We start from the raw sequence: 144,179 nt of genomic DNA on the forward strand, positions 1-144,179 counted from the left end.
GCTGGAGGGACCTGTTGCCGGGTGTGTGCCTGCAGAAGGACCGAACCATTAAAAATCGAATTATGAGGACCTGATCGTGAGGACCTGATTGTGGTGAGTTTTTTGAGTCAACTGACCACCAAGCATACTGAACCGGATCTGTTACATACCAGGAGTGGTGAGCAGAACTACAAAGCTTAATCCCTTACTGTCCACAGTTAATCCCTATAGAGACTGTTCCCATCAGCCATCCTTTGTAAGTTCCTAAAGAGAAAGCTTAAGTGCTCATCCTTACAGATGGGCCCCAATGATAGCCAGCTAATACTGACAGTTAGGCACCAGGTACTTTGTAGCCACCTCCAGGGGTACCCCTTATCAGGAACGTGTACACCCAGCCTCTAAAGCGCTGTATGTAAAGAGCGCATTTGAGGACATATTTTTGTTTTTTTATGATTCAATAAAGATTTTTATTGAAGTTTCACTGGAATGATACAACATAGAAATTACATCGGCATTTGTAAAATAATATATAACATGGTTCATATCAACCAACATAGAACCTTGAAATAAACATTGTCAACCACTGTTTAGAAAGTACTAATTTATCCCAGTCCTCAGTCCTGGGCTGGGATAATGAGGGTTATGTATTCAGATATTCATTGGATACACCCTGTGTGTAACCCTCATTGATAGAACTGGTTACACTGGGGAAATAGATACAAAGAGAAGGAGATGGAAAAGAGAGAGAAGAGAAAAAAGGAAAATAAAAAAAGTAGAAAGAAAGAAAAGACAACAATATGCATGCACATTTTGTTCAGTCAATCTTATGTTATATATTAGTCAGACAACAAGTAGTAGATAAAACTGCACTAGTGTATGTACTTATATATTTTGAGAAATCCATGCTGACCATCTGTAATTAAAATATTTCAGGGTTTTAAGGGTGCAGGCAATTACTCTTTCAACGTTATAATGAGTTGTAACCCTATTGATTACTTCAGATACATTTGGGGCTGAGGTCGTTTTCCACTTCGCTGTTAAAGTTAGCCTTGAGGCAATCAAAATGTGATATATTATGGTTCTGTATTGGGGTGGGAATCTGTTAATATCAAGGTTGAGAATTGCTAAATGAGGGGAGGCTCCTGGTACATGCGATACAAGTGTAAAAATCCCTCTCCAGAAACTTGTAACACATTTACATTTCCATAAAATATGGAAGAGTGTGCCAGTTTTCCCACATTGCCGCCAACAAAAAGGAGAAATGTTTTGATACATTTTGGAAAGTTTAAACAGGGTTAAAAATCCCTTATGTAAGATTTGAAACACCGTGTTCCAGTGTCCAGTGCAGTATGTTAGCTGGAAGTAGCATCTTGTAGAGTTATGCCAAAGGGAACTATTTACTTAGGTTGCGTTTCCAGTTTAGCATGAAAGAAGACTTTGCTGTCTCCTTAGGAAACTGCAAAGTATTATAGAACCATGAAATCCCACCTTTGATTTTGAATTTAGTAGTTAGATAGGTCCATAGACCTGTCTCTAGTTTAATAGCTGAAGAGGAATGTTTTTGGTGGAATGATATAATTTAGATTAATGGGTAAGTTTGTACCGTGTTTGGGTCTTTTAGGAATTCATTCAGTGATTTATATCCCTTTTGTGCCTAATGTTTAAGATATTCATATGCTGGTAATGGGATGGGTAATATAGTGGGTGGGCTGGTGATAGGGACTGAGTGTATTACATACTTTCATGTCGCTATTGTTTCCTGAATGCTGAATAGAGGGGAGGTCAGGAAGTTGGATAGGGTAGTTCAAAGAGCTGGCTAATATTAGTGCTGGAAGTTTACATTTGCCCACCTCAGCATGTTCTATCTGTACCCATAGTTTCTCTGAATTTGGGTTAAACCATTCCCTTAGTTGGTCTAAGACCACGACTCTTTGGTATGTCTGTAATACCGGAAAGACTGCCCCTCCCATCAATTTGTGTTTAGTTAGAATGTTATAGGGTATTCTGGCTTTTTTATCCTTCCAGATATATTGTCAAATTGTACTTTCCAAATTCTTAAAGAGGGTTTGGGGTAGGGAGATAGGGATTGTCCAAAAGAGGTATAAAAGTTTAGGTGAGAGTAACATTTTATATGCTGCTATTCGACCTATCCAGGATTTTTCAAATTAGGATATGGCTTAGTTCACATTTGATATTTAAAAGCAATTTGGGATAATTTTTCTAATAGGTCTTGCTAGTAGGAGTTGTCAGTGTAACACCCAAGTAAGACACAGAGCTTTTCATCCATTCATTCATATGAGAATTTTGTTTGCAGAGATTTAATTACGTGTTTGGGAATATTGATAGGTAGTGCAGATGATTTAGTCACATTCACTTTATAATATGAGACTGCATTGAAGCGGTTGAGTTCTCTTTGTACCTCTACCAAGGAAGAAGCTGGGTCAGTCAATGTAAGGATCACATCATCGGCAAACAAGCCTATTTTATGGGAATGGTTGGCTATATCAATACCTGAAATAGAGTGATTAGAACGGATGCTAGCAGCAAGGGGTTCCATAATTAAAGTGAAGATGATGGAAGATAGTGGACATCCCTGCCTCGTACCATTAGAGATGTTGAAGGGATCCAACAGGGCATTGGAGCTATACACACGCACAGATGGTATGGTTTATAGGGCTGCTATTGCCGAGTTCACAAAGCCTTCCAACCCAAACTTCTGCGGCACCGCCCGCAAAAAGCCCCAATGCACCCTATTGAACGCCTTTCCTGCATCCAATGTTAGAAAAACAGAGGGCACTCTATGTTTTTTTACTATTTTAGGAAGGTTGAATATCCTACGGGTACCACCCGGGGCCTGTCTCCCTTTAATAAAGCCAACCTGGTCTGCCTTAATGACGGAGAGTGTAACTTCTGTTAGTCGGTTAGCTAATATTTTGGAGTAAACTTTTTGTCTGTATTTAGCAAAGAAATAGGTCTAAACTTTTTGGGATGATCCAGCTTCTTCCCCGGGTTCGGGAGAATTATAATCAAATGTTTTATAATATTCTGCAGAAAATCCATCAACTCCTTGTGATTTTTTGTTGGCAAGGGAACTAATGACCTTTTGCACTTCTAAAGGGGTAATAGGTGCGTTCAATTTACTTGATTTCTCCCCCTCTGGAAGATTTACAGATTCAAGGAAACATTTAATGGCAGCCTCTGTGGGTTGGGGAGTAGTTGGAACTTCCCTTAAATTGTAGAGGGAGTGGTAGTATTTTTGAAACACATTTGCTATATCCCTAGGGTGGAAAACGTGAGAACCGTTCTCGGGGTCCACCACTGAAGTTAATTTCGTTTTCAGTTGTCGAGCTTTTAGAGATCCCGCTTCTGTTCACATGGCATTTCTTTTATAAGTACTATTGAGCCCATGTGCATTCAAAGAAAGTAGTTTAAACACCATTAGGGAACATAGATAAATGCATATAGATTGAGGCTTCATAGGCACTAGCATTGTGTTTGTCACCAGTGCTATCAAAAGAATGAGAGTTCATACCTTTCCTGTAGGGAGCCGAGTAATGCCATGTTGACTGTTTCTGATTGAAGAGTTGTACAGAGTCGAATATTAGATGTAGAAATGAAGATTGACTTTGCGGTGCATTAAGGGAGAAAAGAGAGTCAAGAATAAACAACCAGTTATTCAAAACGATGTGAGTTCGCTCACTAAACAGCGTGTGCTGTGCACAAATTTGGGGATTCCGCAACTCTGGTGAAAATTTTGCACAGAACGGTTGATTCTAAAAAGGCCCATTAGCTTATATCTCAGAATATGAGAGTGGAAGGAGCACAATTTGGGTTTTTTATTATGTTGTATTTCTCAGCATTTATACCAGTTAGAATTTGGTTAGCCTTGTCACAGTACAGTTAATAACCATAGCGTTTACTGATTCATGCATTGTTTAACTGCCTTGCCATAGTACATCTATTTATTCTACCATCCAGTTGCTTGTGGCCTATTTTCTATGTACTGTTATAGAGTGGTAGCATATTAACATTTGAGTTACAGAGGTATGAGCAGTCTTCAACCTATACCAGGTGTGTCAATGGGGACTAAGCAGTTTAAAGAGTTTTGGCATAACAGAGAACTCATCATATCAAGTGGCTCCAGCAGGAGTAAGCACTACATAACAAAGGCCTGTGTTTCAGCTTTATTGAAGGTCAATGTACATGGGATAATTCCCATGAATACAAGGATATGTGTGTTTTATTCTGGGGCCACTCTGCTTCCTGTTGTTTTTAAGAAATGCCTAACTGATATCGACAATCTCTAAAGGTCCATTTTCTCATAATGCCAGTGTGATTTCAAGAAATGCTGCTGTGGCTACACATTATAGCCAAACCAACAGATGGCGGACCTCTTAAATAAAGGTTTCATGATGGTTTCCATTTAGCTTTTGCAGTGAAATTTGTACTGTTTTTGATCATTTGCATATGTTTCTCAAACACGTCTGAAAAAATATCTAAAGAATTTATAGATATTAGGGTAGCTGGCCCTTTCTCTTCACTTTATTTCCCTAGTTTCAGGTTTTTTCCTGAACAAAAGACTTTTAGGCTTATTCACCATTTGTGTTATACTAAAGCCTTTTGGAGTCCTTAAAAACACTGACCCTGTGTTATGTTCAGTATCTTTTTCTTCATTTGATGAGACACTAGGCAAGATGCGCCCACTACTGGCTAGAGAGGACACTCCAAGCTTTTGGTTCTCTAGGCTTTTGCTTATTTTTTTAAAATTTATTTACAATGAAAGATTACCTTCCATGTTGTCAGGATATCATGGTAATTACAGCTTACTTTTTTTGTCATCTACTGGTAGAAATGCTACACTAATCACACAGAACCTATAAGTTAATACAGCACAGCATCCCCAACTGGTCCTGAAGAAGACGGCAGTCACAAAGCAGGTGAAATGCGTTGACAGCGTCTTCACTGTTCGGTAGCTCTTGACCCACAACCAGACGCTGAGCCATGTTCCAGCAGAGCACAGGTGATGATTTTTTATTCATTCCTCATGGTAATTTTTTGGGTCTGGACTCCATGTTTTCAATATTCTTAACATCATTGTCAATTTTTATATAGTGATGGGTAAAGACTTACCTTTTTGTGATGTGATTTTTTTTTTTCACAATTTAATTATTCATGGTTTTCAATAAAGTTTTGTTTTATTAAATACTACCTGGATCATTTAGGTACCTCTTTTTTAAGGGGTCTTTCCCCTACATTTATTTTTTCTGTTTTGCCTAATTGGTTACAATTTTTTATGACTATTGCCTATCCATGCAGTGTTCATTGTCTTTTATTCATTGTCATTATTTTTCTAAATTGTTTCTTTCTTAGACTAGGTAGTCTGCTTTCAATCTGGTTCTAATGATATAATTAATTACAGATGCAGAACTACAAGGGTCGCAGCAGTCGCCATTGCCACTGGGCCCTAGAGTTCCGCCACTGTGGGGGGGCCCATCCATTCTGGCTGTGCTACTGTGCGGGGCTGCCCGCCTGTCCATTCGTTCTGCCATTCGGAGGGTGTGGCTGGCCGCTGAGGGGAGGCTGAGCTGAGTACTGGAGTCTCCAGAGTCTGGAACCCCCCCCCCTCCCTTATCCTCTCCAGAGAGAGAGAGAAGACGTGTAGGGAGGCGGAGGTGGACACTGAAAAAAAATGCCAGCTGATATCAATAGAGTTAAGGGAGAGGAGCTCTCCACTCTGCAAGGAGACCCCATGACACAGAGGCATCCCTGGAGGCACATTAATACTGGAGGGGAATCGGCTGACTGGCAAATCAAGTGACAAATTGCTAGTGCAACTGATCCAAGCTCCACCACCTCTGCCTCTTACTGATCCCCCCCTCCCCACCACCACAGATCTCATCCCAATTCCCCCCATAACTTCTACAACAGATAGGAATGAGATCTGTGGTGAAGGGGTGAGAGGGGTGGGGTCAGTAAGAAGCAGAGGTGGTGGTGGGAGGATGATTTACCCCACCCCTCTCACCACCACCACTGCCACGAATCCCACCCCCCCTCACTATCACCACCACTGCCACTGATCCCACTTCCTTCACTACCATGGCTTTCACTGAGCCCACCCTCCTCACCACCACCGCTGCCACTGATCCCATCCCCGCTCACCACCACCACTGCTGCTGCCACTGATCCCACCCCCTTCACCACCACTGATCCCACCCCCTTCACCACCACCGCTGCCACTAATCCCAACCCACTCACCACAACCACCCTTGCTACTGATCCCCCCCCCTCACCACCACCACCGCTGCCACTGATCCCACTTCCTTCACTACCACGGCTTTCACTGAGCCCACCCTCCTCACCACCACTGCTGCCACTGATCCCATCCCTGCTCACCACCACCACTGCTGCTGCCACTGATCCCACCCCCTTCACCCCCACCACCACTGATCCCACCACCACCACCGCTGCCACTGATCCCACCCCTTTCACCACCACTGCTGCCACTAATCCCAACCCACTCACCACAACCTCCCTTGCTACTGATCCCACCCCCCTCACCACCACCACCGCTTGTCACTGATCCCACCCCCTAACCACCACCACTGCTGCCATTAATCCCACCCCCCTCACCACCACCACTCATCCCATTCCACCACCACTGCTGGCACTGATCCCATACCATTACCTACCACCATTGCTGCCACTCATCCCACCCCCCCTCACCACCACTGATCCCACCCCTCATCACCACCATCGCTGCCACTGATGCCACCCCCTCACCCCACAACACCGCTGCCACTGACCCCACCCCCCCTCACCACCACTGCTGCCACTGAACCCACCCCCTCACCACCACCACCGCTGCCACTAGTCCCACCCCCTCACTACCATCACTGCCACTCATCCCATCCCACCACCACCGCTGCCACTGATCCCATACCATTACCACCATTGCTGCCACTCATCCATCCCATCACCACTACCACTCCTGCCAGTGATCCCACCACCACTGCTGGCACTCATCCCATCCTATTCCCCCACCACTATCACTCATCCCATCCCATCTACCCCACCACTACTGCTGCCACTGATACCACCCCCCCCCCCCACCGCTGCCACTCATCCTATCACCACTGCCACTCATTCCATTCCATCCCTCCATCACTACCACCACCTCTGTGACTTATTCCAATCCCATGCTACAGGGGGCCTATGCCTCACCCCTATACACCTGGATAGAAGGGGCGGCATATAGAGGAACCAATCCCCTCTCCGCTGCAGGAAGAAAATGGAGGGGATCAATTCCTCTATATGCCGCCCCCGCTTCTATCCAGGTGTACAGGGTTTAAACATGGGGCTAGGTCGCCCCAGGGGTCAGGGGGGCCCTTCATGATTTCTTGCACTGGGGCCCTGAAGGTTCTAGTTACACCTCTGGTTAATTACATGGATGCCTATCTTTACATTGGGCCAGCTGCTTCCAGTGACTCTTTATATTTGGTGAATTTCAAATAATTTATCATTTAGATTTATCATAAATGTGGAGTTCCTTTGGCACCTGAAAAAATTGGTGCAGCCTACGACCTGAATAGATTTTCAGTGTGTTAAGATTGACATTGCCAGCACAGCATTCTGCTTTCTACTTGGTGCCAACTATTCTCACTAGAAAAGAAAGTTATAGTGAAGGCTAATTAATCAATATTAGGTCTACTGACGTTTGCTACTAAAATTAGTCACATGGGTTGGCTGCTTGATAAATGTTTATTATAGGCCTATCTCTGGGTTAAAATCACCAAACCAAATTATTAGGCTCACCTCTTTCAACATTTCTTTCTCTTGCAAAGAAATACCCATTCTGCCTTCTGGCTTACATATACTGTACATCACTGCAGTTCTGGACCTTCTCTTCAGGCCCCTTTCTGTCTCCTAGACCCACCTCTCACAAATGCTTGATCCATACACTTAGCAGCCCCTTGCTGCTCTGGCTTCCACCTCTCTCCTAGGTGGAACCTTCCTAGCCTACTCTGTCTGTCAGGCTGCAGCCCAAAACCCTATTTAGATCTCTACAAATAGCCCTGCACACATCTGCACAATTAGTGTGCCAATTGTTCACAAAACACGGACGCGAGATTGGAGATTTCATCCCTCCCAGATCTCTACGAAATCTCCACGCTCCAAACTTTTACCAACCGATGAGGAAACTGAAAAGCCAGTTTCCTCTGAATGACACAAGCCCCCTGGAGCCCTTCAACCTGCATGAATGGGAATCCTTGGTCAAACTCTCTTGACACTGTGGCAGGGCACAACACTGCCACAGTAGATTCAAATTTTAATTTGGTGATAGATGGTGCCGGCTGTAATGACTATGGATCTGTTTGACGAAGATATTGGTATGCAGGAGAATGCCCTCAATCTTGGCATCAGAGATGATTAACTAAAAATTGTGTTCTTCTTGAATTATTCCTTGTCCTGGTTGGCTTTGGGGTTCCAATTTTAATTTCATATTCAGAGGATATTTGTCAGGAAGGCACTAGCCATAGTACAGATGAAGCTTCAAGATGTACACGGGAGCGCAGGTGTGTGTCCATCAATGAACGAAAGGGAAAATGGGATTTTTGACTTACCGTAAAAATCTATTTCTCTGATGGTCATTGACGGACACAGCATGAACCCCTCTGTGGAGTTGGCTTTCTTCTGACAGTGCTTGTAACAAAACTGAGTGCCTATAGCTGAGAGTGGGTCTATACCCCTTGGGACTGCCCATAGGAGTAGTCAAGCTTTTTCCTGCCTAGCGTCCTACTCCTGTAGGGGGCAGTATAACCCAATGGTTAAGAAGAGTCTGGAGCTGTGTCCTTATATGAACGAAAGAGGGAAAAAATAAAATTTTCCCTGCAAGCTTTCTTTATTTTGTAAACAGCAACTTGGGGAGCCAGTCTGAGTGATGAGGCCACAATGTAATGCACTGGGAACAAGATTAGAGATTTTTTGGATAAATTCTGGTATCTCTTCAACAGACTTTGGATAGAAGTAACAGGACGTCTTTGGGTGTTGGAGGTGCCTTCACACCGTAAACCCTATAGAGGTACTCTTGATGAAAGCAAGAATTGCTTTGCTGTCAAAAATTGAAATGATATGCACCTGTCAAAACAGGTGCATAAAAATTGGTCTTTGGGTGTCCGTGGTGCCTTCACACTAACTCTATAGAGGTACTCTTGATGAAAGCAAGAATTGGCCTTGCTGTCAAAAACTGAAATGATATTGATCATTGGGTGTTACTTGTGCCCATGAAACCTACACCAAAAAATTCTTACAGATGAAATCAACCCCCACAACACTAGGCAGCCTAGAAGTCTTGCAGAGATTCCACATCCCAAAAACACTTACTCATTGACATTGGCTTCAGGGGCTGCATAGCTGCTGGTAATCCAGGACTGATTCATTTTGATAAATGTCAGCTGGTCCATGGAGTCTATGGACAGACATGCTCTATTATCAGCAACAAAACCTCCAGCAGCACTGACAAGTAGTCCTCTTCCTCCCGCTGCTCTTCTTTGAGTGCCCTGTCTATAATGCCACCCAGAGTCTGCTCCAGTAGGAACACAACAGGAATTGTTTCACTGATGCAGTACAGTAAATGCACCCTTTATCAGCAGCCATTGGCGTGGGGAAAAAAAAAGCCGAACTGGCCTGAGCGTGTCATTTTGCCATACTCACACAGGTACTCGTTGACTGCCCTCTGCTGCATTGGCAGCCGCTGCAGCATTGCCAAAGTTTAGTTCCACCTGGTGGGCATGTCACAAATCAGGCAGTTTATGGGCAGGTGGAATTCCCGCTGAATTTCAGCAGAGCTGAAGCACTGGCTGTCTATGACTGCCTGAAATGGCTACAGACTCTTCTGGCCTGCTTGAGCAGATCTTCCAACCCTGGGTACCTATTTAAGAAACGCTGCACCACCAAATTGAGGACATGTGCCAGGCATGTCTTGTGTCAGGTTTCCCTGACTAGGGGGCAGACAGGAGGTTTGTACTATTATCGAACACCACCATTCCTGGCTCGAGCTGGTGCAGTGTGAACCACCTCTAGGCCTGCCCCTGGAGAGCTGCAAGAATCTCAGCTTTGATGTGGTTCCTGTCCCCCTAAACACATCAGCTGAAGCACTGCATGGCACCTTTAAGCCTGACTCAATAAAAAGCCTCTTGAATGCTTAGGGGGTACTTGTGGTTCATAGGACAATTCAGCAGAGGAGGACATTGAGAAGGAGGAGGGGGTGAAGCTGACAAAGCTTGCATCCTCATCACTGTACGGAGACGTGGCTGCACAACAAGCTGCAGCACTGCAGCACTGAGCCCTGTCCTGCATCCTTCCGAGTTGCAAGCAGAGTTACAAAGTGAGCTGTGAACAAAATATATCGTCCCTGACCATGCTTACTGGACCACGGGTCAGCAGTGGACTTTGGGGCTTATTGCCTTGCCCAACGATGCCACAACATTGCCTTCCACATGATAGTACAAAACTGAATAGCCTTACGTGAAAAGAAATAGCGACTGGTAACCTGCCATTGTGGTACAGCCTATTGTGAATATTCATGGAAGGGGACAGAATCCACCAGACAGAAAGGCAGGAATTGCAAAGCCAGCAGCTTTGACAAGGTTGCATTAGAGGCTGGGAATTTGGATGGCAGTGATTGTATTGTTTTTTTCTTCACTGCAGCAGATGGGGCAGAGAAATTTACCAGCTATAGTCTACAGCTGGTGGTGTGCTACTGACAGATGTGCTGCAAGGACCTGGGACACCCTGCGCTAAACCATCATTCCTGTCAGTGGAGGCTGCTGAGAGGTCATGAGTTATAGTGGGGGTAGACTGAGGTGAGTAAGGAGGAGGAACAGAATTGCATCCCTTTTGTGCACCATTCAGGTGCTCTTGCTGAGTGGCAGGAAGTTAAATGCCTTGTCAAACATGTGGTACCCAAATAGCTTGTGTTTTTGCCATGCTTGATGCGCTTGACATAAAAGTTTACAAATTGCAGCAGTGCGATCGGCTGCACATGTTCTAAAAAATGCCCAGATAACAGCTCCACAATGCAATGGAATAGGGTGGCTGCTCTCTACTCTTCCATTATGGCTGCCTCGTTGGGGTTGTTCCTCACCCTCACGTTCCTCCTCTGCTCTATCCGGCACCCAAGTTGCGTCAGTGACCTCATCATCATCATCTACTCCATCCTCATTATAGCTGGAGACAACTTTGCAATATGCTGTGGCTGGGAGAACGTGACTGCCAGTTTGTGTACCAGTGTTCTCCCCTCTCTGTAGGCTCATGTTCCTACCATCCTCAACCTCAGAATCAACATCTGAATCAAGTAATGGCTGTGCATCATCAAGGAGTGGCTGACGACGTGTTCAAATAACTGACTCCTCCATGCCTGATGCTGGAGCTATGGCGAGAATAGCTGTGGACAAGGAGGCAGAATAAGACACTCTGGCAGCTGCAGTGGACTGCGCAATAGTCTCTGCATGGGTGATGGAGGATGAGAAGGAGGCGGATGGTTTAGTAAGCCAGTCCACCACCTGGGAAAAATCACTAAACAAATGAAATTATGCCCTGCCTAAGCACTAACCATGTCCACCTTTCCCTGTGGACACAAAGTACTGCCCCCCTCACAGTGCCATGGGAATGTCTACCTGTCCTTGTTGGCCTACAAAACATGATGGGGGGATTAACAAAATGTAATAAAGATGTGGCAATGTTTATGTGGATTCACCTTAATCAATGGAAAGTGGTGTTTGGTGCAACTTAACCTGAGTACTCACTACACAGACACACTACAATATACAAACAAATATAAAATATAAAACTGCACTGACGCACTGCAAATAACTGTGTTAAATGTTCAGTAACGCACCGAAAGATACTGCATTAAACGGAATGGAACGCACTGAAATATACTGCGTTAAATGTGCAGTAGCGCACACAAATGTACTACGTTAAACATGCAGTAACACACTAAAATATACTGGGTTAAACAGGCACCAACACACTGAAATATACTGTGTTAAACATGCAGTAACACACTGAGATATACTGTGTTAAATGTGCAGTAACACACAGAAATATACTGCGTTAAACATGCAGTAACGCACTGAACTATACTGCAGTAAACTTACCCTGACAAAATAAACTGACACAAATGTAAAATGGATGGTCACTGCACTCACACTGACTAAACTATCACTAGATTCACACTAAAGTGACACTAAAGTAAAAAGGAATGGTAACACTACACTTACACTGAACTATCACTAGATTCACACTAAACTGATACTGACAATAGAATCAGAATAGCACACTAACTCTCTAGCAGCACTAAACAGAGCCCTGTTCTATCTCTCCCCACGTCAATATCACACTGCAAATGGCTGCTATTGAAAGAATAATTTTATCATTTGGGGTGGGACTAAGAGCAATGAGCCATGATTGGATAGAGTCATCACGACAGTGTCCAATCATGGCTCTGACAGTGCTATGTGCCCTGCTTGGGCAAAGCTTTCATTGCTTCAGCCAATCAGGGCTTCCAATGCACTGTGTGGCGGCACAGTGCATTGTGGTCATTTAGCGGGCCGAACGCCCCGATAATTCGGCTGTTCGTTGAATGGGCGAACAGTCATTGTTCGGTCCGAATTCATGCTCAGGTCGAACCGTTCTCCCATCTCTATCCATCAGGTTTATCTGAATCGTTTTTTTCATTCCTTAATAATTTACCTTTACACTTAAATACTTACCCTAATTATTTTCCCTGGCTCCTATCCATGGAAGCAAGCATACATGTAGTTGTATGCTGCCATTTTGGCACCAGGAAAAATGCTTTAGAAAGGCTGTAGATGACATTTTATTACTAACCCATTTCCCCTAACATCTTCGCACAGATTTTGGGGGTCAGCTTTTAGGATTTGTTTTAATCATCATGAGGCCTTGCTACTTCAGACGTCCTTTGTTGTTCACAAATTTTCATTTCTTTCACATTTCTAAATTGTTTCCAAAGAATATTAATAGCACCTCTGGTATAAGGAGTCACGATTTATTTCTTGGTGCTGGTTTTCTTAAAATATGTTTTCACAGTAGTAAAACAGTTCCTAGTGGCAGGGATCGCTGGATTGTCCTCAGACAATTTACTCTCCCATTTACAATTTTTGTGTACCCAGTCATCGCTGGATATATATATCCATCAGAATGGCTTTTCTTGGTCTACAACATTTTAAGATGTCTTTCTTATGTAATGTAACCTCCCATATATATGTTTATAGGGAAAGGTAAAGCTTTATGTAGGAAGCAGATTTCAATAATTATATTTATTTTATTTTTTAAATAAATTTAAAATTATTTTGTTTTAGGACCAAGCAAAAAAAAAAAAATATATAAGCTCATTTTTTTTTTGTGTAAATATCAAAGTAGACACTACTTAGCTTGCTAAAGCATTGTGTAGGAGGCATTATGTCTTATGTAATAAAACATAATTATATATATGTAGATTTGAGTGCTGTAGTGTGTATTATGTGTGTTCCACCATCACAACACCTGCTTTACAGCTTTAATCCAGTTAGACTCAGAATTTGATTGCAGAAATATACTGCAAACTCAAAAATGAGAAAGGAAGCAGCCGATTAGAATACTAAACAGTTGATGTGTTTCAGCATTTTTATTGTACGTGGCATTCTTTTGTACCCGGTTTCTGAGGGAAAAAAAAGCATTAGGTTTGCATTTGAGTCTGGGTTTTGATTCCAGTTCTGTTTAGTTGTTAGGAGAGCTCCACCTTGTGGTCATTTATCAGATGACAGCAAGAGCTATAGGGTCAAAAAAAGACACAAGTTCATCTAGCATTTATATCATAAAAACTCTCATACAGTAAATGTAACACTGTGGATTTATTTTAATAGGCTTAAGGGTATTGTCTAGCATGTCTGAAAACAGAAACAGCAACCCATACTGAATGCAGTGAGAACACGCTTACCAGGAACGCACAAACTCAGTCACCTTCCCTATAAAATGTGGTTTAAAAAAAATCTGTGCAATTAGATTGATCGATAATGCCATCATGCGTAATAGACATGAAAAATTCTGTGCCACCTGGTGTTCATGGGTAATTTGCACAATATGCTCTCTATGTAATTACACTTCCTGGTGCATCATGGCAGCATACTGTACATTGGGTTGTGGCTATGCCCCTCAACCTTACAGGACCACTAACCTAGAAAACCTTGAGGGATTCAGCCCACTCGCATTCCACAAAAAAAAAATTACACCTCATGGCGTGGAAATTGAAAGGCAGAGGCTGCTAGATCAAGGCTTCTCTGAAGAGGTGGTAGAAGTATAACCGGGACTTTTACAGGTTTAGTAAGGGATGCCAATGTGGTGGTACTGCATGCAGTAGTAAGTAGCAAGTGTCCTATTACTGATAGATGGAACACATGTTGTGGGCCAGTCCAGAGACGGCACACAACAGTGTTAGCCTGTGCATGGAACAGCATGTGGTGATGAAGTTTCTTGTGTATGAAGGCATAAAACCCACATTTATCTACAGAAGGCTTCAAAGTACAGTATGGTGATGAGACGCTCAGACACAGTAAAACATTTGAATAGTGTAAACGTCTCAAAGGTGGGCATATGTCCGTCAATGACAAATTTTAGCCGTGGTGGTTCCCAGCCCACAACAGTCATTCCTGTGAACATTCAGCTCGTTGGAATGCTTGATTCTGGATAATTGACGCATAACCTTTCATGAAATTGCACAAGAGACAAATCTTTCTGTGGGAACCACTGGACACAAGTGAAGCAGGCTCCCAGAGGATGGTTTAGGCATACTGACGAATCTTTCTATGCTGAAGCTTTCCAAGCATTTGTTAAATGCTGGAATAAGTGTATAAATGTAGCAGAGGAGTACATTGAAGAAAAAAAAAAAAAAAACGCCTTGAAATTTGTTTTCTTATATAAATTCAAAAGTCCAGGTTTGACTTGAACGTGCCTTGTATATCTTAAAATCTTTGAAATGTTTGCAGAATTTGCTTAACACAATTCTTGGAACCTGCTTTTGCCAGGGATTTCTCAGATCCTGCAATTCCATCTGTCAGGCCTAGACAGAGGTTTAGGCGTCAATAATTTAAAAGTTCATGTATCAGCAGTGTCAGCCATGACAGGCGACAAATGGGTCCTCCGTCCGCTAGTTATTCAGTTTGCGAATGCATGGTTAAATTTAAGACCATCCAGAAAGCCAACCTTTTCAAAGTGAGATTTAAAAGTGGTCCTAAAAGCACTCACAGGGTCACCCTTCCATCCACTGGAATCAGTGTCGATCTGGGACTTAAAGTGGTTGTTACCACAAACATGGAAATCACTGCCAGCCCCTCTATTATATGTAGTCATAACACACAGGGTTAGTGTTTTATTAAAACAAAGCTTGTAAATAACCTTTTTAGAGCGATCTTCAGACCGGTCACGTGACTCCCGGCCAGTCTCCAACTACAAGCCCCAGGCTACAGCAGGAGGGGCTAAGCGGCCATGTGACTCCCCTGACTGATGTCCAAGGGAGATCTCGGCCCCTCCCACTGTAGCCCAGGGATCAGAGTAGGAGACCAGCCAGGAGTCACGTGACTGGCGATAGATATATATATATATATATATATATATATATATATAAAGAGAGGGGCTGGCAGTGACAATTTCTAATATTTTATTTCTACTAATAGTGGGAGGAAGGGGGTGGAGACAGACACACAGGAGCCGACAGGCCGGGAGGGGGTGAGGGGGACAGTGGAGAGCTGCGGATGAAGGAAGGACATAAACTGACCACGGTGATCAGGGCTAAGCAGCCATGATTATTGTGATCAGTACAGAGAGGGGGACACAGGAAGTGGCAGGATCAGCAAGGTTTTTTACAATTTAGAGAGGGGCAGATTAGACAGCACAAGCACTGTGCCGTTTAATCTGCTATAACGGAACAGTATCTCTTTTTTTTGTTTAAGGTTACAAGCACTTTAACCTTGAATTCAACATTCCTAGTAGTGATAACTTCAGCCAAGAAAGCCTCAGAAATGCAGGCCTTACTTTATAAGGAACCTCATTTAGTGTTTTTCTCAGACAACATGGTCTTAAAACCTTCCGCACAATTAATTCCCAAAGTTGCTACCGTCTTCCACTTTACCAAGAAGTATCCTTCTCAGTGAATCAGGCTCTCCCCATCCTTCGGATGTAGGCCTCACACTAAAAGCCTAATTTGTCAGCAACCATTTAGCTTTGGAAAGCAGACAACTTGTTTGTGGTACCACAGTCTGAAAAAAGGTCAAGCTGCGTCAGTCCGCACTCAAAATGGCTTGTCAAAAACATCAAGAAAGCCTATGCGTTGCAGAAACGTCCCACTCCAGAGGGCTCATTCAGCTAGGGCAGTGGCTACCTCCTGGGCAGCATATTGTTGAGTTTCCCCAGAAACAATGTGTAAAGCAGCTACCTGGTCATCTAGAAATACATTTATCTCTCACTATAAAATGGATCTGGCCCAGTTGACCACAGTGGGTTTTGGCAGATCTGTTGTTCAGGCGGGTCTTTAAAACAGTCTTAAAACGGGTCTTTAAAATCTTGTTGTTTACCCTCCCGTTTTGCAAGTATTTTCCAAATGTATGCTGCCAGGATGCGCAAGGAAAATTGTATACTCACCTTTCCAGAATGTTCCTTTCCTGGTGCATCTTCATGGCAGCATACATCAACCCACCCTAGAGGTGATAGCTACGGAGAATGCCAGCGGGCCAGATTCTACAAAGCTTCATAGGTTAACAGTCCTATTAACCTGAGGGGCGGAGTCACAACCCAATGTTTGCTGCCATGAAGATGCACTAGGAACAGAAAATTCTGAAAAGTGGAGTATACAATTTTCTGGGCTTTTTTGGCTACTAATATGCAAGATGGCAGAAGGGTGACTAAACCCTTGTCCTTCCTTTATCACCTAACCTATACCACACCTCTCCTCCTTTTCGCTCTCCCAATACCCCAGTGTAACACATATGTTTCCAACCCCCCTCCCTTTGATGTGTATAAATCCCCACATTTGTTTGTCCTTTTAAAATTTCTTGAGCAGGAGAAAATTGTACATACACCTGGCTTTCTTTTGGGTTCACAGGAATATCTCAATGCATCAGTGCAATAATGGCATATATACCAACAGTTGTGTCTTAGTTAATGTACATGAAAACAAACATATTAACTGTCTGTAATTTTCCTGCTCATATTAAAGAGTTTTTTTTTTTTTTAAAGCTCTTGCTGCAATACTCCAGTGCTGTCAGCCACTACTCCTTTTCAATGCCTAATGACAGCCAGCATCACTTAATCCACTTCCTTGGAGCCCAGGCTGTCAAGAGACTAAAAATTCTGGATAAAACCCTCTGCATACTGCTATATACCCTTTCTAGAAAACTGAGTAGAAACAGGATTTTTTAGTTCACATACATTGCAATGTATGCTTAAGCCGACCAACTGCATCAAAGTAATCCCTCCCTGGCCAGTCTCTACTCTGCTCTGCAAATGCTCCTGTGGATTTAGGGCCAACATGGGGCAGATAGACACAAGCTGTAGGATTAAAAAGAAAAGAGAAGGCGCCTGGCCCTTTAAATAAAAGATTGTTGAACCTGCTGCCCTTTTAATTGTAATAAAACAATAAATAGGTATATATCATAGGTAAAAAGGCGCTGGTAATCTTAATATATCACGTGTTATAAAAATTAATAGGTGATTTAAAGTGTAATATATGTGATTAAAAATTGCTACAAATATATATATGATCTACTATTGGTGCAATTAGCAAAGAAAAGTGCATACCAGTGCAATTTCAATTCAGAAGTGTTTGTGCTTCTCAAAGTAAATTAATCCACAAAGGTGTGGATCAGTGAACCAATAAATAGATATATAAAGAATTCCATACAAAAATCACATAAGAATATATAAAAATATAAATATATAAATGTGCTCCAAGTAGTGTTTAAAAATCCAGGCAATAGCATGCAATCAAAATTGTGCTTGGTGGATTCTTATTAATCCCTTCACAGTGCTCCAGGTGCTGGGATGTGACAACCGTCAATTAAGAAGTGCTTGTGCTTCTCAAAGTAAATTAATCCACAAAGGTGTGGATCAGTGAACCAATAAATAAATATATAAAGAATTCCATACAAAAATCACATAAGGATATATAAAAAAATCACATAAGAATATATAAAAAAGTATAAATATATAAATGTGCTCCAAGTAGTGTTTAAAAGTCCAAGCAATAGCATGCAATCAAAATTGTGCTTGGTGAATTCTTATTAATCCATTCACAGTGCTCCAGGTGCTGGGATGTGACAACCGTGGCCTCTTACCAGCTAGCAGCAGGTCACAAGGACCCCCAACGCCTGTGATCCCTTTATTGGGTGGATCAGACCTCTCCTCGATTGCTTGGATCTCTGGCTCCTATATTACTCGAGTTGGACCATGTAGTCCCCCCATACACATAAAGATATAGAAGAACAAATAGCCTCCAATAGTGAAATACTGTTTTATTCTCCAAAAAACATACACTATAAGGTGACAATTAGCCTCTTACTATTTGTTGTGCCCTCCTGGCACTGGGCAATTCGGCAGTACAAAATCGTTTTTTTGGGTCTTAGGAAGATATTCTCCGGGGATCTGCAGCACCCTGTATCTCCTTTCCCCCTTTCTTTGTATTGCAGCGGTGGATGTGTATCCCAGCCTCTGTTCCGAATGCCTCTGTGTGCAGACTGCCTGAGGACGCTCGTTAAGCGAAATGCATTGTGGTCAATGCTAACCCGGAAGTAACACACAGAGGCATTCGGAACAGAGGCTGGGATACACATCCACCGCTGCAATACAAAGAAAGGGGGAAAGGAGATACAGGGTGCTGCAGATCCCCGGAGAATATCTTCCTAAGACCCAAAAAAACGATTTTGTACTGCCGAATTGCCCAGTGCCAGGAGGGCACAACAAATAGTAAGAGGCTAATTGTCACCTTATAGTGTATGTTTTTTGGAGAATAAAACAGTATTTCACTATTGGAGGCTATTTGTTCTTCTATATCTTTATGTGTATGGGGGGACTACATGGTCCAACTCGAGTAATATAGGAGCCAGAGATCCAAGCAATCGAGGAGAGGTCTGATCCACCCAATAAAGGGATCACAGGCGTTGGGGGTCCTTGTGACCTGCTGCTAGCTGGTAAGAGGCCACGGTTGTCACATCCCAGCACCTGGAGCACTGTGAATGGATTAATAAGAATTCACCAAGCACAATTTTGATTGCATGCTATTGCTTGGACTTTTAAACACTACTTGGAGCACATTTATATATTTATACTTTTTTATATATTCTTATGTGATTTTTTTATATATCCTTATGTGATTTTTGTATGGAATTCTTTATATATTTATTTATTGGTTCACTGATCCACACCTTTGTGGATTAATTTACTTTGAGAAGCACAAGCACTTCTTAATTGACGGTTGTCACATCCCAGCACCTGGAGCACTGTGAAGGGATTAATAAGAATCCACCAAGCACAATTTTGATTGCATGCTATTGCCTGGATTTTTAAACACTACTTGGAGCACATTTATATATTTATATTTTTATATATTCTTATGTGATTTTTGTATGGAATTCTTTATATATCTATTTATTGGTTCACTGATCCACACCTTTGTGGATTAATTTACTTTGAGAAGCACAAACACTTCTGAATTGAAATTGCACTGGTATGCACTTTTCTTTGCTAATTGCACCAATAGTAGATCATATATATATTTGTAGCAATTTTTAATCACATATATTACACTTTAATATCACCTATTAATTTTTATAACACGTGATATATTAAGATTACCAGCGCCTTTTTACCTATGATATATACAAGCTGTAGGATATCTACAGGTGTGAGTCTTGTCACTAACATGCACCATGCAATAGAAATAAGATATTTTTTATCATGGCAACACATCATTAAAGGGCACTACTGACTGTAGCATTTATGTCCCTTTTACATGAGCTGTCCGATCAAATCCGCCTCTCAGTTTTTTAGGAGGACCTGATCGGACCCTGCATTGTCCCCTATGGAGCAGCAGATGTCCGCTGACACCTGCCGCCATCTAATCTGATCCTGTTCGCCAAAAACAGATGAATGGTGGTCCTATTTTCCATCCATCTATCTGGCAGATAGGATAGAAACAAGAAGAGAAGGACTGTGTCTATGTCCGCTTTGCATAGCGGAGCGAACACGGACCTATCATCCACCTGCTCAGCGGGGATCAGCAGAGAGATCCTCCACTGATCAAGTGGATTCCACATAGGCAGATCGCCTTTATACCTCTGTGCTGGACAATCGGCGGGTGCCGGCGGACATTGAGTCTGCGGTACCCACTGTGTATAATCACAGCAGGAGCGAGCCGGCTGTGGCGTGCATTCGTGCCACTACCTGGAAGAGCCGGATCACATATATATATATATATATATATATATATATGCGTGATCTGGAGCAGGGGTGCGCCCTGCAGCAGTAACACTGCTATAGGGCAGACCTTAAAGTGGTTAAAGTGATTAGAATCTAACACCTTCTAAAACAATCCATTCAGTTTAAAATAGAAATGAAAGGTAAAACATTTGTTTATAGATAGAAAAAAATATATAAATACCTTCTTTTTTCCCCTTTTTTTATAAGTGTTCTCAGCTGCATAAAGGCTGAGGGGAGGAGAAGCAACAGTACACTGAGCTTCCCAGTGAATGGTTTCCTGCCTAGTGTAGTCAGTTTTCAAAAGGAAAGCAGAGGGACTGACAGGAACACCAGGGATTTCACACATAGGAAGCAATATAAAGAGAACAGGGTACTTTTTATACAAGTACATGGTACAACAGGCACATATCAGGAGTATGAAATGTTGGGTTTACATACTCTAAGTATTCTTTATGTCTGAGTAAAAAGCAGAGGTAGTAATAATATCTAGAACAAATGTGTACCACTTCTATATACCCTGAAAGTCAGTAAGCTCCTCCTGTCATTCACATTCTGCTTTTCCACAATTAACCACTTGCATACCACAGTACGTCATATAACGTCCTGGGATTTGAGTGGAGATATCTGAATGATGCCTGAAGCTGCAGGTAGCATTCAGATATAATTTTTTTCAGCCTGCGATTCCCTTCACCGTAAGAACAATCATAGCAGCTGTGAGGCCGCCTGATTATTCTTACAGGTGGCACAGTGGGACGTCCTCCGGTGCTCCTACTGGCTTGCCTATGCGATCGGCGAGCTGGAGAAGGAATCCGGCGACGACGATAGTACACCATAGATAATACGGAAGTCCAGATGGTCCCCAGCAGTCTTGTTGACTCTCGAAGACCCGGGAGCAACATTATGACGTCACCTCTGGCCTGGCAGTTGTAAATACTGGCGTGTTTTTTTTTTCTTTTGATCTCAGGCTTTCCAGCCTGGAGGAGAGATCTGGGGTCTTATTGTACCCAGATCTCTCCATAAAGAGGACCTGTAATGCACTATTCCTATTACAAGGGATATTTACATTTCTTGTAATAGGAATACAAGTGATGAAAAAAAAAATAAAAATGAAAAGGAAAAGTGTAAAAACAAAATAAACAAAAAAATGTTTAAAGTGCCCCCCCCCCCGTCCCCGCACGCAGAAGTGAACACATACGTGTGTCGCACCCTCATATGTAAACAGCGTTCAGTCCACACATGTGAGGTATTGCCGTGAATGTTAGAGCGAGAGCAATAATTCTAGCCCAAGACCTCCTCAGTAACTCTAAACAGGTAACCTATAAAAAATGTTAAAGCGTTGCCTATGGAGAATTTTGAAGCGTGACAAGTTAGGTATCTATTTACTCAGTGTAACATCATCTTCCACAATACACAAAAAAACTGGGCTAACTTTAGTGTTTTTTTTTTTTAATTTATTAACCCCCCCCCCCCCCCCAAAAAAAAAAACTGAAAAATTGCAAACACGCAAATACCGTGTGAAATATAAAGTTGCAACAACTGCCTTTTTATTCCCTAGGGTCTCTGCTAAAAAAAACATATATAATGTTTGGGGGTTCTGAGTAATTCTCTAGGTAAAAAATGATGATGTTTACATGGAGGAGCAGAGTGGCAGAATTAATGTGGAATTAAACTCTAAAAATAAAAAATGGCTGACAGGAAGGTTTTTTTTTTTTGACAGAAGAGACCTTATTGACCTCTTTTGTCTTAACTACTTCTCCCTGCCTGTCAGCGTGTGTGTACAATGAACTGTGCAATGCCCATTAAAAAAACGTGTTTCAGAAAGCACAAAAATAGAAAAACACAAAGATGGGAATCTAACCAAAGAAAAAACATCTGGCTGGTTGAATATACACTCTGCTTCCTTGTTCCTATGTTACCCATAGCTTCCAACTGTCCCTGATTTGGAACAAAGTGCCTCTTTCCCTCCTCATTTTGGTCTAATCTATATAGCTGCAGGGCTTTTTCCAGCCGGAATGGAGTTCCCCCCACTTCCGGCAGCCCTGCTCTCTCCAGCTTGTCCTTAGCCACAGACAGCAGTAGAGGACGTTTTTGCACAACTCACTTCCTCTGCCGGCTTCTGTGTGCTTTTACGGGGCACCCAGGACATGTGTAGGGCAGGGCACATGTTGGCGGGTCCGGACACCGCAACTGCCCAGGTTTATTTTGTTTTAAATCTGCTGGTGCTTCGGGAGGCGGGTTCTGTCCCCAGAGGTCTGTACAACTGAACTGAGTAAAGTCCGCTGAAACTCCTCCTCTGCTCTGTGCTACTCGAGTGGAAGTGGAGACTGTATTGGGTACAAATAAAAAAAAGCTTGCGCAGACCTAACAGCAGTTCCAGCTGCACCACCTGTAAAGCTTTTTGAAGATGTCTAAGCTGGAAAGGGGGGGGGGTGCGGATTTGCCGAGAGATGGCTGTGGGGAGGTTGGAAGTGTGTGGACCAGAGGTGTCAGTGGGAGGTGGAAGGATTGGTGAGGTGAGAGATGTGACTTCGAGGGGGGAGGGGTGCTATGCAATGAGGATGTTACACGTGCATTGCCGAGGTGAAAGCTGGGGGTGCAGGCGGTACAGAGGTAGGAAGGAGGGGGGATTTCTGCAGAGGTCAGAACTGTGGAGGGAAGGGGGGTGTTTGTGCAGAGGCAGCTGTGGAGAAGTTGGGGTGTTGTGCAGAGGTAAGAGCTATGTGGGGGGGGGGTGGCAGGTTTGTGTAGAGGTGATAGGGAGTGTAGATGTGAAACAAGGGGGATTGAAAAAGTGATAACTGTGGATTGGGGTGAGCTGTAGATGGGCGTGCGGAAGTAAAAACTGTAGTTGGCGGGTGAAGTAATGGATGGGGGATGCAGAGGGGAGTTGTGGATAGGGGATATTGAGTGAGTTGTGGATGGGGGGTGCTAAAGTGAACTGTGCAGGGGTGCAGATTTGACCTGTGGACACTGGGAAGAAGAGGTGAGTTGTGGTTGGGAGATAAAGGGGTGTGCTGCACATCCTCTTTGCTAACCCCCGTGCCCCTCATTCACAACTCACCTCTGTACCCACAGTCAACAGCTTACCTCTGCAAATCTTGTCCCCAGCTCACCTGTTATACCTCTGAAGGAAGCCTCTTCTAAAGATGATGCACAAGAAAGCCTGCAAACAGTGTGCAGAAGACAAGCAGACTAAGGACATGGATTACTGGAACCATGTCCTGTGGTCTGATGAGACCAAGATAAACCTATTTGGTTCAGATGTAGTCAAGCGTGTGTGGTGGCAACACGGTGAGGAGTACAAAGACAAGTGTGTCTTGCCTATAGTCAAGCATGGAGGTGGGAGTGTCATGGTCTGGGGCTGCATGAGTACTGCCGACACTGGGGACTTACAGTTCATTGAGGGAACCATGAATACCAAAATCTACTGTGACATACGGAAGTAGAGCATGATCACCTCTCTTTGGAAACTGGATTACTGGAACCATGTCCTGTGGTCTGATGAGACCAAGATAAACCTATTTGGTTCAGATGTAGTCAAGCGTGTGTGGTGGCAACACGGTGAGGAGTACAAAGACAAGTGTGTCTTGCCTATAGTCAAGCATGGAGGTGGGAGTGTCATGGTCTGGGGCTGATTGAGTACTGCCGACACTAAGGACTTACAGTTCATTGAGGGAACCATGAATACCAACATCTACTGTGACATACGGAAATAGAGCATGATCACCTCTCTTTGGAAACTGGGCCGCAGGGCAGTATTTTAACATGATAACGACCCCAAACACACCTTCAGGACGACCACTGCCTTGCTAAAGAAGTTGAGAGTGAAGGTGATGGCCTGGCCAAGCAGGTCTCCAGACCTAAACCCTATTGAGCATCTGTGGGGCATCCTCAAATGGAAGGTGGAAGAGCGCAAGGTCTCTAACATCCACCAGCTCCGTGAAGCTCTGGGGAACTCTATGCCCAAGAGGGTTAAGGCAGTGATGGAAAATAATGGTGGCCACACGAGATATTGACACTTTGGGCCCAATTTGGAAATGGTCATTTAAGGGTATACTCACTTTGGTTGCCAGCGGTTTAGACATTAATGGCTGTGTGTTGAGTTATTTTGAGGGGACAGCAAATGTACACTATTTTACAAGCTGTACACCCACTACATTACATTGTAGCAAGGTGTAATTTCTTAAGTGTTGTCACATGAAAAGATATAATAAAATATTTACAAAAATGTAAGGGGGTGTACTCACTTTTGTGAGATTCTGTATGTGCTGAGAAGTTATTTCGGTATGAAATTACTTATGGCTGTTTAAATGACATTTGCCCTTTCCTTTCTAGGTGCTAGCACCGAGGAGCGAAAACACCATTAGTACGGACCATGCAGCAGCACAAAGGCCCTCTAAGATAAAGGGTCCATGTTTATTAGATGTGGGTCAGATGGGTGCTGCAACCCCTTCTCACTGTCATATATATATGGACATTGTTTTCTTCCTTCTAGTTGCAAATCAATTACAATTACAATTACTTGGCCAGCAGCTGCACGGGGGTTGTGGAGGGGAGCAAAAAATTGTCTGTTTGGTGACTTTCGCCACTGCTATTTTCAATCATCTTTATATAGCCTACCACCAAATGGTTTACACGTTGGGGGGGGGGGGGGGGAGTATGATGGAGTACATTTTCTACAGATCCCATAAAAAGGCCCCTAGGGCTGAACAGATAAGCTTTGCTAGTGTTTTGTATCGGCAAAATATTTTAAACCTGCAGCATCTGCTGTTGGTGATGCTAAAGCAATCCCTGCACTGCCAGCCACAAAACCCCAACTGATTGACATTCATTTGCTGAAGTGTTGTATACCATAAACAATTACCATTGGATTCCTAGTAAAATATTATCTGCGTACAATCCTTAACATATATTATAGAAGAACGGTGTCCCTATTCCCACAGTACCAGACAGATAGGCGGATACAAAGACAAGTACAAAGAGAATGACAGGAGAATTTGAATTAATAAGAACCTGAAACATGCTGATCTCTAAAGACAGGGGTGACATCTTGTGGTCATTACGGTGTGGTGCATGGAGTGTGCTAAATAGCAGTAATCCCTTAATACGTTTGTGCCAGTAAATGCTTTTTGAATACCTAGGACTTCTTTCCTTAGGATATTTTTATTTGTAAACTGCAAATACAGTTAGGTCCTTATATACAGTCAGGTCCATACATATTGGGACTTCGACACAATTCTAATCTTTTTGGCTCTATACACCACCACAATGGATGTGAAATGAAACAAACAAGATGTGCTTTAACTGCAAACGTTCAGCTTTAATTTGAGGGTATTTACATCCAAATCAGGTGAACGGTGTAGGAATTACAACAGTTTGTATATGTGCCTCCGACTTTTTAAGGGACCAAAAGTAATGGGACAGATTAACAATCATAAATCAAACTTTCACTTTTTAATACTTGGTTGCAAATCCTTTGCAGTCAATTACAGCCTGAAGTCTGGAACGCATAGACATCACCAGACGCTGGATTTCATCCCTGGTGATGCTCTGCCAGGCCTCTACTGCAACTGTGTTCAGTTCCTGCTTGTTCTTGGGGCATTTTCCCTTCAGTTTTGTCTTCAGCAAGTGAAATGCATGCTCAATCATATTCAGGTCAGGTGATTGACTTGGCCATTGCATAACATTCCACTTCTTTCCCTTAAAAAAACTCTTTGGTTGCTTTCGCAGTATGCTTCGTGTCATTGTCCATCTGCACTGTGAAGCGCCGTCCAATGAGTTCTGAAGCATTTAGCTGAATATGAGCAAATAATATTGCCCGAAACACTTCAGAATTCATCCTGCTGCTTTTGTCAGCAGTCACATCATCAATAAATACAAGAGAACCAGTTCCATTGACAGTCGTACATGCCCACGCCATGACACTACCACCACCATGCTTCACTGATGAGGTGGTATGCTTTGGATCATAAGCAGTTCCTTTCCTTCTCCATACTCTTCTCTTCCCATCACTCCGGTACAAGTTGATCTTGGTCTCATCTGTCCATAGGATGTTGTTCCAGAACTGTGAAGGCTTTTTTAGATGTTGTTTGGCAAACTCTAATCTGGCCTTCCTGTTTTTGAGGCTCAACAATGGTTTACATCTTGTGGTGAACCCTCTGTATTCACTCTGGTGAAGTCTTCTCTTGATTGTTGACTTTGACACACATACACCTACCTCCTGGAGAGTGTTCTTGATCTGGCCAACTGTTGTGAAGGGTGTTTTCTTCACCAAGAATTCTTCGTCATCCACCACAGTTGTTTTCCGTGGTCTTCCGGGTCTTTTGGTGCTGCTCAGCTCACCGGTGCGTTCTTTATTTTTAAGGATGTTCCAAACAGTTGATTTGGCCACATCTAATGTTTTTGCTATCTCTCTGATGGGTTTGTTTTGTTTTTTCAGCCTAATGATGGCTTGCTTCATTGATAGTGTCAGATCTTTGGATCTCATATTGAGAGTTGACAGCAACAGATTCCAAATGCAAATAGCACACTTGAAATGAACTCTGGACCTGTTATCTGCTCCTTGTAAATGGGATAATGAGGGAATAACCTACACCTGGCCATGGAACAGCTGAGCAGTCAATTGTCCCATTACTTTTGCTCCCTTAAAATAGTTGGAGGCACATATACAAACTGTTGTAATTCCTGCACCTTTCACCTGATTTGGATGTAAATACCTTCAAATTAAAGCTGAAAGTCTGCAGTTAAAGCACATCTTGTCTGTTTCAATTCAAATCCATTGTGGTGGTGTATAGAGCCAAAAAGATTAGAATTGTGTCAATGTCCCAATATTTATGGACCTGACTCTATTTGGAAACAGACACAATTTTAGATTTTTCCAGTATTTACCAAAAAATCTTCAAGCAATAGATGCATAATGGATATGGGCTGAAAGTGCACATTCTCAAGTTTAATTTAAGGGTATGTACATCCAAATCGGAGGAAGGGTTTAGGAATTACAGCTCTTAAGAATAGCCATCACCCCTTTTTTTAAGGGACCAAAAGTAATAGGACAATTGAATCAAAAGCTGTTTAACCACTTGCTGACTGCTGACAGTAATCCTACTGCGGCAGTGCAGCTCCCCTGGGTCCAGCAACTCCTAGTGGTCTCTGTGGCGCGCACGCTCCGCAGGAGGCTTGCTCCTGCTGAGTCTAAACACAGCGGGAGTCGGGCCGGAGAAGGAGAGGCGGCAATAGCTGCCTCTCTTACCCGATCGTCGGGGAAAGTATGAGAAGACCCACCTGCTTATGTAAACAAAGCAGGCGGATCTTCTCAGTGACAGACAGGGAGAGATCACAGGATTCAACATAGCTGAACCTGCGATCTCTGTCTGTGTCACAGAACCCCCCACACATCAGTAAGCATGAGGCATACATTTAACCCTTTGATCCCCAAATGGGTTAACCCCTTTCCTGCCAGTGTTATTACAGTAACAGTGCATATTTATAGCACTGATTACTGTAATATCACTGGTTCCCCCAAAAGTGTCAAAAATGTCAGTTAGGAGTCCGATCTGCCCGCCGCAATATCGCAGTCCCGCAAAAAAAAAAAAAAAAAAAAAAAAATTGCAGATCGTTGCCATTACTAGTAAAAAAAAAAAAAAGACATAAATCTTTCCCGTAGTTAGTAAACGCAATACCGTTTTGCGCAAACCAATCAAAATACGCTTATTGCAATTTTTTTACCAAAAATATGTAGCAGAAAACAAATTGGCCTAAAATGTTAAGAAATTTAGATTTTTACATTTTTTTGGGGGGGGAATGTTATATATCAGAATGTGAAAAATATTTTTTTTCTTTTCAAAATCGTCCCCCATTTTTTGTTTATAGTGCAAAAACTAAAAATCGCACAGGTGACCACCAAAAAAAAGCTCTATTTGTGGGAAAAAAAAGGGCGTCAATTTTATTTGGGTACATCGTCGCACAACCGCGCAATTGTCCGTTAAAGTTACGCAGTGCCGAATGGCAAAATAGGGCCTGGTCAGGAAGGGGGGTCAAATCTTCCGGCTTTAAAGTGGTTAATTGCCAGGTGTGGGCTACTCCTTTGTTATTTCTTCATCAATTAAGCAGGTAAAAAGTCTGGCGTTGATTCTAAGTGTGGTATTTGCATTTGGAATCTATTGCTGAGAACCTACATCATGCTTCAAAAATTAAACAAATCCATCAGATAGATAGCAGCAACATTAGGAGTGGCCAAATTTGGTACATTCTGAGGAAAGAATGCACTGGTGAGCTCAGCAACATAAAAAGGCCTGGACATCCATGGAAGACAACAGTGGTGGATAATCGCAGGATCACTGTCAAAGTCTACAATCAAGAGAAGACTTAATGAGCGCAAATACAGAGAAGGTTCACCACAAGGTGCAAACCATTCATAAGTCTAAAGAATAGAAAAGACAGATTAGACTTTGCCAAAAAAACATCTAAAAAAGCCAGATCAGTTCTGGAAAAGCATTAATTTGGACGGATAAAACTAAAATGAATCTGTACCAGAATGACAGGAAGAAAAAAGTGTGTAGAAGGCTTGGAACAGCTCATGATCCAAAGCACACAACGTCATCTGTAAAACATGTGGAGGCAGTGTGATGGTATGGGCATGCATGGCTTCCAGTGGCACTGGGTCATTGGAGTTTATTGATGATGTGACAGAAGCAGCCGGATGAATTCTGCAGTGTTTAGAGATATATTGTCAGCCCAGATTCAGCCAAATGCAGCAAGTTGATTGGATGGCGCTTCACAGTACAAATGGACATGGATTCAAAACACACTGCAAAAGTAACCCTGGAGCTTTTAAAGGAAAAGAAGTGGAATATTCTGCAATGGCGGAGTCAATCACCTGATTTCAATTGAGCATGCATTTCACTTGCTGAAGGCAAAACTAAAAGCAGAAAGACCCACAAACAAAGAACAACTGAAGGTAGCTGCAGCTAGAGCCTGACAAAGCATCAGAAAGGAGGAAATTCAGTCTTTGGTAATATCCATGGGTTCCAGACTTCAGGCAGTCATTGCCAGTAAAGTATTCTCAACAACATTTAAAATTGTATGATTTTATTAATTTGCACAATTACAGTTGAGCCCTTGAAAATAGGGGGGGGGGGCTGTGTATAAAAATGGTTGCAGTTCCTAAAATTTGTACTTGAATGTAAGTTCAACCCCTTGAGTTAAATTTGAAAGCCTACACTTCAAATGCATTTGAATTGTTTTGTTTTAATTTTATTCTGGTGACATACGGAGCCAAAAAGTATGAAAATTGTGCCTGTGTCCAAATATATATGGACCTAACTGTATGTGCATTAGTAAAGAAGCATTCATGTTACAGATAGAACAGAAAGCTGTTGAGAAAAAATAAAGCTAACATTTTTTTAAATGTATTTGCTATTAATTAAATTAACCTATAAGATGTGCAAGATAAAGGGGATCTAAGAACCCATCTATTCTAGCCTTCAAGCCATCCACTGCCCTCCTTTGGTATGCTATTTATTTACGGTTGTGGTGTTTTTAGGAGGAGTTTTGTCAGTGGGGAAGAAGATACTATGCTAGTATGCCCACATCCCACTAATATATATATAAAACATAATGTGCGTTGTAGCAAAGAGCCTGTAACAGGGCATACAGGTAGTAAGCAAAACCAACAAAACAGAATTACAGAAAAGTCCATATTTATTTTACAACAGTTCAGACATAGTAGTAACCACATCCATGTGTTGTACCCTGGTAAAGTTCACATCTATAAAATAAAGAATATTCCTGTTTTTACAAAATTGGTCCACATAAGAAGCTTGACATTTAAAAATACTCTTTCTGCATGCACTAAAGGCATGGTACTGCAGTACCATATGGTTCAGTGTAGGCAAATGGACTGCGTTTGTGTCCTGCATTTGGGATGTTAGGAATATACTGACACTTACTGCAAATCGCACACGCATCGCAGGAAATGCGCACAGAACGCTGGATTCCTGCAACGCATTCTGGTGTGAATGAGTCCTAACAGATGTACTTGCAGGGCATGCCATTTTACCTGTATGTAGCCAAAGCTATATACAGTATACCACTGTATACAAAAATCCGAAGTGGGATGGATACTTCCCGTCTCAATCCTGGGCTGAGCCCTGCCCAGCCATTCAGGGGAATCTTTAAAATTCTATGAATGAGTACAAAGCTTCCTCTGATTGGCTGAGGTGGAGAACAGGACATCACCCACTCACCTCAGCGAGAAGAAAAGAGAACCCCAGGATCAAATAATCTTTGGATCAGTGATTAAATCAGTGTGAAAATCTGCTTTACACCTAAGTATGTGGCCATAACTCAAAGATCCTTAGCAGATTGTGGCATGCACCTACTCTGTATTACTTGCTGTAGCCATCCAGAGTTCCTCCTTGGCTCTAGGTAGCTTTTGGGTTATTCCCAAAAATCGACCCAGGCAACAAAGTGTACACAGAGTTGTTGTGTACTGTGACAAACTTTGGAGCAGAAGAAATGGACTCTTAGGTAAATGTAAAGTTCATTACTACACTTTTTTCCATTAAACCCTTGTTTAGCGGTCACATAATTCTGGATTATTTCTCTAAAACTATACAATTGGGAAGGTGCATGCAAAGCACCACTCAGGCTAGATGTACTGGTCATCAACGCAATGCTTGCCAGGGGATAGCATCCTAAATGTGGTACTCACCAAGCAGGTTCTCCCTTCTACACCGCCAGGTGACCAGGATGAATCATAGCTGACTTGTTCCAACATAACAGGGGATAACTTTACCTGAGCTCTTCAGTTCCGTGTGTTTGTGTGCATTAGCACGTATAATGTCTGAGATATCTTGCGCTCTCATTCACAGATCTCAGAGAGGGACTGAGTGCAGGTATTTCTTGACTCCGGACAACCATAATTTAAGAGTAGTGATGAGTGGAATTTAAAATTTTATCTTTGTCTAAATTTTACAAAAATCAGGACCTTCCAGCAAAAATGAGATTTTTGACATCGTAAAATCCATTTCTATGATTTTCATTAACGGACACAGCTCCTGATCTTCTTAACCACTGGGTTATACTGCCCCCTACAGGAGTAGGACACAAGGCAGAAGAAAAGACTGACTAAGCCTATGGGCAGTCCCAGGAGGTATACCCTCCCCCCCCTCTGATTTAGGTACTTTGTTTTGTTAGAGGCAGTGTCAGAAGAATTACAACTCAACAGAGGGGTGGGTGCTGTGTACGTCAATGAACGTCAGAGAAATGGATTTTACGGTAAGTCAAAAATCTCATTTTCTCTTTCGTTAATTGATGGACACAGCTACTGATCTTCTTATCCATTGGGATGTACCAAAGCAGTGTCAAACATGAGGGGTGGGAACAGCAAGAAAAAATTCCCAAGGCTAAACTGTAGCCAACCAGGTAACAGAAGCTCAACCAAAAAAACAACTGGAGCTCACCTGAAAACTTTACACCCCCAAAGAGGGAACAGGCCCTCTAAACAGCAGCCTGCAAAACCTTAAGGCCAAAAGAAGCATCCGCAGATGCCAACACATCCACTTTATAGAATTTTGTTAAAGTGTGCACCGACAACCAGGTGGCGCCTTGCAAATCTGCGTCACTGACGCCTGATAACAGAAAGCCTGAGAAGCACTGAGTGTCCGAGTAGAGTGCACCTTGACAGGGAAAGTAGGAACCTGACCCTTGATGGAATAGGCCTGAGTCACCATCTGTCTGATCCATTTGGAAATGGTCGCAGAAGAAGCGGACAGCCCCTTCCGAGGCCCATCCGTGATCACAAATAGTGAGTCTGACTTCCTAAAAGAGTCAGAAGCTGCCAGGTACGCCCAGGTTGCTCAAACCACATCCAGGGCATGCAACGCAACTTCTATAGGATGTTTCGGCCTGGGACACAGGGAAGGCAACACAATGTCTTCATTCATATGGAAATCAGAGACAACCTTTGGAAGGAACAGGGGCGAAGAACCACCTTATCTCTGTGGACCACCAAGTAAGGTGAACGACAAGATAACACTGCAAATTCCAGCACCCTGCACGCAGAGGTGATTGCCACCAAAAAGGCCACCATCTCGCACAGCATAAGCAGGGGAATCTCCTGAGAATTTTTAAAAGGTAGGCTTCTGGAGAACTGAGAGCACCAAGTTGAGATCCCAAGGCGGTAACAGAGACTGCCCAGAAGGAGCCAAGTGTCAAACCCCCTGAAGGTACACCCCAGTGAGTGCGTGGCCAAAGGTCGTTGACAGAAGACCACTAAGGCAGACATCTGGCCCTTGATGGTACTCCAAGCCAATTTTTCTCAACCCCCCGTTGAAGGAAGGTCAAGACCCGAGCCACCAAGAAAGAGTGAGAGTGAACCCCAAGAGACTCACACCAGGAAATGTACATTTTCCATGTACGATGGTAGATCTTCCTAGAGGTAGACTACCTAGCTTTCAACAGCGTTGGAATCACCGACTCAGACAAACCTCTATCTTTCAGCACCTGGCTTTCAACAGCCAAGCGGTCAAAGCAAGCAACTGTAAAGCAGGATGGAAGATCAGCCCTTGGGACAGCAGATCCTCCATGAGAGGCGGTCTTCCAAGGGATGTTGGCGACCAGCCGCACCAGGCCGGTGTACCAAGACTGGCGAGGCCAGGCCGAAACCACTAAAATGATTGGAATCCCTTCTGCCTCAAGAGTCTTGTGGCAGAAGCTTGAGAGGAGGGAAGGGGTAATACATCAGACGATACTGTCCCCATGGGGCCACCAGCGCATCTGTGGAATCCACCAGAGGATTCTGTGACTGTGCCACAAACCTCTGCACCTTTCTGTTTAGTCAAGACACCAACAGATCCAACTCGAGGTTGCCCCACTGGAGACACAACTGATGAAACACATCCTGATAAAGGGACCACTCCCCTTGGCCCAACGCCTGCCTACTGAGATAATCTGCCTGCCAATTTTCCACCCCGGAAAGTGCCGGAACGAAACGTTCTGACCACTGTAGAATACCGGTTACTTCCTGAGCTGCCAAAACACTTCTTGTGCCCCCCTGGTGATTGACATAAGCCAGGACTCTGGCGTTGTTCGATTGAATTCACACTGGACACCCCTGAAGATGATCTGTCTAGTGATCCAGGCACAGCCTGATCGCTCTAAGTTCCAGGACATTTATCGTTATTTTGGACTCTTTTAGTGTCCAGACACCGAGTGGAGCTCATACCCAGGATACCTCCCCACCCAGACAGACTGGCATTTGTGGTGACCACTGTCCAATACAAGGGGAGAAAGTGTTTTCTCTGGCGAAGAGGCGGAGAGCGAAGCCACCAGACCAGGGACCCTTTTGTCTCCCGCTCAGCTGAATATGATTGTCCATAGACTTCAGAGACTTGTATTATTTGGCCAAGATCTCCCTTTGCAGGGACCTTGTATGGAACTGCGCAAGCAGGACTGCCTCGAAGGTACAAACCTCAGGCCCAGCACCTGCATGCAGGCCTGGAGGGATGACCACCTGCTGGACAGCAGAATAGGAATTGCAGCATGCAGTTTCTGAAGTTTGTCCAGAGGAAGGAACACTCTGGCTAGAGCCGAGTCAGACCCAGATAGCCCAGCTTTGTAGAAGAAACCAGAGCAGACGTCTGATAATTCAGAAGCCAGGCAAACTCCCTCAGAGTCCATATAGTGATGTCCACGTGGTCCACCAGAGCAGCAGATGACTCCGCATGCAGAAGAAGGTTGTCCAGGTAGCCCAATACTGCCATACCCCGCTGACGCAACAATGGTAGGACCAGGGCAAACACTTTTGTGAAGACCCGAGGAGTGGAGGCAAGACCAAAGGGTAACGCCACAAACTGATAATGCTCCTCTCCTACGGCAAAGCGGAGGATCACTTCCTATAAAAATCAAAAAAACATTACATATTGATCAAAAAATCTTGCCATTTTCCTTTACCAAATATTTGGACATTCCCACTCTTTTGCGACAATCCTGTCAAAATAGAAGGGGAAGGGAAACACCTTCGCTGCTCTAGATGGCTTGTGAGTGACAAAGGGAACCAGTGCCTCCGCCACAGCTTCATCCTCCATTTTTAAAGTCTCACGCACAGACACAATCAGTGCGTCCACCAGCAGATTTTCGTGGAGGAATCATCCTCACTATCTGAGAATTCGCAGGGTGAGCCACGTCCCCGGCGGCCAAATCAGTTTCAGGATCTGAGGAGACAGATGAGGCAGGGGAAGCTTTTTGCTAGCCTGCCGCCCAAAAGCCACCTTCACCCAGGACACAAAGGACTCCAGGACCGCCATCAGAGCATCAATGGATGGTTGGGACCCAGAGGGCCCCGCAACCTCTGAGAGGGGGTCAGGTGGGGTACTGTGCTCCAAGGACTCCATGAGGAAATAGGGGGACCACTACAAAAAGTGCAAAAACACTGCTAAAGGGACACCCCCACCATGGTGGCTGCACCAGCAACAGAGCACCCTTAGATCCTGCAGCAGAGAGAGGACCCCACCAGACTCACCACCTCACAGAACAGGTACCAGCAGCACCAGGGTAAACTGCACTCCACGTGCGGCATCCAGGGAAAGAAGAGACCCAGGAGTCAGCACCAGGGATAAGGAGGGGCTCCCGCAGCCTAAATTGCCACCCAGAAAGGCTCCACTGTCATGAGTGCCACTATTTTCAATGCAGGACTAACATAAAATGGCCGCCAGATTACACAAACATGGCCGCTGTGAATTACAGAATACAAAACAAAATTGCAGCTCCACGAGGCTCTCAGGGACCCAGGAGGGATCCCTAGGCCTAAGGCAAGGCACAGAAAAGAAGGGGGGGCTGTGGCAGGAGCCTCCACCAGGTACAATCCCCCCCCACACAGCCAATCGCCTGGTGGTGCAGGCCCCCCCCCCCAAGGCCCTATCGCCAGCACAGCACTCTGCTCCAGGAGGTAGGCCAGACCACCAAACTACCCTCAAGTATAGGGGGATGGTGGTAGGAGGGTTATATGACCCACAGGGACGGGAGGGTGCATAACAGCAAGGAGAGGAAACCAGGGGTTCGACCGTCCCATGGAGGGGCCCACGTCCACACTAAAACCCTGCAGGGGGAGCACGGAGCGGAGATCTGCACACGCTCAATGGCCAGACTGGGGTGACCACTGGCTCTAGATTATCCAGCCCATCGCCAGTTGATTGTAGATCTCGCAGGAAAAAAAATAGAAAAATCAATCTAAAGGGAAAAAATTGTCAGGACCAGAGATCCCAGCAAGAAACTAGGTCCTTACTCCTGACTAGGCAGAAAAAAAAACAACGTACCTATAGCAAAGAGGGGGAGTATACCTCCTGGGACTGCCCATAAGTGTAGATAGTCTTTTTCTGTCTAGTGTTCTACTCCTGTAGGGGGCAGTATAACCCAATGGTTAAAAATATCAGGAGCAGTGTCCGTCAATAAACGAAAGAGAAATACCTGCTATTCTTATGAGAAATGTTGTGTCCTTGTCACTTTCTGAGAGCTAAAATCTAAATCTAATGGAGATGAACAAAGACAGACATGTTTGAAGTCCAGCCTGAGTGACATCCCCTTCCTATATGAATACTAAAGGAGTAAACCTAGCCACAAAAGGGACAGGGAGTGTATCATTCACAGGAACCAAGTGAAAACAGAGGAAAAGAGGTGATCAAACAACCAGAACTTCAGGAGACTCCCTCTTTTCTCATGCCATCCCACGACAATATTTTATTGGCTGAAAACATCCAACCAAGTGGATCTAATCCTAAGACATTATTTGTTGCAGTTACCTGTTGTGATTTAGTCATAAGAATGTCACATGCTTTTGAACGATTACACCATACATTAATTGGTCATTTGTAGCAAACATTTTCAAATATTTGTGTGCAAATATTTGTAATATATTACATTTTAAAAATAAAAGAAAAACATTCTAAGAAAAAATATATTATTCTGCAGTTTTATTATGAAGTTTTTTGCTACTATTCTACAACTCTTCATGTTCCATTCGCTCCTGCGATGAGATCCATCGATTGACGATCACTTCCTATAAAAAGAAAAAAAACATTACAAAATGATAAAAAAAAATCTTGCCACCTTCCTTTACCAAATATTTGATCATAAATGGCCTAAAGTTTAAATCAGTCTAGCAAAAAAGTCAATCTGTCTCAAACTGGTGCAAGTCACACAGATTATAGGATTTAAAAAAGGATGCAATGAAGAGGTTGCCTTCTTGAACCACTTGCCGACAGGGTCATAGCCAAATGATGGTTACAGCGCGGTCGGCTTATTCTGGGAGGGTGTACAATGACTTCCCCACAGAATGCGCACACGTACAATAAGTGTCCATGATTGTTGAGTTCTTCATACACGGCAGATCACGGATCGGGGTAAAGAACTCCAATGAGGGAGCGTTAATTTGTCAACAAACCGAAGCATGTCCGGTTAAGCTCTCTCCTCGCGTGCTGTACACACCGATTGCTACAGCGTGCGAGGAGAGGAGGGAGACCGCAGTAGTGCTCACCTGTGCCTCATTTATGTCCAAATGTGCCTCATTCATGCCTCTTCCATGACACATCAGTGCTCATCCATCAGAGTCACTACAGTGCTCATCAGTGCCCTACAGTGCCTCACAAAAGGGTAATAGGTAGTCAGGAAATTAGATGTGTAATTTATGCCCCTAGAAAACCTGACGGTACTCCCTTTATGTCGGGCCTCTGTATGTGGCTAGGCTATGTAAAAGTCTCACATATGGGGTATCGCCATATTCAGGAGGAGTAGCAGAATGTATTTTGGTGGGTGCAAATGTTGCTATGTACATGCTATGTGTTATATTGCTATAAATATCTTATAAATGGACAACTGTGTTAAAAAAAAAAAAAAAAAAATGGAATTTTGACTTACGTTAAAATTTATTTCTCTGATGTTCGTTGACAAACACAGCTCTTGATCTTCATAACCATTGGGTTGAACTGCCCCCTACAGGAGTAGAACACTAGGCCAAAAAAAGAATCTCGCTACGCCTATGGGCAGTCCCAGGGGGTATACTCCCTCTCCCTGCTATAGGTACTCCGGTTTAGTTACAGGCAGTGTCAGAAGAATTACAACTCCACAGAGCGGTGGGTGCTGTTTCTGTTAATGAACATCAGAGAAATGGATTTTACTGTCAAAAATCACATTTTCTCTTTCGTTCATTGACAGACACAGCTCTTGATCTTCATAATCATTGAAACGTCCCAAAGCAGTGTTAAACATGAGGGGTGGGATCAGCAAAAAAATTCCCAAGGCTAAAACAGTAACCAACCAGGCAACAGGAGCTCACTAAAACAACTGGAGCCCACCTGAAAAAACAATACAGCCTCAAAGAGGCAGCCTGCAAAACCTTGCGGCCAAAAGAAGCATCCACTGATGCCAACACATCCACTTTATAAAACTTTGTGAAAGTGTGCATTGACGACCAGGTGGCTGCCTTACAAACCTGTGTTACTGATGCCTGATGACGGAAGGCCCAGGAGGCACTAAGCGCCCGAGACGAGTGCGCCTTAGGAGGGAAAGGAGGAACCTGACCCTTGTTGGAATAGGCCTGAATCACCGTCTGTCTGATACATCTTGAAGAGGTCGTAGAGGAAGCGTACAACCCTTTTCGAGGCCCATTCGTGAGCACAAATAGGGAGTCTGACTTCCTGAAAGACTCCGTAGCTGCCAAGTACACCCTATTTGCCCGGACCACATCTAAGGCATACAAGGAAATTTCCTTCAGATGTTTAGGCCTGGGACACAGGAAAGACAACACAATGTCTTCATTCAAATGAAAATCAGAGACAACCTTTGGGAGGAACAACAGACAGGGGCAAAGAACAACCTTATCTCTGTGAATTACCAGGTAAGGTGAACGACAGGATACAGCCGCCAGTTCCGACACCCTGCGTGCAGAGGTAATAGCCACTAAATAAAAAAAGCCACCTTCTGAGACAGTGTAAGCAAAGGAATCTCCTGAAGATTCTCAAAGGGAGGCTTCTGGAGGACCAAAAGCATCAAATTAAGGTCATAATGCAGTAACGGAGACCACACTGGAGGAACCAAATGTCAGACACCCTGAAGAAGGTACGCAGGGAGTGTGTGGCCAAGGGTTGTTGGAAGAAGACCGCCAAAGCCGACACATGGCCCTTGATGGTACACTCAAGAACAATTTCTGTTTTACCCCCCCACTGAAGGAAGGTCAAGATCCGGCCACCGAAAAGGAGCGAGGATGAATCTCAAGAGACTCACACCACGCAATGTAAGTCTTCCACGTACAATGGTAGATCTTCCTAGAAGTTAATTTCCTAGCTGTGAACAGCATAGAAATCACAGACACAGACAAACACCCTATCCTTCAGCAGCAGGCATTCAACAGCCAAGCTCTCAAAGCCAGCGACTGTAAAGCAGGATGGAAGATTGGACCATGGGACAGCAGATCCTCCCTGAGAGGAAGCTTCCAAGCAATCTCGGCGACCAGCCGCACCAGATCGGCGTACCAAGACCGGCAAGGCCAGTCCGGAGCCACTAAGATGACCGGAATCCCATCTGCCTCGATCCTGCGTAGAAGTCTTGGCAGAAGCTTGAGAGGAGGGAAGGCTTAAAATCAGACGATACTGACCCCACGGGGCCACCAGCGCCTCTGCTAGAGGATCCTGTGATCAAGCCACAAACCTCTGCAACTTTCTTTTGAGCTGAGACGCAAACAGAGCCACCTCAGGGATGCCCAACCGGAGACCCAACTGATGAAACACCTCCGGATCCCTGCCTAACTCACATCACCCTGTTATTGCACCTTCTCGAAGGATGGCCCCGCTTAGACACCTCCCTCCCCTACGTACCCCCCCCCCCCCCCGCCATACCCTCTTGGTATATTGTAGATCTTTGTCACCTTTTAAAACACAAGTCATATAACCTACCTGCTCTACCTGGTTACCCACTATAGGAGTTTCTTCTTTTTAGTATATACATCCCCATACCCCTCACCCCCCTCTCGCACTCTGTCCCTTTCTCAGCTATGCTGCATGAGTAGGGTTAATGGAAGCAATGTCCTATACAGACAATATGCTAATATTTGGTCAATGTATTAAATTTTACAGAATCACTCACGTAGATATCCGATCCACTTCTGTTTGATGTTCCTGATACCCTCTGTTCCATTGTATCACTGTGACACCAGATTATGTTTTTTTTATTGTTTGTTTCTTACATGTTCTGTGACCTTTTATATTCAATAAACATTTTTTGAAATGGAACACCTCCGGATGAAGGGACCACTCCCCTAGGTCCAACTCCTGCCAACTGAGGTAATCCGCCTGCCAGTTTTCCACCCCGTGAATGTGTACGGCCGAGAGGGCTGGAACGAACCATTCTACCCACCTTAGAATGCCGGATACCTCATGAGTTGCCAAGACACTTCTTGTGCCCACCCTGGTGATTGACACAAGCTACGGCTGTGGCATTGTCCGACTGAATCCTCACTGGGCATCCCTGAGGATGATCCGTTCTAATGGTCCAGACACAGTCTGATCGCTCGGAGTTCCAAGACGTTGATCGGTAGTCTGGACTCTTCCACAGTCCAGATCCCCTGAGCAGAATATTTGCAGAGGGCTCCTACCCAGTCGGACAGGCTGGCATCCGTAGTGACCACTGTCCAAGTGAGAGCGAAGCCGCCGTATCAGGGACTCCTTCGATCCCCACCAAATCTGATAGTCCAGAGACTGCGGAGTCTTGTCCAATTTGGCCAGAATCTCCCTTTGCAAGGGACCTCGTATGGAACTGTGCAAATAGAACCGCCTCAAAGGTAGACACCATCAGGCCTAGAAGTCGCATGCAAATCCAGAGGAATAACCATCTGCTGGACAGCAGGAGACGAATTGCAGCCTGCAATTTCTACTATTTGTCCAGAGGAAGGAGCATTCTGACTAAGGCCAAGTCCAGAGTCAGACCCAGATATTCCAGCTTTGTGGACGTAATCAGTACAGATTAAAAATTTAGAATCCAGCCGAACTCTCGCAGAGTTCGTATGGCGATCTCCAGGTTTTCCACCAGTAGGAGACTGCTCGCAGAAGTAGGTCATCTAGGTAGCCCAGTACAGTTGGTGTAACAAGGCTAGCACTGGTGCTAACACTTTTGTTAAGACTGGAGGAGCAGAGGAGAGACCAAAGGGTAATGCCACAAACTAATAATGCGCCTCTCCCACAGCAAAGTGGAGGAAGCGCTGGTGACTGGCACATATTGGAATTTGAGGGTAAGCATCCTTGATATCGATAGAGGCAAGAAAAGCCCCCTGATGCAGGGATGCCACCACCATTCGAATTTACTCCATTCTGAACATCTTCCCCCTGCAAAAAAGCAGTTTGGCGCCTTGAAGTCCAGGATTGGGCCTTTCTTCCAGGGAACTATAAACAGGTTTGAGTAAAAACCCTGAAAACGTTCCGAAGTCTGAACCAGGACAATCACCCCTTGAAGAAACAGGTCTTGTATCGCCCCAAACAGACCCTGTAAGCGGTCCGGGGACAAGCGCATGTTGGAAGGAAAGAACCTTGCCGAGGGACGAGAGCGACACTCTTCACAATCTTGTAGCCGGACCAAATGACTTTGTGAACCCACTTATCTTGTACCAGGGAAGTCCACGGGTCCGGAAACCAGCGACGATGTCCCCCCACCCCCAATACGGGTGAGGGCGTGCCTTTATGCTGAAGAAGCCTTGTCCGCAGGTCTGAAGAAGCCCGCTCTCAGCTTGCTAGACCAGGTTTGTTTGGATCCTCCACAGGAGGCCCTGAAAGGCTTCGAGCCCTTGTCAGTCTACCCTGAGGGAAGAAAAAAACTTCTGATGAGCCGAGGAGGGAGGCCCACGTCTACAACTTGGTTCCTTGCTCCTAGTAGCCTGCCGAAGAAAGGTACTCTTCCCCCTGTGGGACCTTTAATGATGTCATCCAGGGTAGCTCCAAACAGGCGATCTCCTTGAAAGGGTATTTCAGTCAAGGCCTTTTTAGAAGTCTGGTCTGCAGACCAGCATTTGAGACAAAAGACACGCCGAAGAACCACTGCCAAAACAGAGAATTGAGCCACTAGGGGAGCCGCATCAAAAAAGCATCACAGATAAACTACAACTCCTTGACCAACTGGTCCGCCAGTTCAGCAAAGGCAGGGGGGCGCTGTTGTCCCTCCAGGTCATGGCGTAAAAACGTAGCCCACTCGGTCAGAGTTTGCGATAGCAGGGCAATGGTGAATACCGGCCTCAGTGCCGAACCAGCCAGAAGTGTACATATGGCAGGCCACAGCCTCCACCTTCCTGTCAGCCGGATCCTTAAAGGCCGGGTATTCTTTAACCGGAATCATGGTTGCCTTGTTCAATTTGGAAACTGGAGGGTCCACCAACGGTGGACCAGTCCACTTCCTAATAAGGGATTCCTTATAGGGGTAACACCTAGGAAATCGCTTAGGGACCCCAAGGGGACGCTTTGGTCGTCCCCACTCTTTAGCGTCAATTCTGTCAAAATAGGCAGGGAAAGGAAACACCTTTGCCGCTCTGAATGGCTTGTGTGCCAAAGGGAACCTGCACCTCCGTCGCAGCTGCGTCCTCCATCTTCAAGGTCTCACGCACAGATACAATCAGTGCGTCCACCAGCACCTTTTCGTGCGTGGTTACAGATGTGGAGGAATCATCCTCACTATCAGAGGATTCCGGGCGTGTGGATGCAAACCCAGCAGGGTGACCCACGTCCACGGCGGCCGAATCACATTTAGCTTTTTGCTAGCCAATCTCCTGAAAGCCACCTCCACCCGGGACTCAAAGGACTCCAGGACTGCCGTCAGTGCATTGATGGATGGTTGAGACCAGGAGGACTCCGCAGCCTCAGAGAGAGGATCAGGTGGAGAGATGTGCTCCAAAGACTCCATGAGTCACCAGGAGGACCCAACAAAAAAGTTGTAAAACTCCACAAGGGATAACCCCCACCGTGCTGGCAGCCCCATCTGGTCACCAGGCACAAAGCACCAAGCAATCCTCAGCAGAAAGAGAGAACCCCACCAAACTCACCACTAGTGTTGAGCGAACACGGACTGTATTATTCGTGTTCGTACCGAATAATTGGATTTTTTGTACCCGAACACGGACACGGACACTTTACTGTATGTTCGGGTAAAAATCCGTGTTCGGTCGTTTTATTTCCGGGTTTTGCATGCTTTGGCGCTCTTTTCATGGCGGGCTTTCAACAGCCAATCAACAATCGTTTAACTGGTGTGCCTTAAGCCATCCCAGCCATGCCTGCAAATGTCTCAGTAGCTGTGATTGGCCGTCTGAAGCATGTGACCAAGTCTTTATAAGTTCGAGGCAGCCGCAGCGGCGTCATTATGCTGCTTAGATTCAGGGACAGAGCACACATCAACGTGCTGGCTGCTGATTAGGGAAAGATAGGCAGGAAAAAACCATTTGTGTCCGGATAGAATTGAGGGACAGGTCGGAGTGTTTAGGCAGGGCGAGTTGTAGGCATTTTAGGGATAGAGTCTGCTGAATTATATAGGGTCAGTGTCTTCTACAAACTACAATCGATATTGCTGTGTGGGGGGTGGGGTCTGCACTCAATCCTGATCTACGATCTCTTCTCAATCCTGTTAGGGACAGAGTCTGCTGAATTTTAGGGAAACTGTGTTCTACAAACTACAATCGATATTGCTGTGTGGTGTGGGATTGGAGATAGGCAGGTGTCAGTGATCCACATCCATTTTTCTGTGTGTGAGCTGCAGTGAACACAATCTTTTTGGGCTGCAGTGAACACAATCTTTTTGGGCTGCAGTGAACACAATCTTTTTGGGCTGCAGTGAACACAATCTTTTTGGGCTGCAGTGAACACAATCTTTTTGGGCTGCAGTGAACACAATCTTTTTGGGGTGCAGTGAACAAAATCTTTTTGGGGTGCAGTGAACACAATCCTTTTTGGTGTGCAGTGAACACAATCTTTGTGGGGTGCAGTGAACAAAATCCTTTGTGGGGTGCAGTGAACACAATCTTTTTGGGGTGCAGTGAACAAAATCCTTTTTGGGGTGCAGTGAACAACATCCTTTTTGGGGTGCAGTGAACAACATCCTTTTTGGGGTGCAGTGAACACAATCTTTTTGGGGTGCAGTGAACAAAATCCTTTGTGGGGTGCAGTGAACACAATCTTTTTGGGGTGCAGTGAACACAATCTTTTTGGGGTGCAGTGAACAACATCCTTTTTGGGGTGCAGTGAACAAAATCCTTTTTGGGGTGCAGTGAACAAAATCATTTTTGGGGTGCAGTGAACACAATCTTTTTGGGGTGCAGTGAACACAATCTTTGTGGGGTGCAGTGAACACAATCTTTTTGGGGTGGAGTGAACAACATCCTTTTTGGGGTGCAGTGAACAACATCCTTTTTGGGGTGCAGTGAACACAATCTTTTTGGGGTGCAGTGAACACAATCTTTGTGGGGTACAGTGAACAGAATCTTTGTGGGGTGCAGTGAACACAATCTTTGGGGGGTACAGTGAACACAATCTTTGTGAGGTGCAGTGAACACAATCTTTGTGGGGTGCAGTGAACACAATCATTGTGGGGTGCAGTGAACTCAATCTTTGTGGGGTACAGTGAACACAATCTCATACTGAAGGTTTGAGGGTGCTGCCTGTTCCATACTCCCCCTACTCCTCATCTGGCCTTTTAGGGGTACAAACAATAGTAATTGGGGCCTAGTGTGGTTGTGTACGTGTGATATACATACACTTTTTTGGGATCATATTTTCTATTCCGCTATTTAATCAAAAACCTTTGGGGATCAGTTAAATTGGGGGATAGTCTGTGTTGGTACGTGTGAGAGAGATCCACCTTTCCAAGTTGTTGGGGTTCATCTCATACTTCTGAAGGTTTGAGGGTGCTGCCTGTTCCATACTCCCCCTACTCCTAGCCTTTTAGGGGTACAAACAATAGTAATTGGGGCCTAGTGTGGTTGTGTACGTGTGATATACATACACTTTTTTGGGATCATATTTTCTATTCCGCTATTTAATCAAAAACCTTTGGGGATCAGTTAAATTGGGGGATAGTCTGTGTTGGTACGTGTGAGAGAGATCCACCTTTCCAAGTTGTTGGGGTTCATCTCATACTTCTGAAGGTTTGAGGGTGCTGCCTGTTCCATACTCCCCCTACTCCTAGCCTTTTAGGGGTACAAACAATAGTAATTGGGGCCTAGTGTGGTTGTGTACGTGTGATATACATACACTTTTTTGGGATCATATTTTCTATTCCGCTATTTAATCAAAAACCTTTGGGGATCAGTTAAATTGGGGGATAGTCTGTGTTGGTACGTGTGAGAGAGATCCACCTTTCCAAGTTGTTGGGGTTCATCTCATACTTCTGAAGGTTTGAGGGTGCTGCCTGTTCCATACTCCCCCTACTCCTAGCCTTTTAGGGGTACAAACAATAGTAATTGGGGCCTAGTGTGGTTGTGTACGTGTGATATACATACACTTTTTTGGGATCATATTTTCTATTCCGCTATTTAATCAAAAACCTTTGGGGATCAGTTAAATTGGGGGATAGTCTGTGTTGGTACGTGTGAGAGAGATCCACCTTTCCAAGTTGTTGAGGTTCATCTCATACTTCTGAAGGTTTGAGGGTGCTGCCTGTTCCATACTCCCCCTACTCCTAGCCTTTTAGGGGTACAAACAATAGTAATTGGGGCCTAGTGTGGTTGTGTACGTGTGATATACATACACTTTTTTGGGATCATATTTTCTATTCCGCTATTTAATCAAAAACCTTTGGGGATCAGTTAAATTGGGGGATAGTCTGTGTTGGTACGTGTGAGAGAGATCCACCTTTCCAAGTTGTTGGGGTTCATCTCATACTTCTGAAGGTTTGAGGGTGCTGCCTGTTCCATACTCCCCCTACTCCTAGCCTTTTAGGGGTACAAACAATAGTAATTGGGGCCTAGTGTGGTTGTGTACGTGTGATATACATACACTTTTTTGGGATCATATTTTCTATTCCGCTATTTAATCAAAAACCTTTGGGGATCAGTTAAATTGGGGGATAGTCTGTGTTGGTACGTGTGAGAGAGATCCACCTTTCCAAGTTGTTGGGGTTCATCTCATACTTCTGAAGGTTTGAGGGTGCTGCCTGTTCCATACTCCCCCTACTCCTAGCCTTTTAGGGGTACAAACAATAGTAATTGGGGCCTAGTGTGGTTGTGTACGTGTGATATACATACACTTTTTTGGGATCATATTTTCTATTCCGCTATTTAATCAAAAACCTTTGGGGATCAGTTAAATTGGGGGATAGTCTGTGTTGGTACGTGTGAGAGAGATCCACCTTTCCAAGTTGTTGGGGTTCATCTCATACTTCTGAAGGTTTGAGGGTGCTGCCTGTTCCATACTCCCCCTACTCCTAGCCTTTTAGGGGTACAAACAATAGTAATTGGGGCCTAGTGTGGTTGTGTACGTGTGATATACATACACTTTTTTGGGATCATATTTTCTATTCCGCTATTTAATCAAAAACCTTTGGGGATCAGTTAAATTGGGGGATAGTCTGTGTTGGTACGTGTGAGAGAGATCCACCTTTCCAAGTTGTTGAGGTTCATCTCATACTTCTGAAGGTTTGAGGGTGCTGCCTGTTCCATACTCCCCCTACTCCTAGCCTTTTAGGGGTACAAACAATAGTAATTGGGGCCTAGTGTGGTTGTGTACGTGTGATATACATACACTTTTTTGGGATCATATTTTCTATTCCGCTATTTAATCAAAAACCTTTGGGGATCAGTTAAATTGGGGGACAGTCTGTGTTGGTACGTGTGAGAGAGATCCACCTTTCCAAGTTGTTGGGGTTCATCTCATACTTCTGAAGGTTTGAGGGTGCTGCCTGTTCCATACTCCCCCTACTCCTAGCCTTTTAGGGGTACAAACAATAGTAATTGGGGCCTAGTGTGGTTGTGTACGTGTGATATACATACACTTTTTTGGGATCATATTTTCTATTCCGCTATTTAATCAAAAACCTTTGGGGATCAGTTAAATTGGGGGATAGTCTGTGTTGGTACGTGTGAGAGAGATCCACCTTTCCAAGTTGTTGGGGTTCATCTCATACTTCTGAAGGTTTGAGGGTGCTGCCTGTTCCATACTCCCCCTACTCCTAGCCTTTTAGGGGTACAAACAATAGTAATTGGGGCCTAGTGTGGTTGTGTACGTGTGATATACATACACTTTTTTGGGATCATATTTTCTATTCCGCTATTTAATCAAAAACCTTTGGGGATCAGTTAAATTGGGGGATAGTCTGTGTTGGTACGTGTGAGAGAGATCCACCTTTCCAAGTTGTTGGGGTTCATCTCATACTTCTGAAGGATTGAGGGTGCTGCCTGTTCCATACTCCCCCTACTCCTAGCCTTTTAGGGGTACAAACAATAGTAATTGGGGCCTAGTGTGGTTGTGTACGTGTGATATACATACACTTTTTTGGGATCATATTTTCTATTCCGCTATTTAATCAAAAACCTTTGGGGATCAGTTAAATTGGGGGATAGTCTGTGTTGGTACGTGTGAGAGAGATCCACCTTTCCAAGTTGTTGGGGTTCATCTCATACTTCTGAAGGTTTGAGGGTGCTGCCTGTTCCATACTCCCCCTACTCCTAGCCTTTTAGGGGTACAAACAATAGTAATTGGGGCCTAGTGTGGTTGTGTACGTGTGATATACATACACTTTTTTGGGATCATATTTTCTATTCCGCTATTTAATCAAAAACCTTTGGGGATCAGTTAAATTGGGGGATAGTCTGTGTTGGTACGTGTGAGAGAGATCCACCTTTCCAAGTTGTTGAGGTTCATCTCATACTTCTGAAGGTTTGAGGGTGCTGCCTGTTCCATACTCCCCCTACTCCTAGCCTTTTAGGGGTACAAACAATAGTAATTGGGGCCTAGTGTGGTTGTGTACGTGTGATATACATACACTTTTTTGGGATCATATTTTCTATTCCGCTATTTAATCAAAAACCTTTGGGGATCAGTTAAATTGGGGGATAGTCTGTGTTGGTACGTGTGAGAGAGATCCACCTTTCCAAGTTGTTGGGGTTCATCTCATACTTCTGAAGGTTTGAGGGTGCTGCCTGTTCCATACTCCCCCTACTCCTAGCCTTTTAGGGGTACAAACAATAGTAATTGGGGCCTAGTGTGGTTGTGTACGTGTGATATACATACACTTTTTTGGGATCATATTTTCTATTCCGCTATTTAATCAAAAACCTTTGGGGATCAGTTAAATTGGGGGATAGTCTGTGTTGGTACGTGTGAGAGAGATCCACCTTTCCAAGTTGTTGGGGTTCATCTCATACTTCTGAAGGTTTGAGGGTGCTGCCTGTTCCATACCCCCCCTACTCCTCATCTAGCCTTTTAGGGGTACAAACAATAGTAATTGGGGCCTAGTGTGGTTGTGTACGTGCGAGATACATACACTTTTTTTGATCATATTTCCTATTCCGCTATTCAATAAAAACCTTTGAGGATCAATTGAATTGCGGGATAGTCTGTGTCGGTACGTGTGAGAGAGATCCACCTTTCCAAGTTGTTGGGGTTCATCTCATACTTCTGAAGGTTTGAGGGTGCTGCCTGTTCCATACCCCCCCTACTCCTCATCTAGCCTTTTAGGGGTACAAACAATAGTAATTGGGGCCTAGTGTGGTTGTGTACGTGCGAGATACATACACTTTTTTTGATCATATTTCCTATTCCGCTATTCAATAAAAACCTTTGAGGATCAATTGAATTGCGGGATAGTCTGTGTCGGTACGTGTGAGAGAGATCCACCTTTCCAAGTTGTTGGGGTTCATCTCATACTTCTGAAGGTTTGAGGGTGCTGCCTGTTCCATACCCCCCCTACTCCTCATCTAGCCTTTTAGGGGTACAAACAATAGTAATTGGGGCCTAGTGTGGTTGTGTACGTGCGAGATACATACACTTTTTTTGATCATATTTCCTATTCCGCTATTCAATAAAAACCTTTGAGGATCAATTGAATTGCGGGATAGTCTGTGTCGGTACGTGTGAGAGAGATCCACCTTTCCAAGTTGTTGGGGTTCATCTCATACTTCTGAAGGTTTGAGGGTGCTGCCTGTTCCATACCCCCCCTACTCCTCATCTAGCCTTTTAGGGGTACAAACAATAGTAATTGGGGCCTAGTGTGGTTGTGTACGTGCGAGATACATACACTTTTTTTGATCATATTTCCTATTCCGCTATTCAATAAAAACCTTTGAGGATCAATTGAATTGCGGGATAGTCTGTGTCGGTACGTGTGAGAGAGATCCACCTTTCCAAGTTGTTGGGGTTCATCTCATACTTCTGAAGGTTTGAGGGTGCTGCCTGTTCCATACCCCCCCTACTCCTCATCTAGCCTTTTAGGGGTACAAACAATAGTAATTGGGGCCTAGTGTGGTTGTGTACGTGCGAGATACATACACTTTTTTTGATCATATTTCCTATTCCGCTATTCAATAAAAACCTTTGAGGATCAATTGAATTGCGGGATAGTCTGTGTCGGTACGTGTGAGAGAGATCCACCTTTCCAAGTTGTTGGGGTTCATCTCATACTTCTGAAGGTTTGAGGGTGCTGCCTGTTCCATACCCCCCCTACTCCTCATCTAGCCTTTTAGGGGTACAAACAATAGTAATTGGGGCCTAGTGTGGTTGTGTACGTGCGAGATACATACACTTTTTTTGATCATATTTCCTATTCCGCTATTCAATAAAAACCTTTGAGGATCAATTGAATTGCGGGATAGTCTGTGTCGGTACGTGTGAGAGAGATCCACCTTTCCAAGTTGTTGGGGTTCATCTCATACTTCTGAAGGTTTGAGGGTGCTGCCTGTTCCATACCCCCCCTACTCCTCATCTAGCCTTTTAGGGGTACAAACAATAGTAATTGGGGCCTAGTGTGGTTGTGTACGTGCGAGATACATACACTTTTTTTGATCATATTTCCTATTCCGCTATTCAATAAAAACCTTTGAGGATCAATTGAATTGCGGGATAGTCTGTGTCGGTACGTGTGAGAGAGATCCACCTTTCCAAGTTGTTGGGGTTCATCTCATACTTCTGAAGGTTTGAGGGTGCTGCCTGTTCCATACCCCCCCTACTCCTCATCTAGCCTTTTAGGGGTACAAACAATAGTAATTGGGGCCTAGTGTGGTTGTGTACGTGCGAGATACATACACTTTTTTTGATCATATTTCCTATTCCGCTATTCAATAAAAACCTTTGAGGATCAATTGAATTGCGGGATAGTCTGTGTCGGTACGTGTGAGAGAGATCCACCTTTCCAAGTTGTTGGGGTTCATCTCATACTTCTGAAGGTTTGAGGGTGCTGCCTGTTCCATACTCCCCCTACTCCTCATCTAGCCTTTTAGGGGTACAAACAATAGTAATTGGGGCCTAGTGTGGTTGTGTACGTGTGATATACATACACTTTTTTTGGATCATATTTTCTATTCCGCTATTCAATAAAAACCTTTCTAGGGCAAGATCTTAAATTACAGAAATATGAGGAGACCGTCAAATAAGGGCCGTGGCCTGGGTCGTGGTGCTGCTGGTAGAGCTCCTGTTGCAAGGAGAGGACATGGTCGATCTGTGCCAGCTACACGCACAAGTGAAACACCTTCCTCAAGTGTGAGTAGGCGACAGAACCTGCATCAGTATTTGGTAGGGCATCAAACGCCCCTAGAAGTGATGAGGCCAGAACAAGTTGAGGCGATAGTAGATTGGTTTGCTGCTGACAGTGCCTCCAGTTCCTTCACATTGTCTCCCACCCAGTCTACTGCAGAAAGGTCAGAGTTGGCACCTGCAGCCAATGTCCAACCGTCTTTCACCTCACCCCCTTGCAAATCAGGCCAGCAGTCTGAGCCCCAAGCCATACAGCAGTCTCTTATTCTTTTTGAGGACTCTGTCAGCAGGGTTTCCCAGGGCCATCCACCTAGCCCTGCCCCAGAAGTGGAAGAGATTGAGTGCAGCGATGCCCAACCACTTATTTCTCAAGATGAGTACATGCAAGGATCATCGCAGCACGTCTCCGATGATGACGAAACGCAGGTGCCAACTGCTGCGGCGTTCAGCATTGTGGAGACCGACAAGGAGGGCAGGGGTGAAGACTGGGTGGAAGATGATGTGGAGGACGATGAGGTCCTCGACCCCACATGGAATGAACGTCATGCAGGTGAACTGAGTAGTTTGGAGGAAGAGGCGGTGGTCGCACAGAGCCACCAGCACAGCAGAAGAGGGAGCAGGGTGCAGAAGCGGAGCGGCCGTGCCCTAGACACTACGCCCGCTACTGCCCAACGCAGCAAGGGAACGAGCGCACCAAAGTCAGCTCAAAGGAGTTCTCTAGCGTGGAAGTTCTTTAGAAAATGTGCTGATGACAGGACACGAGTGGTTTGCACCCTGTGCAATCAGAGCTTGAAGCGAGGCATGAACCTTCTCAACCTGAGCACAACCTGCATGATCAGGCATCTAAGTGCAAAGCACGAGCTGCAGTGGAGTACACACCTTCAAAACCAAGAAACGTCTCTGGCTCATCCTGCTTCCTCTTCTGCTGCAGTCTCGGCCGCTCCAGCCACATCTGTAGTGATACCGGCACCTGCCACCCCGCAAACAGACGATCTGTCAGCAACACCACCACCTGGGTCACCAACAACCATCTCCACAATGTCCCGTGGAAGCGTTCAGCTTTCCATCTCCCAAACACTTGAGAGGAAGAGGAAGTACCCCCCTACCCACCCGCGATCCCTGGCCCTGAATGCCAGCATTTCAAAATTATTGGCCTTTGAAATGCTGTCATTCCGTCTGGTGGAGACGCACAGTTTTAAAAACCTTATGTCGGTGGCTGTCCCACAGTACGTCGTGCCCAGCCGCCACTACTTTTCCAGGCAAGCCATCCCTTCCCTGCACAACCAAGTGGGGGAAAAAATCAGGTGTGCACTGCGCAACGCCATCTGTGCCAAGGTCCACCTAACTACGGATACGTGGACCAGTAAGCACGGTCAGGGGCGTTATATCTCCCTAACGGCACACTGGGTAAATGCAGTGGCGGATGGGCCTGAGGCGGATAGCAATTTGGCGCATGTCCTTCCACCACCGAGGATTGCAGGGCGCTTCAGTTTGCCTCCTGTTCCTAACTCCTCCTACTCCGCTTCCTCATCCTCTACCGCCTCCTCATCCGGACAGCGTAACACCTTCACCACCAACTTCAGCACGGCCAGGGGTAAACGACAGCAGGCAGTTTTACAACTTGCCTGTTTGGGGGACAAACCACACACCGCGCAGGAGTTGTGGAGGAGCATGGAACAGCAGACAAATGAGTGGTTGCTGCCAGCGAGCCTCAAGCCCGGCCTGGTGGTGTGCGATAACGGGCGAAATCTCATAGCAGCTCTGGGCCTAGCCGGTTTGACGCACATCCCTTGCCTGGCGCATGTGCTGAATTTGGTGGTGCAGAGGTTCCTTAAAAACTACCCCGATATGTCAGAGCTGCTGCAGAAAGTGCGGGCCGTTTGTGCGCACTTTCGGCGTTCTCACCCTGCTGCTGCTCGCCTGGCAGCGCTGCAGCGTAACTTCGGCCTTCCCGCTCACCGCCTCATATGTGACGTGCCCACAAGGTGGAACTCCACCTTGCACATGCTGGAAAGACTGTGCGAGCAGCAGCAGGCCATAGTGGAGTTTCAGCTGCAGCACGCACGCGTGAGTCGCTCTGCGGAACAGCACCACTTCACCACCAATAACTGGGCCTCCATGCGAGACCTGTGTGCCTTGTTGCGCTGTTTTGAGTACTCCACCAACATGGCCAGTGGCAATGACGCCGTTCTCAGCTTAACTATCCCACTTCTATGCCTCCTTGAAAAAACAATTCGGGCGATGATGGAAGAGGATGTGGCACAGGATGAGGAGGAGGAGGAGGATGAAGAGGTAACATTTCCAAGGCTTTCAGGGCAGTCATTCGCAAGGGGCTCCGAGGGTGGGTTCCTGCACACGCAAACGCCAGGGACGCAATTGTCCAGCAGGGGCACAGTTCTGGAGGATGAGGAGGATGAGGAGGAGGAGGAGCTGGAGGAGGAGATGGAACCATGTTCACAGCAGGGTGGCACCCAGGCCAGCTCATGGCCATCACTGGTGCGTGGCTGGGGGGATACAGAGGACACGGACCATACACCTCCCACAGAGGACAGCCTTTCGTTGCCTCTGGGCAGCCTGGCACACATGAGCGATTACATGCTGCAGTGTCTCCACAACGACCGCCGAGTTGCCCACATTCTAACTTGTGCTGATTACTGGGTGGCCACGCTGCTGGATCCCCGTTACAAGGACAACGTACCGTCCTTAATTCACTCACTGGAGCGCGATCGCAAGATGCGCGAGTACAAGCGCACGCTGGTAGACTCCATGCTGCTGGCATTCCCATCTGACAGCGGGGCCACAGTGGAAGCACAAGGCAGAGGAGGAGGAGGAGGAGGTCGCCAACGCAACCAGGGCACCGCCAGCACCTCAGAAGGCAGGGTTAGCATGGCCGAAATGTGGAAAAGCTTTGTCAGCACGCCACAACAAACAGCAGCACCAGCAGCTCAGATGGAACGTCTTAGCAGGAGGCAGCATTTTACCAACATGGTGGAGCAGTATGTGTGCACACGCCTACATGTAGTGAATGACGGGTCTGCCCCCTTCAACTTCTGGGTCTCCAAATTGGGCACATGGCCTGAGCTTGCCCTTTACGCCTTGGAGGTGCTGGCGTGCCCTGCAGCCAGTGTATTATCTGAACGGGTATTTAGCACGGCTGGGGGCGTTATAACAGACAAGCGCAGCCGCCTGTCCAGAGACAATGTGGACAAGCTCACGTTCATTAAAATGAACCAGGCATGGATCCCACGGGACTTTTCCGTACCTTATGCAGAATAGCAATGGATACCGACCTTACCCACCCATTGTTCCATTTTTGCTCTTTCTCACTCTTTTGGGGTGTACCCTCATTTAAAATTTTTGAAAAGAAGCAGTGTTGGCTACCTCGTCCTCCTCCTCAGGGCCAGATTAATGTAGGGGCTATTGGAGCTGCAGCTCCAGGCCCCTACCTTTTATATAGGCCCCGGGTTGGCCATATTCACTGTTACCGCTCTTCTGTCACTTGTAAACACAGAAGTCTGGCTTCTATGCTCGCTTCCCCAGGCAGCACCCTCAGAACCTCCCCACACAGCGTGAAGGCCGGACAAGGAGGGACAGTTGGCGATGCATGGATGTGTTTATGGGCTTCAGAGACAGCATCCCATGTTGAATTAGGCATGCATGGCTGCACCCTTCCTCCTCTGGGTGCATGGCAAGGCACGGCCCTTAAGGCCCTTCAAAATCCTCAGCACCAAGCCCATGATGCTGTTAATCCGGCCCTGGTCCTCCTCCACCGCCGCTTCCACCTACACCGCCCATAGGTGTGCGCAGCCTATTGCATTAAGGTGTGCACCCCAAAGTTGAAATACACATGCATGTGTTTGCCAGCAGGGAGAGTAATGTATCGGGGCCATGTACCTGTAGGCAAGGAGAAATAGAGCAGAGCAGGTCCCAGGGAGATCTTTCCCATCTCCTCACTGGCAATGCTATGTGCCCTAGGTGATTAGGGTGTGCCCAGGCACACCCAGCACACCCTGTGCGCACGCCTATGTCACCGCCACATCCACCACCACCTCAACCTCCCTCCTACTCCATATGGGCCTCGTCCTTCAGAGATGAAGAAGAACATTGTTTTATTTTTCTGTTTTTTTTTTGTTGTTTTAAGTTATTTCCCTATCCACATTTGTTTGCAGAGCACTTGCCATGCTCTTAATTACGTTTTGCTGCCATTTGCAGCACTCTAGCCCTTTCCTTTGGTGTTTTAGAGCCATTTTAGTGCCTTAAAGTTCGGGTCCCCATTGACTTCAATGGGGTTCGGTGTCCGGGAAAAGTTCGGTAAAAGTCCGGGACACGGACCCGGACTTTTTTTTAAAGTTCGGCCGAACCCGTTGAACACGGACATCTAGGTGTCCGCTCAACCCTACTCACCACCCAGCAGAAACAGGCACCTGCAGCCACCAGAATAATCTGCACTGCACACGCAACGATCAGGAAATAAAAAGATCCAGGAGTCAGCACCAGGAGATGAGGAGGGGCTTCCACTGCAAAATTTGCCGCCGCTATTTTCAATGGCAAACCATCGCAAAATGGCCACCAGACTACACAAACATGGCCACCGTGCATAGACACACAAAGGCTACAACAAAATGGCAGTACCACGGAACCTGGGGCCCATATCCATCACAAACCCCCCCCCCCCGGGGGGGGGGGGGTGACAGCTACTCACCATACTGGGAACCAGGCGGGTGCCGCTCCAGATAGGCCTCCTCGCCATCAAAATAGGGGGTTGTCAGCCAGGAGGAACGCTGCGACTCAGGATGAGACCCGGTCGTTACTTGACCTTGTGAGGCATTTAACTTGCAGGCCAGTCCTGTCCAGTGGGGCTATGTTGTGGTGGACCTAGCACAGAGCTGTGGTCTGCGCGCCATTTCTGGCCAGACTGGGGTGACCACTGGATCAAGATTATCCAGCCCGTCGCCCAGTCTGGCAACTGATTGAAGATCTCACAGGAAAAAAATGGGAGAAAAAAAGCCATTCAAAAAGGGAAAATTGCCAGGATCAGAGATTCCAGCAAGGAACTAGGTTCTTACTTCTGTCTAGGCAGAAAAAAAACTGAGTACCTATAGCAGAGAGGGGGAGTATACCCCCTGGGACTGCCCATAGGTGAAGTCAAGTTCTTTTTCCTGCCTAGTATTCTAGTCCTGTAGGGAACAATATAACCCAATGGTCAAGAATCTTAAGGAGCTGTGTCCATCAATGAAGGAAAGAGAAATGCCTTTTCATTTATAGCGCAAAAAATGAAAAACCCAGGGTTGATTAAATACCACCAAAAGAAAGCTATATTTGTGTGAAAAAAATTACAACAATTTCATATGGGTAGTGTTGCATGACAGAGTAATTGTTATTCAAAATGTAAGAGCACTGAAAGGGGGTATAAGTGCTCAGTGGGCAAGTGGTTAAGACTGCATGTCAAAATGAAAATTGAATACACAGAGATAGGCAGAGAAGTTATAAACAAATCCTGAGTCTATTATTAAAGTTGAGCAAAGACAAATCTTTTCTGCCTCCCAAGCTTTGCTTTTGGTATTTAAAGACTCATTCAACCAAGTGCCCTGAGCTGCACTGATCAATGCAGGCTTATTACATGGGCACTGAGAAAATGGTTTTATCTACAGTATGTGCCCTCTTCACATCTGCAATCTTTCAGTGAGTGAGAGTGGGCAAGACTAGGTGTCAATTGACAAGCTACAGGCAGTGACCATGCAGAAAGCCACACCCCTGCAACATTTTTTCATTAAAATGTAGTGCAGTTAGATACAGCCCACTTCAGATTGTTCTGAATGAATTCTTGGTGGCAAGAGTATCTTCCCCAGCAGAAGAAGCCTACGGAACAGTCTGTGAAGTCATCTCCCACTCTGAGTACTAGGAAGCATCCCTTTAGTTTCTCCACTCTCTAAATTTCTGCATCCAGCCCCCCCACGTGTGGCATCCTAGTCATTCATATCGGCACAAGTCTGGCATTCCAAGTGTGCCAATTCCTCAGACAAGTCTTCCTCTGTATGAAAGCACACCCCTTTTTTCCAGAGTAGAGAGACATCTGTTGACAATTGCAAATGATTGTACAGCTTGCATTCCAGATGCCTGGATGCAAGAGGTGGTGTCCTAAGGCTACAAGCTACAACTTTTGTTCCCTGCTCCTCCCACCTTTCTAACTTCAGATCATTCCCGGTTTCCACAGAGACTGAGGGATCTTCATCAGGCCCTCTTAGGTCATCTACACCAAGGTGTCATACCCTGTGCCATGTTACAGAATGGTTTCAGGGGTTTAATTATAATCTTAAAAGGACTGAGTGGATGGTGGTCATTTGCACCACACCCCCAAATGAAAATAGAATATGCAAATTTTTGGAAAATAGGGCTTTGAATTGGTGCAATAGCAAACAGTGACTATAATAAAATATTCAATATTATTGGTACAAAATAGTAAAAACATTTGATAAAAGAAAGTTTTTACGTGTGTTTAGGCAGTTAATCCATTTTACTCAACATGTTTCACTATAAAAATAGCTTCTTCAGGAGATAACTTTTGTGGATGCTGCACATGTAAACTACAATAAAAATACAATTAATCAATTGACACAGTTAACACAAAAGAATTGTTGACTAAACAATAAAAAGTATGTTCAAACACTGATGCTTACATTAACAGGTCCCCAGAAGGAAATACTTATCTAGCATAGCTTTATATAGATATATAAGGTATAACATACCCTGTTGGAGACACTTAGGCTTATTAGAGTAATGTCTGTAGAAGAATATCAGCAACCAACCATGGGGGGGGGGGGGGGGATTTGCATCTAGTGGGACTGGTCCAATGGTTGTCTGTGGGAATGATGGGCAATTATACAGATGCCCAGGACACCGATACATTGGAATTCTTTGGCTTATATGCCACGGTATCAGATGTCTGCTGTTAGCCCAATAGTGTGCTTTGCTTTTTTCATTCTGGCAAGTTCCTGTCTAGGGGTTTCAGGTGATTACCATCCTCCCCTTGCCCTGGCTAGCAGGAACTTCCAAGATGGAGCAGACAGACTCATAGCGCATGTGCGGTGTATGCCCGTGACGTTGGAACTGGCGCCATCTTGCGCATCCGCACTGGGTTCCACTGGCGTCCGCACCTCTTATGGTGTTATTGGACGCTGGGAGGTGGGGATATAAAAAGGATCACAAATGGCGTTTTCAGCATTGCAATAATCGGTGGAGGAGGACATGTATCGGATAGGAGACACTTAGTTAAATAATAATGGCCTTTATTTATGGATTACCCTTTGGGAGCTACTTTGATCTTAGAAGTTTATTGTCTTTTTTTTTTTTTACTGAGTCCTTAGGAGGTGCTATGGTCATTTCCTGTGCCCTGCATCATCCAATGGGAAGAATATTTCACGCATTTGACATCCAAGCATATTAATGATCCTAGGCACTATGTGGTCTCTGTTACTTTCCCTATCGAAGTCAATGGGAGGTAAATATATTAAACATTTCTTCTTAAAGGCATACTTACCTGTAATTTATTTACAATCACAAGTTTATTAGTATGATACAACAATAAAATGATATGTCCTTTCCTAGGTACTCTGTGGTTGCTATCTCCCTCTATGGTTGCCGATATCCTTCTACAGACATTACTCTAATAAGCCTAAGTGTCTCCAACAGGGTATTTTATATCTTCTAGATCTATATAAAGCTATGCTAGATGAGTCTTTCATCCTGAGGACCTGTTAATGTTAACATCAGTGTTTAAACATACTTTTTATTGTTTAATCAACAATTATTTTGTGCTGTTAATTCATTAACCACTTGCTGATCGCCTGTCACAGTTTTACTTGGCTGCGGGAACCGATGCAGTATGTCATCGGTCGCGCACGTAGTGCTGGGGGGGGGGGGGGCAAACGCGCGCCATCAGCGGCACGCTTCCGCCCCCCTAGGCAGCGATGCGCGATTGTTGCTGGCCACCTGCAATCGCTCCCCGTTGAGAGAGAACGGTCAGCAGTTGTAAACACAGCTGACCATTCTTCTTCTCTGAAATGATCAGAGCGCCTGTGAGCCTCCTATAAAGGATCACAAGTCTCTATGGTCATTTAACAAGCCCCTCCCCCCAGAGTTAGTAAACACTCCCCTAGGCTCACATTTAACCCTTTGATCACCAGGCAGAGGGGGGAGAGAGGTGGCGCAAACAGACAGTACGGGTGACTGCAAAAGTATACTGTGGGCAGATGGTGGAGTGTAATCCAATAGCTGGACACTTGGATGGCTGCAAGCTTGTAGAGGGTGAAGCGACCCTGTATGGTTTCAGGAGAGAGAGAGAGAGAGAGAGGCGCTTGGCTCTCTCTCTGTCATTAAAATTACTGCTGTGCTACACTTAGATCGGCGCTTGGCTCTCTCTCTCTCCTGAAACCCTTTGATCACCCACTAGGTCAACACCTTCCCTGCCAGTGTCATTATTACATTAACAGTGCATATTTTTAGCACTGATTACTGTAGTAATGTCACTAGTCCCTCCAAAAGTGTCAAAAATGTCAGTTAGGGGTCCAATCTGTCCGCCGCAATGTCGCAGTCCCGCTAAAAATCGCAGATCACCGCCATTACTAAGAAAAAATAAATAAATAAAAAGGACAAATCTTTCACCTAATTTGTAGACACAAATCTTTCACCTAATTTGTAGATGCAATAACTTTTGCGCAAACCAATCAAAATACGGTTATTGCGATTTTTTTACCAAAAATATGTAGCAGATTACAAATTGGTATAAAAGAATGAAAAAAATTAGATTTTTAAAATTTTTTGGGGAAATGTTATATAGCAGAATGTGAAACCTATTTTTTTTTTTTTTTTCAGAATTGTCGCTCTTTTTGGGTTAGCACAAAAAATCAAAAATCGCAGAGGTGATCAAATACCACCAAAAGAAAGCTCTATTTGTGGGGAAAAAAGGACATAAATTTTATTTCGGTACAGTGTCATACTTCCCCTGAGATCCTTTCCATTAAGGGACATAGGAAGCGTTTATACTGCTGCCTTCAGGAAGACTGGGCACTGGCAAGCAAAACAATTTTTTTGTTTCTAGTTCTATGGGAATGATGGAAATTATACCACGGAATTCTTTTTTGGTCTACAATGAATAACGATAAGGGAGAAGTAGGGCACTTCTGTCAGGGAATATTTTCCAGTGGACTGACATCAGCATCAACATCAAGGCTAATGAGGGGAGGAAAGACCGGGAAAGCACTTGCAGCAGCACTTCAGGAAAAGGAAGAAACTTTGGTGAAAATAAAGGAAGAAAGACGCTTCTAAGTGCAGTAGATACAAGTATTTTATCATAAAAAAACGGTTTAAAATGCTTACAAGATAGTGGATCTAATGAGCATATCAGTCAGCATAGTGGGTATGCTGCTTGGTCCTTCACCTCAAGGGGGAGAGTTGGCCAACAGCTGTGACGGGAGAGGAAGAAGCAAGGAAGCAATATGGCCGAGAAACTTTCACAACCGCACTGGAACGCATAGACCGGAGCTGACGTCAAGGGGGTGGCAACCCGTTTCGGACCATCAGAAATATATTCCAAAAAGGTAAGAAAAAGGACTTCCCTTACTTCAGAGTCAAAATTCTGAGCCACCAGGCCAAAGACAACCTGGTCTTCTACTTCAAAGTGATCTGTCTAGAGAGTGGACTAACTTGTCCCATGACAACAGAATATTGTGATGAAGAGATGTAGATGTCTAGCGTAAAAACCAAGCAAATAGGACTGCCTCGAAGAAAACTACCATCAGACATTTGACTGAAGACTACAAGTCTGAGATCTGAGAGACTGAAGCATCTCCATGGGAAGAAAAATGAATTGCTTCGAATACCTTGATCTAGTCCTAGCACAACTTACATGGTTCCACCTCTAATTTCTGAAGGTTCAGGAACCATCAGAATATATACGAACAGTCAAGACTATGTTTTCTGCTAGAGCTTGTGCCAACTTTCCCTTCCACAAGAGATCGCCTAAATATCCCACATGGGGATTGCCAGAGAGCATGGCAGGGCTAGTACTGAGGCTAGCACCTTGGTGAACACCCAAGGTGCAATAGAAGGTCAAATGGCAAAGTCACAAATTGAAAGTAAAGGGCACCCACAGCAAATTATACAAAACTCTGATGTGCTCAAAATATTGGAACATCAAGGTACAAGTCCTTGATGTCCACAAATGCCAGGAAGTCTCCCTGGTGAAGAGGGCTATGACAGACCCAGTGGTTTTCTGTGTGCAATTACTAAGCTCAAAAATGGTAACTGCTCCAATCAATTTATAACTAGCTTTTTAAAAGTAGTATACACATAGAAGGGATTTCCCTTGCTTGGTGTCTCAGAAATCTAGCTTCCTGCCTTTTGATAGATTCTCACTACAGATATCAGCTTAATCGGGCTGTGGGGAAGAGTAGGGCATTCTTGGGCATCTTGTCATGCCGGAGAATCGTTTGGAGGAGGAATCTCATCTCTTGAATCAGTCTTTTGGTCTTCTTGACTTTTTGACTCCTCGGCTTTTTGGCTTATGGATACTTGTGGTCACCCCCTTGTTTTGATCATGCTCTCAATACTGCTTTGCTATACAATTGGGGCATGCTGGTAGTAGGAAAGAGTAGTAGAATGCGCCTTCACGGGGAAAGGTGGAACCTGACCCTTCAGTGAATAAGCCTGAACCACCGTCTGCCTGATCCATCTAAATATGGCCGCGGCAAAACACAGCCAATCCCTTTCGAGGTCCTTCGGTGAGGACAAAAAGAGTCTCAATTTCCTGAAAGATTCAGTAGCTGCCAGGTAAACCCTAATTGCCAGAACCACATCCAAACAATGCAAAGCAATTTCCTTGCTTGAGCTTAGCACAGAGTAAAGGCAGCACAATGTCTTCATTCAAATGGAAATCAGAAACCACCTTAGGAAGAAACGACTGATTAGGTTGAAGTACCACCTGATCTCTGTGGACCACCAGATGAGGTGAACGGCAGGATAGCGCTGCCAATTCAGATAAATTTTAGAATCTGAGGATACAGAAGAGGCAAGGGAGGGCATAGGGCACTTTATACTAGTGGAATTTTTTTAAAACCAAATCCACTTTTGACACCAGGTTTTCCAAAACCGCCGTTAAGGCAGACAGGGGTTGCGACCCGCAGGTCCCCGTAATCACAAGGAGGGGATCTGTAGGTGACATTTGTTCCTGGGAATCCATATGAACCCTGGAATAGCGCAGTATTAATTTAAGAAAACTGCTAATAAACGGACCCAAACCGCTGCACCAGCGGTACTACAAGTCCCAGCCACTAGCACTGCAGCTAGCAGGGTGAGAGAGAGAGACCTACAGGGACCCCAATAGACATACCACCATTCGATATGGAGGAGAACAGGAGTGGTCTGCTGTGCAGAGAAAATGATCTTCACGGGAAGAGGAAGTACCTGGATCATCACTAGAGTAAAGACCTTGCTGCTCTCTGCTGTCCAGCGTTCGCGGACTCTGAGAAAATAGTGCATGCATGCCTATGGGGAAACCACAAAAACATGGTCGCCCATGCATTTCAATGGTAACTTCTGCAAAATGAGGCTAAATGATTCTACAGTAAAATGGCGGCCCCCCTCGGCGCACCATACGGTCTCCAGGACCCCCTAATAAATCCAAACGACCAAACTAGGATTATCCCCCCCCTCAGCGGATCCGCTATGACGGCAATGGCGCGTATACCCCCCAAAGGACCCCCGTCACTGACTGCGGTAGGGACCTCTATGATGGTAGGGAGGGAGACCTTGGGGGGAGCCTGGTACATACCGAGAGGGCAGGGGGAATGAGGGGTACCCGAAGGTCTGACCTTCCCAGGGAGGGGCCCACTTCTGCCAGAGCAATGAGGGGGATACTACTCACCATACCAACGACATCGGGTGGGCGCCACTCCGGACTACCTCTCCACTCGGGGTGGGGGTGCTGACAGCCAAGGGGTACGCTGTGACTCAGGCCGAACCAGGTCATGTGCGTCCCGGTGAGGTGTTTCACTCACAGGTCAGCCCCCGTCCATTGGGGCTCTGTCGTGGCGAGGCCTAGCACTGGGCTATAACCTGCACACGCTCGCTGGCCGGGCTGGGAGACCTTATGGATCTAGGATATCTAGTCCGAAACCCAGTCCGGCTGTTGATTGCAGTTCTCTCAGGAACATAACTAGCTAAAAAATGAAATTTTTTACCAAAGATTCCCTTTAAAATAAAAAAGACAATCTAAGACCGAAGTCCCAGCCAGGAACTAGGTCCTACTCCTAAACTAGGCAGAAACAAACTGAATCCTATAGCAGAGTGAGTTGGTGTATGCCTGCAGGGACTCTCCCATAGGCGTGGTAAAGATTATTCCTGTCTAGTGTCCTACTCCTGTAAGGGGCAGTATTATCCAATGATCAAGAAGAAAATCGAGCTGCGTCTGTGAATGAGCAATAGAGAAATCTTATTTTATTCACATACAATACAAGGTGCTGTTGAACTTGCTAGAAAACTTGACTACAGGAAGAGTCAACTCTTTAGAACATCCCCATCCGTAACATAATAGCACTGTGCTCTTCTGGTAGTGTCTTATTATCATCTCCTGTTCCAGTTTCTCTGCCGCTCTCCTCCTTTCATAATCTTTTGTGTAGTTGCTGGAGGAAAAGTAAAGGGGAATACTATAGAGCAGGGATCAATAAATGGCAGACCATGGCCGGACCGAGTGACAGTTCTGTCTGGGCCGTGGCTGCCACTTAGCAGCTGGGTGCCCTCTCTTGGGTCTCCCACCCTGCTACGGATGTCATCCTCACAGCAGGGTAGGGGACAGGAGGTTCTGCAGATCAGGACAGAGAGCGGGAGTCTTTTCAAATTAACAAGCAGCAATAACCCACTTGTTAACATAATAAGTTGGGCAGCTCCTGCTCTCTGTTCAGTTCTGCAGCATTCCCCACCCCCCCCCCACCATGCTGTGAGGATAACAACAGCAGTTGGGCAGGAACCTCGGGAGAGGACAGCCAAGGCTAATTAGTGCCTCTGCCCTGCCAAAGTTAGGACTGTGCAGGGGAGGCTTCCACTGAAAGGGGCACTGCGATGTAAAGGGACACTATGATGTAAAGGGGCACTACAATATAAAGGGGACTGCGATGGGAAGAGACACCATGATGTAAAGGGGCACTGCGATGTGAAGGGGAATGCAATGTAAAGGAGCACTGTGATGTGAAGGGGGACTTCAATGTAATGGGGAATGGTGATATGATTGTAAACTCTAACGAGAAGGGCCCTCGGATTCCTCCAGTATTGAATTATATGGTAACTGTACTGTTTGCCCTAACATTGTAAAGCACTACGCAAACTGTTGGTGCTATATAAATCCTGTATAATAATAATAATAATAATAATAATAATAATAATAATATGGAGGAGGACTGCAATGTAAAACAGCAATGCAGTGGCACTGTGATGGAAAGGGGGACTGCAATGTAAAGGGACAATGTGCTGTGAAGAAATTGCAATGTAAAGGGAGGATGTGATATAAAGGGAAGTGGTACTGTGATGTAAAGGTGGACTGTGTATGTAAAGAGGAGGGGGAGGACAGTGATATTAAGAGGGGTTGTGATGTGAAGGGGGGACTGATAACACTTATGTAAAGAGGAGACTATGATGTGAAGGGGAAACTGAAAACCCTGATGTACATGGGGGACTCTGATGTAAAGGGGGTGCCGGAAGAAAATTTAAGTGTCTGGACCTCTGTAAATCTTAATTCAAGATCCCTGCTGTAGCATTTGACTAACAGCTCTGAGTCTGCTGGGACTCTTCCCATCACATTCAAGATTACAGCACTCACCAGCAGTCTGTTTTAGACATGTAAATGGCATGTCTAAAACACGTTATTTTCAAATATAATCTTATGGAAAAATTGTTGTTGAATTGAATGGTCTGGAGAATGGTACTTTTTAAATAAAAGCCTCAGTCAATAATCATGCATTTAACTTAAAAGAGAAATGTGGGATTTAAAAAAATATATATAAAAATCTATACTCACCTAGGTGGATTCAGCTTTGGACCCCCGCTGTCTCTAAGACAGAGGGCCACTGGAGCACCAGGCTGTGAAGCAGGCAGAAGTGGCTGGCCCAGGCTCTCAGCAGTGCTGCAGAGAAGACAAGTCAGCTGCCAGTCAGGTATCTGGGTGGATCCCAATAATAAAGTCGGGATCCCTCCAGAATCTAGACCATCTGAGTAATGTCAAGTGACAGCGGACTTTAGCCTGCTGTCAGCTGAATTCCAGTTTACAAGATAACTCAGTGCACTCCTGTGACACACAGGACAAGTAGGGCCAAAAGAACTCTAGTTCTTCTTCTCCTTTGAGTCCTCATTTGTTTAAAAAAAAATAAAAAACACATTATTAAAAGATAAGTCCAGTGGACCATAGCCCATAAATGATATTTGCCTACCATCAAAAATGGCCAAATAATAAACTGAATGGATGCACTACTGCTCATGGAAAGGGTCCTACAAACTATATAGGACTCTGTGTCCCAATTCTATACAAAATAGAACACTTGCATTTTTAAACCTAAAACAGGACTGATGATCCTCCACATATGATACATTGATCTGTACCATTATTTCTCCCTGGGACTTGTGGAATTACAGTGGGTACGGAAAGTATTCAGACCCCCTTAAATTTTTCACTCTTTCTTATATTGCAGCCATTTGCTAAAATCATTTAAGTTCATTCTTCTTCCTCATGAATGTACACATAGCACCCCATACTAACAGAAAAACACAGAATTGTTGACATTGTTGCAGATTTATTAAAAAAGAAAAACTGAAATATCACATGGTCCTAAGTATTCAGACCCTTTGCTGTGACACTCCTATATTTAACTCAGGTGCTTTCCATTTCTTCTGATCATCCTTGAGATGGTTCTACACCTTCATTTGAGTCCAGCTGTGTTTGATTATACTGATTGTACTTGATTAGGAAAGCCACACACCTGTCTATATAAGACCTTCTAGATCACAATGCATGTCAGAGCAAATGAGAATCATGAGGTCAAAGGAACTGCCTGAAGAGCTCAGAGACAGAATTGTGGCAAGGCACAGATCTGGCCAAGGTTACAAAAAGATTTCTGCTGCACTTAAGGTTCCTAAGAGCACAGTGGCCTCCATAATCCTCAAATGGAAGACGTTTGGGACGACCAGAACCCTTCCTAGAGCTGGCCGTCCGGCCAAACTGAGCTATCGGGGGAGAAGAGCCTTGGTGAGAGAGGTAAAGAAGAACCCAAAGATCACTGTGGCTGAGCTCCAGAGATGCAGTCAGGAGATGGGAGAAAGTTGTAGAAAGTCAACCATCACTGCAGCCCTCCACCAGTCGGGGCTTTATGGCAGAGTGGCCCGACGGAAGCCTCTCCTCAGTGTAAGACACATGAAAGCCCGCATGGAGTTTGCTAAAAAAACACCTGAAGGACTCCAAGATGGTGAGAAATAAGATTCTCTGGTCTGATGAGACCAAAATAGAACTTTTTGGCCTTAATTCTAAGCGGTATGTGTGGAGAAAACCAGGCACTGCTCATCACCTGTCCAATACTGTCCCAACAGTAAAGCATGGTGGTGGCAGCATCATGCTGTGGGGGTGTTTTTCAGCTGCAGGGACAGGACGACAATCGAGGGAAAGATGAATGCGGCCAAGTACAGGGATATCCTGGACAAAAACCTTCTCCAGAGTGCTCTGGACCTCAGACTGGGCCGAAGGTTTACCTTCCAACAAGACAATGACCCTAAGCACACAGCTAAAATAACGAAGGAGTGGCTTCACAACAACTCCGTGACTGTTCTTGAATGGCCCAGCCGGGGCCCTGACTTAAACCCAATTGAGCATCTCTGGAGAGACCTAAAAATGGCTGTCCACCAACGTTTACCATCCAACCTGACAGAACTGAAGCGGATCTGCAAGGAGGAATGGCAGAGGATCCCCAAATCCAGGTGTGAAAGACTTGTTGCATCTTTCCCAAAAAGACTCCTGGCTGTATTAGATAAAAAGGGGGCTTCTACTAAATACTGAGCAAAGGGTCTGAATACTTAGGACCATGTGATATTTCAGTTTTTCATTTTTAATAAATCTGCAACAATGTCAACAATTCTGTGTTTTTCTGTCAGTATGGGGTGCTATGTGTACATTCATGAGGAAGAAGAATGAACTTAAATGATTTTAGCAAATGGCTGCAATATAACAAAGAGTGAAAAATTTAAGGGGGTCTGAATACTTTCCGTACCCACTGTATCTTGCGCACTAGTGACTATATAGTGGCACTAATGTAATGGGTCTTCCTTTAAGATATACTCTTGCTTTAATGCATAACTCTGTCAGAATGCCATTTTAAATCTTTATGGTTTACATTTGAAGAAACGTTAGTAGATAAACTTGACGCATTTTAAAAAATGACATGACAAAACATATCTACTTAATGCTTTCAATGTTCATCAACCAAATTCAGGAGCTAGCTGTTGCAGTTTATAATTCTATATAATCTGCTGACTTCCACTACTTCGAGCATGAACATTGGAAATGCAGGTTGGTTTGTCCCAGATTCAAGCACTGGCCATATACATATAGACATAAAATAAAATTTTAAATAATGGATGTGGCTACCTTTCAGTAAGAGCATTACTGAGTAATTAATTGGTAAAATACATAAAAACAAGTGCAAAAACTTGCCTGTACTTTAAACTTTTTTAAGCATTCTGGAGACTTCATTTCCTTGTCTGTCAAATCCTGAGGCTGGACTAAATAACAGATCAGCAACTCCTGTTAAACAAATGTGGGTGAGTACACTTTTTTACTGTAAACAGATTATCGTAAAAAGTAATTGAATCCATAACTGGTATTTTAGTTTGTGTAGGTGCCAGTAAATGGAATGCTTTATATCTGTTAGCAACTCTATGGAGAAGCCTTCTGGTAGCAATTGTTGTTTACTCATTCTCTGTTGTCCCATTGTATTATTTCTATACAACGATCAACCCAATATGACTGCCCACCATAACATGATTAGCCACCTAATATTGAGCAAATCTCACTTTTACTGCCAAAACAGCCCTGACCTGTCAAGTCATGGACTCCACTAGACCTCTGAAAGTATGCTGTGGTACCTGGCACCAAGCTGTCAGTAGAAGATCACAGCCTCCTCTGACTTGCTTTTTTCCTCCATAGTAATTCCTAATGCCATCTCCTCCCCAGGTAAGCGGCACACACCACCTGGCCATCCACATGATGTAAAAGAAAACGTGTTTTATCAGACCAGGCAACCTCCTTTCAATACTGCATTGTCCAGTTCTGATACGCACATGCCTATTATAGGCACTTTTGTCTGTGCACATGGGTCAGCATAAGCACCCTGACTACCTATGACTATGCAGCCCCATATGCAACAGACTGCGATGCATTGTGTGTTCTGAAAACTTTCTATAGGAACTAGCATTAACTTTTTCAGCAATTTGGGCTATAGTAGTTCTTCTTTTGGATCGGACTACACAGGTCAGTCTTCGCAAATCCTTATGCTTGGCCATTTTTTCTTCTTTCAACACATCAACTGCAGGGACAACATGTTCACTTACTGCCTAATACATCACACCCAATTTGAGATATAATTTTAACAAGATAATCAATGGTATTTACTAGCTGTCAGTCGTCATAATGTTATGACTGATTGGTGTAGAATAAAACCACAAGTTACTAGGGCACCTTGCTTATGACTTCCAAATATCTTTAAGTGTCTATTTACATCATTTGCATTGGGAAGTGCTGGGCAGAATCACTTGCAGTTTGCCTTATTTTTTATGGTGTCATTTCACACCACTGCATTGTTCTGGTGTGCGCTTAAAAAAAAAAAAATACTGCATTTTTTTCTTTTTTCTTTTTTCTTTTTTTTTTACACACAGCAGGTTGTATTGGGAATCAGCACATCCCACCACTCTTGTGTGAATAGAACAGTCGTTTCTGTGTTTATTAAATGTCAGCAGCTGCAAAAAGTGTAAAATAATTAATAAACACACACCCACCTGTCCCACGATCCAGCGAGCTCACCCGAGCCATCGCTTCTCTCATCGGCACCCGGCTGTGACAGCGTGCGGCTTCACAGCTGGGTGGGCGCTGCTACTGCATGAATCGCACTTCACCTCCTGAATGGTCTGGAAATCTTTTGGGACCTGTGACGTGTCCCAGAAGACTGCAGGGAGGGAGGGGGAGAAGTAAACTTTAACTTGGATCGACTAAGTGATCCGAGCAGAAGTGGGAGGGGGCAGCTGTCAAAACTAGGTACCCCCCCCCCCCCCCCCCAAAAAAAAATGACATGCCAAAATGTGGCAGGGGAAGGGGGAGTACTTAAAGCGTTTGTTACCCTTAAAATATATATATATATATATATATATATATATATATATATAGAGAGATCCGGTTCCCTTAAAGCATGTTATACAGCACAATGCTTGTGCTGTGCAATTTGGCCACTTCTAGCACCTAAAAAACCTGGCTGATCCTGACAGTTTCTGCCCTCCCCACTGTACACTGACCACAGTGTATCATGGCTACTGAGCACTGACACCGTGGTCAGTGTGTGTGCCTCCACCACCAGCAGCCCTGCTCTCTGCTCTCCTGTGTCTCCTCTGTCCTCCTTCCCCCTCCCCTCCTTGCCTGCCTATGAGCTCCATTTCATGGCCCGCCCTCCCCTCCTGCTGCTCAAATAACTGTTGATATGTTATATAATCCTGTTTGTCTCCTAAGCCTGTGTGCCTCTGTGTTTTATAAAAAATGCTGTATATACCTGATTGTAGTGTGCTGCTCGGCGATCACGTGACCAGCTGGTTCTCTCTCTCTTTCTCCTCCCGAGTGACATTAGCAGGGGAATCTTGGCTCGACCCCTGCAGCTGTCAGACGGGAAGAGGGAGAACCAGTCAATCATGTAATCACCAAGCAGCACACTGAAATCAGGTATATACAGCATATATATATATATATATATATATACACAACACAGAGACATAGGTACACAGGCTTAAGAAACAAAAAGGGTTATACAAAGTCCTGCAAGTGGCTTAACAACCACTTTAAAGCAGAACTTCCCATTTTGTGTGGAGCTACGCTTTATTGAAATGGCACTTGTGACTTTTTAATAAAGTTCTAACAAAAAAGTAAACTATGCAAGTCATTGGGATTGGCGTGTCTGCATTTTTTTTCACCCAGAGCACACCAGAAGCCGTTTGTGTTCAGCAAGGCTGCTGGTGTGAATGGACCCTAAAAAGGTGTTTGAACAGGTAAAAAAACTGCAGTTCATCTCCTCATTACATACACTTTACCCCTTGTTATTTTTTTAAAACACTGCAAGTACTGACAAATACATGATGGTCTGCTCCTAATTTCCTGAAGTAGGTGGACTATGCTGACACTGCTCCATTGAAATTCTATGAAGTGCTGTCAGCCATGAAGTTTTCACCTACAGTAGCATCTTCTCTTCTCTTCGCAGCACTCACTCCCCTCCCATAACACTGTGAAATATGCATCTACAGGATAGCCATGCTAAATAGGTTTTTTTTTTTTGCCCACACATACACCTAGAACGGTGTCTAAATGAAATACGTGCTTTTACCATGATTTTATAAACAAGATTTTATTAAGTTCTTTTCTGTGCTACCATTAACTATGTCATGGGGTACTTGCTTTGTTTGATTGTAGTGAATTGTATTCCTACAATTTCCTTTGCTGCACTGATGTGCTTCCTAGCCAGTTTCTTATTATCTGCGTGTCAGATGCACACATTAAAGTCTGAAGCTCTCCTCCTGTCCGTTTTACCTTAGAAACATTCATTGTTGTCCTGTTCAGACCAGATAAAGACCTCCAGGTCAATGGTCGCAGTGGAGAACCTTCATAATCAGCATCAACAAGTTCCACAATCACAGAATAACTAAGAAAAAAAACAAAAAAAAACTTTAACCATATAGAGCTTTATACAGCTTAAAGAGACTAGAAAGAATCAAATGATTTCACATTATTTATAATAAGGGGGCTGTTTAGTGATTCACGGCTCTCAACAAATTCAGTTCCATAGAAGACAGTAATCAGATCCCTTATATGAAAATCAGCTAACCAAACAACATATGCTGCCATAGAAGACCAAAATTCTATAGTATATTTTTCATATGGTTCATCATCCCCTAACATCTAGTCTGTCAGTGCAGCTAAACTTTATGGAGCTGGGGAAAAAAAAAACAAAAAAAAAACGCTTGCAATGATACCCCAGAATAGCACATTGCTGATCCAAATATTTTGGAGGAAAAAAAAAAAATGGGATTTTTGTTACTTACCGTAAAAGCCCTTTTTCTGAGTTCATTGACTGACACAGTGCTCCATATTCAGACCCATAGGATTATATTGCCCCCTACAGGAGCAGGACGCTAGGCAGAAAAAACAAACTTGGCTACACCTATGGGCAGTCCTAGCGTACATAAATCCCCCTCTGATATAGGCATCCAGTTTAGTAACAAGCAGTATCAGAAGTATACCAAACTCCACAGAGGGGTGGGTTCTGTGTCAGTCAATGAACGCAGGGAAAGGGATTTTACGGTAAGTAACAAAAATCCCATTTTCACTTTCGTTCACTGACGGACATATTCAGAACCATAGGAACGTCCCCAAGTAGTGCAAAAAAGGAAAATGAGGGGTGGGACAAAAAACCCAAGGCTAAACACAAGAAGCCAAACCGGGTAACAGGAGCCCTACCTGAAAAAAACATAGCCCCAAAGAGGGAACAGACCCTCTAAACAGCAGCCTGCAAAACCTTGCAGCAAAAGAAAGCATCCGCAGATGCCAACATGTCCACTTTATAAAAGCTCGTGACAGTGTGCACCGACGACCAGGTGGCCACCTTGCAAACTTGAAGCAGACAGCCCCTTCCTTGGTCTGTCTGTAATCACAAAAAGAGTCTGACCTCCGAACGGACCTTGGGATGAGAAGGCCTGGGACACAAGGAAAACAACATACAGTCCTCTATCAAACAGAAGTCAGAAACAACATTAGGTAGGAACGATGGACATGGACGAAGAACCGCCTTATCTTTGTGGACCACCAAATAGGGAGTATGACAAGATAAAGCCACCAGTTCCAACACCCTGCGAGAGGTGATAGCCACCAAAAAGGCCACCTTCTGGTACAAGGTATGCAAGGAAATCTCTATCCCTTAACACCTGGCTCTAAATAGCCACGCTGTCAAAGCCAGCGATTGTAAAGAAGGATGGACGATTGGCCCTTGGGACAACAGGTCCTCCCCGAGAGACAGTCTCCAAGGGACATCCGCGACCAGCTGCACTAAGTCGGCGTACAAGGATCGGAGGGGCCAGTCCAGGGCCACCAGAGTGACCACAATCCTTTCCGCCTCAATTCTGGCAGGAGCAAGGAAGGCATACATCAGACGATACTGGCTCCACAGCACCACTAGGGCATCTGTGGCGTCTGCCAGAGGATCCCGCGACCTTGCCACAAACCTCAGAACCTTCCTGTTGGGCAGAGATGCCACGAGAGCCACATCGGGGGTTCCCCACCGCCGACACAGCAGATGAAACACGTCCGGATGCAGGGACCACTCCCCTTGGTCCAGCACCTGCCAACTGAGGAATTTGCCTGCCAATTGTCTACGTCTAGAATGTACACGGCAGAGTGTGTGGGAACGTGGCTTTCTGCCCACAAGAGGATGCCGGAGACTTTCAGTGCTGCCAGCACACTTTTTGTGCCGCCCTGGTGATTGACATAAGCTACTGCGGTAGCATTGTCCGATTGGATCCGTACCGGGCGCCCCCAGAGACGTTCCGTCCACTGGATCCAGGCCCAGCCTAATCGTTCGCATTTCCAACACATTGATCGGTAGCCTGGACTCCTCCAGCGTTCAACATCTCTGAGCTGATCCCAGCCCTAGGACACCTTCCCACCCGGACAGGCTGGCATTCATCATAACCACTGTTCAATACAAGGGGAGAAAGGACTTGCCCTGATGAAGGGCCAGAGATCGAATCCACCAGATCAGAGAAACCCTAGCCAACCGGCTCAAACGAATCTGATTTTCCAGAGACTTGGGACACTTGTCCCACTTTAACAGGATCTCCCTCTGGAAGAACCTCGTATGGAACGGACTAAACCGGACCACCTTGAAGGTAGACACCATTAGGCCCAGCACCTGCATGCAAGTCCGAAGGAAGGACCACTTGTGGGACAGCAACAGATGAATCATGGAATGCAACTTCTGGAGTTTCTCCAATGGGAAGAACACTCTGGCCCGTGCTGAATCCGGAGTCGGACCCAGGTAAACCAATTTTCTGGACGGGGTCATGGCGGACTTCTGGTAGTTTAGCAGCCAACCAAACTCCTCTAAGGTCTGTACTGTGATCGCCACGTCGTCTGTCAATGCAGACGAGGACTCTACCCACAATAAAAAGTTCGTCCAGATAACCCAGCACAGCAATCCCCCGCTGGCACAGCAACGCCAAGACCAGGGCCAACACCTTCCTGAAGACCCGAGGAGCGGAGGCAAGACCAAAAGGGTAATGCCACAAACTGATAGTGGTCCTCCCTGACAGCAAAACAAAGAAAATGCTGGCGTCGGACACAAATCGAAATGTGCAAGTAGGCATCTTGGATGTCGACAGAGGCAGGAAATCCCCTTGATGCAGAGAAGCCACCACAGATGGAATGGATACCATTCTGAACTTCTGCACATGCACAAAACAATTTAGGGCCTTAAGGTCCAGAATCGGACGAACCCTGCCCCCCCCCCTTTTTTTGGGAACAAACAGGTTTGAAAACAGTTCCGCAACCAGAAAACTTATGTGCAGAGAAAGAAGGACCCCATCTACAACGAGACTCCTGCACATTCTCCTTCCCAGACTATGGAAGGAATGTACTCTTCCTCCCCGTGCGACTCTTAATGATGTCATCCAGGATAGCCACAGACAGTTGCCTTGCAAAGAGAAATCGGCGAGGGCCTTTTTGGAGGTTTGGTCCGCAGACCAACACTTAAGCCACAAAACACGCTGAGGCACCACCGCCAAAACAGGGAGCTTGGAAAGCAAAGGAGCCGTATCCAAAGATGCATTGCACACAAATTGCAGCCCCTGGACCAACTGGTCCGCCAGCTAAACATAAACAGGGGGAACCTGCTCACTACCCAGACCTTGTCGCAAAAGTTTTGCCCACTCAGTCAGAGTTTGGGACACCAGGACAGTGGTCAGGAAGGGCTGCAAAGCCGAACCGGCAATAGTAAACATGGTGCAGGCCACAGACTCTGCTTTTCTATCAGCCAGGCCTTTAAAAGCCAGAGATTCCTCCACCTGTATCATGGTTGCCTTATTCAACCTGGAAACAGGAGGGTCCACTTCTTCAGAAGAGATGCCTTAAAAGGATACCGCACCGCAAAGGGACGTTTTAGATGCTCCCAATCCTTGTAGACAAATTTGTCAAAGTAGGTAGAATAAGGAAAGGCTTTGGCCAAACGAGACGGCTTGTGAGTGCCATAGGGGATGGCCACATCTGCAGTGGCTTTAGCAGCATCCTCCATTTTAAATGTTTTACGCACTGAAGTAATAAGTGCGTGCACCAGCGCCTTCTCATGTGCTGCCGCAGCCCTGGAGGAGTCATCCTCACTATCAGATGGATTAGGGAGTGTGGCGTCCAGGCCCACAGGCCGGGCAACATGCACAGCAGCAGAGCCAGATTCAGAATCCAACGAGACTGATGAAGCAGGAGAGAGCGGGAAATGCTTCCTGCTAGTCTTAAGTCCAAACACCACCCTTACCCAGGAAACAAAGGACTCCAGGACTGCCGTCAGTGCTTCAATGGGGACCTGAGACCGAGGGACCTGCTGCCTCCTGGAGGGCAGATGTGCTCCTGAGACTCCATTGAGAAAGAGGGTACCCACAGACCAAAAGTTTTTTGGCACTGCCTGGGGACCCACCTATTCAGAGCCTGAACCCCCTCGCACTGCAGCAGAGAAGGGGACACCCAACCAGAATTCCCCACCCCACGGAAGGAGCACTGGTCACCAAGCAGAAGCACCAGATGTCCCACCTGTAGAAAGCATCCTGAGAGGAGGAAGCCCATGAATCCACTAGAGGAATGGAGGAAAAGTCAAGAAGTAGTGTCTACTGCCGTGCGGCTCCAAAACAATGGCCGCCACTATTGCCAGTGCAGTACAGTAGCCTGGCCGACCAGCGAAAAATGCCCGCCAGGCCACAAGAAAATAGCTGCTCAGGAGAAGTCTACAGGCAATAAAAAACATGGCTGCCGCACCCAAAGACCAAGCTTTGGCACCACGAGGCTCCCTGGGAGAGTGTTTTGATCCCTGCGGGAGCAAGGGCCCAACACACCAAAAGAAAAAAAAAAGAGGGACACCAGGTATGTGGACCCCAAACGGTCCCAGCGCCCACCCCCTATGAAGTGGGGGGCTGTCGGCCAAGAGGAACGCTGAGACTGAGGCCAGGCCCAGTCGTATGCAACCTCACGAGGCGTTTAACTCGCAGACCAGCCTCTGTCCATTGGGGCTCTTCCGTGGCCGACCTAGTGCGAAACTGAGGTCTGCGCGCGCTCGCTGGCCAGACTGGGGTGACTACTGGATCTAGATTATCCAGCCTGTCGCCCAGTCCAGCACTTGATTGTAAAACATTTCTGGCTAAAAAGAAAAACACTGCCAGGACCAGAGATCCCAGCAAGGAACTAGGTCCTTACTCCTGACTAGGCAGAAAAAAAACCTATAACAGGGAAAGGGAGTATACCCCCTGGGACTGCCCATAGGCATAGCCAGATTCTTTTTCTGCCTAGTGACCTACTCCTTTAGGGGGCAGTATAACCCGATGGTCTGCACACGCTCGATGGCCAGACTGGGGGGGGGGGGGGGTACCACTGGATCTAAATATCTAGCTAGCACGTCGCCCAGCCCGGCAGTTGATTGTAGATTTCCGCAGGAATAACCAGAAAGAAAAAAAAAATCACTAAGGATGCAAAAAAGTGCTAGAAACAAAGATCCCAGCAGGGAGCTAGGTCCCTACTCCTGCGACTAGGCAGACAAAAAAAAACTGGAGGCATATAGCAGAGAGAGGGGGATTTATACCAGCTAGGACTGCACATAGGCGTAGCCAAGTTTTTTTTTTTCTGCCTAGTGTCCTACTCCTGTAGGGGGCAATATAACCCTATGGTTCTGAATATGGAGTGCTGCATCTGTCACTGAATGAAAGAAAAAATGTTTTTTCCTAGTTTCTGTTAAATTTTTTTGCAAATAAGTATTTTTTTCTTCTTCACTCATGAGCGCTGATGAGGTTTCACTGATGGGCACAAGTGAGGCTGCACTGATAGGGGGGCACTGACAAGGCTGCACTGATGGGCACTCCATTATCAGTGTAAATGTGCCCTGTCAGCCTTACCAGTTATCGGTTTTCCTTTCCTCACACAGTGACAGTGTGTGAGGAAAGAAATGCGGATACATTTCAAGTTTGTTTACATGTGATCAGCTGTGATTGGACACTGCTGATCACATGGTAAAGAGCCACTGTGATTTGCCCTTTACCTCGATCTGTAATCAGCTGTGTCCAAAAGGCACAGCGGTCAGAGAGCGTGCCCAATGCATGACCCAGGGGGCACGCGGGAGCCATGTTCATGGTTGGATGTCCATAGTTGCTCTCCCAGAACTAGATAGCTGTGCTGTAGCTGTCTTTCAGCTATGCAGCGGTATTGAAGTGGTTAAGAACTAAAGTATATTCAGTGTAAAGAAGAAGTGTAAGGAGCACAAGGAGTCCTGGAAGTGATAGTTTGGCCCCCACAGAGCCCTGATCTTCAAAAACTGTGTGCAAGTGTACCTAGAAGAATTGATGCTGGTTTGAAGGTTTCTATTTTGTTAATTGACAATAAACCATTAACACTTCTATTTCTGAAAGCATTCCTAATTTACAGCATTTTTTCACACCTGCGTAAAACGTTTGCCCAGTACTGTACATATTTAACATTGTAAATATGTTAAATTGGCTTTATATTAGGAACATTTTTTTTCAAATTGTTCTGTTCAACAGCACATCTGAGCTCCTGTTGGAAGTCATGTGAGAGACATGTTGAGCAGTAACCTAGGTTGTTACTGGTAGTAATGCAACATACATTTATGGAGGATACTTTTAGTGTCATTGTAACCATACTATCTATTAAATTTATATTGAAATGTGGCGAATATATCATCAGATGTTGTCTTTGGTTTTATACAGTATATACACACACCATAAAATACTGTAGATGTTATATACTAAATAAATACACAATTATAAATCATTTTTGAATTGTCAGTTTGAATGGCAGTTTCTTCAAAGCGTCCCTTTTTATGAGTTTTGTTAGAAAAAACAATTTTAAAGGTTATTTGCAGGTAATTCATGCTCAAGCCTACCACTACGTCAAAGTACCCCATTGTCAGTGGGTCCTACACTATCCATAAAATGAAGGATAAATCCCACCTCTCTAAACTATTGGAGATACTAACTCCTTACATGGGAGAGATGTGCTTGAACTGCCCTATAAGGGACTCGTCCTATATCTGCTTACTAGTGGACACGGATAACGAAGTACACGTGTGGGAGGGTTATAGATTTTAGTTAGGGGTGACCGAGTAAAGGGGGCTGAATACAAATGCATGCCAAATTGTTAAGATATTAATTTATAAAAAAAATTGAAAATCATTTATCATTTTACTTCCACTTCACAGTTATGTGCCACTTTGTGTTGGTCTATCACATAAAATCCCAAAAAACTGAATTTTTGTAAAATCTTACCTGTAAAATTCCTTTCTCTGAGTCCTCCGACAGTCGCCGCCTCTTCATATTCGTCACATATGGGGTATTAGACTTTGCTCCGAAGGAGTAGCTAGGCAACAGAATATGTTAACAATAAAGCTTTAACATATCCCACCCTCAAGGGGTGGTCCCCTCAGTCAATACCCTCCTACTTCCTGCAACCATATCTCAGTTTTAGTGGAATAGCAGTAGAGTATACATTCAAACCCCAAAAGAGGGGCGGGGGCGGCGACTGTCGGAGGACTCAGAGAAAGGAATTTTACAGGTAAGATTTTACAAAAATTCCGTTTTCTCTTACGTCCTCCGACAGTCGCCGCCTCTTCATATTCGTCACATATGGGGACGTCCCAAAGCAGTGCAAACATGAGGGGTGGGAAACGCATCCACGCCGAAAGGCAACGCAGTCTCCACATCAAAGAAAGGAACCTTACCAAAGGAAGGAAACCAGCTGGGCAACAGCAAAAATAAGTGCTCAACAGGAGCAACAACCCAGGAAAAGACAAAAAACCAGGGGATACAAAACTTATCCCAACAGCCAGGAGTCCCCAACAAGGGACCCTAGGGAACAGCCGCACTAAGAACCTTGCGGCCAAAGGAAGCATCCGCCGATGCCTGAACATCTACTTTGTAGAATTTTGTGAAAGTGTGTACGGTCGACCAAGTCGCCGCCTTACACACCTGGGCTACAGAAGCCCCATGACGACAGGCCCAAGACGTACTCAGAGATCTAGTAGAGTGCGCCTTCACAGGCACAGGGGGAACCTTCCCCTGCAAGGCATAGGCCTTCAATGGTCTGCCTGATCCATTTGGCAATGGTAGAGGCGGAAGCCGCCATGCCCTTCCGAGGACCCTCTGGAAGAACAAACAAGGAGTCCGTCTTTCGAAAAGACTCAGTCGATTTAAGGTAAACCCTAATCGCCCGAACAACATCCAGAGAATGCAATCTCACCTCCTTTGGATGTTTAGGCTTCGTGCACAACGAAGGCAAAACAATATCCTCGTTAAGATGGAATTCCGAAACTCGTTTCGGCAGAAAAGAAGGATTAGGTCGCAAGACCACCTTATCCAAATGAACAACCAGGTACGGAGACTTGCAGGACAAAGCCGCCAGTTCCGACACTCTGCGAGCCGAAGTGATCGCCACCAAAAAGGCGACCTTTTTGGACAACATAGACAACGAGATCTCCCTGATCTGTTCAAAAGGAGCACGTTGTAACACAGATAGGACTAGATTCAAGTCCCAAGGGGGCAAAGGATCCCTCCTAGGAGGAACCAGATGCCGCACACCCTGAATAAAAGTGCCAACCAAGGAGTTGGAAGCCACGGGACATTGAAACAGAACGGCCAGCGCAGACACCTGACCCTTTATCGTAGCCAGCGCCAAACGCTGATCGACACCCGTCTGAAGGAAAGACAGCACACGGGAAACCGAGTACGTGCGGGGTGAAAACCCCCTGGACTCACACCAGGCAAAATAGGCCTTCCAAGTACGGTAATAAACCTTTCCCGAGGAAGACTTCCTCGCGTTGATCAAGGTATGAACAACCTCTGGAGAGAGACCCTTCTCCTTCAGGACCTCGGTCTCAACAGCCAGGCCGTCAAAGCCAGCGACTGTAAAGCAGGATGGTAAATCGGTCCTTGAGACAGTAGATCGTCCCGAAGAGGCAGACGCCAGGGGGCGTCGACCGCCAGATTCACGAGGTCTGCGTACCAGGACCGGCGAGGCCAGTCCGGTGCCACAAGAATCACCGTGCTGCGTTCCGAGTGTAACCTGCGAAGGAACCGGGACAGCAACTGAATCGGTGGAAACGCGTACATCAGCCTGTACTGATGCCACGGGGCCACTAACGCGTCCGACGCGTCTGCCCGAGGGTCGCGCGTCCTTGCCACGAACCTCTTCACCTTGTAGTTGAGGCGAGACGCGAACAGGTCCACATCTGGAAGACCCCACTTCGCGCACAACATCTGGAAGACAGCCGGATGGAGAGACCATTCCCCCTGATCCAGGGTCTGGCGACTCAGATAGTCCGCCCGCCAGTTCTCCACTCCCGGAATGTGAACCGCCGTTATCGCCGGGACATGAGTCTCGGCCCAAGACAGAATGTCGGCCACTTCTCGAGCCGCTCGGGCACTCCTGGTGCCCCCTTGGTGGTTGATGTAGGCCACCGCCGTGGCATTGTCCGTCTGCACCCGAACCGGGCAGCCCTGCAGCCGGTCCGTCCAGCGATGAAGACAGAGCCTTATCGCACGCAATTCCAGAATGTTGATCGGGAGGGAAGACTCCCCCTCCGACCAGGTCCCCTGGGCGGACAGAACGCCCAGAACACCACCCCAGCCCGACAGGCTGGCATCCGTGGTGATTATCGTCCACGAGATCGGACGAAACGACTTGCCCCCGGACACCAACGGGGACTGGAGCCACCACAGAAGGTTTTCCCTGGTGCGATGACTCAACGAGATCTGAAGATCCAGAGATTGAGGTCGCCCGTCCCACTTGGACAAGATCTCCGCCTGGAGACCCCGCGTGTGAAACTGCGCGAAAGGAATCGCCTCGAAAGCCGAGACCATCAATCCCAGACATCTCATACACGTCCGCAGAGACGAGTTCGGAACGTCCCTGAGGGACCTGACTTCCTCCTGAAGAGTCCTGAGTTTGTCTTCCGGCAGGAAGACCTTCGCCTGCACCGAGTCCAGTATCATTCCCAGATAGGGAAGACGAACCGACGGACTCAGTGTCGACTTTGGAACATTTATCGTCCAACCGAACTCCTGCAGAGTTTGCATCGTGACAGACAGGTCCTTCTCCAGACCCTGACTGGTCGCAGACCGAATCAGAATGTCGTCCAGATACCCCAGGACAGAAATGCCCTGGGCCCTCAATAATGCCAGAACCGGTGCAAGCACCTTGGTGAAGACCCGCGGAGCCGAGGCGAGCCCAAAGGGCAACGCCACGAACTGGTAGTGATCCTCCGCAATGGCAAATCGAAGGTATCTCTGATGACCCTCGAATATGGGGATGTGAAGATACGCATCCTTCAAATCGATGGAGGCCATGATTTCCCCCGGAACCAGGGCAGCCACCACCGAGCGCAGGGATTCCATGCGGAACTTGCGAACCCGCACAGAGCGGTTCAGAGCTTTCAAATCCAGAATCGGACGAACCTTGCCCTCCTTTCTGGGCACGGTGAACAGATTGGAATAAAACCCCCGAAACCTGTCCCGATGAGGCACCGGAACCACCACTCCCTGAGCCCTCAGGTCCCGCACCGCCAGGTGCAGATCCCGCAGGCGCTCTGGAGACAGTTGTAGATTTGAGGGAAAAAATCTGCTCTCTGGCCGAGAGAGAAACTCGATCTTGTAACCAGATCGAACGATTTCCAGAACCCATCTGTCCCGCACACGGGCCAACCAGGGCTGAAGAAAACCGAGCAAGCGTCCCCCCACCCCAAAACTGGGTGAGGGCGCCCCTTCAGGCCGAACTGTTATGGGCCGCAGGTCCGGATTGGCCGGACTTCTGTTTCCCAGACCAGGGTTTCTTCTGAGAGCCCTGGCCTTTGAACGGTTTGCCCTTGTAGTGCGGCCGAAAGGCACGAAAGGACCCCTGAGGGGGCCGAAAATTCGCATGCTTCTTCCCAGAAGCCCCCTTAGCCTTGGGGAAATGGGGCAAGAGAGTGCTCTTACCCCCGGTGATCCCCTTAATCAACACATCCAGGGACTCCCCAAAAAGGCGAGACCCATCATAAGGCAGATTGGCTAAGGTTTTACGTGAAGATTGGTCCACCGACCAACATTTCAACCAAACCAGGCGGCGAGACAACACCGCCACGCTGTGCACACGTGCAGCCAACGGAATCAGGTCCAGGTCCGCATCACACAGATACATGACACCCTGGTGGATCTGATCCACCATGTCCAGGGTCGCCGCCGAGGCCGAATCGGCCACTAGGACGCGCCTAAGCATCTGCGTCCAACTTGCGATCGCCTGGGCCGCCATGAGAGAAGCAAATAGAGCCTTAAGCATAGAACCCGTAACAGAATAAGTATGACGGGCAAGAGACTCCAGTCTCCTATCCGTGGCATCACGGAAAACAGGGGATCCCTCTGCAGGAATCGCAGTGGCTTTGTTCAAAACCGCAATTGCATGATCCACTGGTGGAGGCACACACCACCGTTCATCAATGGCAGGGGAGAAAGGATAACGCAGCTTGAATTTACTTGGTACCGCAAAAGGTTTGCGCAGATCGCGCCATTGATCCTTTACAGCGCGCTGAAAATCAGCATTGCAGGGAAAAACCTGCGGCGTCCTGCGTTTTCTCTGCGTCTCATAAGCCGCCAAGGCAGCGGGGGGACACACTTCGTCCTGCAAACGTAGCGTCTGCTTAATGGAAGCAATCAACTCATCCATGATTGCAAGCTCTTCAGGCGAGCCAGGGGGAGAATTATCAACCCCCTCAACCTCAGCCTCTACCTCAGACCCCACTAGATCAAGAGAGGAGCGGGACCCCGATAGGGGGGTCCCTGCCAGAACAGCCCCATCACCTTCACCCTCAGAATCGGAGGACAGAGCAACTCTGGGCCGTTTAGTAGATTGAGCAGCCATCAGCATTTGCACCTGGGCAGCAAGGCCAGCCACAATAGTGGCTAAATCCCCCCCTGGGGGGGAAACAGCGGTCCCCTGGCTTTCCACCAATACTGTGGGAAACTTGCCCTCCTGAGAATCCATTGCCCCTGTACGCCAGACAACCAAGGGTTAACTGCCCCCTTTCAGCAAGCGCGGTAAGCGCAGCCCACCGCACACACTCAGGCACAATGAGACCCCCACAGGGAATATACAGACTGAATACAGGCAATGGACAACAGGAATAGAAGGATAAAACCTGAGGAGACCCCGCTGCTGCTGCTGCCTCGACCGGTGTTCCAGGAAAAAGGAAGTGATGCTGCCAGGGCGCTCTATGTAAGCCTATGGAGGCTACAAGAAAATGGCCGCCGTGCATGTAAACCATGCGGCCGGAGCGGGCGCCGGTAAAATGGCGTCGTTTGGCGCCGAAACCGCCGCTCCACAGTGCATAAAAACACACACAATTTCATCCCATTATATGGATACATGTTAGATCGCCGCAGCGATCGCTGTATATGCCCCAACATGCCATTAAAAACATGCCCCACAGCACACAGCTTCCCACACTGCCCAGCCTGACACACACAGTGTCATACAGCTCCCCCCCCCTCTTGCAGCCCACAGCATGCAGCCGAGAGATAGGGAGACAAGCAGTGTGATTTAAAGGCAGGTTACACAGTCCCAGACTGAGACCCCCCCCAGACAGACAGGTCCCCACATAGACACACTTACCTCATATGGCGTGGGGAACCCGCACAGGCGAACAAGCCGCTGCACATGAGGCAGGGAGAGTCGCAATTCAAGACGCACACAATGGCAGTTAAGAAACCGCACAGCGTCCGGTGAGGTAGCCACCTCACCAAACATCCCTGCACCGAACAGGGATGGGTCGTTCACCGTGCCAGGAGCGTTACCTGGCTGAACGCTCGATGGCAGACTGGGAAGCCACTGACCCACGACCTGCGATCAGGGGGATCAGCCCGAGACCCAGTCCGCATGATCCTCTTCGTCCGAAGAACTAACTAATGCTGACAAAAACAACAGCTAAGTAAAGGTAGAGAAAAAACTCAAATAAAATATTAAAAAGAAGAAAGAGTCTGGGACAAAAAGTCCCAGCACAGAGAGAGCCAGCCACTCCTGACAAGCTAGACATTAAAACTGAGATATGGTTGCAGGAAGTAGGAGGGTATTGACTGAGGGGACCACCCCTTGAGGGTGGGATATGTTAAAGCTTTATTGTTAACATATTCTGTTGCCTAGCTACTCCTTCGGAGCAAAGTCTAATACCCCATATGTGACGAATATGAAGAGGCGGCGACAGTCGGAGGACGTAAGAGAAAATACATTTACGTTTTTGGTTGTAACATGGCAAAATGTTGAAAATTTCAAGGGGTATGAATTCTTTTTCAAGGCACTGTATATCTTGCCTGAAATTCCATTTTAAATGTTTTAACTCTTTAGAACAGCAAATTAAAATACAAAGCCTCTGGAGATCCAAAATGTTGCAAGTTTTTAACCACGGAGGAACAATATAAAGCGGTTTTCATATTGAAATGATACATGCTTACTTATAAAGCCATCATAAGTACTGTGCAAAATAGGTCATGGCACTTTCTAGAGGAATACTGCTCATAGTGTTTTTACTCTAATAAAAACTCTCTAAATTCCAGATCTCCCATGGCTTTTGAACCTCTTTTTGTGACTGAATATTGCAGCCAGGTTGTGTCAGACTTCCGCCTGCAGCAGCAGAGGTTTCCCTTTAAATTTCTAAACTTTTTAGAAATATAACGTGAATTTTAAATTAAGTTGTGATGGAATCAAAACCTAGAAGAATATATCCTTTCACAGATAAATAAGTGGTATTATTTGTAAAAGACGGTTGGAATCATTTACTGAAAGCAAATAGATTGTGTACTTTGCAAGTGCAGTTGCACTAGTTTTTCCCAGAGCTTAGTAAAAGTGGTAAAGCTTCACTTTGTAAAGAATACCCAGTCAGGTACAAGGAAAATAATTAAAAAAAAATGTATTTTTGCTTGCACGATTGGATGATGGAAATGAACAGAGCTTTGCCACACTTACAAAAGCTCTGGTGAAAATGAGTGCAACTGCACTTGCAGAGTGCACAGCCTATTTTACCTTCAGTAAATTCACCTGTGCCAGAAAAGTAAGCTCTAATAGCCACATATATTTTTCAGTTACCAACCTTGCGTGGTAGAAGGGTGGGCCTTTTCGATATAGCACTAGAAAAAAATAAAATAAAAATATAAATTAATAGAAAAAAATAAAATAAAAATATAAATTAATAAATTTGGATTTTTGACTTACCTTAAAATCCATTTCTCTGATGTTCATTGACAGACACAGCTCTGGATCTTTATAACCATTGGTTTCTACTGCCCGCCACAGGAGTAGGACTCTAGGCAGAAAAAGAATCAGACTATGCCAATGGGGAGTTCCAGGGGGTATACACCCTCTCCCTTCTATAGGTACTCAGTTTAGTTTAAGTATCAGAAGAATTACAACTCCACAGAGGGGTGGGTGCTGTGTCCGTCAATGAACATCAGAGAAATTGATTTTTTCGATAAATCAAAAATCCCATTTTCTCTTTCGTTCATTGAAGGACACAGCTCCTGATCTTGATACCCATTGGGACGTCCCAAAGCAGGGTTAAATATGAGGAGTGGGAACCGCAAACAAATTCCCAAGGCTAAACAGTAGCCAACCAGGCAACAGGAGCTCAACCAAAACAGCTGGAGCCCACCTGAAAAAAACAATACACCTTTGAAGAGGATCAGGTTCTCTAAACATCACCTTTCTATTGAGCCGAGATGCCAACAGATCCACCTTGGGGATGCCCCACTGGAGACCCAACTGATGAAACACCTCTGGATGAAGGGACCACTCCCCTTGGTCCAATGCCTGCCGACTGAGGTAATCCGCCTGCCAGTTTTCCACCCCGGGAATGTGTACAGCAGAGAGGGCTGGAACGAACCGTTCTGCCCACCTTAGAATGCCGGCTACCTCTAGAACCACCAGGACACTTCTTGTGCCCCCCTGGTGATTGGTCCAGACACAGTCTGATCGCTGGGAGTTCCAAGACATTGATCGGTAGTCTGGACTCTTCCAGTGTCCAGAGCCCCTCAGCAGAAATTTTGCCGAGAACGCCTCCCCAGCCGGACAGGCTGGCATCTGTGGTGACCACTGTCCAATACAAGGGGAGGAAGGATTTGCCCAGATGAAGCACCCCCATATCAAGGACTCCTGCATTCTCCGACCCAGCCGGATCGGATTGTCAAGAGACTGCAAAGCCTTGTCCCATTTGGCCAAAAATCTCCCTGCAGGGACCTCATATGGAACTGTGCAAACGGAACCGCCATGAAGGTCAACACCATCAGGCCCAGCAACCGCATGAAAGTCCAGGGGAATGATCATCTGCATAATTCAGTTCTGAAGCCTGTAATTCTTGGAGTTTGTCCAGAGGAAGAAGCACTCTGGCTAAGGCCGGGTCTAACGTCAGACCAAGATAGTCCAGCCTTGTGGACAGAACCAGAGCAGACTTGGGCAAAATTCAGAAGCTAGCCAAACTCCTGCAGAGTTCGTATGGTGATCTCTAGGTTTTCCACCATAGCAGTAAGAGACTCTGCTCGCAGAAAGAGGTCGTCCAAGTAGCCCAGTACCGCAATATCCCGTTGGCATAACAAAGCTAGCATCGGTGCTAACACTTTTGTGAAGACCCGAGGAGCAGAGGCGAGACCAAAGGGTAACACCACAAACAGATAATGGTCCTCTCCCACGGCTAAAGCAGAGGAAGCGCTCGTGACCGTCATATATCGGAATGTGAAAGTAAGCATCCTCAATGTCGATAGAGGCAAGAAAATCCTCCTGATATAGGGATACCACCACCGTGCGAATGGACTCCATTCTGAGGTTCTGCACCCGCACAATGCCTTGAGGTCCAGGATTGGACGCCCATAGCCTTCCTTCCTGGGAACTCTAAACAGGTTTGAGTAGAAACCCTGAAAACTTTCCGAAGTCAGAACTGGGACAATCACCCCATGAAGGAACAGGTCTTGTACTGCCACAAACAGACCCTGTGCGGTTCAGGGACAGGCGCAAGTTGGAAGAAAAGAACTTTGCTGGGGGACGAAAGAGCGAAACTCGATCTAGTAGCTGGACCAAATGACTTTGTGGACCCACTTATCTTGTAAAGAGTCAATCAGTCAAGGCCTTTTTAGAAGTCTGGTCTGCAGACCAACATTTGAGCCAAAAGATACGGAGGACCACTGCCGAAACAGCCACTAGGGAAGCTCCATCCAAAGAGGCATCCCAGATAAACTGCAACCCCTGGACAAGCTGGTCCGTCAGTTCAGCAAGGCGGGGGGGGAGCTGTTCTCCCTCCAGGTCACGACGTAAAAGCTTAGCCCACTCGGTCAGAGTTTACGACACCAGGGAAATGGTGAATACCGGCCTCGGTGCCGAACCATTCAGAGTGTACATATTGCGGGCCACAGCCTCCGCCTTCCTGCCAGCTGGATCCTTAAAGGCTGGGGGATCCTTCAACCAGAATCATGGTTGCCTGGTGGAACAGTCAACTACTTAATAAGGGACTCCTCATAGGGGTAATGCCTGGGAAATCTCTTAGGGACCCCAAGGGGACACTTTGGTCATCCCCACTCTTTAGCAATATAACCTCCCCGCACAGCCGATGGTCCGGTCGCTGGCGGCGCAGCCCCCCAGCCCACATCGCCAGTATAGCGCCCTACCCTCACCCCGGGAGATGGACAAGACCACCCAAACAGCCCCAACATAAGTGGAGGGGGAGTAGGATGGGGTACAGATGAAAGGGGGTGCCTGACAGGAAGGTGGGGAATCCGGGGGTCTGACCGTCCCAAGGAGGGGCCCACATCGAAATGGGGGGCTGTCGGCCAGGAGGAACGCTGCAATTTGGGCTGAGATCTGGTCATATGCGACCTTGCGAGGCGTTGAACTCGCTGGCCAGCCCCCGCCCAGTGGGGCTGTGTCGTGGCCGACCTAGTGCAGAGCTGAGGTCTGCGCGTGCTCGCTGGCCAGACTGGGGAGACCACTGGATCTAGATTATCCAGCCCATCGCCCCGTCTGGCAGTTGATTGTAGATCTCAAAGGGAAAAATCCAGGAGAAAAAAATTTCTTTCTAAAAAGAAAAAATGTTGCCAGAACCAGAGATCCCAGCATGGAACCAGGTCCTTACTCCTGACTAGGCAGAAAAAAAACCTATAGCAGGGAGAGGGAGTATACCCCCTGGGACTGCCCATAGGCAGATTCTTTTTCTGCCTAGTGTCCTACTTAGTAGGGGCAGTATAACCCAATGGTTATGAAGATCAGGAGCGGTGTCCATCAATGAACGAAAGAGAAATAAGGTTTTTGTTTGCGATACATGTATAACAATTGTCAGTAACTGCCAAAACTGAAATATTAGTTTTGGGTAGACTTGGCAATTAATGTCCGTAATTACTCACATAGGTCTGTCCCATATTTCAGTCCCACTTTTGGCACCCAGCCTTTGCTTCGGAAGTGGTGATATGCCATATAACTTGTCTGGAAGTTCCGCTGTGCTGCACAGAAAGCCTCCCAGAGTTTCTGTATTGTTAAAGGTTCCTAAAAAGGATTGATGGTCTGCAATAATTATATTATATGCACTTTATAGGCCAATTACTTTAACAGGTCAGCAATCAAAATACCCGGCACACACACATTGTACACACAAAATGCACACATGCCCAGACTAGGGATATCAAACTACAAATTACACAGCATAAGCTTTGAGGTAGCAGGATATTTTGTTTTTTTTTTTAAGGATAACAAACTCTTTGGGGTGAAAAGCCTTCTGTGCTGCAAAATCCCCCCCCCCTTATAATTACCTGAGCCCAATCTGATCCAGTGATGTGCATTCTCCCTCCTCCCTGGGCAGATTGATAACAGTGGGCTGTCAATTAAATGCTGTTCCGAGTGAGCTGGGGTGGTTCCAAAGCCGCTTGCTTTGTGTTAATAGGCACACACAGGGTGGCTCGGGAGCGAGCACACACGTGACCCCATGGAAAGCAGCTTTCCGTGGGGGGGAATTGTACAAGAGGAGGAGCCTGGAGCGCCGGCGGGGGAATCCCAAAAGAAGAGGATTGGGGCTGCTCTGCACAAAACTATTGAGCAAAGCAGGTAAGTATACCGTATTTGTCATTTTCTTTTTTAAAAAAAAGGAAGCTTTAATGTTTTTTTTTTTTTTTAATGCATTTACTGCATTAAGGTAAAAAATGTTTAGGTATCGTTATTGCTCCCTCATCCCCCTTATACTTATCTGCAGCAGCTTTGTCTTCTCTCTCTGCTCTCACAGGCTTTGCTGAGGCAGCAGGAGCCATTGGCTGTCTGTCAAATCCTGTGACAAGGGAGCGGAGGGTGAGGCCAGTTTCCGCTGTCTGTGTCTATGAAAGCAGTTTCCTAAAGTGACACACCATGACATCATCACACTGCCATCCTGGGAATGATGAGCGGTGAGAGACCGGTACATGGGAGCGGCTGCTGTTTACTGTGGAAGATTGGAATATACATGTTCTTGACATTTAAATCTGGTGTTTTTATATTGATTGCTTTTATAATAATAAAATACAGTGAGCACTATAAGTTCCCCTCTCTTTGACATATTTTATGTGTGCTTGTGTCACATGTGTCAACAAGGGACCTGATCATTCCCATGCATCAGCACTAGGAGAGGGTAAAAAAGCACTGTTTTATGGTAAGAGGTCAAACTATTGAGGTGAGCAAATTGCATTGTCACTTGATCGAGGGCTTTGGCGTTTTAGTGGGATTGTGGATGCACTGAAGTTTTAAGAGTGATCTATTCTTGCACTGCTGTCAGAAGACACACTAGGATGTTGGACTGTTACTATCATGTTTTTTGAACACTTAAAAATTTGTATTTTTGGTTGCACATTTTTATTTAGACCCCATTCACACTGGCGCGACCAGAAAGTCGCCTCATAAGGGGCGACTTGTTAGCGCGACTTTGCGCAAATTCAGCGCGACTTGTATGATAGACGACTTTGTATTTGGCCAATCAGAATATGATGGTTCTGGGTCATGCTCAATCACACCAAAAAAAGTTCTTAAAAATTGTCGTTTTTGATAGAGAGCCAATTATTGAAAAAATTATTGAAAAAAAAAAAAATTAAGATTTCTTTGGATTTAGTGTCTGGGGGGGGTCTAAAAAGTGTCCTGTGAAGTTTCAGCTCTGTAGCATGTCCAGAACCAGAAAAAAAGATAATTTTTCTTAGAATTTTTAGTAGCACAGGGATGGGGCTCAGCTCCACCTGGGCCTTTTTGTTGCAGGCGTTTATCGGGCAGACACTAAATCCAAAAAAAGTCATGCCTGCCTCCAAAGACGCCAAAAAATGCCCGATAAATGTCTGCAACAAAAACGCCCAGGTGGAGCGGAGCCATATCCCTGTGCTACTAAAAATCCTAAGATAAATGATCTTTTTTTCTGGTTCTGGACATGCTACAGAGCTGAAACTTCACAGGTACAGTTTTTAGACCCCCCAGACACTAAATCCAAAAAAAGTGATGCCTGCCTCCAAAAATGCCATATAAATGCCTGCCACAAAAACGCCCAGGTGGAGCGGAGCCATATCCCTGTGCTACTAAAAATGAGTTTCGCTACACTTTATTTGTTTTGACTACAAAGTATAACATATACATTATATATATATATCGCTGAGTGCTTTTGCAGCGCTTTTGAGGCATTTGCGGTGCGGTTTTTAAAGAATACGTGACTTAAAAGCTGTACCAAAAATGCTGTGGGCCGCTTTTGGAGGTGCTTCCCATTCATTTCAATGGGGAGGAGCATTTTTGGTGTTTTTATAGCTGCCAAAAACATGCTTCAAAGATGCTGCAAACAGGATTTGTTTCACTGCACTGCAAACGCACCGCCCCAGTGTGAAAGCATTCATTGATTTTAAAGGGAAGCATTTTTGAGCTTTTCAGGCACTTTTTTTTTTTAACTTAAAAGACCTTGAAAAAGTCAGTGTGAAAGGGGCCTTAGAATCAATTTAACCATCACATGGTAATAAGAGGAACAGAAAAATAATAATATATATAATAATAATAAAAAAAATAAAAAATAGTAGTTACCTTTTTATAAGAGACTGACAGACAGCCCAAGGCATACACCAAAAAGAAAGCCTAAGGACAGAAGAAATAAAACATTTCTAGGTTATGTCTGTATTAAAGCATTTGAATATTTTTGTTTAAAGCCCAAACTTTTCTAATGTTGAAACAGGCCCTAAGCCTAATTCTGACCAGAAACCCCAAGGTGACGAGCACAGGTTCCCCCAACAACATTCATTTGTGCCTATGTCAACAGACTTATGTTTGTGCCAAAACAAATGTACAAATTGAATAACGCTATTGCTATCATACAGCTGTGGCCAAAAATGAATTTTCACAAAGTCTGCTGCTTCAGTGTGTTACTATGGTATACGGAAGTATAATTACAAGCATTTCATAAGTGTCAAGGGCTTTCATTGACAATTGCATTAGGTTTATGCAAAACATCAATATTTGCAGTGATGACCCTTCTTTTTCAAGACCTCTGCAATCTGCCTTGGCATGCTGTCAATCAACTTCTGGGCCATATCCTGACTGATGGCAGCCCATTCTTGCGTAATCAATGCTTGGAGTTTGTCAGAATTTGTGGGTTTTTTTATGTTCACCTGCCTCTTGAGGATTGGCCACAAGTTCTCAATGGGAGGTTTCCTGACCATGGGCCCAAAATGTTAATGTTTTGTTCTCCAAGCCACTTAGGTTATCTTTTTTGCCTTATGGCAAGGTGCTCCATCATGCTGGCATTGTTCATCACCAAACTGTTCTTGAATGGTTGGGAGATGTTTTTGTACCATTCTTTATTCATGGCTGTGTTCAAAATTGGGAGTGAGCCCACTCCCTTGGCTGAGAAGCAACCCCACACATGAATGGTCGCAGGATGCTTTACTGTTGGCAAGACACAGGACTGATGGTAGCTCTCTAATTTTCTTCTCCAGACAGATTTTTTTCCGGATGCCCCAAACAATCGGAAAGGGGATTTATCAGAGAAAATGACTTTACCCCAGTCCTCAGCAGTCCAATCGCTGTACCTTTTGCAGAATATCAGTCTTACCCTGATGTTTTTTCCTGGAGAGAAGAGGCTTCTTTGCTGTCCTTCTTGACACCAGGCAATCCTCCAGAAGTCTTCGCCTCACTGTACATGCAGATGCACTCACACCTGCCTGCTGCCATTCCTGAGCAAGCTTTGTACTGGTGGTGCACTGATCCTGCAGCTTACTCAACTTTAGGAGGCAGTCCTGGGGTTTGCTTGACTTTCTTGGGCACCCTAAAGCCTTCTTTGCAAATGCAGTGGAAATGTTTTTTTTATTTATGGGATTAAAGTGATTGCAAAGTCTGTCATTTAAAAAAAAAAAAAAAAAACATGTTATACTTACCTCCTCTGTGCAGTTGGTTTTGCACAGGGCAGCCTGGATTCACCTTCCCGGTCCCTCTGCGCTGCTCCTGGCCCCTCCCTACTGTCGAGTGCCGCCACAGCAAGCAGCTTGCTATGGGGGCAACCGACCCGAGCTGCAGCTGTGTGTCCATTCAGACATGGAGCTTCGGTTCAGCCCCGCCCCCTCTCTCTCCTGATGGTTAACTGACTTTAACTGACAGCCGTGGGAGCCAATGTCTCAGCCAATCAGGAGGGAGAGTCCCAATTGGCCGAGGGACTCGTGGACATCGCTGGACAGAGATGGGGCTCAGGTAAGTATTAGGGAATGTTGGAGGGGGGCTGCTACACACAGAAGGCTTTTTATTTTAATGCATAGAATGCACTAAGATAAAAAACCTTCTGACTTTACAACTCCTTGAAGTTAATTTTCACGGCAAAGAAGGACTTTGCAATTAATTGCAATTCATCTGATCACTCTTCATTACATTCTGGAGTATATGCAAATTGCCATCATAAATACTGAGGCAGCAGACTTTATAAAAATTAATATTTGTGTCATTCTCAAAACCTTTGACCGCGGCTGTAGATCCAAATATAAATATACACATTCAAAAAAGGTGAATAAAAGTCCCAACATCCAAGAACGGTGAAAAACAAAATGTGGTGATTAAAAGTTCAAAGTAACAAATTTTCATGTATCTTTCAGTCCTTGCTCACAACAGTGCAACTTGTCATGCGATCTGACAGGTCACATCGCATAAGTCGCACCCTATTGTCGGCAATTGAACTATTTAAATCAGTGCAACGCCAACTTTGAGGTGCTGCATCAATTTGAAAAAGTAGTTCCTGTACTAGTTTTGCAGATTTCAGGGTGAGACTTGCGTAGACATCTATGCATGAAGGCGCACAGATGTCAGCCAAGGCGCACCTGAAGTCCAACTGACATGCAAATTTTAAAGCATGCAATTTCAAGTGAAGTCGCACGATTTCAAAGCCTTATCCAGTGTGAACCAGGGCTCAAAATAATTTTGTGTGTACACAGTGAGACAACAACCCTCCAGCTGATGGTGAACAAAGCCTTAAAAAGGTAAAAAGCAAGAGGACATTAATGTAATGGGGGACATTTACTAAAACTAGAAAGTGCAAAATCTGGTGCAGCTCTACATAGAAACCAAACAGCTTCCATGTTTTTGTCATCAACGTGCAATTGAACAAGCTGAAGTTAGAAGCATTGGTTACCATGCACAGCTGCACTCGATTCTGAAGGCTCTGGTTTTAGTAAATCTCCCTCAATGTTTCCAGAATGAGAATAAAATGCACAGGGCACGGCTTCACAGTATAGGTCTTTTTTCTTTTCATGGTTGTCCCATTTGACTAAATGATTGGATCAGCTGGATAACAGCATGCTGAACGTGGCAAAAAGGGAATTTAGCCAGAACTTAGTGAAGGAGGTGAAACTCTAACTTTTATCATCCAATCATGTGCAAGCAAAATGCTGTTTTTAAATTATTTGGAGTTCTTTGCAAAGTGGCATTTCACTACATTCATTAAGCCTTGGGGAAGATTCCCTTCCAAAGGGACTTTTGCACTTTTGACCTTCTATAACAAAGAATTCCAGTTAGAATAAAGTTGTTGTCTCACTGGGTATACAAACTATATAAAATGTGCAAAGATACATATGGATTGACCACTATGAACTTTTTATTATTACATTTCATTTTTCATCAAGATTGGATGTTGGGACTTTTTTTTTTTTTTTTTTACACATTTTACACAAATTTTTTTTTGTATCTGGCGTATAGACAAGCCTGTTCAATTTGTACATTATTATTACTATTATACAGGATTTATATAGCGCCGACAGTTTGCGCAGTGCTTTACAATATGAGGGAAGACAATACAGTTACAATACAATTAAATACAGGAGGAAATAGAGGGCCCTGCTCGTTAGAGCTTACAATCTAAAGAAAAATCACTTGATTCTATACAAAGGAATATGGGAGATGAAGGCCTCACAAGGAAAGGTCCCTGACAGACACCTTGCACAGAAAAAGTCTTTCAAAATTCTCTTAGGGTCCTTTCACACGGGCGGTCCGTATTTCATCCCATTTTTTTGCGGATGAAAAACGGACATAATGCATGTCAATGGGATTGCGGATGTCAGCGGATGACCATCCGCTGACATCCGATTTGCGTCCTTTCAGTTCTGTTCCATTTTTTGGAACGGAACAGAACCCTATTTTTCTTCCGTTTAAAAAAAACGGAACGGACGCAAAAACGGATGTCAGCGGTGTCATCCGCTGACATCCGCAATCCCAATGACATACATTATCTCCGTTTATCATCCGCAAACGGATGGGATGATAAACGGACATACGGACCGGATGACAAGTGTCATCCGTGTCCGTGAAAAAAAAAAAAGTGCCAGGGTGGATCAAAAAACGGTCCGCCCCGTGTGAAAGGACCCTAACTATAATTTTACTGCTTGGACTATTACCTCTTCACGGCTGAGCTGTAAATATTCAAACATTCGGAATGGATTCCTCCGGCAAACAAGCTTGTGTTTCTCCTAGAATGAAAAAGATATGGTAAAGTTAGAGTGGTTATAAAGCTTCATTTTTTTTTAAAAATAAAAATAACATGCCTATACCTACCTGCTCTGTGCAATAGTTTTGCTCCGAGCAGCCCAGATCCTCTTCTTTTGGGTCCCCCACTGGCGCTCCAGGCCCCTCTGCTTCACCAGGTGCCCCCAGGGAAAGCCGCTTTTCCTGGGGGCACCCGTGCCGCTTTTCCTGGGGGCACCCATGCATGCTCACTCCCGAGTCCTGCGGCCATTATAGGTTTGTTTGCAAGTTGGTTTTCTCCGCTAGGGATAGTTTCAATTGTGCAGACAGCAATATATTCGGAGGAATTCATAAACAGTCTCTATAACACTCTAAAACAGAATTCCATCGCGCCTCCACACATATGTCAGTGCAGGAAACATTTTATGGACCTGTTAGAAACCGGTAAAAAAAAAAAAACTGTGGCAAATTTGTGAGTGTAGGTGTGCATTGAAGCTGGAGATTCCATATGGATGCTCCACGCTCAATGCAGAGGAGCTCCTGCCAGCCGCTGCAAATCTCACACAGACAGCGCAGCAGCTGAGGATTGTTAAAGCTGGGTGAATGCAGTTTGATAGGGAATCCAGATAGCAGTTACCCATCAGGCTTGCTTCTTCTGTGATTGACAGCAGGCAGTGAGCAGATCCCTAGCCAACAGTCAACCTGCTATTGGCTATAGAACTCACCCACTACCTGCTGTCAATCACAAGGAGAAAGCGTTCTCCCCAGCGTCCCCATCAGGCCCCGCCTACTGTCAGTGTCATTGGTTGCTAGGAGGCTGTCAGCTGTGGAGCTCACAGCCTCCTTAACAATGGTGACAAGTGGGTATGGTGGTGGCAGTGGCAAACATGCCACCCTGCTACACAAAAGGCAGTGTACACCAGGTTACAGTGGGTCTTAATTATCTTAAATTTCACTGATTTCATTCATTCTTAAATTTGGTGCAAAAGTAGTGCTATTAAGAACTACCCGAATCTGCCACTTGTGTTGCTAAAGCTACCAAAACTGGCGGCAGAGATTGTAATCTGATGCAGGCCATTTTAAAGAGCCATATTGCCAGATATGTGTTCATAGGGCTTTACTGAATTCCCGTTTTATTGTATCACAGTGAATAAAAAATATACTGTATATACATGTAGCACCCTCCAATGTAGGTAAGGCAAAATTATAGTGTAGGGCCATATGATTCAGCTAGGCTTACATGTGCTCCCAGGTGTGCCTGTTGTGCTGGGGAGTCTCCCCACTGTATCCCAATGAGGGCTCTCATTGGGAAGTGATAGAAACCTGGCCAATAGCACCCCAGGGCTTGTATCCATCCTGGAAGTGCAGATTCTGCCGCAGAGCATTCTGGGAAGGGGTATAAGTCTGCCGGGCGCGCATGTTAGATTGTCTTTGGCGGGAAGCAGAGTCCCGGGAGGGAGGTGACGGCTGTCTCTCCTCCTGTCAGAAGAATCGGGTGTCCCGGGCTGAGCTGAGCTGCAGAGAAGGATCAAGGGTGCCGAGGACCAGCGGAGCTGTTGGGAAAGAGTTTCAGGAAAGCATTCTGAGTCGTGAGTACTGCAAACTACCCCTGGGGTCTGCTTAGGAGAGGGGACCACTCCGGGGACGGTCAGAGGGATCCAGGAGCTAGCTAGCCTGTGTGGAAGTGTAGCAAATGGGGTGCCAGTGTATGCCCTGAAGAGTAAAGGGGGCGCCAGCGGTTGGGCCCTGAAGTGTTAAAATGTTGAGAGTTGCAGCAGTAACTACAAGTGGCTACCTCAGTCAGGGAGGACTGAAGGAAGCAGTGCCAAGGACTTTTGAGCTAACAGAAGTGTCAGACATCAGTTTCTGTTCAGTGAAAGCAAGTCAGTGTTCACAAGCACCAGTAAGCGTTGGTCGGCATTCAGCCGGCGCCAAGTCAGCGCTAGAAGGCATTTTTTCTCAAGTGTCCCATTTTTATAACTAGTTGAGCCAGAGGAGTATCCCACTTATTCCCTTCTCCCATCCCCATATCAAATAAACAAAAAAACCAAAGATGCCGGACTGTTCATTGTCTCAGTTCTCACACTTGGGCAACAAGCTTAAATGTGCTGTTGGTGTTAGCGGTAACCCTGGCAGACCCATCCCCAGCACCAATGCTGGAAATTCTGCTACATACAGGTACAAGCAGATCCAATGTATCTTTTTTTTTTTTCACAATCTTTATTATATTCGGAAATAAAAACAAAAATTGAACAAGCATGTGAAAATAAAATGGCACCACAATATTGTGAACCACAAATATTCAAACAGCATCACAGTCCATCTATTATTCAGTATGCTGAGAAAAATAAAGCTCCAGGTTACTTTTGTGAGAAGATCGTGACAAGATGAGGACACACAATGCCGATCCCCCGCTTAATTGTAAATGTGTCAGGGGAGCCCGGGTTCCCCATCCACGGTGACTGGCCATTAAATGTGCCCACAAAGTCGCCATGAAGGGGCTGCCCCAGTGAGGCGCGGGTCTAACCACGCCAGGTATCGGGAGCATGGGTATTGATAAACCACCCTCCACGTAAGGCAAGTTGGGTAAACATTTCCTATACCCACAAAGAAAGGATGTGGAGAACGGGGTGACTAATTTCAGCATACACAACAACAATCAATATCCAATGTGGTTCAAAGATGATTCCCATCGTGCGTGTCTGTGCCAGGCGAGTCCAAAGGCTCCCTCAGCAACTAGACACACAATGCCCAAAAAGAAAGAAAAATAAAATAAAGCTGAGTTAGGTTCCATGGTTCGTCTGGACAAGTGGTGCAAATAAGGGGTCTGCGAGCGCAAGCAGTGCGATATCTAAACTGGGAGGTAACTGAGTGTGTCTCTGCAACATACTGCTTCAATGGTGCCCAGATTGAAATCAAAGCGGTCACGTCTGCCTTTACAAGTGGCTTTCCACTCCTCAGTTTCCATGATTGCCGTCACCCTTCGGACCCATTCCCTGCACATAGGCACTTGCGCACTATTCCACTATATCGATATAAGACGCATAGCCGCATTAAGCAAGTGAGGAAGGGCGCTGCTTTTATATTTTGTTATGGGATCGTAGGGACATGGAGCAAGAAGTGAGCCAGCAACAATGGAAGGTCAATCTCTAGAATATCTTGTGTGATAGCCCTAATTTCTATCCAAAAGAGTTTAATCAAGGAGCATTCCCACCATACATGCAGCATAGAGCCCTGTTGGCCACACCATCGCCAGCAAAGATCAGAGGCCGAGGGGTACACCCGGGCCAGATTCGCCGGTACCCTGTACCATCTAGTCAGTGGCTTATAATTATTTTCTTGTGTTTTAGTCTCCAGAGAGCTTTTATGGGTCAGTTGATATAGGAGAGACACCTGCTCCTCTGTAAACTCATACTGTAGGTCTGGTTCCCACTCCCTGATGTAGCCCTGCTTGCGGTGTGGTGTGGTAGAGAGCAGCAACTGATACAAAGCTGAAATCATATGTGGTGTGGGTTCTGTAGACGCCCACATGCATTCAAATGCTGTTAAAGTAGACCTGGCTTGGAGGGATTGCTTTGGTGTGAGAAAAAAGTTATGGAGCTGGCGGTATCTTCAAAAATCTAGGGGGAAAGATCCACGTAGGGACTGTGATAGGTCAGGTGGTATGGTGATTGCCAAATTCTCTCACTTCGCATAGTTTATCTTGAAGTTAGATACCCGGCTAAAGGCCCGAAGTTCCTCCATCAGGCTTGGCAGCAAAACTAAGGGGTTCGTAACATGGAACAGAATATCGTCCGCATATGCGGAGAGCTTGTGCTCCACTGAGCCCACTCTGACGCCGCCAATATTCAGGTCCGCTCTCACCCTGCAAGTAAAGGGTTCCAGTGCGATAAGTACCCCGCGCACCACCACCTTATGGCTTTCCCAGAGGACACCATCACCGATCCCCTCCATAGAGTTCTCAGAAAAGTAGTGTGTAAGATTCTCTGTCGCCTTTGTAATTATGGGGGGACATTGTCTAGGAGCATCTCATTTAGTCTTGAGGACCAGTTCTTAGAAACCGACCCCAGTAGCAGGCAATGTATCTTTTTTATATAAAATTGCACAATAAAAGAAGTTTATGCCTGCACACTTGAAAATCTATGTAATCTTTACTTTATACTTATTTTTTTTCATTCATATGCCATCCCTCAGAGTTTGTTTCATTACTTCTTCTCAGCAATAGTTGGGAGCGTTGAATGGGGTGCAACGGTGTGGAGTCATGTAATCATTCTCTGAGGGAACTACTCACGTTCTTTGCCAGGAATTGGGCGTGTAATTCATTAAGGGTCCATTTAGATGGGCGCTGAGACCTGTCCTCTAAGGTGAGCCGCTGTCTAATGCATGTGAAACCATCTTGGAGCTGCACGCAAGCAGCCCCTAGAAGTGAACGCAGAGGCGGCATGGACAAAGTCGCATGTCAAAATCTGACAAGTGGCTGGAGGCAGGTGCATGGATCTAAACAAAGACGCTGTGCATCCATAAACCCGCTCCAGCTCCCGCAACAACAAAAACGGGGGAGGCTCTGGGGGAAGCAAGGATTGACTACTAGCATGCATTAAAATGGGTATTTACTTAATATATAAAACTATAACTTTACAAAACTCTGGTTCAGCTACATCTTGAGTATGCAGTCCAGTTCTAGTCACCACTCCCCAGGAAGGATGGGCTTGAAATGGAGAGAGTCTAGAGAAGGGCAACAAAGCTAATAAGGGGGCTGGAGGATCTCAGTTATGAGGAATGACTACAAACATTAAACTTATTGTCACGGGAAGAGACAATTAAGAGGGGCTATGACCGTAATATTCAAATCTTTAAATGGTGACCCTAGCATTTGGAAGAAACTATTTAATCTAAGGTTTCTTAAGAAAAGTGGGCACACAATAAAGTTGGGCGAGAAGCAGTTCAGCGTTAAACCACAAAAAGGGTTCTTTACTGTTAGAGTAGTAAGGATGTGTAGCTCCCTGCCACAGTTGGTGTTGTCAAGAAAAAGTGTAGATAAAAATAAAGAAAAATAACGGAATTTTTGTAAAATCTTACCTGTAAAATTCCTTTCTCTGAGTCCTCCGACAGTCGCCGCCTCTTCATATTCGTCACATATGGGGTATTAGACTTTGTATTAGATTTAGTATTAGACTATAACAGAATATGTTAACATTAAAGCTTTTAACATATCCCACCCTCAAGAGGTGGTCCCCTCAGTCAATACCCTCCTACTTCCTGCAACCATATCTCAGTTTCAGTGGAATAGCAGTAGAGTATACAACCAAACCCCAAAAGAGGGGCGGGGGCGGCGACTGTCGGAGGACTCAGAGAAAGGAATTTTACAGGTAAGATTTTACAAAAATTCAGTTTTCTCTTACGTCCTCCGACAGTCGCCGCCTCTTCATATTCGTCACATATGGGGACGTCCCAAAGCAGTGCAAACATGAGGGGTGGGAAACGCATCCGCGCCGAAAGGCAACGCAGTCTCCGCATCAAAGAAAGGAACCTTACCAAAGGAAGGAACCCAGCTGGGCAACAGGAAAAAACAGGTGCTCAACAGGAGCAACAACCCAGGAAAAGACAAATAACCAGGGGATAAAAAAAACTTATCCCAACAGTCAGAGGTCCCCAACAAGGGACCCTAGGGAATCGCCGCACTAAGATCTTTGCGGCCAAAGGAAGCATCCGCCGATGCCTGAACATCTACTTTGTAGAATTTTGTGAAAGTGTGCACGGTCGACCAGGTCGCCGCCTTACACACCTGGGCTACAGAAGCCCCATGACGACAGGCCCAAGACGTACTCAGAGATCTAGTAGAGTGCGCCTTCACAGGCACAGGGGGAACCTTCCCCTGCAAAGCATAGGCCTGTTCAATGGTCTGCCTGATCCATTTGGCGATGGTAGAGGCCGACGCCGCCATGCCCTTCCGAGAACCCTCTGGAAGAACAAACAAGGAATCCGTCTTTCGAAAAGACTCAGTCGATTTAAGGTAAACCCTTATCGCCCGAACAACATCCAAAGAATGTAATCTCACCTCCTTTGGATGTGTAGGCTTCGCGCACAGCGAAGGCAAGACAATATCCTCATTAAGATGGAATTCCGAAACTCGCTTTGGAAGAAAAGAAGGATTAGGTCGCAAGACCACCTTATCCAAATGAATAACCAGATACGGAGACTTGCAGGACAAAGCCGCCAGCTCCGACACTCTGCGAGCCGAAGTGATCGCAACCAAAAAGGCGACCTTTTTGGACAACATAGACAACGAGATCTCCCTGATCAGTTCAAAAGGAGCACGTTGTAACACAGATAGAACGAGATTCAAGTCCCAAGGGGGCAGAGGATCCCTCCTAGGAGGAACCAGATGCCGCACTCCCTAAACAAAAGTGCCAACCAAGGAGTTGGAAGCCACGGGACGTTGAAACAGAACGGCCAGTGCAGACACCTGACCCTTTATCGTAGCCAGCGCCAAAGGCTGATCGACACCCGTTTGAAGGAAAGACAGCACTCGGGAAACCGAGTACGTGCGGGGTGAAAACCCCCTGGACTCACACCAGGCAAAATAGGCCTTCCAAGTACGGTAATAAACCTTCACCGAGGAAGACTTCCTCGCGTTGATCAAGGTATGAACAACCTCTGGGGAGAGACCCTTCTCCTTCAGGACCTCGGTCTCAACAGCCAGGCCGTCAAAGCCAGCGACTGTAAAGCAGGATGGTATATCGGCCCTTGAGACAGGAGATCGTCTCGAAGAGGCAGACGCCACGGGGCGTCGACCGCCAGATTCATGAGGTCTGCGTACCAGGACCGGCGAGGCCAGTCCGGTGCCACAAGAATCACCGTGCTGCGTTTCGAGTGTAACCTGCGAAGGAACCTGGACAGCAACTGAATCGGTGGAAACGCGTACATCAGCTTGTACTGATGCCACGGGGCCACTAACGCGTCCGACGCGTCTGCCCGAGGGTCGCGCGTCCTTGCCACGAACCTTCTCACCTTGTTGTTGAGACGAGACGCGAACAGGTCCACATCTGGAAGACCCCACTTCGCGCACAACATCTGGAAGACAGCCGGGTGGAGAGACCATTCCCCCTGATCCAGGGTCTGGCGACTCAGATAGTCCGCCTGCCAGTTCTCCACCCCTGGAATGTGAACCGCCGTTATCGCCGGGACATGAGTCTCGGCCCAAGACAGAATGTCGGCCACTTCTCGAGCCGCTCGGGCACTCCTGGTGCCCCCTTGGTGGTTGATGTAGGCCACCGCCGTGGCATTGTCCGTCTGCACCCGAACCGGGCAGCCCTGCAGCCGGTCCGTCCAGCGATGAAGACAGAGATTTATCGCACGCAATTCCAGAATGTTGATCGGAAGGGAGGACTCCCCCTCCGACCAAGTCCCCTGGGCGGACAGAACGCCCAGAACACCACCCCAGCCCGACAGGCTGGCATCCGTAGTGATTACCGTCCACGAGATAGGACGAAACGACTTGCCCCCGGACACCATCGGGGACTGGAGCCACCACAGAAGGTCTCTTCTGGTGCGATGACTCAACGAGATTTGAAGATCCAGAGATTGAGGTCGCCCGTCCCACATGGACAGGATCTCCGCTTGGAGACCCCGCGTGTGAAACTGGGCGAAGGGAATCGCCTCGAAGGCCGAGACCATCAATTCCAGACATCTCATGCACGTCCGCAGAGACAAGTGCGGAACGTCCCTGAGGGACCCGACTTCCTCCTGAAGAGTTCTGAGTTTGTCTTCCGGCAGGAAGACCTTCGCCTGCACCGAGTCCAGAATCATTCCCAGGTAGGGAAGACGAACCGACGGACTCAGTGTCGACTTTGGAAAATTTATCGTGCAACCAAACTCCTGCAGAGTTTGCATCGTGACAGACAGGTCCTTCTCCAGACCCTGGCTGGTCGCAGACCGAACCAGAATGTCGTCCAGATACCCCAGGACAGAAATGCCCTGGGCCCTCAATAATGCCAGAACCGGTGCAAGCACCTTGGTGAAGACCCGCGGAGCCGAGGCGAGACCAAAAGGCAACGCCACGAACTGGTAGTGATCCTCCGCAATGGCAAATCGAAGGTACCTCTGGTGACCCTCGAAAATGGGGATGTGAAGATACGCATCCTTCAAATCGATGGAGGCCATGAATTCCCCCGGAACCAGGGCAGCCACCACCGACCGCAGGGATTCCATGCGGAACTTGCGAACCCGCACAGAGCGGTTCAGAGCCTTCAAGTCCAGAATTGGACGAACCTTGCCCTCCTTTCTGGGCACGGTGAACAGATTGGAATAAAACCCCCGAAATCTGTCCCGATGAGGCACCGGAACTACCACTCCCTGAGCCCTCAGGTCCCGCACCGCCAGGTGCAGGTCCCGTAAACGCTCTGGAGACAGTTGAAGATTTGAGGGAAAAAATCTGCTCTCCGGCCGAGAGAGAAACTCGATCTTGTAACCAGATCGAACGATCTCCTGAACCCATCTGTCCCGCACGCGGGCCAACCAGGGCTAAAGAAAACCGAGCAGGCGTCCACCCACCCCAAAACTGGGTGAGGGCGCCCCTTCAGGCCGCACTGTTATGGGTTGCGGATCCGGATTGACCGGACTTCTGTTTTCCAGACCAGGGCTTCTTCTGAGAGCCTTGACCTTTGAACGGTTTGCCCTTGTAGTGCGACCGAAAGGCACGAAAGGACCCCTGAGGGGGCCGAAAATTAGCATGCTTCTTCCCAGAAGCCCCCTTAGCCTTTGGGAAATGGGGCAAGAGAGTGCTCTTACCTCCGGTGATCCCCTTAATCAACACATTCAAGGACTCCCCAAAAAGGCGAGACCCATCATAAGGCAGATTGGCTAAGGTCTTACGTGAAGATTGGTCCACCGACCAACATTTCAACCAAACCAGGCGGCGAGACAACACCGCCACGCTGTGCACACGTGCAGCTAACGGGACTAGGTCCAAGTCCGCATCACACAGATACATGACACCCCGGTGGATTTGATCCACCATATCCAGGGTCGCCGGCGAGGCCGAATCGGCCACTAGGACGCGCCTAAGCATCTGCGTCCAACTTGCGACCGCCTGGGCCGCCATGAGAGAGGCAAACAGAGCCTTAAGCATAGAACCCGTAACAGAATAAGTATGACGGGCAAGAGACTCCAATCTCCTATCCGTGGCATCACGGAACACAGGGGAATCCTCTGCAGGAATCGCAGTGGATTTGTTTAAAACCGCAATTGCGTGATCCACTGGGGGTGGCACACACCACCTTTCATCAGTGGAAGGCGAGAAAGGATAACGCAGCTTGAACCTACTTGGTACAGCAAAAGGTTTGCGTAGATTGCGCCATTGTTCCTTAACAGCGCGCTGAAAATCATCATTGCAGGGAAAAACCTGCGGCGTCCTGCGTTTTCTCTGCGTCCCATAAGCCGCCAAGGCAGCGGGGGGACACACTTCATCCTGCAAACGCAGCGTTTGTTTTATGGAAGCAATCAATTCATCCATGATTGCAAGCTCTTCAGGCGAGCCAGGGGGAGAATTATCAACCCCTTCAACTTCAGCCTCCACCTCGGACCCCACTAGGTCCAGGGAGGAGCGGGACCCCGATAAGGAGGCCCCCGCCATAACAGCCCCATCACCTTCACCCTCAGAATCAGAGGAAAGAGAAACTCTGGGTCTTTTAGTAGATTGAGCAGCCACCAGCATCTGCACCTGAGCAGCAAGGCCAGCCACAATAGTGGCTAAATCCCCCCCTGGGGGGGAAACAGCGGTCCCCTGGCTTTCCACCAAGGCGGTAGGAAATTTGCCCTCCTGAGAATCCATTGCCCCTATTACCAATGCCGGATAATAAAGGGTTAACTGCCCCTTTAACAAGCGCGGCGAGCGCAGCCCACCGCACCACACACAAGCACAATGAGACCCCCACAGGGACAATAAGACTGACACAGGCAATGGATAAGAAGGATATAACCTGAGGAGACCCTCGCCGCTGCTGCTGCCTCGATCGGTGTTCCTGGAGAAGAGGAAGTGATGCTGCCAGGGCGCTCTATGAAAGCCTATGGGAGGCTACAAGAAAATGGCCGCCATGCATGTAGAACATGCGGCCGGAGCGAGTGTAGGCAAAATGGCGCCGTTTGGCGCCGAAACCGCCGCTCCACAGTACAGTAATGCACACATGTCATCCATGTATAAAAAAACATGTTAGATCGCCGCAGCGATCGCTGTATAGTGCCCAAACATGCCCAAAACATGCCCCACAGCACACAGCTTCTCACACTGACAAGGCTGACACACACAGTGTCACACAGCTCCCCCCCCCCCCTTGCAGCCCACAGCATGCAGCCGAGTGATAGGGAGACAAACAGTGTGAACAGAGGCAGGTTACACAGTCGCAGACTGACACCCCCCAGACAGACAGGTCCCCACATAGATACACTTACCTCACAATGGCGTGGGGAACCCGCACAGGCGAACAAGCCGCTGCACATGAGGCAGGGAGAGTCGCATACAAGACGCACAGAATGGGGGTTAAGAAACCGCACAGCGTCCAGTGAGGTAGCCACCTCACCAATCATCCCTGCACCGAACAGGGATGGGTCGTTCACTGTGCCAGGAGCGTTACCTGGCTGAACGCTCAATGGCAGGCTGGGAAGCCACTGACCCACGACCTGCGACCAGGGGGATCAGCCCGAGACCCAGCCCGCATGATCCTCTTCATCCGAAGAACTAACTAATGCTGACAAAAAGAACAGCTAAGTAAAGGTAGAGAGAAAACTCAAACAAAAAATCAAAAAAGAAGAAAGAGTCTGGGGCACAAAGCCCCAGCACAGAGAGAGCCAGCCACTCCTGACAAGCTAGACATTGAAACTGAGATATGGTTGCAGGAAGTAGGAGGGTATTGACTGAGGGGACCACCCCTTGAGGGTGGGATATGTTAAAAGCTTTAATGTTAACATATTCTGTTGCCTAGCTACTCCTTCGGAGCAAAGTCTAATACCCCATATGTGACGAATATGAAGAGGCGGCGACTGTCGGAGGACGTAAGAGAAAAAAACATTTTGATTTGTACAGGGATATTGAAAATGTGACATTGATGTTCGGTGTCTTTATTCAATCTTACCAACTATGTAAACTCTAGTTCTGCTTTATTGAAATTCCCTTGGCAGTTCAGCATAAGGGACATTTCTCACTAGATTATTGAATATAATGACTTTTACAACCATTGCTCTAATTAATTAAAGCATAATATGTAACACAGCATTAGGTTTAGTGGCAGGAAAACTTACATTTTTGTACTCCTGCACATCTTCATCCTTTAGACCAGCAGCGTCTTGTTCCTCTTCCACCAAGACATATTCATGCTCATCCCCATCAATTACACTTTTCTCAGCAGCTTTATTTTGAACAGTCTGCTTTTCTGGCCTACAACCGCAATGCACGATCAAATCATCGTGTCTATGACAATGCATCTTCTCCAGAACTTCTCTATCTGGTACAATGTACTGTTCCTGAGCTTCCAGCTCCTCTGAGCTATACTTTGCTAAAGGGTCAAAAAGGGGGTTACCTTCCATAACCTCATTTCTTTCATCTGCAGTATTAAGTTCTTCTTGAGCTTTGAGGTCCAGAGTTTCATTTTTATCCTCTGGCAAATCAAGCGGGGAGCAATAATCTCCAAGAATCCTGTCAGCAGAACTCCTGTCCATTCCTTGCCCTTCCAAGAGACTTCTAGCCCACTCCACGTGACGCTGGTATCTAGAATTAGTTTATAATTGGTAAAAGGTGAATTCCAGGAAAACCCCTAACTGCACAGATAAAATGCAAATACAAGAGCTGTTTTGACTATCAAAGGATTTTCATTTCTGTCTATCCAGTTCTGAGATTAAGCCAGCTCTGTCCCTCTCTGTGTCTATGACTGGACAGTGGAAGGAGAAGTAGCAGACTGATTACTTTGCTGTACAAGGAAATTCAAGAAGCTGATACAGTATCAAGTGAAATTCAGGTACTTTTGATTTAACATCATTCCAGTTACAACAAAGTAACGGCTCATTATTCTGGATCTCTGTCAGTGGACAGTAATAGTCCCACACAACAATTTTACTAAATAATTATAAAATTGTTCAGTAGTGTCTTAACCACTTAAGCCCCGGAAGATTTTACCCCCTTCCTGACCAGGGCCTATTTTGCGATTCAGCACTGCGTGACTTTAACGGACAATTGCGCAGTCGTGCGACGCTGTACCTAAACAAATTTGACGTCCTTTTTTTCCCACAAACAGAGCTTTCTTTTGGTGGTATTTGATCACCTGTGCGATTTTTTGATCATGCGCTATAAACCAAAAAATAGCGTCAATTTTGCAAAAAAAGCAATATTTTTCACATTTTTTTATATGAAATTCCCCCCCAAAAAAATGTAAAAATCCAAATTTTTTAACATTTTCGGCCAATTTGTTTTATGCTACATATGTTTGGTAAAAAAAAAAAAAATCGCAACAAGCGTATTTTGATTGGTTTGCGCAAAAGTTATCGCGTTTACTAAAAAAGGGAAAGATTTTTGTCATTTTTGTTTTTAACGCGTAATGGCGGCGATCTGTGATTTTTTTTGCGGTACTGCGACACTGCGGCGGACAGATCGGATCCTTGACTGACATTTTTGACACTTTTGGGGTTACCAGTGACATTACTGCAGTAATCAGTGCTATACATATGCACTGTTCCTGCAAAATGACACTGGTAGTGAAGGGGTTAACTTTATTTGAGAGGGAGGGGCTGTGTGTGTCCCTAGGGGCGTGATTCTAACTGTGATTGGCTGTGGGTTGAGCTGTAGAAACAATGATCAACGGTCCTACATAGTAGAACCGTGTGATCACTGTTTCTACACAGGGGAGAATGACAGGCGGCTTGTTTACATCAGCCGCCTGACTTTCTCCCTTTGCAGCGGCAATTCACACGCAGAGTCACACGCGCGGGGGGGGGGGGTCCGTGACCACGCGGGAGCGCGCGTGCTCGCTCCCTAGACCCTCACAGGCTAGCGACGTAGATCTACGTCACTTTGCCTGTGAGGAGCTGACTGCCAACGTAAATAGTCGTGCGGCAGTCGGCAAGTGGTTAATAGTGTTAGGGCTGAATTCCACTATGGAAAGGGTGATGACATCACCAGGCGCAGCAATGTTTTTGATTGGATCTTCTAGTGGATGCTGCAAGCCTCACAGTTACAAGATAACTAATAATACTTACTTTTTGGATGAAATAATTGGTAGTTTCATTTTAGAAGCTGTAAAATAATGACATTTATTAAGTATTTTAGAATTAGTCCTAGATGAAATAATCTAACATATTGTATAAAACTTGAACAAAACTAGCAAAACTGCACAATCCTAGAGTATGCTCGCCCATAATGACATCCCGTTTTTTTTTTTTTTTTCGAAACAACACACAGAATATTGCATACCAACCAATTAAAATAAACTTTTATTGATCTGCTTCAGTAAACAGAATAACTGGTTGCAAGTCATATTTTTTGCACATCGCTGTTGCTTTTTCAACGGGTTTACTGAATAAGGCATGCCCCTTTCACACACGGAGTCTGTCAGGTGTACTCCATTTTTCTCAGCGCGGGATCGATCTGCCGATCCCCCGCTGAGCAGACGATGACAGCTGTGTCTCCGCGCTGTGTGCAGAGACACAGCTGTCAGGTCCCCATGCATCTCTATGGGGGAATCGGATGGGAACGGACTGTGTGTCTGTTCTCATCTGATCCGCCAGACGGATGGAAAATAGGGTTTTCATCTGTCTGGTTTTAATGGATCGGATGTCAGCGGACAGGTCTCCATAGAGATACATGGGGCGTCCGTTCAGATCCACCAAAAAAACTGACAGGCAGATCTGAACGGACTCCCTTTGTGAAAGGGGCCTTACAGAGATATTTCTGATACCTGCTGCACTTGACAAAAATTTAAAGCTGAACTCCAGATGTAACCTTTATTGCTTACTTACACTGGCCCCACTTGGAGCAATGTAAGTATAGATATCTAATACCTAAGGGGCCACTGGGGAAGTGGGGACCTTCTGGATCCTGTGCTGAGCAGCATCCACACTACCCACATGGGTTCACTTGTTTGGCACTGCCGCCATTCACAGCACATCAGGTATTTTTTACAATGACTACAAGGTGTTCTAATTGGACAAGGTGGAGAGGAGGGGCAGTGATTTCACAATCTCTACATAATTTAAAGTAAGCCTTGCAGGCAGAGAAAAGGGAAAAAAAGTGTTCTGTGAATCCCTTGTGGTCAAATGTGCAGAAGGAAAGAGCTATCATTGCAGTATCACTGACTACTACATTGACTGTCATTTTCCCCAGTGGCCCTTCAAGTATGAGATATGCATACTTACATTAATCCAAAGTAAGAATGCAATAAAAAAACATACCTGTGAGTTCATCTTTAACAAGATTTCAAAATAAAAGTAATATTAAAGGTTCATGTGTTTTTAAAAAACAAATAACCAACATGTTATACTTCTACCTGCTCCATGTAGTGGTTTTGTGCAGAGTAACCCCCGATCCTTCTCTTTTTTGGTGCCACATGAGCGCTCCCATAGCAAGTCACTTGCTATAGGGGCATTCAGGAGTGCTCCCTCCCGAGCTGCTTCTGTGTGCTATTATAAAAAGACACACAGAGAGCCGCTCAGCCCTGTCCCCACTCCCTCCTCCTGGCTGTGATTGACAGCAGCTGCTGTGTCTCAGCCAATCATGACGTAGAGACTGGTGAGAGCCGCTGCTCTCATGCACATCGCTGGATCAAGATGGGGTTTGGGTAGATATTGGGGGGTCTGCGGATGATGTGCACACAGGTTTTTTACCTTCATGCATAGAATGCATGAAGGTAAAAAAGCTTCATCCTTTACAACCACTTGATTTAGAAGGTTTCTAGCTAAGTATAGTACATTTCATTTTTCAGTTAGGAGACCAAGATGCATATGTATTTCTAAATTGCTTTTTGCAGATTGGTTATAGCTCTTGCTGTGGTTTACAAACTGGCTTGAGTGGTAGTGCTAGCAGTCATATTAATACATAAACTGAATATCTAGCCCTGTCAGCAGCTAGGAGACCTAAAGTATATCTATGTAAAAACATAAGCTTTAAATATTAATAAAGAGTATTGGATGCCATTACAATTTCAAGTTGACCACATTTCAGGTGTTTAAAGGTTACCAAAATATATTACAGTATAATTAATTACAGTAACCTACCCACAATGTAGAATCTGTGATGTACATTACTGCTTATACTTACAATTACGTCCTTTCCACCGGACCCGCAGCTCACCCTGCTCAATGTTATATTCAGGTCTACTTCTTGACAAAATCCCCTTCCCAAAATATCCCTGTGAAGAAAAGAAAGGTACTTAAAATACAGGCTCAATTTTATATATATCTGCAACATCATTTTCACTCTCCGGGAAAAGTAAAAATCATCTCTTGCAGTGAGCTGCCCTCTCACTGCAAGGGTTAAATGCTTGTTTAGGTTAAGGCTCCGTTCACATGTCAGCGTTTGGATCGCGGGCAGAACCGCCGCGGTTCCGCCCGCGATCCGGAGATTTATTGCAAATCGCGGGACGCCTAGCGTTGCCCGTTGATTTGCAATAGCCCCCCAAACGCCAAGCGATGTTGCCGCGATTTCCGCCTGCCGAATCGCGGCAACATCGCGCAAACAAAATCGCGGGACGCAATACGCTCCAAAGAAGTACAAGAGTTTCCAGCATGAATTAGGGTTGATTTACTAAAACTGGAGAGTGCAAAATTCTCTCAGCTTTCAGGTTTTTTTTTTTTCTTCAAAGCTTAAAGGCCCCTTTCACTCTTGTGCGACTTGTCCTGCAACTTGGGACTGCAAAGTCGCATGACAAGTCTTACCCCATGATTTCCAATAAGTACCATTTATATCTGTGCAACTTCAAAGTAATCCCTGCATTACTTTGGTCTGATTTTGATGCGACTTGAGGTCCACAAACCTCAAGATTACACAGGCATTGCTTCAAGTTACATTAAAGTCATGTGACTTTCAAGTCATACAAGTGTAAAAGGGGCATAATTGAACAAGCTGAAGTTAGAAACTCCAGTTTTAGTAAATCAACCCCACTGTGTGGCTTAAAGGATAAGTTCACCTTTTTACAGTGCCTTGCGAAAGTATTCGGCTCCCTTGAACTCTGCGACCTTTTGCCACATTTCAGGCTTCAAACATAAAGATATAAAACTGTAATTTTTTGTGAAGAATCAACAACAAGTGGGACACAATCATGAAGTGGAACGAAATTTATTGGATATTTCAAACTTCTTTAACAAATAAAAAACTGAAAAATTGGGCGTGCAAAATTATTCAGCCCCCTTAAGTTAATACTTTGTAGCGCCACCTTTTGCTGCGATTACAGCTGTAAGTCGCTTGGGGTATGTCTCTATCAGTTTTGCACATCGAGAGACTGAATTTTTTTGCCCATTCCTCCTTGCAAAACAGCTCGAGCTCAGTGAGGTTGGATGGAGAGCGTTTGTGAACAGCAGTTTTCAGTTCCTTCCACAGATTCACGATTGGACTGAGGTCTGGACTTTGACTTGGCCATTCTAACACCTGGATATGTTTATTTGTGAACCATTCCATTGTAGATTTTGCTTTATGTTTTGGATCATTGTCTTGTTAGAAGACAAATCTCCGTCCCAGTCTCAGGTCTTTTGCAGACTCCATCAGGTTTTCTTCCAGAATGGTCCTGTATTTGGCTCCATCCATCTTCCCATCCATTTTAACCATCTTCCCTGTCCCTGCTGAAGAAAAGCAGGCCCAAACCATGATGCTGCCACCACCATGTTTGACAGTGGGGATGGTGTGTTCAGGGTGATGAGCTGTGTTGCTTTTAGGCCAAACATAACGTTTTGCATTGTTGCCAAAAAGTTTGATTTTGGTTTCATCTGACCAGAGCACCTTCTTCCACATGTTTGGTGTGTCTCCCAGGTGGCTTGTGGCAAACTTTAAACAACACTTTTTATGGATATCTTTAAGAAATGGCTTTCTTCTTGCCACTCTTCCATAAAGGCCAGATTTGTGCAGTATACGACTGAATGTTGTAGTATGGACAGAGTCTCCCACCTCAGCTGTAGATCTCTGCAGTTCATCCAGAGTGATCATGGGCCTCTTGGCTGCATCTCTGATCAGTCTTCTCCTTGTATGAGCTGAAAGTTTAGAGGGACGGCCAGGTCTTCGTAGATTTGCAGTGGTCTGATACTCCTTCCATTTCAATATTATCGCTTGCACAGTGCTCCTTGGGATGTATAAAGCTTGGGAAATATTTTTGTATCCAAATCCGGCTTTAAACAGTGTAACGGTCCGTTTCAGCAGACAAGGGGTTAAAATCCGTTTAGGCGATATGCCCCTTTCTGAGAGAGCAGGCACAGCTACTGCAGAACATCAGACTCCCGAACTGGATACAATATAGCACTCCAACCTGGAACCTCACGAATAGCTGCTAGCAGACGAACAGGAGAAGCATACATCAGCTTACATTCCTAGCAATCGGTCTCCAACAGCATACAGTGAATCCCCCCAAGAACGAGACAAAGCTCCGTGTGGAAGGTCAAGCAGTGGTATATTTATTGAGGGCTACCTGCCCCCGTATTTATACAGGTCTCCCACCTGGTGGACACTCCCTTAGGGGACCAAATGGAAGACTGTAACACAAACAGACATGTATCACATAACAGACTCCCAGAAGCAAAACATCCCCACAATGCATCCTGGCTTCCTCCCTTAGTAGACGGCCAGGGGAGCTCATTAACATGTTTATCAATAGTCTCAGTTAATCAGTAGACATTCCTCAGGAGGGGGCTGCTGGAAACCATCCCCCCCCCTCTCTCTGCAGCTAAAGCTAGTTTTCACAGCGAGACTCCATTACACACATGGGGACCAAAATACAGTATTATGCTTTAAAATATATAAAGTTACTTTTTATACATTAAACATAGACATGTCACATATCCCCAGATAGCTCAGGTCTGAGTGCACATTATTAGGTGAATGGCACTCAGACCCCACGAATACAGTTTAATCGCCATGGAGCCAAAGTCTTTTAAAACCTGGTCCATAGTCCAAAGGCAGCAGGCGGGCAACCAGGCTCCTCCAATGCAATGTGGCGAGGTTGGTCTCGTCACATCTCTCCCCCTTTCCAAAAAGACTAACAGGGTACCTGACCTCCTGCCGGTCAGTGCCCTCGTTAGTCCAGCAGCCCACCCACAAAGCAGAAAAAACAGTACAGCCCACCCACAATAAATGGTCACTACACCTGGGTAGAGGAGAAACTTGTCCATGTCCAGGTGCCTCACCACGGCTGTGTAGGGGACTGGTAGGGTGCCTTGGTGGGTTGCTGAGTGGGCAGAGACCAGCGGTACTCAGTCCTGGTTCCAGCGCTACCACAGAAGTAGCCTGGTTGGAGACGGGTTGTTGGAGGGGGAGACCGCCTGTCTCCCCTTTAGATACACCACCATGTTGCTGTGGGGGAAGACCGACTGTCTTCCCTTTGGCTAAACAGCCCTGTTGCTGGGGGTCAGGACCGACTGTCCCTACCCCCTGTGCTGTGAGTGCAGAGACCACAGTCCCATCTGCACTGTTGGGGGGCTTACTGTCTCCCCCTGGTACGTTAAGCTGCTGCTGTGGGATGGAGACTGGGCTCCCAATTCCCAACAAATCAAACTGTCCATGGGGAGAGGGGGTAACAAGCTCCTCTCCCAAATATACTTCCAGCCCCTGGGGAGGGAGACCGTCTGTCTCTGCTCCCAATACAGTGTCCTGTTGCTGGGGAAAGGAGACTAGGCTCTCTGTTTCCTGCAGGACACTCTGCTGCTGTGGGATGGAGACTGGGCTCCCCATTCCCAACAAATCATGCTGCTGCTGGGGAGGGAGGACACTGCTCTCCTCTCCCTGCACTTCACACTGCCTTCCTGGCATATCACTCTGCTGCTGGGGGGCAGGAACAACTACCTCTGCCCCCTGTAACTCAGCCAGCCGCTGGGGAGGGAGGACGCTGCTCTCCTCTCCCTGCACTTTACACTGCCGCTGGGGAATGGAGACTGGGCTCCCAATTCCCTGCAGGACCGGTGGAGAGACCTCGGTCCCATCTCTACGGGCCACCTGGGGTTCTTCCCAGTAAAACTTTACCATGTCATCCCCTCTGAATGGGTCTGGCTCTGGGTCTGTCCTGCTGCTCTCCTGCTGAGCCTTCTCATAGTATTGGAACAGCTGCTGGTAGCCCTGTTCTAGCTCCATCTCCCGGGTCACCAGGTGGACCAGGTCTTGCTCAATTTCGTGAGCGTCGTCCCAGTCATACCTGCTCTCCCTCCACTCCAAGAGATCATTGAACCGGGCTTGTGTAGGGCTCCCAAATTCCAGCTCTGAAAAAGACTCCCATAACAAGCCAGGACCATCAAACTCCTCTCCCTCTGGCTTGTCATGCTCGGCTGTCCAGAGCAGGTACTGTGCAACACACCACCAGAGCGCCTGGTAGGCATCCTCCAGCCACATCTCCTGCCATACCCGGAGCTCCAATTCTTTTACCCATTCCTCCCGGGGCTGCTCCCCCAGGAAGGGCATCCGCAGGGCTACTCGCTTCTGCAACCGCTGGTCTTCCTTGGGGAGTCTCTCACCCCGCTGGTACTCCACAATGCCCAGTGCCTGGTACCAGATGCCTTTACGGACTGCATCTCGGTCATCCATGGCACCCTCATCGAACTCCACTGCTGGACAAGGGGTTAAAATCCGTTTAGGTGATATGCCCCTTTCTGAGAGAGCAGGCACAGCTACTGCAGAACATCAGACTCCCGAACTGGATACAATATAGCACTCCAACCTGGAACCTCACGAATAGCTGCTAGCAGACGAACAGGAGAAGCATACATCAGCTTACATTCCTAGCAATCGGTCTCCAACAGCATACAGTGAATCCCCCCAAGAACGAGACAAAGCTCCGTGTGGAAGGTCAAGCAGTGGTATATTTATTGAGGGCTACCTGCCCCCGTATTTATACAGGTCTCCCACCTGGTGGACACTCCCTTAGGGGACCAAATGGAAGACTGTAACACAAACAGACATGTATCACATTACAGACTCCCAGAAGCAAAACATCCCCACAATGCATCCTGGCTTCCTCCCTTAGTAGACGGCCAGGTGAGCTCATTAACATGTTTATCAATAGTCTCAGTTAATCAGTAGACATTCCTCAGGAGGGGGCTGCTGGAAACCATCCCCCCCCTCTCTCTGCAGCTAAAGCTAGTTTTCACAGCGAGACTCCATTACACACATGGGGACCAAAATACAGTATTATGCTTTAAAATATATAAAGTTACTTTTTATACATTAAACATAGACATGTCACATATCCCCAGATAGCTCAGGTCTGAGTGCACATTATTAGGTGAATGGCACTCAGACCCCACGAATACAGTTTAATCGCCATGGAGCCAAAGTCTTTTAAAACCTGGTCCATAGTCCAAAGGCAGCAGGCGGGCAACCAGGCTCCTCCAATGCAATGTGGCGAGGTTGGTCTCGTCACAAACAGTATCTCGAACCTGCCTGGTGTGTTCCTTGTTTTTCATGATGCTCTCTGCTCTTTAAATGGACCTCTGAGACTATCACAGTGCAGGTGCATTTATACGGAGACTTGATTACACACAGGTGGATTCTATTTATCATCATTAGTCATTTAGGTCAACATTGGATCATTCAGAGATCCTCACTGAACTTCTGGAGAGAGTTTGCTGCACTGAAAGTAAAGGGGCTGAATAATTTTGCACGCCCAATTTTTCAGTTTTTTATTTGTTAACAAAGTTTGAAATATCCAAAAAATTTCGTTCCACTTCATGATTGTGTCCCACTTTTTGATTCTTCACAAAAAATTACAGTTTTATATCTTTATGTTTGAAGCCTGAAATGTGGCAAAAGGTCAAAAAGTTCAAGGGTGGCCGAATACTTTTACAATGCACTGTAGATCCTTTAAGCGATCTGGGGATGAGTGCAGGTTGGAAAGGAAGAACCTTTCCGGAGGATATGATCAAGACTCGATCTTGTAGATGGAGCAAATTAATTTGGGACCACTTATCCTGGATCAGGGAGGTCCACGGATCCGGAAAACAAAAGAAGACTTCCCCCCTACCCCAAAAACTTGTGAGGGTGCCCCTTCATGCCGAGGAATTTTTGTCCGCAAGTCTGGCAGCACCTGCTCCTGGTTTGCCCGACCAATACTTTTTGGAACCCCCAGGGGAGGCCCAAAAGGGCTTGGATCCCTTGTCTTGAGACCCTGAAGGGACAAAAAAGTCGCTTGTGAGCCGAAAAGGAGGGTCCCCATCTGCAATGGAACTCTTTACGCCTGGAAGCCTGAGGAAGAAGAGTACTCTTTCCCTGTGAGAGGCCCTTGATGATGTCATCCAAGGAAGCGCCAAACAGGCGAGCCCCCACTAATGGAAGAACAGACAAGGCCTTCTTAGAAGCCTGGTTCGCAAACCATCATTTTGGCCAGATAAAGTGCCGCAGGACCACTGCTGAGACAGACAGACAGTCTAGAAAGCAGGGGAGCAGCATCCATCCAAAGAGGCATCACAGACAAACTGTAGACCTTGGACCAACTGACCAGCCAGCTCAATCAAGGCAGGGGGGAGCCGTTTCTCCTCCAGGTCCCGGCGTAAAAGCTTAGCCCACTCAGTCAGAGTTTGCGACACCAGGGCAATAGTAATTATCGGCCTAATCGCCGAACCAGCCACAGCCACATATGGAGGGCCTGTAAATGCCGGGGACTCCTCAACCGGAATGACGGAAGCTCAATTTGACCCGGAAACCAGCGAGTCCACTACAGATGGAACCATCCACCTGTAACGCAGTTAATCCTCATAAGGATACTGCAAGCAAAAACGCTTAGCAACCACTGCGTTTTGGACAACCCCACTGTTTTGTTGACAACAATGTTGTCAAAGTAAGCGGAACGAGGAACACCCTTGCAGCTTTGGAGGGCCTGTGGGTGCCAAAAGCAACCAGTGCCTCCGACGTGGTTCAGCAGCCCGGTCAGCAGCAACTTCAATCAGCCCCCCTTAAGAGCATGTGGCAACAGCCAGCTCATGACCTCAACCAGGGAGGGGAGGGGGGGCAAAGACCCACAGGGACTGAAATATGAGCGGGGCTGGGGGGAGGAAGGATGGGAACCCGGGGGTCCGACCATCACAGGTAATGGGCCCACGTTCCCCCCAAGGAAGTTGGAGTATACCCCCAGGGACTGCTCCATAGGCGTGTTCAAGCTTTTTCTTTGCCTAGTGTCCTACTCCTGTAGGGAGCAGTATAACCCTACGGTCCAAAAGATAAAGAGCTGTCTCCATCAATGAACAAAAGATAAGCGCCCATTTCACAAAGCTCATCACCCATTCTCCATGCTTATTTAACAAAAATAAACAAACAACAGTTCCAAATACCGTTTGCTTGAAAAAGAGCCTGCTTGATGGCTCAAAACGCCACTCTTTGATATGGAGTACTTTATACTTTACCTTGTTGCTGACTGAGTTCTCTCCAACAGTTCTTGGTCATGGCTTCTGCTCAACCTGCCCTACCAGCTCCTTATGTGACCACTGAGAGCTATTCATAGTGGTCACAATTGCTATATGGACTGCACTATTGAATTAACAAGTCTCTTGTGTAGGCCTTTTAGAAATACTAGGAAAGAAGCACTAGAATTATAGAATATATTATGAGCAGTGCTGTTTAAAGTCCTCATCTGACTGTACATGCCTGACCGTGCCTCTGAATGATCTTTCTAATGAACTTGCTTGTTTGTGCCTATGAAGGTGTTGGAGTGCTGTGGGCATTGGTTGGCTTGAAGGCGTAAACCCCATGCAACTAAGGATAGCCATCCCGACTGACCAACTCTGCCCTCATGCTGCTTCACCTGGCTAAAGTAAGTGAGGGTTATGAAAGCCTATAAATATCTCAACTTTTCCTGATCCAGCCATAAAAAGGCTGAATCTGGCAAACATTCTCTAATTTATTCAAGTACCCTAAAACGTTTGTTACCCCAGCACTTCATATTCCTGATATGTGCCTGCTGTACCATGTACTTGTATGGGAAAGTATCCTGTTCTCTTTGTATTGCATCCTTTATGTGAAATCCCTGACGTTCCTGCCAGTCCATCTGCTTTCCAATCAAAAACTGACCACACTAAGCAGAACACACCATGGTCAGTTCTCTAGCTATGCTGGGAACTCAGTATGCTCTCCTCCAATGATCAGACTTGCCCTGACACCTCCCTGCTGCACAGCCATTCACTGGGAAACTCAGTGTACTGCTGCTTCTCCTCCCCCAGCTCTTATGCAGCTGAGAATAGAGGGAATGGGATCACTAAAAAAAAGAAAAAAAAAAAAGGTATTTTTCGTTTTTTTTTTTTTTTTAAGATCTAAACAAAAATGTTTGCCTTTCATTTAAACTAAAAGGGTTGTTTTACAAGGTGATCATTTACAATCATATAAAATCAAAAAATGTGAGGTGCTAGATCAAATATAAGTGCCAATTAAAATTATTTTTTCTTCCCCTCCTTTGTGTCCGTCTCTACTTTTTTCCTTTCTTTTTTTCCATTCTAATTTACTTTGTTCTCTCCTCGCTATTGGGGTCCTATTTTTGTTATAACAAACCATTGCCCAGTCAATATTATTCTGATGGATGTGTATTTATTGAACTCCCATTTTAGATGCTCCTTATTCCAACTCCTTTGCCTGCCGCAGTGGATTAAGACCGCAAGTTCAAGTACGGTCCAGTCTGCACTTCTATGGCCGTCTCTCTGGGAGGGCATCTTTGGCCCCCCACTGTGGACGGTTAGGGTTCATAGTTTGGCTATTCCAGCGACATTCCCTACTGGACCAATTTATTCTGATGACAAATATGAAGTATGGTAAGCATGCATTTTATTAGGAGAAATTGTCACACGAAAGTTTTGAAATCAATATGCTAATGATATGATGAATGGCATCCCTATTTTTTTCTTTTCTCTTTCCCTTTACTCATCTTAAGTTTTGGAAGGTGAATCAACTGCCTATAATTCTGATGAAGCAGTGACTATATAAATCAGTCTGCGAAACGCGTAGAATGGGCAGATTTTAGAACATCTAGTCACCTATATGTTTGTCAATCTAATCACATGTAAACTGAATGTATTAAACTGTTTTTAACATGTTTCTTTAAATAAAACGATGTATATTTTTCTACATAGGCTTGCCTCCTTTACTTGATGTACCAAATCCTACAAAGTCCTATATACCAATATGACCATGACTAGGTTCTAGAACTAGCAGGTCAGACTTTTTGTTCTTTTTACATTTATACTTATAGGGATGTGGATTTGATACAGAGAACAGAGCTGATATTCCTTTAATATTTCAACGTACTAGAGGGTGCAAAACCCTTCCCAGCTAAATCAACATTGTTCTCAAAACTTGATACATAATTCCTCTTTTCTAGAATTGCAAACTCTAAGAATTAAAAAAGGGTTTTTTTTCCCCCTTCATTCAGAGGTGATTATTATAATATTTCTATATGCATATATGTGAATGAATAATCTGATTTGTGTATATATACATAGGTCAGTGGATCGCATATTGTACCATGAAGTTTAGTCCCCATTTGTCTTGATTGTGAATTGTGATCAGTAGTATTGTCCATTGTGTTTTTTTTTCTCTCCTCTCTTTATTTTTCCCCTAGCGGGTGCCTGTCAATATGGCTCAACTGTGTGGAACAGGATGGGAAACCTTTCTGGACTCGATTGAGCAATCATGTGTCCCCCCACACGGGAAAGGATGTGGATATGGAGGTGTACTTTCACAAACGAAGTAAAAACTGTTGGAACGTAAGTCAAATCTTAGGTGGCATAAAAGATATTTTGATTAGTACCTTAGAGAGAATCTCAATCCATTGGGATTGCGTATACAAGTTTTCCCATCTTTTGAGGTCTCGGATGGTCAGTTTTCGTAAATTATGGGGGAATAATCTTACACAATATTCAGCTAAGATGATGGAATTGTTACGAGATAAGTATAAAAAAGGACCTTGGGGAAGTGGACAAGGAGATTGCATTCCTACAGGAGAAAAAACCTACCCCCCCAAAATACCACTGGTGGAGCACGTTCACGAAGGCGGTTTGCGTTTGAGAATACAGCATCACTTTATCGCATGGACTTTTTTTTCATTTGATTTACACTTATGGGATATTTAAGTTTGTGGGTATAACACCGCTTTATCACATGGACTGTTTTTTTCTCATTTAATTTACACTTATGGGATTATTTGGATTATATTTTCTTAGGATTTGATATTTACGGTAATTGGCACTTATATTTGATCTAGCGCAGCACATTTTTTGACTTTATATTTATGCTTTGTGCAGTGGTAGCACACATTAGTGTTTGAAGCTGATCATTGTCAGTTCGCTATTAGGGTATTTTTGATTTATTGTTTCACGGAATATATATTTTTTTAGTTTATAATTTATATTATTGCGCTGATAGCTTTTCACTATATTGTTTGTTGTTGATCATTTACAATCACTTTAAGGAAAACAAGTAAAGTTGGCAAGTATAATCACCTTTCCATATAGCAGCAGTATATCCTCCAGGTTGCTCACAATGATGAAATTATTAATAATCTCAGCCTGGCAAATCCTGAAATCTTTTGTATAAGTATCATGAGATAAAGGGATGGGGAAGGGAGACTCATAAGATTCGTAGACTTTTCTCTTTCGCCTTGGTGCATGGAATATTGCCTGGGACATGGTCTTCTTGCCTGATAACAAGGAGAAAATATATATCTGATCAATAGGTATAATAAAAAACATCATGATGCAAGCAGTGATATGCTGATTACTCATTAACACACGTTTCTGACTTAAAACATGTAAAAAAAAAGAAAAATGCCCACCAAACGCTCTTGAAGTGATGAAGGGACCTTATTTGAGGAGTGGTTAATTTATAGTATGTGATCTGATGATTTCTGGTAATTCTTGTGGGGTTTTTATATTTTTGCTATATTTTGTTGCATATGGACCCGGCTGTCTTTTTTTAAAACAAGATCGTGGATTTGTATCGATCAACACTATAGCGCTTGGCTTGAACCAGCTAAAGAGAATTTTGGACCAAGTGAAATAAGACAGTATTGGGATGGTGTTGGCCACATCCAACTGTCTTGAGATTTTCCAGAGGCCACACCCTGTACTATGAATTGCACATGTACTCACAGAAGTTTTTTGATTTTGTCAACCTTTGATGCCTCGCTACACCCTTAGACTCTGCCCGATGCATCCAGAAGAACATCTCCAGGTATAACTGTGATAAGACATTTGCCATGCATTTGTTTATTTTTATAATTAGTGCTAGCCAACAACTCACCCTCCACGCCCCCCTCAACCGATGGGCCAGAGTTGTGGGGAAGAAGCCATTTTCCTCAGCAGCATGGGGACAAGGTGCTTTGGGCAGCGGGTGCATGTTGAGGGCATGTGGCCCCCTCAACCACTGGGCCAGAGTTGTGGGGAAGAAGCCATTTTCCTCAGCAGCATGGGGACAAGGTGCTTTGGACAGCGGGTGCATGTTGAGGGCATGTGGCCCAGTATGGTTCAGGAAAGAGGAGGGGCTCGCTCGTCCCCTCCACCCTTTTCCTAGCCTGCATGCTCAGGTAAGGGTCTGGCATGGATTTTGTGGGGGACCCCAAGCCTTTTAAAAACTGTTGGTCTGGGGTTCCCCTCAAAACCACACCAGACCTAAGGGTCTGGTATGGATTTCGTGGGTGGGGCCCTGCACCTTTTATTTTTGGCGTGGGGTTTCCCTAAAATTCCTACCACCCCTGAAAGGGTACGCTGTTTTTTTCTAAATGTTTATTGCCGGCAATTGTTTTGTTTACATTCGGCTGTCAGAGAGGAACCCCGCTGACAGTGGATGAGTCATCCATTGTGAAGGACGAAGCAACCGGCTTTCCAGCCCGCTACTTAACAACCAGCTATTCATTGGTTAAGGACACCGGCGGCCGCCCGCTCCTTAACAAAAATGATGGCTAAAACGCTTAATATTCATTTTTTTCTTTGCAGTTTTGAGTGTCTAGTTTGCATGGAGCCCTAGATGTCAGTGCCTAGGGAAGCTCCACTGACTTACAGATTATTTGAAATTCTCCAGTGGGAAAGAGGATAATTGAAGGAAGGTTTTACAAGTGCTAGGCCTTAACTGACAATGGTGAGCACTTTCTTTACAATGGACGGTGAGGCATTTGCCTTGTGAACATACCTAATGAAGCCTTTTCCCATAAAAGGCCTGGACATTAAAAAGGGAATTTTTATTTAGCATTTCACATGATACTAACAGGTGGATAATTTTTAGAGCCGCTATATAAATGGCTCAAAAGCAACACGGACACTATTGTCAAGAGCACTTTTGCACTCTACAATTTTGTACACCAAAAGGGAGGGATGAAATTTTGGAGGACTCTCTTGTCCATGACCTTGAATTTCCCGCTCTGCATGAAGTACAGACTAGGCGTTGAGCGTTAGGAAGACGTTTGCCAATTTCTTGCTGTCACCTGAAGGACAGCTTCAGATTTCCAGTTTATTTTTCCCTACTCATTCTCACCCATGTCAAACTTTACATTATAAAACAGTGGTTTTCCTAAATTAAAATGTGTAACTTGTTAATCTCAATAGTGCTGATATGAATTTGTTGTTAATGTAATGGAAGCACCTGTGCTCACTTTAAATACCCAGTCATGTGCAAAGAAGTTTCAAAAAGCACAAGATTGGATGATCATAATGAACACACTTTGGATTTTTTCGCTAAATTCATATAGCAAAATTATGGACATATGAAAAGGGGGGGATGCAGAAAGGGGGAATATGGTAGTCGAAACACATTTTGCTACTGCGGTGACAATGCTGCCATGCCACTGAAACAAAACAATGAAAGAACGTGGTTCATGTTGAAAATTACGTTTTTTTTTTTTTTTTTTTATTTGAGGTATAAATCAGGCCACAAAAAAATGTTAAAAAAAAAAAAGTTATTTAGACACAATATCTTATGTTAAGATTTAAAATTGTGTAATCACTGTACAGTATATGACTGCAACATCCAAATACTCTACATACAAGTCTTTACCAAATCTGTCATATACTTTATTTTAATAAAAACAAACAGAGAAAGTTGCAAAAAAAGGGGAAATTAATTTCAGGAGCATACCACCCTGTAGAAATGCTCCTATTTATTCTTTTGGCTGGATGGCTTAACATCACAAATAATTGTTTTACATTACATTTAACAAAACCTTCTTAGAGTAATGAAACATGTATTGACTGCAGTATGTAGGCATTCCTATGTATATCATAATATAAAATACAACAATGTGTGAACCAAATCTGTGCATAAAGAAAAAAAGAAGACATTTTTAAATGGGCTGGACAAATTTGTTGGCAATCTATAATACACTGCTCAAAAAAATAGGATTTTTGCACTCACCGTAAAATCCTTTTTTCTGAGTTCATTGACACAGCTCCATATTCTCCACCATACAGTTATGCTGCCCTCTACAGGAGTAGGACTAGCCAGACAACACAAAAGCTTGGCTACGTCCTGTGGGCCATCCTCAGCTGGCATAACCCCCCCCCCCCCCCCCCCTCCGCTTAGAGATACTCCGTTTTGTAACAAGCAGTAACAGAAGCATAAAAACTCCTTGGGTGCCGTATCTGTCAATGAACGAGAAAAGGATTTTACGGTGAGTACAAAAATCCTATTATCTCTTTCGTCCGTAACAAACCCAAGGCTAAACACAAACTCATCCAGGTAATAGTAGCTCAACTAGAACAGGAGCCCAAGCTGAAATACACTCAAAGGGGGGGGGGGGGAAACAGACCCTCTAAACCACAGCCCGGAAAAACTCTGCGGCCAAAAGGAGTCAACCGCAGATGTTAAAACACCCATGTTGGAAAACTTTGAAAAAAGTACACACTGATGACCAAGTGGCCGCCATGCACACCGGCACCACTGATGCCTGAGGAAAGAAGGCCCAAAAAGCACTAAGTGCCCGAGCAGAATGTGCCATCACAGGGAAAGGGGGAGAACCCGACCCGTAAGCAAATAAGCCTGGGTCAGCGCCTGATCCATTTGGAAAAGGTAGCAGAGAAAGCAGGAATCCCCTTCCGCAACCCATCACTAAATCACAAAAGTGGAGTCTGACCCCCGAAGAGACTCAGTGGCTGCCAAACCGCCCGAACATCATCCAGAGTAAAAAAGTGATGAGCCAGCCTGGGACACAAGGACGGCAGCAAAAAGTCCTCATTCAAATGGAAATCAGAGAGCCCACAACTGAGCTGTGGAGGAGCTATCTGTCAGAAGGAACGCTGCGACTCAGGCGGAGAGCTGGTCGTATGTGACAATGTGAGACGTTTAACTCGCGGGCTAGGTCACGGCCGACCGAGCGTGGAGCTACGGTCTGCACACGCTTGCTGGCCGGGCTGAGCGACGGGCTGCACTATTGCAGTTCCAGTGGTCCCCTCAGCCCGGCCAGCGAGTGCATGCAGACCGTAGTTACTAGAACTCTCCACAGGAAAAAAAAAAAAAAAAAAAACACACAACAGGATCCAAAAACAAACAGCAACAAAAATAGTAAAAAAAAAAAAAAAAAAAGCCAGGACCCAGGGCCTGACAGGAAGACTAGGTCCTACTCCTGAACTAGGCAAACAAAAACTGAGAATCTCTAAGCAGAGAGGTTATGCCAGCTGAGGACAGCTCACAGGGCATAGCCAAGACTGTGTTGTCTGCCTAGTCCTACTGCTGCAAAGGGCAAAAAAACGCTATGGTGAAGAATAGAGTGGTGTCTCTTGTCAATTAACGGAAGAGAAAATTAAAAGAATACTTTGAAAGAGAAAATAAAAAGAACACTGAAAACAGATCAGATCTTAATGGGGAAAAATATCTAAACTGTTATGGACTAGGTAACATGTTAGGAATTCAAAGACACCCCAAAAATCAAAGTGAAAAAAAAATGATGCAGCAGGCTAGTCCATTTTGCTGAAATTTCATTGTAGCAACTCAAAATAGTACTCAGTAGTTTGTATGGCTCCCATGTGCTTGTATGCATGCCTGACAACATCGGGGCATACTCCTAATGAGACGACAGATAGTGTTCTGGGGTATTCCCTCCCAGATCAGGGCATCAATGAGCTCTTGAACATACTGAGGTGCAACCTAGCAGCTTCGGGTGGACCAAAACAGTGTCCCAGAGGTGTTCTATTGGATTTAGGTCAGGCCATTCAATGGAATCAATTCCTTCATCCTCCAGGAACTGGCTGCATACTCTCGCCACATGAGGCCGGGCATTGTCGCGTCCTGGGTTTCTCCTGGTGCACACTGCACCAGCGTAGGGTCTGACAATGGGTCCAGGGAATTAATCCTGATACCCAATGGCAGTCAGGGTGCCATCGTCTAGTCTGTAGAGGTGTATGCATCCCTCCATGGATATGCCTCCCCAGACCTTCACTGACCCATCACCAAACCGGTCAAGATGAACAATGTTACAGGCACCATAACACACTCCACGCCTTCTCGAGTCCCTTTCACATCTGTCACATGTGCTCAGGGTGAACCTGCCCTCATCTGTAAAAAGCACAGAGTGCCAGTGGAAGACCTCGACCTAGAGGACGTCGAGCCCTCAGGCCACCCTCATGAAGTCTGTCTTTGACTGTTTGGTCAGCGACATTTACACCAGTGGCTCTGACAGTGCTCATCCTGTTCCTCCTTGCACAAAGGAGCAGATACCAGTCCTGATGATGGGTTAAGAACCTTCTCTGGCCCTGTCCAGCTCTCCTAGAGTAACTGCCTGTCTCCTGGAATCTCCTCCATCCCCTCGAGACTGTGCTGGGAGACACAGCAAACCTTCTGGCAATGGCACGTATTGATGGGTCATCCTGGATGAGTTGGACTGCCTATGCAACCTCTATAGGGTCCAGGTGTTGCTACCAGTAGTGACACGAACGTTGGCCAATTGCAAAACTAGTGACAAAAAAGTCCAAAAAGAGAAGTAGGGGGAAAAAAATATATATGTATATATATATGTTAGTGGTCTCCACCTAAGAAAACCATTCCCAGACATGAACAAAAGAAAGCAAAGTGACAGAGCTGCCTGACTAAATCAGATAGAAAATTAGAGACCAGAATGTCAAAAGGTGAATGCTAGAAGACCATCTTCAAGCATCAGGCTATTAGATTTAGTTGGATTTTCTGAAAGTGAACAAAATTAAAGCCTACCGCTAACTAGCCCATCTTAAAAAGAGATCCAGCCGTTGTGCGGCGATCTAAATCACTTGACAAGTGGTTTTGACAAGCATCTGCCCCCCCCCCCCCCCCCCGCACCAAAAAAAAAAAAAAAAAGTGCCAAATGTGGTAGTGGAGGGTTTGAACAAGCGAAGCTTCCCCTTTTCGGTGGAGCTCCGCTTTAAAGTATATCTAAAGCCACCAAAAATGTAATATAGTACAGCTTAGCAGTCCTTCGATTAAATGGCTTCATATGTTTAGGTTTTCAGCGTTTTTTTCTTTACGTTTACTTGGAGAACCTACCAGTAACACAATTCCTATTCTAGGGCAACAACACTTCACTTACTGTATCTATGAAGTAGCAGAGTAGATTACCCTTGGCTGCTCTTCGGATTTGGACTACAAGAACCTCTCCTCATTCCCATGACATAGGGAGGAGAGGTTGTGTGGTTTACAGAACATGGGAGGAAAGCTGGTAACATTTTCTGAAATTTTAGTTTTGTGCACAGGAAGATACAAGGAAAATAAGAAAAAATGCTGCCAGCACATCTAAGGACTGGTAAGCTACAATACATTACATTTCTGTTCTTGAGTTTAGCTACATTAGGCAGTAAACCAATTTTTTCTTTTAGGATAGATATTTTAACTAGACTAAAGGTTGACCATTATAAGCACCCCTGCCAGTGTTAAATGATTTATCTGAACCCTCTTCCACCTTTGCTACAAAACTCCATTTGAAGGTATACAATAGGGGATTTGGCAGTATCAACAGATTTTAAAAATGTTAACCACTTAAGCCCCAGCCCTATTTTGGACACTTTTTGTTTACAAGTTAAAACCAGTATTTTTTCCTAGAAAACTACTTAGAACCCCCAAACATTACATATATTTTTTTCAGCAAGGACTCTGGAGAATAAAATGTCGGTCATTGCAATATTTTTTGACACGCGGTATTTGCGCAGCGGTCTTAAAACGAAATTTTTTTGGAAATATTTTGAAAAATCACATTTCACTGCATTTAAAAAAATACTAAACAGTAAAGTTAGCCCATTTTTTTTGTATATTGTGAAAGACGATGTCACGCCGAGTAAATAGATACCCAACATGTTACGGTTTAAAATTGCGCACACCCGTGGGATAGGGACAAACTACGGTCAATAGAGATCTCAATAGGCGACGCTTTTCATTTTGTTACGGTTACCAGTTTAGAGTTAAGAGTGTAGCTCTTTTTTTTTTTTTTTAAATTATTGCTCACGCTCTGGCGATCGCAGCAATACCTCACATGTGTGGTTTGAACAGTGATTTCATTCGCGGCTCGACTTCCGCATACGTTTTTTTTTTGTGCGCAAGCTAACGGTGACGGGGGGGCAGCAAAAAATATTTTTTTTTATTTTTTCCCCATTTTATTTTTTTTAACTTTATTACAGGTTTTTAAAAAAAAAAAAAAAAAAAATCTGATCACTTTTATTGCTGTCACAAGCAATGTAAACATCCCTTGTGACACCAATATGCAGTGACAGGTACTCTTTATGGAAGGATCGAAGGTCTAAAAGACCCTAAACCCTCCACTACACTTCCATGTATGCAAAACGCCGAAAACGGCGTTTTTACATACAGCCCTTTTTTAAATTTGCTGCCTTTTGCAGTACAGTAACCCGGAAGTGACGTCATGGACGCCGCCTCCGGGTTACGTCATCGGAGACCCAATCAAAGCCGTTTCCGGCTTTGATCGGGACTCCATCCAGCCGGCGGACGTGCTGGCTGGGTGCACGGGGCTCCCTGTGGGACGGGAGCCCCGAGCAAAGTCACGGAAGGCGGCGGGACGTCCCCTCCCGCTCACCCGGGTAACGATCGAACGGCTCCCGAGCCGCATCGGTCGTTACTGAGGGAAAGCCGACTGTTGGATGTAAACCACAGTACCGGGATGGTGCCTCTAGCTAGAGGTATCATCCCGGTATAACACCGGAAAGTTTGCCGACGTAGTCCTACATCACTTTGCGGTAAGTGGTTAAGGGGGGGTGAAGTTTAATTTTAAGCTCCATGAGAACATAACCTCAATGGATGTGCTTGCATGAGGAAAAGCCACCCCAGATGGACAGAAGTACAATGCAAAGGATAGACAAGCAGCCAAGGAAACATCCAGTATAGGCAAAACTCATAGGTCTATGTACATCTAATCACACCATTGTTTTATTTGGTCAACAGTGGGTTCAAAGGAATAAAAATTCTATTGAATTGTTAGAAGACAAACATAAGCCATATCTGTCAGGTCGATGAGACAAAACTCATGATTTCTGACAAGTCAAACCAGCTCTGTAGTCACAAATTTAAAAGTGTGGGTTAAGAGAAATAACATCTTACCAACTGTGAAACATGGAGGAGGGGGCTTAATCAGGTTTTTTGCAGATTTTGCCTTTTTTGCCGTGTCTGGAACTAGGTTGCCTTTAATCCGAGTAGTGAGCGAATTAAAAAAAATTGAGGCATTAAGTAGCAAATCATATGCTATGTTTATTTAGCAAGTCGTGGAATACTTACACAGGATAATGATTAAAAATGAAATGAGATATGCACCCCAGAATGGTTAAGAGCAATAAGTTGGAATATTCTGAAGTGGCTTAGGATTCATATCAGGGCTCATACAATCACACATCCTGGCAAAGAGCTAAAACATGGAGCCTGGAGATGGGACCCTTCAAACCTTAGGCAGCTGAAGCAATTTGCTTAAACAAAAAAAATGTCCAGGTTACCTGTAAATTCTAATGACTTTTTTTTTTTTTAATTTTACATAATTTTAGAGGAAATGTTGGCTAAGTGCCAACAAATTTGTCCATTAATACTGCTTACAGGCACAATACAAAAAGAAAAAACAATGCATTACAAACTTATGCAAGAAGCTTAACACAAATCCCTTTGTACCTTATTGGTACAGTGTATTATAAACTCTGTACCTGACTGTACCACTATGACTGTATTCTTTTTTCTTTTTTATTAAGTGGCAACAGTCCTGGGCAGTTCACAAAATGGGTAATGCTAAGAGAGACTGCAGAAATCCAGGATTCCAATGCACTATATAACACCTTTTAAGTACATGTAACAATAAAAAAATTATAACAAGTCATGCAAAAACAGAGCAACAAATAAGTGCAAAACGTATACTATAGAACAAAAAAGCTAGTGGATACAGAACCATCACAACTATTCTATGTTCCCAAGTATGAACAATACTTCATATTATTTAGTTTACAGTATAAGATACTGTTTTAATGCTACAGCATATAAAATGTATTTTAGAAAATTGTCCACTTCCAACCTTGTGGGGGGAAGGTAGTCTTGTTCCTGCATGACTAACTGCGTACATGTCTCTTTTCCATAAAGACATGATTTGATGAGAGTAATATGCAGGAAATTAGGGGCCTTCGCAGAACCCTGACCTAAGCCCTACTCAAAAACTTTGGGAAGGTTTGAAACACTGATGGCGAGCCAGGTCTTCTTGTCCAACATCAGTATTGGACCTCAGGAGGTCCTTGTGGAAAGTTTTTCTGAACATTGGAGGCTGTTGTATTAGTTAAGCATTTGAGTGCCCGTTTCGCACCTTTGCATTTTAAAGAGACTTCGGGGTTGATTTACTAAGCCTGGAGGGTGCCAAATCGTGTGCAGCTGTGCATGGTAGCCAAATCAGCTTCTAACTTCAACTTGTCCAAATAGGTTTTGCCCAAAAAACCTGGAAGCAGATTGCAAAATCTGGTGCAGCTCTGTTGATAAACCAATCAGCTTCCAGGTTTTTTGGTCAAAGCTTATTTGAACAAGCTGAAGTTAGAAGCAGCGGCATGGCTACCGTGCACAGCTGCATCAGATTTTGCACTCTCCAGTTTTAGTAAATCAACCCCTTTATACTTTAATACACAACTTAATACATGCTTTGGAGGTTTTTTAGATTTGTGTGCATTTTTTAGGTAAACACAAGAGTTAAAATGTATGCAAAATGAGCAGAATGCACAAAAAACATGCATGGGATTTTTGAATGCAAAGATACAAATCTCTTTTATGTCCAAGTCAGTTAGGTACCTTATCTTGAATCACAGTACAATCATTCTGCGTGTGAGGTGGACAAAGTGGCAGGTGTGACAGAATTCTCTACAAAAAATCCCCTCTGCCAGACCCGGAGGCTGGAGAATGTGTAGAGGGAGGTTCCTGTGTGGTGTAGGTTTGTGAGGATTCTATAAGAGGTTGTGCCTGCATGTCCACGTATGTGGGATGCTGCAGTTGTAGTTCAGTAGTGTATGATGGCGTATTGGAATGGTAAGTTGGATGATCGGGTGGCACAGGCTGCATGTGCACATAGCGACGCACTACTTGCATGATCTCCCATTTGAGGGCTGCCAGTCTATGTGGTGGGATTTGCCTAATGTCATATTCCAAGGAGCAGAGAAAACTTGTGATGTTGTCTTCTCTTTCCTCTCTGCGACGGGTCTCACGCAGTTGCTCCCTCAGCTCTCCCAACAATTTCATTATTACCGATGAAACCAAGTCAACATCTGCGGTTTTCTTTTTTTGCTTCTTGGATTGCTGAACCTGATGTTTCTCTGTCCGTTTGGATCCATCATCTGTGCTTGATGTTGACAGTAAAATTGGTGACTGGCTTGATGGCGTATTCAACACAGCTTCCCCATCCACTTCTCCCAACTCCTCTGCATTGCAGCCTTGTGTATTCTCCTCACTGTTGTAATTCACGACTCCGGAAGTTCTAAAACATAAAAAAATCCTCATTACAAACTTGTGTTATACGCCTATTGGAGAGCATGTCAAACTTTCTGTCCTGACAGAAATTAAAAAACAAAAACTAAATCTCAACAGCAAATCCAACATCGATAAAGCATGCTAAAATTTAATGGGAAAACACTCACCTCTTGCGTTTCATAACGGTCTTCGGGAATTGTGACCCCTCAAAATCTATCCGTGTCTTGGCTTTCTTTGTCCCCAGAACCACTTGGCTGATAACCAAAGAGAGTTAGAGCCTTCCTAAAAAGGTCCCTTAAGGATTTCTTCAGCGTTTGTATGTTGTTTACTAAAACAAATAAAATACAATTACCGTTTATTAAAGTGGTTCTAAACCCTTACATGTACCCAGTGAAGTGACTGACCTCAGGTGCTACACAGAGATGACACAAATCCTCTTACAAAAATTATACCCGTTTATCTGTTTTACCCGTTTTCCCTTATAAAAGCATGTCTGAGCTGGAAAACAGGCAGCTGAAAGCTCAAGTTACACTCTGTGGAGCTCAGTGAGGAGAGCTCTGAGAGCCGATTGGAGGGAATGGACACACCCCCCCTTCAAACAGCAACAGAGCTGAGGCTGTCATCAGCTGGAGATACCTCCCATCACCCTTTTTTCTCTTGGTGTCAGGAAAACTTGTGAGAAGTGATTCATGCTGATAGCAAAGAAATGAAAAGCAGATAGAAATGTGCTCTGAATTGAGACAAGTACACACTATAGAGGGTTATGTTTTGTTCAGATTTCATGTGTGAGGTTTACAACCACTTTAATACAAATAATTAACTAAAAGGTTCAAGAAGCTGAAACATTTTTAAAGCTTTTTAATTATATGGTTTATTTCTAGTTGTCGATTTCTGTGACAATGACTCAAAAGTTATATGGTTTGCTGTTGATCTATATAGTTTAGGAATACATTTGATATATCAATACCTCTTTAGTTATGAAGTTATAGATTTCTGTCAATACTATAATGAGATCTGTATAGATATTTAAAAAAAAAAAAAAAAAAAAAAAAAAAAAAAAGAGAAAACCCGATTCCCCTATTCACACATTCAATGTGAAAAGGGGAATCCTTTCCGCTATTGCATTATGCCGCCACTCGACCAGGAACACTCACAGGATATAACAGCAAAGTGTAGCAAATCAGGTCTCCGATGTGCAAACAGCTTCTGTACTGAGGGGCAGAATGTGTCCTGGCCGGTCTGTACCCAAATGGGGAGGCTTCCAGGAAGCATGGCATGTCCCTCCCCTTTGCCTACTCATCTGGAACTTATTCCCACCGTTGTTCACTGTCCCTACACTACCCACATGCTAAATTCGCACCAAGCCCGGAAGCCAGGGTCTTAATAGACTCTGCTTTACCCAAGATGGCTGGCAGTCACATGGGGTGGAAGCATCCATGTACATGGGTTTTAGAGCTCAGGGTGTCATTCCACTTATTTGGTAAGTGCAGCTATATTAACACGGTTGTAAACTGTTGCAAAAGTTTAAAAGGACATAATGTGCTAGTATGCATCGCATATTAGCAAATTATGAAAGACCTTTAAATGAAGCACTCCAGTGGCATGCTGTCACCGCTGACAGAGCTTCCATCTTCAACCATCCGTCTACCTTTCGGGTTTGTGGGCTCCAGCCGCTTGAATGGGCAAGCCACGATGATGTCCCTCTTGCACATGCGCACATGCATGGGAGTCACAGCAGCAGCACAAAGCTCTGAAGGGACAGCATGACTATGCCGTCCGTTCAGAGTGCATGCGCCGGTGACATCACCGGCTGCCGAAACAGTGAACATCTAAATGGTGCACGATTAGGAGATATTCCTTGTACTTACAGGTAAGCTTTTTTAGAAAAAAGTCAGAGTGGTCTTTACTTTAATAGCAGCCAGACAATCAGGAAATAGCTGGTCAACGTTCCCCTAAAAATTCCAATTGAATTCTGGAATAATTGATTCCTCCCCCCAGCACTCTGTAAATAGATTTCTTCTTTTTTTTTTTTTCCCACATTAAAGTTTATTCAAAAATGTTGAAAAATACAAAGCATATACAGTGAAACCTTGGTTTGCGAGTAACTTTGTTTACGAGCGTTTTGAAAGACTAGCAACATTTTTTAAAATGTGTCTTGATATACGAGCAGTTTTATACACTATAAGCATGCCATCCCCTCTGTGAATGCCCTCTGTTACATACCATTATGTGTCCCAGTGCTTGTACTGTATATAAAGATGCCGATTTATACTGTCTCAGTGTGTTAAAGATGCCGATTTATACTGTTTCAGAGTGTCCCTGCACTTACTGCATATGTTTCCTCATTTCTCTGCCTCTCTCTCGCCTCGTCTCTCTGCTCTCCCCGGCGGGAGGGGCCGATCACTCCTTCTGACGTCATCTGAGGAGGAGGAGGGGAGGAGAGAAGCAGAGGGCTGCAGTGAAGAGTCACACACAGTGCCAGACACGCTCTAATACAGTATAAATCAGCATCTGTTATGTACAGTACGGACACAATGTTTAACAGAGGAGATGGCATACTTATACTGTACAGTAATGTACTTTATATATAATACAGCATATATTTATACCATTAAATGCTTGTGGAACGAATCATCTGAGTTTCAATGCTTTCTTATGGGAAAACTTGCTTTGATATACGAGTGTTTTGGATTACAAGCAAGCTGCTGGAACAAATTATACTCGCAAACCAAGGTATCACTGTAGAACATTTCAGATTGTACAAAGGATTAGCTTGTAATTGAATTGGAAGTGCAAAAAAATAAACATAAAGACTCCAATAATCGGCAAGTGTAATATTAAAAAAAAAGAAAAACCACATGTCAGTCATTTAAAAGCCCAGTCATGAGATAAAGCAATCAAAAAGGACTTCCGTAAAATAGCAAAATGGTATAAGTATGGTAAAAAAATAAAATAAAAAAATAAAAATAACAAATCTTTACCCTAGTTTGTAGACGTGACATTTGGCAAGCCAATCAATATACTCTTATTGGGATTTTTTTTTACCAAAAATATGTAGCAGAATACATATTGGCCTAAAATTATGAAAAAAAAAAAAAAAAAAAAACTTGATTTTTGTAATAACTTATTCTCTGAAGTTCGACAGACGCAACTCCATCTAGTCAGAGACTATAGGAATAGGCACTAGGCAGGAAAAAAGCTGAACCACACCTATAGGGGCTGTCCCTGCAGGCATAACCCCACACACCCTGCTATCAAACAGTTTAGTTGCAAGTAGTGTTTAGAATAGAAAAAACCCCATTCACTCAGAAGTAGAGGGGCGGGTGCTGCGTCTGTTGAACTTCAGAGAAAAGGATTTTACGGTAAGTGTTTACAAAAATCCAGTTTTCTCTATCATTCATCGACAGACGCAGCTCCATCTATTCAGACTATAGGGATGTCCCAAACAGTATATTGATGAGGGGTGGGAAGACAACGAAAACGGAAACCTAACTACCCAAAAGGTTAAACTTGGCCAACCAGGTAACATGGAGCTTAACGAGTTCTCTTCAAACAGACTGCAAAACCCCCCGGCAAAAAGGAATGATCCGAAGATGCCAACACATCTACTTTGTAGAATTTTGTAGACTTGTGCACAGACGACCAAGTTGCCGCCTTGCAGCACCGACGCCTAATGGCAAAAAGCCCAAGAGGCACTCCACGTTCTCCTAGAATGCGCCTTCACCGGGAAAGGAGGAACCTGACCCTTCAGTGAATAAGCCTGAACTACCATATGCCTGATCCATCTGGATAGGATCGCCGCAGACAATCCCTTACGAGATCCTTCGGTAAGGATAAAAAGAGCGTCTGAATTTCTAAAAGACTCAGTGGTCTCCAGATAGACCCTAATCGCCCGAACCATAGACCCTAATCGCCCGAACCATATCCAAGAGTGCAACGAAAATTCCTTAGAATGTTTGGGCTTAGGGCAGAGTGAAGGCAACACAATGTCTTCATTCAGATGAAAATAAAAAACAACCTTAGGGAGAAAGGACTGATTAGGTCAAAGTACCTCTTTATCCCTGTGTATCACCAGACGGTGAGCGGCAGGACAACGCCGCCAGTTCAGATACTCGGAAGTGATAGCCACTAAGAAGACAACCTTCTGGAACAACGAAAACAGAGAAATCTGAATGTTCTCAAAATGAGGCTTTTGAAGAACAGAATACCAGATTGAGATCCCAGAGTTAGCGGGGACCTTCTCGGAGGAGCCATATGGCGCACTCCCTGTATAAAAAGGTACGAATCAAAGCATGCGCAGCTAACAGGCATTGGAAATATATAGCCAAAGCAAACACCTGGCCTTTGATAGTGCCCAAAGCCATCCGCTGTTTAACTCCTTTCTGCAGAAAGGCCAAGACCCTAGCTATTGAAAACAAGCGAGGGTGCCCTTCAGTGATTCACACCATGAAATACAATTTCCACATACAATGATACATCTTCCTAGAAGTCAACTTCCTAGCCTTCAACAGCTTAGGAATCAGAGTCAGAAAGACCTCTCTCTCTCTCTCTCTCAACACCTGGTTGTCAACAGCCATGCTGTTAAAGCCAGCGACTGTAAAGCAGGATGGACGATTGGACCTTGAGACAGCAGATAATCCCTGAGAGGAAGTCTCCAAGGAGAATCTGCGACCTTACTAAGTCTGCGTACCAAGACCGGCGAGGCCAGTCCGGAGCCATCAGAATGGATAGAATCCCTTCCTCTATCCTGCGCAGAAGCCTCGGCAAGAGTTTCAAGGGAGGAAAGGCGCAAAATTAGCCGATACTGACCCCAAGGGGCTACCAGAGTGTCTGTGGCGTTGGCAAGAGGAACTCGAGACCTGGCTGCAAACCTTCTCGTTGAGGCGAGAAGCAAACAGATCTACCTCGGGAGTCCCCCCACCGAACACACAGGAGATGAAACACCTCTGGGTGCAGGGAACACTCCCCCTGATCCAACACAAGACGACTCAGGTAACCCGCTTGCCAGTTCTCCACATCTGGAATGTGTACTGCAGAGAGGGCTGGAATACATTTTTCAGGCCAGAAATCTCGACCACCTCTTTGGCTGCCAAGACACTCTTGGTGCCCCCCTGGTGATTGATGCAAGCCACAGCCGTGGCGTTGTCTGATTGAATCCGAACCAGACAATCTTGCAGATGAGTCGTCCAATGGCTCAGACAAAGCCTTATTGCTCCGAGCTCCAAAACATGTATTGGTAGTTTTGACTCTTCCATTGTCCAGGTACCCTGGGCACAGAGCTTCCCCAGCACCCCAGCCCGTGGTCATCACCATCCAAAACAACGGAAGGAAGGACTTGCCCTGGCAAAGTGCTGGAGACTGGATCCACCACAACAGAGCTTGTGTTGTGGCTTAACCAAATCAAAGAGTAAAAGGACTTTGGATCCTTGTTCCATTAGACAAGAATCTCCCTTTGCAAAGGAACTGAGCAAACGGAACCGCCTCAAAAGGTTGATACCATCAGACCCAAGGCCTGCATGCAAACTCGGAGAGGATAGATTGTTCGCCAACAACAACCGAATCACCTCCTGCAACTTGTCCGGGGGAAGAAACACCTTGGCCAAGGCTGAATCCAGAGTCAAGCCCAGATAATCCAGTCTCAGACAGGTGTCAGAGCAAATTTCTTGAAATTGATGTTCCAACTGAAATCCTGCAGAGTTCTGACAGTGACTGTCAGATCCCCCAACTAGACTGAAGGGAGTATGAACAGCATATAATGCAGCATCTATTGACCGTTTTTTTTTTTTTTTTTTTTTAATGATGTGGGTTTAACCACTTCTGCATTTTTTTATTTTTTTGTGCTATAAACAAAAAAAGACCAACAATTAAAAAAAAAAAAAAAAAAAAAAAACACAACACAATATTTTTTACTTTCTGCTATAAAACCTATCCAATAAAAAAAAAAAAAAAAAAAAAAAAAATTAATTTCTTCATCAACTTAGCCCAATATGTATTCTCCTACATATTTTTGTTTAAAAAAGAAAAAATAAATAAAAAAATCCCAATAAGTCCCCATTCACACTAGCACGACTTGTCAGGCGACTTGGTCGCCTGACAAGTCGCAGTGGGTCGCCTGCCATAGATTAGCACAGGACCCGTTCTAACAAGTCGCTCCGTCTTAGAAAAAGGGTCCTGTACTACTTTGGGGCGACCTGCATTGACTTCACCGGTCTTCACAGGTCGCCCCAGAACGGGGTCTTAGTGTATATTGATTGGTTTGTGCAAAAGTTGTATAGCCTCTACAAACTATGGGATAGATTTTTGGAATTTTTATTTAATTTTCTTTACTAGTAATGGCGGCGATTTTTAGAGGGACTGCGACGTTGCGGCAGACAGAGCGGACACATAACTGACACTTAACACTTTTTAGGGAGCAGAGACATTACAGTGATCAGTGCTAAAAAAAAAATATACACTGTCACTGTACTAATGACAGTGGCAGGGAAGGGATTAACATCAGGGGCGATGAAAGGGTTAAATGTCCTCCTAGGGAGTGCTTTCTAACTGTGTGGGGGGGTGCGTTGACTGGGAGGAAGACAGAGTCTTGTTTAGCAGAAACACAGGATCTCCAACTTCCCATCACACAGAATGGCAGTCTGCCTTGTTTACATAGCAGACTGATGTTCTGCCTCTCCTGAGAGAGATCGCCGGATGCCAGGGAACATCGGGTCCGCCAGATGCGCTGATTGGCTCCCGCTGTGTCCAATCACAATGAGAGCGGGTCACCAGTGAGGCGAGGGAAGACCCAGTGTACAAAATCACGTACAGGTACGCGATTCCAAGCAGGAGGGCCGCCCTGCCGCAGTATATCTGCATTTTATAACTATTTTTGGGTAAAGCGTTGCATGAACCCCAGAAGGGGTTAAACAATGCCGCAATGAAATCAACAAAGCAAATCACACTGATCGTGTTGAAGTAGCATGATTTCAAAGCCGCACCGGTGTGAACCAGATCTTAGTGACACTTTAACAACTTGCCAACCGCCCAACTGTAAATATACGTCATGTTTTTGATGTTAAATACTGGGGTTACGGCAACAGCTGGCTGATACAACCCCAGTATCTTCCTTTCAGTCAGGCGTTCGGCTATCCGATAAAAGTGGTCCCAGCAGTGGATTGGCCACGGGATCATGCTTCTAGGCTGCAGGAGAGGTGCGCCCTCCATCTGGTATTTCCCGAGCTTACCGGAGCCATCGGTAACCTGGGAACCGATGCGGTGCGGCCGATGGCCAGGCAGGAATCCGAGGGAGAGCAAAATAGCCCCCACTTGGCTCTATGCCCTTGGAGGACCAGAGCGAAGTCTGACATCACTTCTGCATCTCAGTCATAAACAAGGGTTTTTTTGTTTGTTCCCTTAAAGGCAAATGTCTTATTCCTTTTTAAAAAAAAAAAAAAAAGGTAAATGCGAGATTTTTGACCTCAGATCGCTCAATAAAGATTTATTTTCTATTACAAGGGGATGTTTACATTCCTTGTAATAGGAATAGAAGATTAAGTGCCGGTTCACACTAGGGCGACCTGTGAGGCGACCTGGTCGCCTCCCATAGGGAAGCTGCGGACCCGTTCTAATAGGAGCGACACAAGTCGCTCCGACCTAGAAAAAGGGTCCGGAGCTTCTTTGGGGAAACCCGGAGGCGACCGCCATAGACTTCAATGTTATGAAGTCGGTGGCGGCCGCTCCGAGGTCGCGGCGCGGTGCGAAGTAGCGTCGCTGCAATGTGAACCGGCGCTAAAAAAAAAAAAAAAAAAAAAAGACAGTGTAAAAATAAAAAGTAAAATAAATAGGAAAAAGAAAAAAAAAGAAGAAATGTAGTACCATCCCTCCGAGCTTGGGCGCAGTAAGCAACTGTATTACTTACAGTAATCGTCAAGATTGTCAGAGCAAGAGCAATAATTCTTGCTCTGGCCTCACAGGACCTCCTCTGTAACTCAAAGGCTAAGTTCACATGTAGGCGTTTTTCTGCTCTAGGATCAGCTCAAAAAACACCCAACAAGACAAATCCTATTCGTTTCAATGGCCCCTGTTCACATCTGAACGTGTTGACGTTTTAAGCAAAACGCCCAATGCTCAAAAAAGTACACGAGCTTCTTTTTGGGCAGATTACAGGCATTTTTATTTTTTTCCATTGGTTACTAGTCAACCTAAAAACGCCTGTAAAACGCGTGAAAAAAACACCTAAAAAACGCCTGTAAATAGCAAAGCCAAGATGTGAGCGTAGCCTAAAAAATCTCAGTACAGCTTTTTTTTTTTCTCTTTTCTGAGCTAAAATACAGCCCATTTAGGCCCCTTTCACACTATTGCGACGCAATTTTACGGCGCGATTTTTGACGCAATTTTGAAAGCAATGGCAAGGCTATATGCCTCAAAATGCATTAAAATCGTGGCAAAGTAGTGCAGCAACTACTTTGAAGTCGGTGCGACTTCAAAACGCACTGATATGGATGGGGCTCATTGAAAATAATGGAAAACGACTTGTCATGCGATTTTGCGGTCCAAAATCACTAGTGTGAATGGGGCCTTATTGTAATGTGCCTATGCACACAGGCACGTAAATGAGCGCCGTGCATTCTTCAGTAAGAACAAAATAGAAAAATCTGCATTTTTGGACAGTAATTTATGCCTAATGTGCGCAGATACACGCAATTGCGCACAAATGAACGCACACTTACAATCTGTCTAAAAAAAAAAAGTGAATTTGCGCGAACGCATATGTGCGCATTTCAATAAGACAAATTTACAGCTGGAAAAGGAGATGCTTAAACAGGAGTACCGTGTGTAAGAGGCCTTAACAAGTAACCTGTAAAAAATATAAAGTGGCGCCTACGGTACTGTAGTTTGTCGCCATTCCACGAATTTAAAGCGTGACATGATAGGTATCTATCTACTTGGCGTAACATCATCTTTTATATTATACAAAATAATTGGGCTAACTTTAATGGTGTGGTTTTTTTAATTCATTAAAGTATAATTTTTTCCTAAAAAAAAAAAAAAAAATAAAATTAAAGGGAGGGAGAAGTCAGAGACCTTGTTCCCTGCTTTTCTTGCTGGTACAGCAGCCCATTCCCACCGCTTACATATGTGATCCCAGCCTTACATGTATGATCTATAGACTACAGGTCAGTGAGCTCTGTATACATGAGGCACACAGACATCACCCTGCATACAATACACAAATGCCTCAGTCAGAGTCAGCTTCTTTGTGTTGCAGACACAGTTATAATGTTACACACACAGCAGTGACATCCCACTCCCATTACACAGTGCTCGGTATAACACATCTCCATCCATTCCATCTCTTCCCCCCACGCCAGTACACTCACCCAACCAGCCGGTATAATAGCACTAGCTCGTGCTTCCTATGAGAGCCTCCGCCTCTGTGTCTTTTGAGCATGCGCCGACTTCAGCTCTTACCAAATGGGTCTGGCTGCAGAGTGGAGCTCCACTTTTGACAGGAAACATGTGACCTCCACTCCACCTTCTTTATTATTGAACTTTATTGTAACAAATAATCAATGGCTGCAGATGGAGCTCGGAAGTGACGAGAGTAGGTTTTTCTCCAGGTGTGTCAACAGGAAACGTGTGACCTCCATTCCACTTTTTTTTTTTTATTGAACTTTATTCTAATAAACAATGAATGGCTGCGGCTGGAGCTCAACTATCAACAGGAAACATGTGACCTCCATTCCACCTTTTTTTTTTTTGTTGAACTTTATTGTAAAAACAATAAATGGCTGCAGATAGAGCTCCACTGTCAACAGGAAACATGTGACTATGACTCAACTTTTTTTTTTTTTTTCTAATGAACTTTAAAATACCATTCAATAGACACTAGACACAACTCATGGAAGTGGAGGTCACATGTGTCCTGTCACATCTGCATTTCCCGGTGTTCTATCAGATTCTGCAACCGGAAGTGATGTTCGAACGAGAACAACTTACTGTGCAAGCGCCATGCGTTCCAACATGGCCGCTACGCGCATAGGCGTGCGCACAGGGTGTGCCAGGTGTGCCTGGGCACACCCTAATCACCCCATGTACATTAACATTATCACTTTTTGTGCTGGCAGGAAGATGGCAAAAATCTCTCTCTTACTGGCTCTGCCATGAGAGAAGTCTTTAAGCACTTGCCTTTCAATGTGCCGGCAGGGAGATAAATGTGCTGGGGTCATGTGTGTTTGAGCTTTGGGGTGCACACCCTAATTTAATAGGCTGCGCACACCTATGGCTACAGGTTCCAATAGGTTTCCTAATGTGACAGAACATGAAGCAGCGGCGGACATCTTTTTACACTCACGCAAGTCTTGAATTTTATATTTATTTTAGCAGTAAACTCAGCTTATATACTGAAATAGACTGTTTCACCGCGATCAAGTGAAATAGTCTATTTCACGATATAATTATTTTGTCACTGAGCAGTGCAGGGTGTACCAAGATGGCCTTCGCCACCTTCTACCTGTAGGTTTCTCATTATATTTACTATATTACAATATTAATAGAAATGTAATACTGCTATTCAGTCAATAAGGTGAGTTTACTGCTAAAATAAATGTTAATTTCAAGACTTGCATGGATGGAAGAAGATGTCCGCCGCTGCTTCGTGTTCTGTCACATTAGGAAACCCATTGGAACATGCTATGTGGGAAGCAGAGTTAACACAGCAAAAGAGGCAATATTGTTGCAGGACACAAATACACTTATAAAAGTATACTCAGATAACACCCCACTTCAATATGTGGTATTGGGGGGTCCACTGGTCTATCACACTAGTTATAATACTTTAAAAGAGCTTTGTGTCACACAATCCCCTCCCCCCACACACGTCAGTAAGCACCAGGCATACATTTAACCCCTTGACCACAAATAAAGTTAACCCCTTTCCTGCCAGTGTCAATATTACAGTAACAGTGCATATTTATAGCACTGATTACTGTAGCATACTTGCCAACTGTCCCTTTTTTCCTGGGATAGTCCCTGGAAATAGGAGCCTGTCCCAGGTAATTTATATTGTCCCTGGAAGTGCCTGTTAATCAGGCTGCCCATAAATGTTACTCAGAAGTAGTGCAGCTGAATGGGAGAATTATTCCAACTCTGCTACTGTGGCCTTAAGTTTGAAATTCCCTTTTTAATTTCCTGAAATTCTTTCTAAATTGAGTAGACTCTATAATCTGATAAGTAGGCGAGATAATTTATGCAGAGTGGGGCGGGGCTTCAGGGAAGTGGGTTTGGAAATTGATAGCTGTGCTACAAAGTGTCCCTGGAATTTTTTTTAAATGTTGGCAACTATGCTGTAGTAATGTCACTGGTACCCCCAAAAGTGTCAAAAATGTCAGTTAGGGGTCCGGTCTGTCCGCCGCAATGTCGCAGTCCCGCGAAAAGAATCGCAGATCGCCACCATTACTAGTTTAAAAAAAACAATAAAAATTACATAAAATCTTTCCCATAGTTAGTAGCTGCGATAACTTTTGCGCAAACCAATCAAAATACGCTTATTGCAATTTTTTTTTTACCAAAAATATGTAGCAGAAAACAAATTGGCCTAAAATGTTAAAAAAATTTGATTTTTACATTTTTTGGGGGGGAATTTCATATAAAAAAATGTGAAAAATATTGTTATTTTTTAAAAATTGTAGTTCTTTTTGTTTATAGCGCAAAAAGTAAAAATCGCACATGTGATCAAATAACACCAAAAGAAAGCTCTATTTGTGGGGAAAAAATTACATATATTTAATTTGGGTACAATGTTGCACCACCGTGAAATTGTCCGTTAAGGTAACGCAGTGCCGAATCGCAAAATATGGCCTGGTCAGGAATGGGGTAAAATCTTCCGGTCTTAAAGCAGTTAAAAATACGCTCATTGAGAATTTTTTTTGTCAAAGACATGTAGCTAAATACATTTTTGCCTAAATATATGACAAAAATTGAATATATTGGATATTTTTTAACTGTCAAAGTAGAAAATGTCAATTTTTTTCGCAAAATTTTCGCTCTTTTTTTATTAATATCGCAAAAAATGAAAAGCGCGGAGGTGATCAAATACCACCAAAAGAAAGCTTTGTTTGTGGGAAAAAAAGGACATAAATTTTGTTTGGGTACGGCGTTGCATGACCGCGCAATTGTCAGTTAAATTCACGCAGTGCCAAGTTGCAAAAAGTGGCCTGGATGTAAAGCAGGAAAATCCTCCGGTGGTAAAGTGGTTAAAACAGTGTTATGGCCAAATTATTTTGTTTTTCAGCTCTAATTGCCTTTGTGCACATAAGAACCTTTCTAAATCTTCACTAGAGGGCACCAGATGACCAAGATTGCTTGTCTCAGAAGGAAATTGCTCACCACACAGAGCCACAGAAGTGAATTATACTGTAGTATTTTATTATATTAAGACTCCCATATATAAAATAACATGACCATGAGCTGTAAATAGCATCCCTAGTAAAAGATAAAATAAACAAATGCAGCACAAACTCACAATGATGGGCCAAAAGCAGCGGCTTGATGTTGGCATGTTTAATTTTGTTATATATTGATTTATTGAACTTTTGAATACAAGATTGGAGCACTTGGATGCATTTCATCACATGTAAGATATTTTTGTGATTATTCATATGAATTTATATATTTACCACTTTGTATTTATTTTTGGTTGACTGATTTATGATTTAGTGCCGGGTCACACTTGTGCAATGCGGGAAGGCTGCAAATTCGCAGCCTGTTCCCGCATCGCAAACGCACATCTGGCAGTTCAGACTGCCATATGCGATACGCAGGGGGTGTCAATGAAATGTTAACGACACCCCCAGTTTGATCGCATATCGCAGTGCGATCTGACAGTTCGCACAGGATCGGATCGCACAAGTGTGAACCACTGTGCGATCCGATCCTGATGCGGCTGAAAAAAAGGGTCATGTGCGACTTTTGTGCTGGTGCAGTGCGAATTTAGCCATACAAAGTGTATGGCTGAATTCGCACTGCACATCCGATCGCATGTAATGAAGGAGCAGTGCGCTTCGATATTACATGCGATCGCCGCACACGCTATAGTGTGAACCGGCACTTAGCATTTATTTATTAATACTGCATTTTGCTGGTGCACCTTTTATTTATGTACTTTTACTGTATATCTTTACTCTTAGCTGAGCTCATCCATGCCTCAGTTTGGTTGCCCTTCTCTGAACTTTCTCCAGGTCCCCAATATCGTTTTTGTGAACTGATGCCCAAAACTGAACTGCATATTCCAGCTGAGATCTAACTAATGATTTGTACAGGGGCAAAATTATATCACTCTCTCTGAAGTCCGTACCTCTCTTAACCTCCTAGGCGGTAATCCCGAGCGTGACTCGGGGTTGGTTTTTCATATCAGGAGCGGTAACCCCGAGTCACGCTCGGGGTGGATAGGCAGAGAGCGCAGCGGTGTTCTCTTACCTTATCCTGGCGATCCAGCGATGATCTCTCATTGCTGAGATCGCCAGCAGAGAGTCCCGCCGCTCCTCCGTCCACCGTCGGTCTGATCACTTCCTAGTTCCGTTCCCTGCAGCAGCAATGCTGCATGGGAGCGGAACTAGGGAGGGAAATTCAAAAAAAAAAAAAAAAACATTGCACAAAACACATAACACATTTTATATTATATATATATATGTATATATATATATATATATATATATATATATATATATGTATATATATATATATATATATATATATATATATATATATATATATATGCATATATACATATATATGCATATATATATATATATGCATATATATATATATATATATATATATATATATATATATATATATATATATATATATACCGGTATATATATGTATGCATATATATATGTGTATATATGTATATATATATATATATATATATATATGCACACACACACATATACATATATATATATATATATAAAATTATATTATTGATTCAATTATAATTCATGCGTTATATATTACACATATATATATATATATACACATACACACACATATATATATATATATATAATATATAATGCATGAATTATAATCTAATCAATAATATAATTTTATTATATATATTATATATTAAATAATAAAATTATATTATTGATTCGATTATAATTCATGCGTTTGTGTTTCAAATTTATCACTAGACTCTTGTTTTGGTCAGGTTTAAGTCAGTAATTACTAAGAATTGTAGGCCTATAATACATAACGCCAAATTTCCATGAAAACAATTGTACCGCTTTTGGTATGTAATTCCTGACATAATCATACCGCCAGGGAGGTTAAAACAAGAAAGGACTTT

General features: G+C 45.0%; 2 protein-coding genes across 2 annotated transcripts; both read right to left on the reverse strand.

Moving 5' to 3' along the window:
• Window positions 1–36,484: 36,484 nt before the first annotated feature.
• TSEN2 (tRNA splicing endonuclease subunit 2) lies at window positions 36,485–119,607 on the reverse strand. Its single transcript, XM_082266534.1, has 11 exons — window positions 119,416–119,607; window positions 109,070–109,160; window positions 107,014–107,050; window positions 105,067–105,532; window positions 93,705–93,776; window positions 89,863–89,913; window positions 87,201–87,339; window positions 83,909–83,945; window positions 70,072–70,183; window positions 66,942–67,035; window positions 36,485–36,555 (listed from the first exon to the last, which is right to left on the reverse strand). Exons 1-11 carry the CDS (start codon window positions 119,599–119,601, stop codon window positions 36,500–36,502), a joined length of 1,341 nt encoding a protein of 446 aa, XP_082122660.1. The 5' UTR covers window positions 119,602–119,607; the 3' UTR covers window positions 36,485–36,499.
• A 9,637-nt stretch (window positions 119,608–129,244) lies between these two features.
• LOC309562152 (uncharacterized protein) lies at window positions 129,245–130,082 on the reverse strand (the record flags this gene model as incomplete). Its single annotated transcript, XM_082266275.1, has 2 exons — window positions 130,015–130,082; window positions 129,245–129,854 (listed from the first exon to the last, which is right to left on the reverse strand). The coding sequence occupies exons 1-2, from the start codon at window positions 130,026–130,028 to the stop codon at window positions 129,245–129,247; spliced, it is 624 nt and encodes a 207-aa protein (XP_082122401.1). The 5' UTR covers window positions 130,029–130,082.
• Window positions 130,083–144,179: the final 14,097 nt, after the last annotated feature.

The sequence above is a fragment of the Pelophylax lessonae genome, assembly GCF_965119305.1.
Source record: "Pelophylax lessonae genome assembly, chromosome: 8".
NCBI lineage: Eukaryota > Metazoa > Chordata > Amphibia > Anura > Ranidae > Pelophylax > Pelophylax lessonae.

Excerpts from the sequence above, each read along its gene's own strand:
- TSEN2 (XM_082266534.1), bottom strand. The coding sequence starts at position 119,601 with ATGTCCCAGGCAATATTCCATGCACCAAGGCGAAAGAGAAAAGTCTAC. Across the intron at positions 109,161-119,415 it reads TACTGCTGCTATATGGAAAG|GGATATTTTGGGAAGGGGAT; the intron begins GTGATTATACTT and ends TTTTCTTCACAG. Across the intron at positions 67,036-70,071 it reads CAACAATGAATGTTTCTAAG|GAGTTGCTGATCTGTTATTT; the intron begins GTAAAACGGACA and ends TTTGTTTAACAG.